Consider the following 138,297-nt stretch of genomic DNA (forward strand, 5'->3'; position numbering starts at 1 on the left):
TGCAGACACATATAGAGACAAACAATTCCACTTTTACTCTTTTTGTGTTTTGTTTTGTTTTCTATTTTTCTGTGTTATTTTGTAGTTGTTGTTCATATAATATGGTATCTAATCAATTATCAATCTAATCTCACTTGACTTTGATTCGACGTACAACTAATATATGCCAAAAAGCCATGGCCTCCCATGCATTAGTCATAAACTTGTCACGGACGTTTTGGGCCGTGTCTCTCTATCAATCAATTACTCTTTAGAATCTATCTTTTATCACTCATGATATTTGGGATTTAGGGAATTTTTTTTAAATGACTTTAGTTGAGATGATGTGGGAGAGAAAGAAAAGGTACTGGATTTCAAGGTAGACTTTCAATCCAAAACTAATGTATGAATTGATGGTAAGTTTACTAATCCGATTATGGATTATGAAGAATTGAATTGGGAATGAATTAGATTGAAGATGAGTTGAATTAAGGAGAATTAGATTTCGGATTCCTATTGAAGTTGTTTACTAAACCATATGAATTGAGGAAAATTAGATTTCATATTCCTATTGAAGTTGTTTACTAATTGGGGTTTGAGTGATGCTAATTACTAAAATATTCTCATTGTTGGGATAAAGTATATGATAAATTTTGAATTTTTAAAATTGTGTGTGGATATAATAGGTAAAAAAAATGAATTCATAATACGTTAGATCTCTGGGAATTAGAATACTATATTACACCAAAGAATTGAATTCCTCAAAATCAAGAATCAAACTCCTAATTTTGTGTGAGCCTCACTTACTTTTTAATTTGTTGATGTGAAGTAAACACAAAATCCTCCATAGTTGGAATTCAATTCCTGCTTCAAATTTCAATTCTTGATTAGTAAACACACAATGAGTTAAATATGTTACACCAAAACCCCAAAATCTTGTGTCATCCAAATACTCTCATTTGCTTAAGTCCTTCTTATATTCTAAACTCATGTCGTTTGTTACCCACCTCTAAATGTGTTTAATGCTTAATGAAAATTGAGGTAATGTGCTTAATGATGATGTATGTCATTTAGAGAAATTATTGAATGTGACCGACATATCGTCATGTGATGTTATCAATCAACATATTATAATATTATCAGTAAGTTATATAATTGAGATGTCATGTACTTTTTTTGTTGTTGAGAAATTCTAGGATTTCATTCATAATTGAGCACACACAAAAAAAATCACAAAAGGTCATTACAATAACAAAAATAAATAAATAACAGATCGGTCTAATATCAAAATTAATACAATCTGATACACATCTACTAATGATCATGCAGAATTGAAGAAACTCTGACATAGACATTTCAACTAAAATTGCAAAAGCAAAATAATAAAAAAGAGATACAATTGTGGATCCAAAGGAATCATGAGTTAGTTAGAACAAGGAAGATAAATGTAGAACAAATTAATTTTTATCTAGTGGTAGTTGGTAGTAGTTACCACTAAGTTGAAGTAAGTCTCAAATTTGACTTGTGTAGATAGGAATCTAATGCCGATTAATTTATTATTACACACTTTGGAAACATATTTTTTCTTTTTTGTTTTGTAAAAAAAAAAACAAAGATAAATTAGAAAATCAATTGAAAATGAGGATGAAATGTGCACAATTACCAGAGTGATACGAAGAAGAAGAAAAGAATTAGCGTTAACACTAACTTGTGACAAGAAGTTGTCAAGAGCTTCTCATATTTTCTCACTCTTGTCCTTGCGAAGCAAGATCCTCTTCTTTATTTTTTCTTCCTTAGAATTTTCTTTACTATTTTAAACACCTAATTAGACAAATCTAGATCATTTTGTCTTGGCAATCCATGGTTTTATGCATATGTATAGGTTCTAGTTTGCAAGAACAATTCAATACATCGCAACTAAAAATAGGATGCTCATCACGCGTCTGCATGTGCATGTGCATGTGACAAAAGTTATGAACAAGAGAAAGCACAATGCCAGATGATTAGTCTTTTTATATCTTTTATTTATATTATTCTTTTTAAAATGAACACTAAAAACCAAAACGTTATCAGTGATCCCAATTTATTCCAATCTTTTTGTTCTTATTCCAATTTGTAATTTCAGAAAAACTAGAAAAATCCAACAAAAAAAAGAGAGCAAACGACGACCAATGTAATAAACCAAACGCGCCATGCAGAGCATGGAGTTTCACTTCCCTACCAGCATGTGTTTTAATCAACTCCCCATCAATGTCCCCTCCTTTGACAATCTCCACCATATAAATAAATTCCCTCTTTTTCTTTCTTTCTTTGCTCCCAAGTCCCAACCTTTCATCTCTCACTCTCTCCCTCTCTCTCTCTCCCTTTCTCTCTCTCTTCTGCAACTGCAAATGCAACTCCATAACCAAACCCACTTACTCAAACCACTTCCATCACATCACCCTTAGCCTCTGAGACACTTCTCCGAACAACCCAAAAAAATGGGCAAGGCCTCCAAATGGTTCCGCTCCATCCTGGGCCTCAAAAAGCCCGACCCGACCCACCAAACGTCCACCTCCTCCCCAAAACCTCCCACCAAAGACAGACGCCGCTGGAGCTTCGTCAAGTCCTACAGAGAAAAAAACCACCACCGCCATCAAAACGACACCCCACCGCTTCCTTCCGACTCTGCAAACGACGCCGTGGTCGACCCCAACAAACACGCCATCGCCGTCGCAGCCGCGACCGCCGCCGTGGCAGAAGCCGCAGTCGCCGCAGCGCAAGCCGCCGCCGCCGTGGTCCGCCTGACGAGCAGCGGACGGTGCCCCAGCAACCCCGCGGCGCACGTTAGCGCGGCCCGAGTTGGGGTCCGCGAAGAAGAATGGGCCGCGCTGAAGATTCAAGCTGCTTTCCGAGGCTGTTTGGTTCGTATCACCGCCGAATTATTATTATATATATATATATATTTTTTTTGTACAAGTTTTCTTAATTGACCGTTAATTTCTGATTAAGTTACTGGATTGGGTCGGGAAGCTGACACGTGTCCCTTCTTTCCCGTTAGGCTTCGTGCTTAAAAACTAGTGTTCCTTCTTCTATTCTACCACTACACAGTGAAAACTGCTGCACGTTGGTTCTGTAACCGAAGGTCCCATACGGCGTCGTTGTAGAATTCATCTCCTACCCAGTTGGGCTACTTTGAGCTGTACATTCCATGTCGTTTTCCTCAAAACGGCAATACGTGGAGCTTCTTTTGCACTGCCGTTTCTGGGTCATCTCTCTGTCAAACACTGAAAGAGACCCTTCCAACATTTTTCTAGGTTGTGAAATAGGTAAACCCGCTAAAATGCACCGGGGTGCGTACTATACCACCTTCTTCCAAGAAAAACCCGTGTGGACCACTGGACCTCTCAAGGGTTATTCTTACAGCACATGGTCATTTAGTTTTCAGAGGCCTTCCATTTTTGTTGTGTTGCGGTTTTCACAGAATGGGTGGGGCTGAAACTTTTCTCTTTTCTTTTCTAGAGTAAGTTGATTTGGTTTGCCCAATGACAATTTTTTTAATGTCAAATTGTCAATGTCTTGGTATTCTTACTGTGGTTTTGCCATTCTTTAATTTCCTCACCTAACACTTAGTTTAATTGGAAGGGAAGGGACTTAATTTCAATTGGGTTTCTTAGTTCTTTTGCCGTTTCTGTTAGGGTTCTTTAATTCCAACAGCGTTTGATGTTTCCTCATAGTAGAAACCAAAAGGATTTAATACGATCTAGTCAATTGGGGTTTTACAGTAGAATGGGACTTTCTTAAAGAAACCAAGTTGTTAAATTAACAGTCCCTTTGTAATTGATGCATTTTAAAGGAGTGGATGTGGATGGCCAAAAGTTTTCAACTCCATGCGTGTTGACGTTTCTGACTGTTGGGTCCTGCACACTTAAAGTTTTGGTGGGTTCCTTAAAAAGAATTTTCTAATTGACTTTCTTAGGAAGAGAGGAGGGGGGGGGGGTGTAGGTTGGGTGCTTTAATGCTGAATTAAAATGTAGACAGCACAGTACAGTCAAACAATGGGATGCTTTTTTGCAGGGGCTGGTAGTGAAACGTCCCTGTTTTCTTTTTTTTCATGTCAGAGATATAGATTCATTTGGTACTTGGCCAAAAATAATTTCATTTAGGCGCTTGTTCCATTCGAATTTCTGTGTAGGTCCGCGCACCTGCTCCTCAGCACCATAATTTATAATGTCATTTAAGTTTAGGCTATTCAATCATTAGGTTGGTATTGATATCCTGGTTTTGTTGTAGTTGACATTTTGTGTTATTACTTGGTTGGAGTTTTAGAATTATCTCGAATGCGTTTTAATTGGTTTTTCATAAGTTAAGTTACTTTGTCAAATGGATATTTTGAAGGCAAGGAGAGCATTGCGAGCATTAAAGGGATTGGTAAGACTTCAGGCACTGGTAAGAGGTCATATTGTGAGGAAGAACAATGCTGCGCGGTTGCAGCGGCTGCAAGCAATCTTGCGTGCTCAGGCGAGAGCTCGAACAGGGCGGTCCCAAATTTCTGAGCTCTCACATTCAAGGACCAAGTCTTCTCAATTTCACCAACCTGTAAGGAAAATTTTCCTTTCCCTCCAATATGAGTTTTTTTTCAAATAGATTTGAACTTCGGGTGGGGGGACCATTCTTTTTTTTTCATAACAACTTAGAAGGCTTTTCTATTCATGGATGTGCTTTTCAGTACAGACACGTATAATGTTGTGAAGGAGGGTTGTTTGGTAGAAATTTAAAGAGCTCCATGCTGCATTGATGTGTAATTATATGTTATAAGAAACTTCCAAATTTTTTTAGGTTCATATGGACAGTGGACGCTACTTTTGCTGTCAAATAAATGAGTGGCAGGTTGACAACTAGCATAATAGATATAACAGTTAATGTCCATATCAAACTTGTAGACAGATAACATGTTAGAGGGGACACGTTGATGGTTAAAAAGCTTACTACTACACAGATGTTGAGGCTTTTCTCAATCACTGGTTTTACCTCATCAGAAAAATAAAAGACTAGTTAGTTATTGATATGATCAACTGAGTTGTGATTGACTATCTGCTAATTAGCCATTATCATCTGAGTTCTAATTGACCATCTGTAATTGATTTATGTGTTTTATGAATCACTGATGACCTAAATATATCATCTGCATTCACCAAATGTTTGTTTACTCTTTAAACAAGAAAAATCTCTTCTACATGCAGGGTCCAGCAACCCCTGAAAAAATTGAACATCCGATCCGATCCAGGAGTACAAAACTCGAGCAATTTTCAACACTCAGGGTATGCTCAGATCTTTTATTTTATCTGCATTGTCATGCTTTCTACTTACATGCAATCCTTATGCCTACTACATCCTGCAGCGGAATAGCTCCAGATCATATGGCACTACAGATGATGAAAAGAATGACAGGGTCCTTGAAATCGATACTGGGAAACCATTCATCGCAACTAAACGGAGAAACCTTTTCCACTCTACTCATCTTGCTCTGGCTTCAGACCAATACAGCCATAGCTTTACCACTTCAAAAGACTCTACAAGCCATCAAACACTTCCAAGTCCATCTTCTTGCGAGGTCCAATCTTTAACTCCATTGAAATTCTCTCGAGAGGTTGAGGAAGACTCTTTCTGCACTGCCAACAGTAGTCCTCAGTTTCATTCGGCTTCATCAAGGGGCGGTAATTCAAAGAGAAGTCCCTTCACTCCCACAAGGAGCGATGGCTCGAAAAGTTACCTAAGTGGCTACTCAGATTACCCGAGCTACATGGCATGCACGGAATCTTCAAAGGCGAAGTTAAGGTCTCTTAGTGCTCCAAAGCAGAGGCCTCAGTATGAAAGGTCTGGCTCTGCAAAGAGGTACTCCATTCATGGCTCTGGCGAATTGAAATCAAGTGCTCAGAGGGCGTCTGCCTTGCACACAAACTTTGCAAGCAAAGCCTACCCGGGATCTGGTCGGTTGGACAAGCTTGGGATGCCTGTGGGTTACAGATACTAATGGGGTGCCCTTTAGGGGTTTCACCTTGAGGGGTTTCAACCCCTCCACTGTAATTTTGAATCTAATCTGGCTAACTGATGTACTAAACTACTTCATTGTCCTTGTAATGTTAAGAATTTTATTAGCGTAGGGGCATATATTTGTGGGTCTGAATCAAAGGCTGCTTCCGGAAAATGCCATTACTTTCTGTTTCAGTTGTAAAATTAAGTTGGCAGAAGGTGAAGTGTATTGCATGAAACTTTTAAGAATGAAAAATATATAGAAATATTAAGTGGTATGCCATTTGACCTTTGAGCTCTCATTGAAGAAAAACTCTGGTTATTGTTAAAGTCAATGAATCTGTTGACTTTTCAATCATTTTTCCCCCTTCGGAATATCACATAGGTAAAGATATCTGGCCATACAAGAGAGAGGAAAAAAAAAAAAATTAGAGGACAGAGAAATTGGCTAAAGAACTTCACCCACAAACATCACCTATAGAATTAACAAAACATGTAACGTCATTTACAAGTATGTCTGAACGAACGCGTACACGTGCAAATGTGTATCTAAAAACAAGGCACTTGTCTGTGTTCAATGGATTTCTGTTCTTTTTTCTATATACAAATGCAAAGTCTTTCATCTCCAAGGAAGAAAACTTCAATGTGCAAAATTCCAGCCAGCTGTACTGCCTGGATGTCAACTTTAGAATTAGGGACTAGAAAATGGGTTGAATTGAATCAACCTTGCATTACACTAGGACCAAATGATTTTGGGTCTGCAGATGGGTCATTAAATCATATGCCAATTGGGCTACTTTTTGAAGCTTCTTCACATGTGGGTATGATTATTATTTTTTACTTATACAAGCGATATTGGAATATGGGTGAATCGAACCTAAGACCTCAAGTGCAGGGTACATGTGGGTATGATTTAAGTTACAGTTAAACTGGAAACAAACATAATAAGAGTAACACATGTGATTTAGACCAGTTGAAGAAATCGGAGTCTGTCCCTTTACACTGAGTTCAACTTCACATAGATTAGAGTAGTTTAAAATATCACCTATCACAGACATTGATCAGCGCTTGTGGTAGCATTACGCATACTAATACTGTTGTAAACCTTGTCGGTAAACCTTATCAAGTAACAATCATAAGTAGCTTGACTTTGTAAATCTTATCAAATAACAATTATAAGTGGCTCGACTTTGGCATAGCATAGCACCCACATAATGGAATGTCAAACGGAAGTCTCCTATTGTGTATAAGTCGGTAAATATAGTTGGTTCTTGCAAGTCTTCCCCATACTGAATGGGCAGCAACCTTAACTTATGGTGATAAAAGTTTGGCGAAAAGCTGCTCAGAACTTGGGCAACACAAGTCCAACAGAACAAGGAGGAAAATATCCATTTTGAAGGAAAAAAATAATATCTGTATATAACGGAAAGACATCTTCTGTATCAAATATACATATTACTACATATCTCCATGTACCAAGCAAACTAGAATATATCATGTGTTCTATGCATGTACATCAGCGAGGGTTCCCAACGAAAGAAACATATTATATAAAAGAAGAAAAGAATCAGAGACAAGATGAACAGGTCAAGGTATGGAAGTTGACAAAAGAAGAGGAGGGCCATCTCTCAGTTCCCACATTTCCATCTTGAGGTTGGCACACAGCTTAGGTAATGGCACCAGCTGCAGTGCTTGTTTAAGTTCTCTCCTTTGAACAGCAACACCAATCCCGTAGTTAATCTGCATTTAACAAAGAAAATTGAAAATTACTCATCTCGAAATAGTTTCATATGTGCTAATGTGTATACTTAAACTCATCCATGACAGTAGAAACAAAAAAGTATGAAAAAAGGACCGACAATATGGGGATGGTCTCCGATTTGAACCAGATTAAAATGCAATGGAGACTAAACCATGCAAAATTCAAATAATAAATTAGAATTCCAGCAACAAGCTTACCCAGCAATCAGTAAGGCAGAGGCAACCAACAAAAGAATATATTGATAAGGCTTGTGCTTAGATTTGACACGAGTGTCAGCTGGAAGATTCCGACTCTCCATCCATCCAAACTGAGGACGAAGGAGCAAAATAAAACCAAGGAGAAACCCAGCCAAGAATCCTCCGATGTGGGCGAAGTTGTCAACATGAGGAAGAATTCCAACTGCTAAGTTAATGGCGATAATGACTATAAGCGTCAATAGAGCTGCAGCCTGGAAGGGCAAGAGAACAGCAAGAGTTAATGACTGTAAAACATTCCGATCTTAACATGAAATCATGATACAATGCAAACATCAAATCCATTTAAAGAATATCAACTTCACTTTATAAAATCGGAAAATCGGTAGCAAACCTTGTTGGTGTATATACTCCAGTTAGTGAGAAGCTCCGATAACATAGCTCCCAGAAGTCCAAACAGAGCGCCAGAAGCACCAACAGAAATATTGCGCTGAATAAAAAGGGCTGATAATATGCTCCCACCAAGTCCTGACAACAGGTAGATTATCCCCACGCGCACTGCCAAATCATTCAATCCAGAACTGATGTTAGAATGCAACAAAACCATCATAAAAATAGAGTGGTGATTTCCCCACTCCTTTTTCTCCTATTTTATCCACTTACACTCCTTTTTTATTTTATAACTAAAAAAGGAGTGTAAGTGGATAAAATAGGAGTGGGGAAATCATTGCCCTAAAAATATGTCAAAGGAAAATACACTAATAATGAAATTGAACAAGGCTTAAAATATCTAGACGGTTATCATCAGGGAACAAAACAATTATTTGAATTGCCTTTAATTCAATTTGAATGCACAAATGCATCCAGCACAGTAAAGTGATGCTGGAGACTATAAATAAAAAAGGACTCATACATAATTTAGAATAAATTCAAAAGAGTTGAATATAGAAAAATAAGAATGTTCCCATATCCGCATTCTTCTAAATGTAAAGAACAAAAGGCTCCCCTTTTAATATGCATAATCATGAAGTCCTAAAATTGACCTCATTTTACTTAAAACCTTAATTCAAGGCATGGTAAGAAAAATGGCATACCAAACCCAAATTGCTGTTCAAGGCGGATGCCGATAAAGATCAAGCTCAGCATGTTTGCAAGCAAATGAATGACACCGGCGTGCAACCAAATACAAGTGACAAGTCTCCATCCTTGATGCCCATGTACAACCTTGAACCACTCCAGAGCTCCCAATTTTTCCAATCTGCAAAAGCAGGAAATATTTATCAGATAATAAAAACCAAAAAGCGAAAAGGAAAGAGAAATTAGTTTCCCATCCAGACACACCTGGAAACCACTTTCATCCAAGTATAATAAGCAAAAATAAATGGAACTTAAAAAATAAAGAAGCGAAAAAAAAATTCAGTCTTTGAACTATGGCTTTTTAATTTCCAGGATTCGATATCCTTTGTTCAAATCACACAAAAGTTCATCACTTTGTGGTCAGAAAAAGGGTCATTCAGATAAATTTGTCCTGGCATACGCTACTGGATTATGAATTAGGATATCAATGAGTTAGAATAACAAAAATTCCAAGCAGAATAACACAAATTGAAAAGGGGGAAAAAAAAAAACTAGTCCCACAAATGCAATTAGAAAAAAAAACTCACACTTAGGATATCAATGAGTTAGAATCTCAGACCAATCTAGCATTATGAATTAGGATTGGAAGTTTAAAAACCAAAAAAGAATAAACAATACAGGAAGAATCAGAAGAAAATCATGCACTTCAAACAATTCTATCATCCTAAACTCAAGGGAGCATGCCCAATCAGAAACTGAAAAGGAAAAAAATATCAAAATGAGAAATTGAAGTATAAACTGCTGCTTAGTAACATTCTGGACATCATATAACATTGGAAAAACAGTAAATTCTCAACTTGCACACAACCAAATAAGCAAACCGTATTTGCCCCAAAATCATAAACTTTAAAATTACAAAGCAATCATATTTCTCAAACCCAAATCCAAAAACCGAGAAAAATCACTAAATTGAGAGATGGGTAATTCAGAGAACTCACGTGGAAGAAGATGGGCCAAATAGAGGGTTCTCCTGGAGAGGCTGAAATGAAAGCCGACCAAGAAACTTGGCTACACACTTGCCATCAATACCAGTATTGTTCCTTGGACAGTTGTTGACAAACATAGCCACAATGAAGACAATAATATTGGCCACCACAAACATAGGAATCAACCAGGATGTCCATTGATGCTCTTGAGTTCCCGCATAGTACTGGTTTGGGTTGTAACTGTTGTTGGCTCTGGGTTTTTCTGTTCCTGCTCTTTCTAGATCAGCCATGGTTTGATTTTCTTTTTCTCTCTCTGTTTGTCTCTCAAGTCTCAAGCTTTTTCTCTGTGCAATGAGAAAGGCCAATGTTTTTTGGGTTGGTGTTTATATTGTGGAAGAAAAAAAATGGGAACAGAGATTAAGAAGTGACTTGGAAGCGAGCAGAAGACGTGTTTTTGGATGAAGCAAAAGAAAAGACGAGAGATTTGGAAGCAGAAGAGTTGGGTGGGCAAAGAAGGTTGTAGATTTAACAGTCGAACAAGTAATGTGAATAATGTTTAGGAGGAGAGAGTGCTTTGTATCTCTCTCTCTCTCTCTCTCTCTCTCTCTGTATTTCTTGTATGTAGGAGAGAGAGCGCTTTGTGCCGACTTGGCTTGTCTGTCATTTTATATATTTATATTACGCGGTGCTGTTAATATTCCTTAATTAATAATCACATTTACTTTTGTGAAATTACATCGTTATCCCTGCTTAAATCCTTATCTTAAAAAAACAGAGAGCATTTTCCAACAGAAAAATGAAAAAGAAAGTTAGGGCATATGGACCAGTTCCATACTTCTATGTGGATAGGACGGATCTATGAATTTTTCTTACAGGAGTCAACGTCTAAAAGGGTAAAAACTTTCTATACAAAAATAAACCCATCAAAATGAAACGATAATTTATAATTCATAATTAATTTAAAAAAAAAAACCAAATCACAATTGTCCACGATGAGTTTTCATATTCTGAAAACGTCCCATTATGAAAAATCCACCTTTGAAATTAAATTGAATTTGGGGCTTATTCTTTTGCTTTGTTGTTGCCACCACTATGAGGATGCCGGTGCCGGATGGGGTGGTTGGATTGGATTGGTTGAAGTTGAAGGTTGGTTCAATATGATTTGGGGTTTGAGGATTTAGGGTTTGGCAATTGAAAAAAATGAACTGAAACTGATTTGGGAGAGGGGAGTATCGGGCTCTCTGTTAAAGAGTCCGCCTTAAATAAAAAAAAAAAACTTGAGCCAAAACGACGTCGTTTTGGCAAACCTATTAGTAGAACGACATCGTTTTGACGTCGAGGAGAAAAAAAGAAAAGAGAAGCGTGAGCATAGAGCAACAGTCTGGCCTCTTTGGAGACTTTTATCAAACACTTTGCAGAGATCAATTTTCTCCCATTTAATGACAGATTTCAGAGGTTGCAGGGTCACTTGACCACCATTGCTCCTTTGTAAATCCGTCCCTGTATGTGGAAGTTATTTGCTACTGTTTTATTTATTTATTTTATTAGACATTTATATTTGTAATTTCTTGTGCTTGCCAATTGGCAAATGTTTAGTATTATTGGTGGGGTGTGTATATATATAACGTCATGCAGAGAGACCAACTTTAGATACCAACATACCAACTCTCTAATAAAGGTGGAGCCCACCAATACAATGGGTCACACATTCTATTAGAGTTGAGTACAAGTTTATCTAAAGTTGGTCTCCTAGCATTTTCCATATATATAACACACGTGATTGATCAAATTTGTTCCAATTCAATGCTTGGTGTGTCTCAAGAATATTAATTTGTTAAGCAAAACATGATAAAATAATGTGGTTCGCTTTATGTAATGTTGTTGAGTTTTTTTTTTTTTTTTTTTGGGAATAATAAGATAAGAAAACTAATTTTATTTAACTTCCTAATAAGATAAATTAATTCAACGCTTTAACTTCCTTTTCAATTGCGCAATCGAGCCATTTTTTAGAATAATCAAATTCAGATTAATTTTTCAATTCCAAACTTGTGAAGGGCAAAAAAAGGCAGCAGCCAAAGAGTATAACAAATTTGCCATTTTAATATTTTTTTAGAAAATTGATTTCTCATTGTCATGCCACCATCAAAATACTAAGTCCCAAAAACGCGAGTGAAAGGATCATGCCTCCACGTGGCTTCAAATAGTAGGAACGCAGCAACATCAAGATCGCACAATGGTTTGGGAGGACACGACAATGACTCAGCACTTCTCCAAAATAAATAAAATAATGCTACTCTTATATAAACTGATGTAACAAATAAGGCAGACAACTACATCAATTAAAATTATTTATTATTTATTATTTATTTTTATGATTTACAAATATATTTTTTAATATTTTAAATGTTTCACTATTCTCTGCTTTTTACTTTATATATATAGATTAACATTTTAAAAAAATTATTAATTAAATATTTTTTTAATTAAAATTCACTTCATTGAATTTAATTGATGTATTACAACAAGCAAAATGATTTAAAAGGAAAAATTCATATACAACTGGGATGATGACCTTCTTTTTTAATTAACCTTTTACTTGATTATAGCTCGTGAGGAAGATTTGACTAATCCTTCTTAAAAGGTAATAAAGCATAAGCATCTTCATGATTCCCTATAAAGCCCACAAATCGGAGGGACTTTCAAAGCATGATTTAACAAAATTTGCTTCTGAAAATAGGGAAAACCTAAGTTAACAACCGAGAAATTCTTGTATCCATCTGTCATATACAACAACACATTCAAAATGATATGACCCATAAAGCCAAATTAGACTTAAATATACGAGTGATCTAGTCACGCAATCGTATCATACCTAAGAATTTTCCACATACGTCTGATTTGCTGTGCCACGAATAACATATATTCCAAGACAAGACCCACCATAAATTGATCCCCACTTATATTATTGTAGAACCCTAAACCAGAACTTAGCTTTGGGTACACTAGAATCCTTCCTCAAGTTGGAAACTGATAATATATTCTTTGGTTCCAACACTTTGCAAATTCCAAAGCTTTTTGTTTTTTTTAGGTTTTCACTTCTGAAAAAACTGCTCGAATGTAGACAAAGTGGCTAAAAAGTGAAAACGCATGCTTCTAATTGCTTGTGCCAAGGAAATCTTTGTAATCCTAGGGATTATATTCTCAATTTTCATATGTACGGTATATAATTCAAATTACTTTAAATTACCCTAATTTACATAGAAGAAAACCGAACTCGATTACAAAATAGAATAATACAGTGTCATGAATAACTGCTTTAATCCACATCAACTTGAGCATTGTGTTGTATTTATACCATAATAAAAGTCAACTATACAAAGTACAACTGTTCGGTTGTTGTCCTTTACTTTATACATTACGTGATATGAAAAAATGTTGAGCAAAGACTCATTCTGATATATATTAAACTGAAAGGTTCACAATGTCAAGGCCAAATGACACTCCATGCATAAACGTTTGCTTCCTCTTTCTTTCTTTGTTTGGAGAACTTAGTCAACATGACAACAACATACCATCAAAGTGAAGTAAGAAGAACCAACCTACCTGCCCCACAAAATGCGATAATAAAATCAAAATAAGCCAGCGCTTATCATAACTTCAACAAATGGATTCACATCTTTAATCAATAGACCCAAGCCAAGTAACAAAAATTGAGTTTTCCATTTTATTCGGTGCCGAGTTATATAAATAAAAGATAAAAATAAAAACCGAAAAATCTCAAATGAAACAATCCTAATTTATTTAAACTTGTATTCTCTACTAAGTTTTTTAACGTCCATTTTGTGCTTACGTCTAAAACTACACGGTTTTAACTATTTGGGTAATTTGGTGAGAAGTAGGCACGAAGTTTGGGTTGAGGTGGTGGACAATGCATGAGCAAAGCTTACGCGTACGTATGATCCCTTTTGACACAAACAAGACAAAAGCTGGCAACACACAGCATGGTGTGACATTCTGGTTGTTGGGCTTCGAAGAGTTGAAGGTAGAGACAGTTGCTTAGAAGCCACATGCTCCCCTTTTTAGTCCGTGTTTTTTTTTTCTTTTGCCATCTGTGCATGCCATTCTTGTATGTTTGTTCAGATCAGCTTGGCAAGTTATTATAATTATTTATTTAATTAAATGATTTAAAGTATTTAATGGAGGAGGAGTATCAAAAGACTGCGTGCTTAATTGATTTAATTAGTATCTTACAGAATAAGAATGGTTCTTCCATGAGCCAAACATGAGATTTTTTAAGATGACCCTATTGGCCTATTTCAAGCTGCTAGCCTTTTGCTTCCATGGAAATTTAAACCTTAAATTTGCTTTTCACCTAAGCTAATGTTGTTGGCTCTTTTTAACCAACAGAATGACTTTCGTCACATTGACAATTCTCTATACACGCGTAAACAACTAGAAGAAAGAGCTAAGAATCACTCACTTTCGACAATCCTCTATACATGCGTAAACAACTAGAAGAAAGAGCTAAGAATCACTCACGAACGAGGACGAGTATGTTTAGCAAACTTGGTTTTCACAAAAACTTCAAACGGAAAAAGGTTTTTAACTTTCCGTGTGCAATTAAAGCAAACCAAACCACTATTAGTACTTTTCTGCTAAAAGGTTGACCTTTATTGCATTTGTGTTTTGCCCCTTTTTGCTGATACTGCAAGATAGAGCCGTTGCTTGCTGATATCAAATAATCAAATACTATTTGCCCTCCCACCAAGTATTTACAGCTTGCGCAATAAAATAAAATAAAAACAAACAGCTAATATGAGGGCTCTCTAAATACTCTAAAATTTCCCTTGATGTTTTCTCTCACATATTCTCTCCTCCTCTCTACTGGTGGTACAAGTCCAGAATGACAAGTGTTTACCTATTTCTCTACAGTTTTGGGGGGCATATTTTAATTTGGTTCATGCTAAGTAATAATTTGATATTTTCTGAAACTTGCTCACATGAGTAACAAGATTTGAGTGTCATTAAGCAACAAGATCCTTGTTCATGTGACACAGAGATATGGGTCAGTTAAAGAAACCGCTTTGTATAACATTAAGCCTCGTTTGGTTCTTAAGATGAGATTGGATAAGTCACTAAATCTAGTATACATTTTTTCTCATCTATTATACAGGACAACATCAATTACTCATACACACGTAAGACACACACCTCTTTATTGCAGGAAACTTTGTATCTCTTCAGTAATGTGACAGATAAATACATAAGATTATCGGTCTTCACCGATCTATGAACTTTAAACTAGAAGTCGATAGTGACATCCGAAGTTACAAGCATAAGTTTATGCATATAATCTGGATGGAAACTTATTTGAGACTGCTTGTCGAAAGACTAAAAGCGACTTTATGACAACCAAAAACACTTTAAAAAGTTCAGAAAATCTTAGAATAAGTGCTTCAAAGTCTTGAAAGCGCACTTGATTTCAATTAAAAATACGGAACCTTAAACTGATTTGCTTCCATCTCATACGAAATAAACAATATTTAGCAAAATAATCCGGTGAAAAATACCAGCTCTCTGTAAAAAACATTGGATTTGTATTGCCCAAATTTCGAGAGAAACATAACTCATTTCGCCTATTGGTCATGCTGGGTGTCCAATCCAACTTAATCCCAAACTTGGGTCTAATCCATGTTTTTAGACTACCAAACATCCCACCATATAATCCAAACCCACCAGACAAGTTCATTATCAAGTCATACTCAGAGGGTTTGTACATACAAATTACCAAAACGAATGTCTAAAACGACTCAACTTTTCCAGGTTGACAAAACAAGTTTATCAGCTGTGAATAAAAGATATATTTTTTTCTGAACTCAAAGGCATTAAAATATAAATGATAAACCTTCACTAATGCAACAATATCCAAAATTGGAGTGGCCAACAATGCCAATCAATCCATACATAAAATCGAAACAAAAAAATATGTCGATCGTCTAGGCAAAATGCTAAGGAGAATAAATATTGAGGATGGGGGGAAGAAGAAAACTTATCGCTTTCCACCACCACCTCCAAGCTTAGGGGCTTTGGGGGCAGCAGCCTTGGGCACATTGCCCTTGGACTGACCCTTTCGACTTGGACACCAATTCAGCCTTCTTTGCCTTCTTCTCATCCTTAGTCTTCTTAATCCTCTCCTTGATTTCACTGACAAATACGCATAAACACACATCCATCATTGATTTTATAAAATATAAACCAGAATTTGATTTTATCAAGCTGATCAAATGACCCAAAATTGATTTTATCAAGTTGATCAAATACCCCAAATTTGATGTTATCAAGTTGATCAAATGACCCAATCTACATTTTATCATTGTTGATCAAATAACTCAATACAGATTCTATCACTGTTGATCAAATAAGCAGCAGAGCATTACCGGAGAGCGGCCTCACGGGCGGCGTCACGGACCTCGGGCTTCTCTGTCCTTCGCTTCTGAATAACTTCCAATGTGGCACCAACAATGGACCTCGAATAAGGCTTTTTGTTTGAGCGTCGCTTCTTCTTCACAGCCTCAGCAGCAATGTCCTGAAATCACAACACACAAGAGCTTAGAATATTCAATCGATTCGAAACGAAACGCATCGTTTCGTGAATGTGTGTTTTGTGTAGGTACCTTCTTGTGTTGCTTACGGTACATGGCGGTCCAGGTGAGCTTGGAGGGCTTGAGGCGGTTGTGAAAGTACCTCTTGCATTTGGAGTTGGCGAAGAGGAAGACCTGAGAATCAGAGCGGATGAATCTGATTCCCTTTCCGGGGTAAATCTTGGCGCCGCTGAAACGACAGAGCTCGGTCTTCAGAACCATGGCTGCTCTGCTATGTGGTGGTCGAAGCTTAAAGCTCTGGTGTCGCCGCCGGCGCCGCTGCTGCTCTGCAAAATCCGAGAGCCCTGTCCAAAGTCTAAAACCCTAATGCTTCGGCTACCAATTTAACTTCAACTGACTGACCAAAGGTCGCGCCTTTCTCTGGGCCAGAAAATGGCAACTAAAGATTGAGCGGGCTTTGGTTATCGTCGATTTCAAGCCCTAAAAGTTTGGGCCTCACCGGTAAATCTATCTAGAGTTGTACGCATCCATGTTGTTAGCCCCGATAAAATTTTGTAATCTTAGAAAAATGTTTTGGAATTAAGTTAAATTATTTTGGATTTATTGGAAGTGCTAGAAAAATGTTGGAATTTTTTTAAAGGTTTTTGGGAGAAATGGAGGTTACAGAAAAATAGTACAAGCCCCAAAGAATTTTTGGGGGAAATTTTTAACCAATGATATTGACAAATGCTATTTATTTGTATGATAAAATTGGATTTTACTTTTTTAGGCTTGATTATTATAAATATAAATTGTTTTTGTTTTACTTTCTATAATAGTTTGATTTTGTCTCAAATGCAAGCTAGGGTGTAGATCCTTTAATAATAAATACATAAAATGATAAATAAATAAATAAAAGTCCTTCACACAAGACATAATGTTAAAATGGTCAAGCTCCTCTAAAATTGGACAAACTAGTCCAGTTAATGTTCGACAATGACATGAAATAACTTTTTATACCACTGTCGAATAGTAACTGAACTGATTTGTCTAATTTTTATGGGGTTGGATCATTTTGTTTTGGCGCCCTCCTATTTGTCCTTATATAGTAAAACTCCTAATAAATATTGGTTAAAATTTACTGATGTACAACAAAAAGGAAAGAAGAAAGAAAAAAAATGAAAGCTTCGCAAATTGGTTCATATATAAAAAGATATTGAAAAAGGGGGGATCAAATCCATGGTCACTGTAAGCAAGTTTATGCGATCACTATGTTATTTGTATGTTGTATTCACTAAAAAGTTTACAACGAATCACATATTGTTGTATTCAGAAGCTAATTTTGTTTTTTTGGCAAATTGTATTCAAAAGTTAATTAAATTATTGGAACTTATTTATCCACCGTACAGCGAAGCATTTAAGCGGTGAATCTCAACCGCCAGTTGGCTTCGACTGAATCGACTCCGCTCCCATCCCATACCACAAACAAATATTACCGCAGTTAACTGTAATTACCGAACGAACCGTGTACGGTATGGTCAAATCAATTTACCTAGCCCTGGTCAAAGGAAACAAATTTATTAAAAAAAAAAAGAAAGAAGACAAAAAGGAAAAGAAGAGAAAAGAAAGAAAAAAGGTAATTCCAATTCCAAAGCCGTGTCTGTATTCGAACGACATAGTCGGCATCGTCGGCGTTGTCTTATCCAACCTTTCCCATGTTCTCACCGCCACAAAACCTCCGCCCATTTGATCACAGGTTCCGCCAATACGCACCGTTTTGAAGATCTCTGCATGGGCTCACCCAGTTAGGGCATTCAATTCCACAAGCTCGCTGAAAAATAAAAAGTTCCAATACGAAATTCCCGAAATGACCTCACCCAACCGATCCGTGGACGACATCGTCGATACGACGCCGTTGCTTCAGCAACTCGGGAGGGTCGTCCGACGAGTCCAACTCGGGGCGCCACCGAATCGTGCGCCGCCAGAGCCTGCGCGACGCGGCGCGGTTTCTCCGCCAAGCCAGCAGCCGCCGGCTCATGCGCGAGCCGTCGATGCTGGTTCGCGAGACGGCGGCTGAGCAGTTGGAGGAGAGGCAGAGCGATTGGGCGTATTCGAAGCCCGTGGTGGTTCTCGACATCATCTGGAACTTCGCTTTCGTCGTCGTCGCGGCAACGGTCCTGGTTCTGAGCCGATACGAATTGCCGAATATGCCCCTGAGGCTCTGGATCATGGGGTACGCTTTGCAGTGTGTGGTTCATATGGTTTGTGTTTGTGTCGAGTTTCGGAGAAGGCAGTGCCGACAGAGAAGCCGGGTTTTGGGGGTGACGGAGGAAGGAGTAGGGAGTGGTGGGAACTTGAGTTCTGGGTCGAGAGAGGAGGATTCGTCTTCGCAGTACGTGTCTTTGGCTGATCATATGAATGAGGAGGGTACCAGGTAACAAATGACTTTTTGTTATGTAATGCATTTGAAATGTTCATGCTTCTCTATGTGATGTTTGTTGATGGGTTGTTGTTAGTTGCTGCAATTTATGATCTTCTTGTGACAATTGTCGAGTGTTTGCTTAAAATTCTGGCATTTGATTTGGAGCAAAATAAAAAACTTTTAGCAGAATAAGATTTTATGTGTACGTTGACCCATTATGTTGTTTAACATGAATTGCATGCAGAGTAGAGTAGAGGATTAGTTTTATGATTCTTCTTGGCTTTTTAAGGCTTGTTGATGAGCGATGAGCGATGACTTTGGTTTTCTTTCGATTAATACTTTCTAAAATCCCTAGTTATGTGTAACATTGACTATATGTATGCATATTAAACTCTGTTGTTGATTACTGAACTGGTTTTCCACTGGAAAGGGAAGGATGCTGGTTTATTTGCAGCTGGTACTGTGTGAGAAATTGGATGATTTATTTTGGACTATTTCGTTTATGTGCTCAATGTTTTTGCTTTAATCTCTCAGCAGCGTTGCAAAGCATTTGGAATCTGCAAATACAATGTTTTCATTCATCTGGTGGATCATTGGGTTCTACTGGGTATCAGCAGGTGGTCAAGCTTTAGCGCGTGCCTCCCCTCAGCTTTACTGGTTTGTGCTCTCTCTCTCTCTCTCTCTCTCACATCCATTTATTTGAAAATCAAGACATTAACAAAGTCTTAACTATGGCAATGTGGCTTTTCTGCAGGCTATGTATAATTTTCCTGGGTTTTGACGTGTTTTTTGTCGTTTTCTGTGTTGCACTGGCATGTATCATTGGTATCGCTGTTTGTTGCTGTCTTCCATGTATTATTGCACTTTTATACGCTGTGGCAGACCAGGTAGTTCTTGTGTATTCTTACCTCTTTTCTGTGTGTGTTGAGTTCCATGTTCATAACTATCAGTGTCTTCTATCATTACCACTCTCTAGGTTTTGTGAAATTAATGCAATACTGTTTGAGAAGTACGATATTTGTATGATGTAAATGGTTACAAATTGAAACCAGAAACTGAATCATTCTCTGTTGTTCTATGGAAGGAAACAATATTTACCTAATAATTAAGTATTATAAAAATTAATTGGGTTTTGTTAGTTTGAATGGAGATATGAACATATTAAGATCCTTGGTTGGAGGATTTTGGACTCTTTAATCGAACTTAACTATGATGGGATTGGTTCCTATTTAGCATAAATAACTCTATCTGTGGTGGGGGTGCAAAGGCCGGCACAAATGTTTTGTATGGCTGAATGAAAGAAAGTTGATAGAGTTGATTGCCTTCATGATTTCAATGAAACAAGCAAGTTCCTGTTGTGGTAAAATAATGTGCACTGAGTTAAACCAATGTCTGCTATTGTCTGGTATATTTAGCTTACATTTTGATACTCATCTTAGACAGTTGCATTTCACGGTCTCTCCACAGAGCACCTGTGCAACCATTATGATTGAGAGCTGTTATTGGCACTCCAAAATAGTCATCATGCACTCTTCTCTAATGAAAAAAAATAAGGACAGAGTGTAGAATGACTATTACAATGACTATTTTGGAGTGCTAATAATAGTTTTCAAATGGTTTTATATCTTTCTCCTTCTGTTGGTGTTCAAGAGTTAGAAAACTTGATGTATAGTAGTTGGCCTTGAAGCACTTGGGGACAATAGAATTATTTCTGTTTTATCAATTCTTTTCGTTTGATCCAATTTTGCTGACTCTGTTTTAATTGGATCAACTTTGAAGAGGTTGTGCATGATTTTTTGTTGTTGGAAGTATAGTTTACCTGATCTGTAAATTTATTGTTGTGTAGGTTTAAGAATCTTATATTAAATTTTAATGGCTTTCTTGTCCTCTCTATTGTGTTTCTATGACCTGTTGTTGAAGCAGGATGGAGCATCCAAGGAAGACATTGAACAGTTGTCAAAATTCAAATTCAGAAAAGTTGGCAATGAGAAGGTTGCAGGTGATACACAAGGTGGAGGAGTGATGACTGAATGTGGAACAGATTCACCCATTGAACATGTTCTTTCGCAGGACGATGCGGTGAGTGGGCCCTTTTTTTGGATAACTAATCTTCTTCACTTTCTGAGTTGTGTTAGCAAAAGAGGATGTTGTCTACATGACCTGTTATGTACTTGGTTTCCTTTTATGTTCATATAACAAATCCCAGTTAATTAGTGGACTAGCAAAATCTTTTTGGACTGCTCAAAAGATTCTTGTCACATCTAAGTGATGATCATTGTGATTTATAGGAGTGTTGCATCTGCCTTTCTTCTTACGATGATGGAGTGGAGCTAAGGCAACTTCCTTGTGGCCATCATTTTCACTGTTCCTGCATTGATAAGTGGCTTTATATCAATGCTACCTGTCCTCTCTGCAAGTACAATATATTGAAGAGTACCAGCCATGATCAAGTGGAAGTGTAGAATACTTCTAACTGAACAATTATGCCCGTGCATGCAGGGGGTTTACATACAATTCTTGCTTGAGTGTAATCCAACGCCAAGCTTCGCACTCGACGCACTGCAGGTTTTCTATATGGTCATTGTCGATGTTGTTTCTTGTTGTAGAGTAGGTGTAGCAATTGTCATTGATCTTCTTGTTCCCGTAGTGATGATGACAGTGGCACTTCGTATTTGTTGTTGCTCTGGCATCTTTAGGTGCCTTTGTACATGGGTATTGCCAGGGTGTCTCTGCCGTAATTATATATCACAAAGACAGTTGTCTTGAGTTACATTTCAATGTGAAGGGCTCTTTGTTGCCAATGTTTGCACTCGACGAATGTTGACTTGAAGAATGTTGACTTGATACCTTAGAAATGGTGTTAAAAGTTAATAAGATTCTTGTTCGTGAAACTTGTTAGATTGTTGTAACATATACGTGGACGGTCACACTGATTGTATCTGATTTGTAGAAAGAGAGGAGCTTGTGATGTGTTGATTTGAACAAGCTATTCCTTGGCACTTGCAATTGGATAATTCATGTTGTTAACAAAGCATAAATCCTACCATCTACTTGTGTATCGCACACTCAAGATGGCTGGCATAGCAGAATTGTCTATTTCTTTCTTTCCATTTATTTTTCCTTTGCGATTGGAGACATTTAAAACCTTTGAATACTCTAATAATCTGCAACTATAATACGGTTAAAATTATTTTTTAAATATTAGCTTATAAATCATTCTATATATTGTTTCTTCTCTCTCCCATCCATGATCCCTTTTTTCCCTTCAATATTGAATCGAAAATAAAGAATGGTAACCACGAAAATAATCACAACTGCAAGGAGTATTTTTATAAGACTCCAAGGAGTTTGTAGTTCAAGCGATTAATAGCTAAAGATATAAATAATTTTAAGAAAAAGCTATGCTAAGCTAACAACTCGATCCTTTATCAAATAAAAAAAGTTATTCCATTATCCATACGGTTATATTAAGTGATTGTAACTAAAAGTTAGACAGTTAAAAATTCTCATAATTTTCAATGATCATTGCTTTTGGAAAAAGCACTTTAAAGTTAAGCTTTTTAAAAATAAAATATCTTTAAAAAAGCACTCAACTTTCAAATCAAAGATACATTTAATGAATTTTTAATTCAAAATACCATCATTCATTTTAAAAATATCCAACTCCAACTTCATTTTGACCACCACCACCACCACCACCAACTTTTACCACCATTCCTCTCCTTTTGCTTTTTCCAACCAATACTACCCAAATGATTAGTAACATCATTCTATTTTAGTCATTATTCCATTCGGTTATATTAAGTGATTGTGACTTTAAAAATATTGTTCGAGGAAGTGAGGAAAATTCTCATAATTTTCAATGATCATTTAGTCTAGTTGCGTTTAATATGTTAGGGAAAATTTTGAATTCAAATATCATAATTATTCAACTATTAAACAAAAATAATAATAAGAGAAGGGGTCAACATAAAAATTATCAAAAGTCGGAGTCAAAAAGTATAATAAACCCAAAAAAAAACAGACAAAAAGCATCTGCCGAAAGCAAGAAATGAAAATACAACATTGTGGGGTGGGCTTCGTGCTCTTTTTCGCGCTCCTCCTTCGCCTCCTCATGTCTGTTCGTCTGAGCTGTCTCCTTCTCCGTTGGTTTGTTTCGTTGTTTGTCGTCACTGTTGTAAGTAGGAGGAGGTGTCTGCTAACGATGGAGCACCAACCTCTGTTGCAGCGATATCGCCGTGATCGTCGTAAGCTCTTAGAATTTCTCTTGTCGTCATCGGGTCTCGTCACGGAGCTCCGGACGCAGACCGGGTCCGCCGCCTCGCTTTCCCACATCGATTTTGATACTCTCAGCGCCGATTATGTCATCGACTGCGTCAAATCCGGCAAGTCTTTTTTTCATTTTCCCAACAAAATTCAGCTATATAAGTAAATATATTTTTGTCTAATTTTGTTACTGGAATTTGTTTAGGTGGAGTTGTGGATATATCTGAAGCAACCAAGAAGTACTTCCATGAATCTTCTTACCCTCTAATGGTGAGCACGAACACTCTGACGCTCTTTTAGCTATTTCTTGAGTATACGTACATAGGCATAGAGAGGTGTGAAATTTTGATTCTTGTTATGGTTTGAAGTTTTGGTTTTGGTGGTGGTTCTGCTTTTGTTCAAGAACTGGGCCAAATGTGAGTGTTTTGAAAATGCTATGTTTAAGAGAGATTAAACAGCTTCAGAAGATTTTCAGAAGCCGTTTGGCTGACATAAAAGTGTGATAAGAAGTAAAGCAAACTGACTCAAAACTCATAGAAGCTTGAAATGAATCTCCTCAAGTTTTTATTTTTCTTTACTGCTGCTAGCTCAAGTAGGTTATGTTTCTTCTGAAAAAACCATAGAATTCATTTTCGTTTCATAATGCTCTACCTTTTCGACAGATTCATTCCCAATTAGGCAATTCCTTTTTTCTACTTTCTGATCCAGAATCATCTGGATCACCTCCTCGGCGTGTGCCTTCTCCCATAAATGTGAACCGAACCTCTGAGAATGCATCAAGTTCGTACACCCAGATGGATTCTTTGAATGTTGAGGACATTGCAAAGGCTGGTGATTACTATGGTTTTAAAGATAGAGCCATGCCGAGTGCACCTCTGAAGCCTGTTGAAGATGTTAAGAACATGTCATTGGGATTGCCTCATCTGAACACAGGTATGGGTTGCTTTGATTATAAAATAATGGCCCCTGCTATTTGGTATGGTCATTTCTGAAAGAATATAATGAAATCAGTGTGTCCTCAAATGATAGTCAGACTCTTCTTTTTTAGTGATGAAATTATCTCTGTTCCACAACATCATATGGTTTTTCTTTTTCTGCAAAAGATGTATATATTTGTATCCTGAAGCTCCGGCCTTTCACATTTTAAGTAAAACTGTAACGTAGCTTCAGAATTTTTGAAGGATTGTTGGATGATGACTTGCGGGAGTTGGCCTATGAAATATTACTTGCATCTATGGCAACTTCTGGGTAATCTTTCTTTTCTCTCTTTCTATGTGTGAGGGTGGTGAAACCCCTGTTTCTTTCATTCAACATATTTACTACTTTTCAGTTATGGCATATTGAGATCTTGGTTCGATGTAGAATCAGTCTTTTACTCTTTAGTGCTCTCTTGTTCTCTTACTCTTTGTCTTCATGGAACAGGATTGTAATATGTTCAATTGAGGACAGAAAGAAGCAAAGGAGTTCCAAATTGCTGTCACGATTGAAGAGTAGAAAGGATACAGCAATTGTGCAGTCTCAGCCTCTTGAAAGACATTTACAGCTCCTCAACACCATCCGTGTGCAAATGCAGGTAACTATTATTTTCTCCTCTTCACTTCTGAGCTGTACTTTTATGTGCTCAGTAAATAGTGTCAGAATTTAAGGAAAGATGCAGAAAGCTTTCCAATTTGATGTATATTGTGGATATATCGCAGAATCCATGCCTGGAAAGTTGTTTATATGTATCACGTCGAAAACTGAATGCACTCATAATGATCTTTTAACTAAATGCTTCACTTGAAGTCGTCAATTAATCTCTGATTTTGAATTTGAAGCAGTGTACTTTGACATGTCAGATATCAGTAGGAGTGTGGCTGGTTTTTTCATCTACCAGAAAAGATATATGATGGATATCTTACTCTTAAAATAGTTGGGTGATAGACGTCGAAAAGTACTTTCTAATAAGTTGATGTGAGAGAGTATGGATACATTAATACAAGAGTCTAGCTTAAACCAGTTTGATTCGAAGTTATTCTTTCATAATTCTACCGCTTAAATAAAGTGTTTCTAGAAAGAAGGGGTAAAGAAAAGCTTATGCAAATATTTTTTCATTTCTGTTTGTGTTAATAATTTTCCATGACATGGCCCTGGTAGGGATGACAAACACCAATGTAGACAAGAAGGATATTTCTGTTTCTCACTCAGTTTTCCTTTCTTTCTTAGTAGTTCGACTATTCCATCTCAGAAGCAATTATTTCTTCTTTTGTAGATTTCAGAAGCGATGGATGAGAGCACTAGGCAAAAGTTGATGCTGTTAGCATCAGGGAGAACACGGGTGCAAATCGATGTTCCTCAAGTTTTGTTGGGGCTTTTAAATGGAACTTTTAAGTCTGATTTTCCGAATGAAAAACCTTATTTGCAATGGAAGAATAGACAGGTATTGGAATATTTTAAAAATCAATCCTTTTAATATCAAAACTGGCTAGAACAAATAGCTGGACTTGGTAAACTGTCATATTAGTCAGACACCTTTCACCTGCTGTAGTTTGGCACAAAATCATTGACTAGGACACATTCTCAGTGAGACTGATATATTCCATGTACTTTCAAGGACATGCTGTAAACCTTTTACCGAACAGGCTCTGCAGAATGTGATACTGGTTGGGCTTGTGATTCCATGAATCTTAATACTCAAAGCATTAGCCCTGATAGTAGGGTAGACAAGTTGCCAAACTTAGTGTAAACATGCTGGCCTTACCATGGCTGTTCTCAGTTTGGGCCTTAGGTTGGTTGTTGGTCAAGAATATTAGAGCTGCCCTAATGTTAAAGGTCGATATATGAGGCACCATTTGGCATTGTCATAGCGACTTTAGCAGTAATGGAAGTTGTTTTTGTGGGATCTAGGCAATGTGTAACGGGTCCTGCCAAAATCTGTTCAGCTGATTAATTGTTTAATCCAAAATACAGGGTAAATTTGAGAGGTTGAGGAATTTGATAATTGGCAAGATATCGACATAGTTCTTGTCATGTTTGTGTTGTACTAAAGGACTTTGTTACCTTGTTAAATATAGAAAGGATCGTCTTACGCTTTGACTTAACAGAATGTTTTTGTACTAATTTTGTAGGCAAGTATCTTAGAAGAGCTTCTCTGTTTTTCTGCTAATCTTGTAGCACATGATCAACAAGCTATTAAGCGCTCTCTTGCTGTGGTCAGAAATTCGAAGGTGTGTCCTTGTGAGTTTGCAGCAGTATAGCAACAGTTAATTTGACTACTTATTGGGATGCTTATTATTAATTTTCTTAGCTGTTTCCATGGTTTGATTATGGCCCTGATTGGTTCGATGTTGCAGGAATGGGACTTTATGTCTCTATCTGAACGGGCAGAGGTTCTATCAGTTATCAAACAGGTGGCCTTGAAGTTTTCATCTCTTCCAGGACACTTCGGTATCCAAAGTGAGACCTATTATTGGACTTCTGGGTATCACCTGAATATTAGACTTTATGAAAAACTACTTCTTGGAGTGTTTGATGTTCTTGATGAAGGCCAGCTGATAGAGGTAGATATATCCTTGTATTAATTTCAGTTAAAGATTTTCTGTTTTGTACTTATAGTTTTTACTTTTGGTTGAAGCTCAACTCTGCTGCTTTCGTTCTTTTAGGAAGCTGATGAGTTCCTGATGCTTATAAAGATGACATGGCCTACTTTAGGCATTACTCAAAAAATCCATGATGCACTATATGGGTGGGTTCTTTTCCAACAGGTATACATATTATCTTTTATATTTAACATCTATGGAGCATGTTTTGTGATGCAACTTTATAGATGCATTCTTCAATCATGATAAAATTATAGGAATCATTTACCCTTCTCTAAATCTGTGTACTTGATCATGAATGTTAATTTTATAGTGCACGGGGTAAATATAAGTAAAAGAAGCAGTAATCTATAGTATTGTGGCTGAGCAAATGTCCTCAACAGTCCTGAATTCCACATATTGTATTCTGATGGCATCAAACCTTTTCTAATTTTTGGAATAGTAGATTGAAAGAATATTGCACCATTGTTGTTTAGGTTACCTATACCATTGCCCTTCACTTGCCATGTCAATACTAAGTACCATCCCTAAGCAGTTATCTGAGGCAAATTTCTGTGCTGAAGTTTGTTGCGACAGCTGAGCCTGTGCTATTGGAATATGCAACACTAGAGTTGCAGAAAATTATATCAGCTGAAGATGATGATGAGAAGTTGAGGCTATATATGAATAGCCTGTTATGTTCAAGGCAATGCAATGGAAGTGAGATAAAGCTTAGTTTGGTAGAGGCTGTCTTCTACTTGATAAGCATCTGGTGCGAGAGTAAATTGGAAGATTATCATCTGCATTTTAGTCAGGTTAATAGCTATTCTTTAACAGTGTTGTTATATTATATTCCATTTGGTTTTAGTTTTTACTTTTACGAAGAGACAACTTGCTACAAGATGATCATAATCTTTATCATTGTTACTCAAATATACAAATGAAATGATAATAATCTAAACTTTGTAACTTCTTGTTAAATAATGTTGACTTATTCCATTTTTCTTTTGCATCCTTGGATGTCATATGCAAGTGAAATTTACATATTGAAAAAGGCTTGTAGAATGGTTTTGCATTTCCAGATATTTTCTTTCTAATTTTGAAAATTTTATTTCAGCAACCTGTCACTTAAAGAAGGTATGGAGCTTAGTGTCAGTAGTTGGCATTCATACTTTCCGCGATGGTGGTGATATGAAGGTTAGCTTATTGTCAGGAGTTGGCATTGATACTGCTTCAATGGTCTAATATGGTTCCACTTGTTGCTTGATTAAATATTTAACTACACACATTAGTTTTTGGATAAAGAAGCTTGGTGGTTGGATCTCAGCTGAATTTCAAACCGACAAATAATCTTATGAAAACTTTCATACTTGCAGTTGAGCAGGTTGAATATTCTCGATGAGGATGCTTCTACAATATTTGAATCTTATGTGAAAAGGTCCATTGAAGCTGCATACAGACGGGTGAGAGATGTTTGATTTCAAGTTTGTATAAGATTTAGTTGTCCTTTCAGTTTTGGATGACACTTATTTGTTTATACTTTTAGGTGGCAAGTAACGTAGATCATTTATCCAAAGTGGAAAAGAAACATCCCTTAAATGTGCTTGCAAATGAACTGAGGTTGATTTCTGAGAGAGAGTTCAATGTGTTCTACCCGAAGCTATGTAAATTGTGTCCTCAATCTGTGATGATCGTGGCTATGCAATTGCACGGGTTTATTGGGAAAGACTGGTCTGCTTTTGCACCTCTATAAATGAATTATCAATTTCCTTGCAGCCTGTAGGCTGTGAACTTGTGATTAATTTGTTGTATTAATATGCAGAAATCATTTATTGATGGAGTATCATCTCTTTCTGAAGATGTTATATCAGTGCTTCCAGCTGCTTATTTATTGGATCAAGGCCTAACTCAGCTATATAATATTGGTAATGGAGCAAACAGCGGAGATCTGCACCATTATCCGGTTAGTTTATGGTTAATGTATTTATTTTTTAAAGTTTTTAATGTGAGGATATTGTAAATTTGTTTTTTTTTAGTTGCATCTCATAAATACTGTCGTAAATATACCGGAAACCAGAAAAAATATGCAGATGTTCAGTTCCATTCTCGTCTCTTTTTTTCTTTTGGGCGACTGCTGTTATTGTCACGTTTTCTGTTTGAAATGTATTTGGATTAGCAAATCTACGAGCTTAAGTTGTCACTTAGGTCCGTTAACTGAGTTTCTGAATTTCAATTGCAGCTGATGCTCAATTTTATTAAAAAATTATTTTGCTTTATTCTGTGATCTTATCTTTTTCTGATTTGTTTTCTGCTTGCATATAATTTTGTTGTGCTGCTGATGATATAATCATTCTGTTCTGGGATTAACACACATTGAGTTCTTTTATTCTCTATACATATTAATGACTTAATGGCGAGGTGATCATTGTGGTCTGTAGACTTCAGGAGCTTTATAGCATTCAATTCAATTTCTGCTGTTCATTTTGTTTGGTGCTGGGTCCAATGTAAGAAGAAACTCAAGAACTGACAATTTCAGTTTTGAAAAGATTTGCATCATGCATGCATTTTAGAGCTTATGATTGTGATTGAATTTTTCTTTGTTATGTAGTTTACTATGTACCGGATTTGTTCTTGCGTTCTTCAGCTTTAGGTTTTGTTTTTTCTTAAATAATTTCTTCGGCTTTAGTTAGATGAGATGTCAAAGAATGATCTGTTTGGCCTTTCTATTTTGGGCAGATTGGCGAGGTTGCTAAACCTATCATTCTTGATTGGGTGATTGCTCAGCATGCACGTATATTGGAATGGACTGGACGCGCATTTGATCTTGAGGTTGGCTCTACGTGGACTTGGATGGTGTTGTTTAAAAGTACAAATTTAGTTTTTTCCTTCCCGTCTGACTAAACAGATGCACTAAGTTAACAAGGAAATAGTTATTAGCTTATCAAACAAACTGATAGTGTGATTCTAGGCAACCAGTGGGTACAAGAAAGTAGATACATTACTGCTTGGTGATGTGTACAAATGCATTTGTCAAAAAATAATGTATTTACTTTTGATCAGTTGTCTTGCTGATCAGCCTATAAGACAGTTTAGCATGGACCTTCACGTGTGCTTGTGCATGTGAGAAGAGAGCAGATGATGAAGGCAAGGGATAACTCGTTGAATTTTGTCTTTTATATCTTTCCTCTCTTATTTTCCATGATTTTAGCCTGTCCTATTCCTTGCGAAGTGTAACATCAACAATCCTAATTAGTTGGGATCTAGGATTAGTTGGTTTGCGCCATATAATTTTAGCAATATGTAATTATGTCAGCACACAAATGAATGAAAATGTGCCTCCAAGTTTTGAATCTGTTGGTAAATTTTTTTTTTTCTTTCCCAGTTGTAGATAAGTTTGATGTATGTGTTGACTATCTACTTGGTAACCACCTAACGTGTTTTCAAGTTTGGATATGCTTTAAGAAGAGGACGTCTTCTCTTTAATGCTTGGTACTTTATGTTTTAATTTTTTGGAATGTGCAGGAATGGGAACCTTTGTCATCTCAGCAAAGGCAGGCACCATCAATAATTGAAGTATTTAGGATTATAGAGGAGGTACTTATAGCCAAAACATGATTTGTTGCATTTTATTGAACTGAGATCCAACTGTTTGCAATGTTTTCATGATATTTGTGATAGAGGTTCACTGAACTGTCATGACAGACAAATGGGTGGGAAGTTCGGAGAATGGAAGTTGCTTGATTGAGCCTTTGCATTTATCTTTTTCTTTCTTCTTCCACTTAGAAATCTCCTTCAAGTTTCCTGTGATTGCTATATGTCCCAATCCAGATTACTGTTCTAATTGTTTCTCTAAAAGTATATCTTATACCAGGTCTGATGTTTGCTTCATTCCATTGTTTGTAAATCCAAATTGCAGACTGTGGATCAATTTTTTGGTTTCAATCTCCCTATGGACATCACACATTTGCAAGGTCTGTTATCTGTTGTCTTCCACACCCTGGATGCCTATTTGCTGAAATTGCTCGACGAGTTAGGTATTACACATCTCTGCATACTAGTATATTTAATGGATTCATTTATTACCCTATATGCTTCCTTGACTTTCACTTGAAAAAAATCAATCTTAACATAACTTCACTATGGAATTTGATTTTGGTGTTTTGACTTATTTTCTTTTGGGGTTGGGCCATGTGTGAAGGCCTGGATGCTTGTTACTAGAGAATGATATTGATAGTTTTATCTTTTTATCTCTCCGTTGACATGTTTTAAAGCATAATGTTGATACTAGAAAAATACCTTAACAAAAACTTTCTGAATTATCTATCAAGTTTCTATATGGACATGACTTATCAGAAAAAGAAATGCAAAAATTTTGCTTATGGACACTGTTTGTGTAGCTCTAACTATAATGAGACGATTCTTCTGCCTGATCAGGCAAAACAAGAGAGTTGTACAAGCTGTATTGAATCATGAGGCTTTTGAGAACTTGACAACTAAAACTTTTCGCTAATGATACCGGGTGTCAATATATGTGTGTGTGTGTGTGTGGCTTGATGATACACAGTATATTTTAGTAAGTTTTGAGTCTGCATTGAGTGGACGGATAATTTACTGTTAGTCATTACAAGGAGATCTAGTTTCTTGTATTAACAGTCACAGTGCCTCCATGCAGTTGAGAAGAATCATTTATATCCATCACCTCCTCCATTGACTCGTTTCAAGGAGATGACAATTCCTGTGATGAAGAAAAAGTTGCTGGAGTGTGTGCCTCTGGATGATAATGTGTATGACAAGTTGAATAGTTTGACAATACCCAAACTCTGTATCAGACTGAATACCTTAAAAGTAAGTGAATGTTGTGATTTATAAATACCTAAATAATCAGTTTATTTTTTGCAATTTGTATAAATAATTTTGCAGGAACAATTGAATCTTTTTCTCTGATGCTATAGTGTTTTTTCCTTTTATCTGATGCTTGTAATTTTCAAAATGGACCATGTAATTATGTCATCATTCATATCAAAATATTGAAGATTTGGATAGAGAAAGATTAATATCAAAGTTGACTAGTAACCATCATTCATAAGTCTATTTTGATGAAGTTTATTGGCCAAAAAAGAGATATTTCCAGTTTATATTCGAACGCCTGGAGACAACAATTATTTGGGACATTTGAGTCCTTTGAACACAACGGAAGACTACAAGCCCAATTTTGATAATAATGCTGCAACCTGTAAGAGTGTGAAAATCTAGAAATATATTGGAATGATGAAGGTTAAAGTAGACTTGTAATCCCCCCTAATTTAGTGTGCTGATGTTGCATGCATGGTATAAATACTGATTACAAGGACATGGATGCAAAGGAGAACTGATATGAGAATTATGGGGGTGATGACAGACAATGATTTAACTCAGAAGCTCTATATTTTGATACTTTTTTGCCTTATAATATCGGCAGTTATTATTGTATTACATACCATCTTACCAAATCTGGTAAGCTAATTTAAATGCCTGCGAAATATTTTATGTAGTAAGCTCAAGTCAGGGTCTTTAGTGGGATCATTTGTTACTCCCATATCATCGGTTCTGATGATAGAACCTCAACTTTGGTATTGCAGCATAAGTTCTTGAGCCCATTTTGAAAATTGTTTGCATTTCATTCTTCCTCCCTTTTCCTTTAGATGGTGCTACTTTTGTTAATTATTTGAAAGAATACAATATACTGATATATGTTTGTTCCTGCAGTATATTCAGAAACAAATAGACATACTAGAAGAGGGGATCAGAAAATCTTGGGCACTTGTCAGACATTCTTCTGATAAAAAATGGGGTATGCTACTGTGTATATTGATACTCAGTGATGTCCTTTGTATCTATTGCAGTTAAGTTGTAGGTTTCATGCTAGGTATGAAAGTTTCCCCATAATGGACAAAACTAGAATTGTGGCATTACAAAGGAAGTACTTACTATTATTGTGGTACTCTTTTTCCTTTTACTACTGTGCATAATAGCCATGGTGCTGACCTTGCCTAGTCTTTTATTAGGACAATGCTTTGCAAGATGGACCAACCAATCAACTGATTCTGGTTGGTGCTGTCACAGAAAAAGGCAGATCTTAAGACTTGAATGTGTCATGCTTTATCAGAACTTCATTCCTTTTTTTTTTCCCACACAGAAGGTCCAATTGCTTAATTAATGGATAATCAAGTTGAGGACATTATAATCACATGTAATATCATTAACAAGAGTTATGCCATTGTTAAACAAATGTTTTGTTCCTCTAACTGGAAGATGACGAGCAAAATCAGAGTAAAATGACAATTTTCCCAAGTAGTACAACTGAATTGATTGATATTTACACGCTTATGGTAATTTTTATTTGATCAGACAAGAAACAGTCTCTAGGAACCTCAACATGTAATGAACAAGTTGATGAGCTCTTTGCCACCACCTTTGAAATTATCAGGGATACTGCAGCAAATGCTATCAGCAGACTTTGTGACTTTACTGGTGAGTTAGCTTTTTCTATCAACTCACTAAACGTGCTAATAATATGCTATCTAAATTTTGTATGTCTCAATTCATCCATAACTTTATCATTCTTGTAATGAAGATATTTGTCTGCATACTTTGAAAGTCAGGTCCCCTCATTTGTAATTGTCTTTCTTCTGCTTCATTTGTGAAACATCACCATGAAGCTCTATCTACAGTTGGTTTTACTGATGACCAGGCAATGGATAAACCCTCATACTGAAATGCGGCTGCATTGAAGTTTGTTATACAATGACCAAATATGTGGCTTTCCTATACACATCTAGCAATAGGCGTTTATGCTTAGCTTCACTTGAAATTTTGAATAGAGTATGTGAATCTTAAGTTTCATGCTTCAAGGGAGGGGGTGATACTTGATGGTCTAATATAACTTGTTCGCCTAACCTGCTCTTTCTCACCATTCTGTATTATTATATTTCTGTGAACTTATTTATATCTCATTGTTGCTTGGTGAAATTAAGGAACCTACTTAGTTTTCTCCATTAAAATAAATTTAAATGATATAAGTGTGTGGATGTGCATGATGATAGAAGACAATTATGCTCAATCATGTTTGTTAAAATTCAATTTCAAGGTGCAAGAGTCGTGTTCTTGGATCTCAGGCATGCATTCCTTTTCGGTTTATACTGTGGTAATGTTGAAGGTGCTCGTTTGGATGGTGTTCTCACACATATTGATACTGTAAGATATTAATCTCTCTCTCTCTCTCTCTCTGTAAGTTTGTGGTTATGGTTTCATCAAATATTGTCAAGTGGATTCTCTTCACCTTAGAGGCATTTTTGTAGGTCCTTGGTCATCTATGTGGTTTAATTGATGATTCTCTTCGAGATGTCGTGGTTTTAAGCATCTTTCGGGCATCACTGGTATGTCTCATGATTAGAACCTAGTCTTCTGTGGCCCGTTTCTTGTGTTGGTTTTAATCTTGCATCATATGTGGTTTAGGAAGGCTTTGTATGGGTGCTGCTTGATGGAGGGCCTTCTCGTGCATTTTGTGATTCAGATATTTTACTGATGGAGGATGACCTTGCCACACTAAAGGTATGGTGCTCTGTCTCTGTCTCTCTGTGTATCTCCAACTAGCATTGAGACAAAATCACTCTTAATTCTTAGATGCTTAGGTAAACTTGTTCAGAAAGAAATGGTCAAATGTGTTGCCACTAACTTTAATATCAAATTTCTTTCAAACTCAATGACCTAAGAGAAGAATTTCCAAAACTCTGGAAGTTGCACTTGTTTATGTCACTCATGCTTGCGTGCATAAACATGAGCTCATAAACAAATACCACTTGATGTACATCCCTAACTTATGGAGATAGCTTGGGTCTGTAGGTACCTGGGGATGGTTTACGCTACATACTCATTACTTTTTGTCACAACACATAACCATAAATTGGTTGCTAATGGAGCTTTGCTGCTAAACGTCCTAGGAATTTTTTGTAGCTGATGGAGAAGGCCTTCCTCGATCACTAGTGGAGCAGGAAGCAAAATTTGCTGAGCAGATACTGAACATGTATTCTTTTCAGGTTTGGTCTCTTGTAATGAGAATTGTATACCCTCTGTTGAACTTGAAAGGCTGAAACTGGCAGCATGACACGACCTCTGTTTCTGTAGACTGAAAGTATTATCCAAATGCTGATGGCTGCAAGTGAACAAATATCATCAGGCTTAGATTCACATGATCACAATCATGTGCGCTTAAATAATGCTCACACTTTGGTGCGGATTTTATGCCACAAGAAAGATAGAGAGGCCTCCAAATTCTTAAAAAGGCAATATCAGTTCCCCACATCTTCAGGTGATTTTTCCTTTCCATCTATTTCATTGCATGAAAGATAGGGTTATAATGCAATAATGATCTATATGCTAGTGGAGAAAGTGCGTTTTGGTAATTTAAAAAAAATGGAAAAAGTGGGAATGGCGGTTTGCTCTATTATGTTATACTGGAACTCTGAGCCCGTCTTAGCATCCTGAGATTAACCTAAGATCTCCACGAAGATTGTGTACGGGAGGAAGTTCTCCCTTTTAAATCTTGGAGAGGAGCATGTTTACGTCATTGAGCAGCAAATATGTTGTTAAAGCATTTGACACAATTGCTTCTGAAATGATTCTTTATTTTTTAAAAGAATGTGCTTCAAGAATGATAGTCAAACTATTTTATCTTCAGAATCACAAGAAACAGAAAACTTAGTGGAAACATGGCTTGGAACTGTTCGTGTTTTATTTAGAATTTTTCTTTGAAGACATTATATTTCCAACTAACATCAATGTGATGATGTTTCTCTATTTTGATTTTCTATTTCTGGTTTAATAATTGAAAAAAAAGGTAGGTTCCATAATTCTTGCTTCTGATATTTTATGGTCTAACCTGCAGCTCTACAACCGAATTTCTCTGGCTAGAAAAGTCAGTTTATGTTACACTCATGTCAGCATTTCTATTTGCTTTTCTTTTTCCCTTTTTTTCAATTGCAGAGTATGAAGACACTCCGTCAAAGGATCCAACTTCCCGGTCACCTCTCAGATCAGATCTAACGAATCGAAGCACGTCATTTCATTGGAACAAGATGAGCCCTACTAGTTTTAAGACATTTAAGAAGAAACTTCAAGATGCAACATCTGAAATCAGGAACGTGGCATGGTAATGCGCAGCAAGAGAACGGGCTGTAAGGCAACTTGTTCTCAAATAGATGCCGAAAGGGCATTGAGTTGGCTCTCCGGACCGGTAGAAAATGAGGCACCGAGATTTGTGTGCAGCCAGCCAATTTTTTGTATTCGGGTATCCGTACAGCTTTATTAGCAAACTACCACCTCCATTATGATGCTAGTTTGTTCGTTAATTTAAGGGGGCAAAACATAAAATACCAAAAGACTATCAGTTCTGTTAATTCTGCAGCGGCCCAAAATTGGGAGATTTTAGAATAGTTTGCCCCTATATTGCGAGTAGAATACATTCCTAAAACCTTGAATCAAGTAATTTCGTATTAAAATCCAATTGCATGTAGTATCAAAGGAAAATATTTTCTTGTTAGACTGTATGGCCACATTATAGAACCTCGAATCGAGTAATTTCATATTAAAATTTAAATATATCTATTAGAATTAGATGTACAAATAATTTCCCACACTATGGCAACATAATCATCTTATATCTGTGAATCTAAATAAGATCATGTTGATATTCCAAATATTAGGATTAAATGTACAAATTGAGAAAAATAGAGAGCACTATTTGTGTCAATGTCAATGACTCGATGTGATCTAATTTTACACCTATGGCTACTTTCCATCTTCCACATGATATCATAATCAATTACACCTTTATGTCTTAAAATCAGCACTCATAATTTAAAATTAGTGTCCCGACATACCGTCAACACGCATCATCTCCAACAAGAGATCCACACTCAAGTACTTCCTCAAATGTTACTTTTTCTCTAACGTAAAACAGACTCTAGTGATAAAGAGTTTATCCCTTTAACGATTAGGAGCATTTAAACAACCTCAAATTTTCCAAGATAGGAAAGCACTAAGAGCATCCACAATAGGTTCTCTAAACCACCTCCTTAGACAAATTTTAGGGAGGAATCGTAAAAATGCAACTCCAATCACGCTCCCTATCCACCTCCTAAAATATGGAGTCCTCTAAGAGCTCCTAAATCTGAGGAGAGAGAAAGGACTCCTAGTGGCTCCTATAATTTAATGCTGCTTTATTTAATGAATATTTCAAACCTTTATTTAATGCTAACTATTTTTTATTTTATTTTTTAATAGATATGGACCAATCATAAAAGAGTTATAGCATTTATGACTATCCAAATTAGGGAGTATGGTTGGAGTTAAAAGTTTTTAGAGAGTTCCTAAAATAGCTTTCTTATATTCTTAGCCAAATTTTAGCTAAGAAATAGAGAACATCATTGTGGATGCTCTAAGACCCTGTTTGGTTCATGGGAAATGAGACTTGGGGATGAAAAATCAATTACTTTCCCATGTTTGGTAAGTCAAGGCATGGAAAATCGTTGATTGGCCCATGGGAAAGTATGGGGGAAAGTGAAGTCATCCTCTCAACTTGAGTTTTGTTTTCCTTCTCATGGAAAAATTTGGGGAAATGAACCAATATTAATTACACATTTTTCATAATCATTTTATCCTCATTAACAATTTAGAATTACAACATATCATTAAATGTATTTTTTTTATTTAATTTAATACGGGTATAATTGAAAATTTATACAAACTTTGTTTTCCATTCCTACTCAAAATAAATATGGGAAAGGAAATAAAGTGCTATCTTCAGGTTGCTTTCTCAGTATTACCAAACGTGGAAAAGAATCTTCTATTTCCCATCACTTGGGAAATAAGATGAGAAATAATTTCCCCTCAAATTCATTCCGTGAACCAAACGGGGCCTAGGAGCATCCACAGTGGATGTATATTTTCAGGAGTGTAAAGCCACTTTTACATCTTTTTTACATCTTTAGAGCATCCACAATTGGCTCCCTAAATCATCTCCTTAGACAAACTTTAGGGAGGAATCGTAAAAATACAACTCCAACCACGCTCCCTATTCACCTCCTAAAATAGGGAGTCCTCTAGGAGCTCCTAAATCTGAGGAGAGAGAGAAAGGACTCCTAGTGGCTCCCTATAATTTAATGCTGCTTTATTTAATCAGTATTTCAAACCTTCATTTAATGTTAACTATTTTTTATTTTATTTTTTAATAGAGATGGACCAATCAAAAAAGAGTTATAGCATTTATAACTCTCCAAATTAGGGAGTATGGTTGGAGTTGAATTTTTTTAGAAAGCTCCTAAAATAGCTTTCTTATATTCTTAGCCAAATTTTAGCTAAGAAATAAAGAGCATCATTGTGGATGCTCTTAGGGGTTGTAAGTGTAGTTTTTGCTCCAATTGGGAATATGTAAATCTAAAGATGTATAATTGATTTTGCTCACTTTTGTCAACATTTTCTCACATTTTCTCATGTAGGCCCCACCTGCAAATGATGTAAAAAAGGATGCATATGTGTATCTACATTTGCATCTCACGGTTGTGATGCAAATTTACAATCGTTTACACCTCCCCATTGCAGGTGATTTTGATCACAAATGGTGTATATTTAACATATATCTTCATTATACAACCCATCACTGGAGATGCTCTAATAGACTCAATAATTTCTCATGCATTCAAGATTTTGTGTTGTATTCTTTCATCTTTCCGTCCGATGGAAAAAGAGAACATTTTTGCTCATCACTTTAACCCCAAGTGTACCATCATTATCATTCTCAACACTTGACATTTGTCTATGGGTATAATCATGATTCCACAAATACAAAGCAAAGAGTTAACTATGATTATTCTCATGGACACATGTTAAGTGTTGAAAATAATAATGAAAATACATATTGAATTAAAGTAGTGAATAAAAATATTTCCCTAAACTCTAAAGAAAAAAAAAAAAAAAAAGTACATGATTCATGTGGATCTCATATCATGTGACATGGAGGGAATAAAACTTTGAGAAAAGACAAACACAAATAATGGCCTCATGTGGGCTCTTAATTGCTTGAGTCACTATTAGATAGCCCATCACACTCAGAGCACTTTGAAAAAAATCATGGGATTTGAAATGATTGTAGGTAAAGATGAGCTTATAGTTGGCATGGATTTACACTTGGAGGAATGTGGAAGGATGATGCATGAGTGGTGATAGTTACCTAATTGGATTTTCATGAGTAGCTTTACTCACTTTATCTTCCAATACTTGTACTTGACAATTAGTGACAATTAGTGCTAGATTGCTTTTTTGTCCCCTCAATTAACACCTCTCTCCTGTTCTTTTTATCTTTTTCCTCTTTTTTCTTCGTGATGGTACTAAAATAAACAGTGTTTATAATGAACGATGAATAATTCAAATTTGCAACATCTTTCGATATTTAAACGACAAATACTAAACCAAAAGCTAAGCTAATTGGTACATAAAACACGTAATTTTTGAAAATTTGATCCATGTCAATTAATGTAGTGGTAATACTCGCGCGTTGAGATGCTCTCTCAATTTCTGGAAGGGTGCCCTTCAGAATCACAGGTGGTCCATCTATGTGCCTCTTTACAACCAAAACCCACGTGATCTAACTGCCCTTCACAACTCACAGAGACCTCACCCAAAGGTGGCAGTAGAGCTGTCACCGGCGTTCCAATGACTGTGCCACACATGCCAAATGACGGCGCATTGACGGAGTTTGGCTGCCCATGACCGCTGACCGGACCCAAATTTTCCAACTTCACAGAAAGGTTCACAATCCCATTGGTCCTGGAACCGTCTCTAGCCCGTAGCCGGTAACTCATGTACCGTGCTGAACCGGCCGGCGGAAACCCAATATCTTGGGGCGAGATTTGGCACCAGCCCAACTGGGTCCGGCCCATTATGAGCCGCTTGCTGTAAAGCTGCAGATATATGCAAGAGTACCTGTTTGCGAAGAAACTTGTGTCCACAGGGACATGAAATTTGTCACCCCATGTAGGGTTGATACCTCCTTCATCATCCACCCCTGTGCTGTACACGTGGCACTTGTGATCACCGATGGTGGTGGTCAGGGTAATGAAGGGTCTGATCTTGTTTGAGAAGATAGCAGGGGAGGTGGTTTTGAGGCCTTGGGCTGATATCACTGTGATCTCCATCTTCATCAGTGGCTAGTGATTGTACTCCTTCAACATGATGATATTGAACTTGGGTTGGAGTTGATTGGTCTAATTATATACATGTATATATATATATGAGTTTGTATATATATATATATATATACATATATAATATATGAGAAAGTGTGAAGCAATAATAGGAAATTAAATATGAGAGAGAGAGAGAGAGACAGGGTTCTTGGGAGCTTCAAAGGGTTTGAAGAGGGTTAATTACAGTGCAGTTTCCTTGTGGAATAATAATGGAGAATTTTGGAAATGGAAATTTAAAAGGGTAGATGATGCAGCTTTATATGACTCATACACTCAACAAAGCAACGGAATTTTCCCGCTTGCCAAGTCAACTTTAGAGGGACGGTTTTTGTGTTTTGATTTTTTCCCCCTACCCATATGCCTGTCTGTCACTATACAAATTGTGCTAATCATTTTTAATGTCTCTCTCAAAAGCGATAGAGCCTAAGCTTCGCCACTTCTTGATGATCCGAATCCTCTGTTTGAATTTCCTCTTTATTATATGTTTGTCTTATAGTCTCGATTATAAATGATTGTGAATATTTAAAAGTAATTTAGGATTTGCGATACCCATACCAAGGTTGTTTATTGTTAATTATTTTGTTTTTCTAGCAAAACTAAAATTATACTAATATTAATTTCTTGTATAGATAGTGGCTCAAACCATGCATTTAATGTGGGTCGAAATAGTTGTTAATTTCTTTCCGTGATTTATTTTTCCACCAAGTTGTCATGCAGCATACGGCGGATGTTACAAAATTTTCTTTAATTTGCAAATTGCAAGTGCCGTCTTTTGGTCGTCTGCAGCATGAATATTTTTCCATGCAAATTAATTTGCAGAGCAATTTCACGGTAGAAGTCTGGAAAAATGTAAACACATGGGCGTCGAGTGGAATTGAAGTAGTCAACCCAATTTTGCTCATCTTTTCATAATATTATAGGTCATGTTAGTGGTCGGCACAAATACACACCCAACTAGAACTAGGTATTGCCCAAAGCAAACAAGGGAAAAAAAACAAGCTTTGCCTAGATTGGTCCCAGCCCAGCAGCAGCAAAGCATGTGTAGCTGAGGTGAGGGTTCACATTAAACATTATGTTCTTGGCAGATTGTGTTGACTTTAGGGACCGAAAGTGAAGCACTTGTTGACTCACCACAGGATCGGGATATTCATTTACTTCTCAATTTTCTTTTTTTCTTTTTCTTTTTTGTGTGTATATATATATATATATATGTATAAAGAGAACCAATTAATTAGGGGAAATCTTAAAATATATTGCAGTCGATCGACAAATTTAATACTTGTATTTGGTTTACTAACTTTCCTTAGAGAATCTTGCTTGTAATTTTATTTGTTATAGTTCTAGGCACTGTCCAAGGAGTGGACTTGTAAGTCTAGATTGACCCTCAATAATTTCATAAGGAGATTGCAATAGACAAAATTCATAGAATAACGAGTCAATTTGTCTCATTGATGAACCATGAGGAAAGTTGAGTGGTCACATTGCAAACAGAAAACGAAATATACAGTGAGATTATATAACAAACTACATTCATCTGAACAGAGATGATTGATTTCGAGTTGTTTTAGTCTTTGTGTGGAGGAGCTTTGTTTTTGGTTGGGTGATGGGCCTCCTTGGCTTCTAAATGGTGTTAGGAAGAATTGGTCTCGAGTGGTTTGATTTACTTGTAGTAGGTGTTTGACTCTTTTGATTAGTCATTAGCATGGGAAGTACTTTATGCTCTGGGGTTTTATTCCATATGGTTTTCTCCAAGAAGATTTTAACGAGGCCACTGTTAACATGCTCGTTTTTACCATATAATGTTCCGTTTGAGTGTTCACATTGGGAAACAGAGAACAAAATTTACAGTGAGATTACGTAACAAACTACATTTATCTAGACCCAAAACTCTCTGTTTCAATCCATAAAAGTAGAATTTGAAAACTAGTAGTAGAAAGGGCAAGGACATCCAACTCATAAATTCCATTCAATCCAAAAACCTGGAGTTTGAGTGCTAAAATCTAGGAGACATTTTGTAATGCTTCTCGATAAATTATATGCAATTGGGCTTATATCCAAAGTAGTTCGATGCCTGGACAGATAAAGATGAAGATTCAATATGCAAGAACAAAGTCCTATTTCCCCAAGGTCCTTGGCTCTGAATCCGACCAATTGCCATTACTTAATGGCACCTCAAAAACTCTAAACCTAGTTTTTGTCGTAAACCTGTTCTCTCGTTTACTCCATGAACTAGACAAAATGGACGAAATGTTATACAAAATAAGCTAAAAGCCTCGTTTGTGCGTGTTTAGGGTCTTCAATGTCACAAACCAAAACATTCCCTTTCAAGTCCAGCACATCAAATTGTCCCATTTACTGTCACGTACCTTTTGACAACGTCGTTGTTGATGGGGATCAAAAGTAAGAAAAGCTTCCATGGAAACTTTCTTTTTTGTGGCCCAAAAGGCTAGAAGAACCCTTAGTCGGCCCATTTCTGTAGGCATGCATGCATGGTCCATAAATTTCAATTAATAATTTGAGACCGCGAGTGTGGGTTCGATGAGTTGATCAAGATATTGTATGTGTGCTTGTTCACCCATTTACACCCGAGTTCAAGTCTCTTCCTTCTCTAGTGTCGAATAAACATAAACCACAGATCACAGACAAATTTATGGGACGGGGGATTGCCAGGCACACTATGAACAGTGTTTATAAGAGGTTTTAGAGGCTGTTCCAAAGTATTTCCTCTAGCCATCATCCAACTTGTGTGAGTTTCTTTAGAATAATAATGAATGTAACGCATCCAAGTGGCTTAACATGGCTGTTTACTAAGATGAAAAATACTCAAAATCCCTTAACGGGTCTTTTGCCATTTTAGGCCCAAACAACTATCCTTACGGATAACGAACCTAACATGATAAGTCCATTGTCAATCATCAATCAACCATGAGCATAGCTGATGGATGACTCACACAGCCAAGCCAGACCAAAATTACGTGATTTTTTGTTTTTGTTTTTTTGTTTTACAAAGCGGCATTCTAGATTATACGAAGAAGGGATCGAACTGGGAGATCGAAATCAGGTGCAAGGAACCGGGGGATCAAATTCAGGTGCAAAGAACGGACAACGTTGATTGGACACTAGCAAAGTAGCAAAATGAAAACCAACGAAATCATGCTAATCTTGAAATTAGCTAAATTATCACTAACATACATTCACCACATTAGTCAAATGTGGCGTGTTTCTGTTTGCCCGTCTGCTTTGAAACAACAAACAACAATTCATGGATAAAATTTTTAAGGAATTAATTTATACAAGCGGGCTCACAATTTTGACTGTTCCCGCCTAACTCTTCTGGCGCTTCATGGATTAAGGAAAAATTTCATCCGCGCCCAAACTACAACGCACGGCGTCGTTTCGCAGTTTCCAGAACACACTAGAAAATCTGATCAATTCTTTTCACAAACGACGTGGCGCTATCAGTCATTTGACTCGCACGTGCGCACTTTTCTCCTCGTGCGGTGCCGTCCACTCTTCCATTATCCGGAAAAACAAATCATAATCACCATCGTCATCCGATCAAGTCCGTCACTTTCCCAGCTCCAGCCACGTGGAGTCCTGGTCGCGCTTCGAACTCCCATCTGACGGCTCTGATTTCATCGCCTCAGACCCTTCCCGATGCTGCTCCTCTTCCTCCTCGTCTCTCCGCACGCGCTTCACCCCAATCGACACCCCAAACAGCCTCGGCCTCATCTCCTCCTCGTCTTCCTCTTCCTCCGCCGAAGCCTCCGCCTTAGACCCCTCGCGAACGACGCCGTTTTCAGACGGCTCAGCCTCCTTCACCGGCGACAGCTCCAGAGGCTTACCCTCATCCATTACACTCCCACCGCCACCGCCACCGCCACCGCCGCCGCCCTCCAACTGACCAGAAGCGTAGTTCGTCATCAATGCCAATATATTGTTACACAAGCCGCGCAGCTGAGTCAGCTCGTGACTTAGCTGCATGTTCTCTTTCCTGAGCCGCTCGTTCTCTTCCAGAACGTCCGACGTCGTGGTGCAGCTCCGGATTCGGCTCAACATCGTAGCCGGAGGCGCCACCGGCGACGAGTTCGACGAGATCACTTGCTCGTCGCCGGAGTTCGACGGAGATACCCCGGGAGCCACCGCAGACACCGTCGCCAACGTCGCGGTAATCGCCGCAGGCGACGCCGACACCGACGGCGAGATTTTCCGGCGCTGAATCTCCCGTAGGAGGCCTTTCTCACCTCTTTTGAAGCAATCGTTCGCGAACTCCCACCGATCCGGCACAACTTTCCGAAATCCCTGCAAGTACAATAGAAATCGATTAGAAAATAGAACATTTACGTGCTTAAGCTTGTTTGGCTGCCGAGAAAGAGGAGGAAAGTGAGGGAAACAGAGAGGGCTTACGTAAGTGTTGAGCTGGCGGACGAAGCTGGAGAAGTTGTTATGCTTGAAATACTTGGGGAGCAAATCTCTGGCGAATTCGGCGGGTCGCCAGACTATGAAGGCCGATCCGTCTTCGCTCCACGAGATCAAATCGTCGACGGACGGATCGTCCACCAGCTGATACGTTTTGGTCAAAAACGGCGTCGGAAGCGTCCTTTGTGAGTCTCCACCTCCTCCAGCGCCGTTAACGGGGCCGGAGTCGCCGTTCTGGTCGGCCTGCAACGACGCCATGGCCTCTAGGCCTTCGGCTTCTCAGATCCGAGCTCTAATAGCAACTGATTTATCAAATAAGTAACTGTTGTTCAATATAACAAATAAATTAAAATGATTTAACGTTTCATTTGGTTGCAGAGAAACCGTGGAGCAATTAAAAATAAATAAAAATTGAAGAAAGGAAAATTCTATTTAATTTCATGTATGAAATGTCTACAGCTTCAGAAAAAATAAATAAATAAATTAAAGGAAACGTATGTACCTGGAAAGTGAGGCTTTGGGATGAACAAAGTGTAGGGATTTTCCCACCAACCAAACCGAAAACTGGAAAAGAAAGTTCGTTTCCTACACGAAAGCTAACTCTATCCAGAACAGTTCTTGGTCTGTTGTACCAAGGCTTAACCAGAAGAAGCCGCAGCAGCGCCGAGAGAGAGAGAGAGAGAGGCGGGGAGAATTTCCCTGCTCTTTTTGTTGTTTCTAGAAGGTTCTCGGGCGGGTGGAGTAAATGATAGGAGCGAGACGGAAAAAGGGAATTCGTGGGTTCGAGAAGGAAAGAGAGAAAGTAATTGTTTTATTTTTTTAAGGAAAAGGAGATTGGAAAAGGGCAAAAACTGTGGGGGCCCACGGACAAGAGGGAGTGATTAAACAACGGATAGGAAGGCGCGAGAAGTAGGGGCTAAGAGAGAGAATTAGTAGGTTTTTCTTCTAACGTCTTTTCCAGAAGCTTCTCCTATTCCTTCATTTTCTATTATTTTATTATTATTTTTTGCCCAATTTACGTTTTGCTCCCCGTAACTCGTTTAGTTTTTCATGTTGGTCCCTGATTTCTTTATTTTGACAATTTGCACCCATTGCTTTTGGAAGGTTGGCAATTCTAGTCCAAATTGACAAACGGAAATCATTATAATAAAAAAAATAACTGTACTAAAATTATCAATTAACATGCCATAAGTTTACGCAAGTTCGGATTCTACTCATCCTCAATTCAAATCCTTCTCAATTAATTCATCCTCACTCAATTACGAATTAATAAACATATTACAAATTTAAAAGATTAATTCACGCAAAAAAGTCTTTCCATGCTATCCTATGGAGGCAAAACACTCTTTGGTTGTTAGCTGTTTTCTACCTAGTGCTGCTCCTGAGCCTTAATGAAGTTAGGTCTGTGGATGCCTTTGGAGGTAGGGAATATTAATTTGTGGACATTTCAGTTTGAAAGGTTGAACTTTGTATGTCCAGTCCAGAGCAGTCCAAAACAGATGCATGTAGAAGTTGTTATTGGACTTAATGAATTGACATGTTCTCAAATAAGACTAAAACACCTTGTGACAGGTACATTACGAAGATTGCAATGGAAAAATCTGTGAGAAAGGGGGACCCAGAATTATTTTTTATGGGTGTCTTTTTGCGACTCTTTGAAGTACAAATAATTCGAAGAGCATTCACACAACACGATCAAACATAGACTCCAAAACAAAATTAATAATTAAACTGTCCAAACAAACTATAAGAGATTTCGATGATCAGCATTACAACCTTTACACCAATTACTTTACAGTATGGTAAAGCATCCGAGCTTTTCTCTTTAGTTGATACAAAGTAATATGAGAGAGGGGAACTCGAACATGTGACCACAAATGTAGGGGTAACTACCTTTAATCACTTGAAGTACAAGCCTTTTATCATTTGATTTTTTGTTAGTTATACTGCATTATCGCTTATCTTAATCTTAACTATTTTTTCACGAACCCTAGCCACTTGGCTAGCCCAAAGGGTTTGACCACTTGAGGTTGTCCAGATTGAAAGGAGCTGGCTTTTGAGGGGCAACTCTCACACGTGATCTTCCTCTATGTCAATTTTTTTGCAGAATCTCAATCATCAGCACCATGAATGTTGCAAAGAGTTTCATAGTAACTGAACAACACAGAAAACAACAAAAAAGCTGAAACAAACAATCAAAATGAAAAAAAACAATAAGTTCTAGAAGCTCCATCTTGATCCACATCACCAGCCTTATCTTCAACTGATCCTCATCTCCCAAGATCAGCAGAATGATTTTGACTATAAATTACTTCAATTTAAAGCACTTCTTAGGGCTTCAGCATGACCCATGAGCAGCATAAGTAATGCCTTCAACAGAATCCCCTATATGGTGAAAATCCAAAATGATCAAGAAATGGTTTGTTCTGAATGATTTGTAGGTTAGGATGCTCAAACCCAAGCTGATTAACTTTTGGGAGATTCACTATTATACCTAATATAGGAACTTAAATTATAAAAATATCATATATGAAATGGACTTTAGAAACACAACCAAAGCACATTTATAACATAACAAAAATGCATTTTTTAAATTACAAAATCGCCAATGATTTCTTAAGACAAACTCAACCCAAAACCTCATAAAAAAAACCCAAAACACTCAATAGGGTATCAAATTAATTTAATAATCAAAATTAAATTCAATAGGGTCAGCTGTTATTTTTTGAGTTTGTTTATATAAATTAAATGGTAAAGGGTTTATTTATAGTTTTAGTGCGAAGAATGGGTGTATGACTAAATATCTCATGACGTTTCAAGTGACCTGTAATTTATAACAGAAAGTTAACTGAAATTGATTGTTGGTGTTACTACCTTGGTAAATCCTAGGAAGCTTTAGAAGAATTCAATGGACAGATAGTGTAACACGTACCAAATTCTAAAATGAAAGATATTTTTCTAATACTTGGGTGTGATAGTAAAATCGTTTTCATATGTTACTAATTCACGTGTTATGCTACATGTGAACGATACATATATAAAGATATGAGTGGACATGAGTGGATACGGTATGACATTCGAAAATCTTCCCCCATTTCGCATCCAACTTCCACTTAATTTAAGGAGGACCAGTCCGATGCTGCCACTGAAATGCACAACATGTTAAAGGTATCGTCTCTCTTATATATGGAATTATTCTGTACAAATTTTCTTCTTTTTTATGTTTTCCCCCTTTCATTGAAAATTATTGCAGGTTGCCCGGTAAACTTCCCGTTGAAACTTTATTAATTCGTGGGTTCTTCTAGTAGCCAGCTCTCTCTCTCTCTCTCTCTCTCTCTCTCTCAATCATTTAATATTTGCCCCCATTGCTTAGCTGCTTAAAACTACGAACCCTCACGTCTCTGTGCTAAGAAAATTATCACATCCTGAAAACTGGTCAAATTCCTCCGACAATTTGGATACGTTTATTCTAAGAAAATTCCAGACAGCCTAATTCCAAGACCCAAGTAAACATTTCTAGAAGCAAACGCAAGTTTATGCTTCAATTTGTTACCACACAACATGCATGGCATAATTCTTTTTTCGAAATTTATATATACTTGCCAGAAAAGGAATTTATTCCCATGATGTGGCCCAATTACATTTCTTTTAAATGGAAAAGATAAATAAAGGAAAAACACTTTAGTAGATGAACATATCTAGCAGGACATCAAATAATACAGTTTTATTTCTCAAGGCAGTGGGAGGTAAGTCACTTAGACAAACTTCCGTGCGCATTATATACAATTCCATTCAATACTTGGACTGGTAACCTCGTGGATTGTTTACCGCCCACTTCCATTGGTCCCTGCACATCTCTTCTATTCCGTATTTTGCCCTGAAACCGAAGATATAAAATTAGCAAGGAAGAAAACCTATGCGGCGCCAGTCATCATCTTGAAGGATCATAAAGAATGTTTTGCATTTGCATAAAAGAAGAGATGAAATCTACTTACTTCCACCCGAGTTCCCTTTCAGCTTTCTCTGTTGAAGCATAAACAGCAGTAGCATCTCCCGGCCTCCTTGGGCATAGTTTGATGGGGATTTTCTGGGATATACACAATTAAGAAAAAGTTCCACAATGAAAAATTGATTGAGAAAAAGAACGAGATAGTGATTTGAAGGAATCGCACAATCACCTTGCCAGAAGCCTTCTCGAAGCCAGCAACCATTTGAAGCACCGACGTACCTTGTCCAGTTCCCAGGTTGTAGGCAACACATCCTAAGACATGAAATTCTATTTAGAACACCCAAATGCCAAAGAATATTACCACAAATATTTCTAACATGATAGATTCATTCAGAAACATGGCACTCAAGATAATAAGAACAATCACCTAGATTCTCTGTAGTAAAAAGCTTCTGAAGAGCAGCAATATGACCGTCCGCCAAGTCCATAACATGAATGTAGTCTCTGATCTGTGCATAATGAAGAGAAAAATAAAACTGGTAATTAGGAAAGCATGTGGATTTGATCGATTGCATAAGACTAACAAGAAAGTCGTGTATTAGCAGCATGCTGAAGGATGATTCTATGAGTATAATATAAAACCATATAATATAAATTCAACGCGGGACTAGTAACTGGATGTCAATGACCAAGTGAATTCTTGCCAATCCTACCCAGTCATCTTGAAGAAAAACAATCTTGATGGATTTTACATACCGCAGTACCATCCTTGGTGGGATAATCATGACCATAAACATTAAGCTCAGGCAATCTTCCAACAGCTACTTGCTGTATGTAAGGCATGAGGTTGTTTGGGATGCCTTTGGGATCTTCACCAATTTTCCCACTCTCATGAGCCCCGACAGGGTTGAAGTACCTCAGTAGAATAATTTGCCAATCTGGGTCTGCTATATGTATATCTCGAGCAATTTCTTCAAGGAAAAGCTAGTAAAATGGAGCAAATCCTATGTTAGAGAAGAAAGAAAGAAAGCTATCTAATTTTTAACTCAACATTAATTCAATGTTTTGTGGAAGAAGATATGTTGTATACCTTTGTACGGCCATATGGATTCAAAGCTACAAGGTCAAAATCCTCAACACAAGGAATTTTTGAAGGTTGCCCGTAAACAGTTGCAGATGATGAGAAAACCATCTACACTCACACAACATCATATTCATCATGTTAGTAGGGGGAAACATGGGAACATTTTACAAAATCAATGTCTCAATGTTCAGATGCTCAATTCCTCTATGAAGGTTCAACAGTAAATGAACGCCAGAAGTACTTTAGAAAAGAAGAAAATAAATAAGTTTCTTTTCTCTAAATAATGAAGCAAATAATTCAGAACATCAGTATGTTTATAATCCACTTTGTCCTTACTTCTATTTAGTTTTACTGGGGCATAAGAGACAGTGAGAGAAACCAATCGCCAGCACAGGCACATGGAGGAAAGAATGAACATTTAAAACATTGGTCCAAGTTCCATTGGTTTCCATTCCACATGGTTGCCAACATATGGAAAACAAAATAGTAATCTCTGAACCTAATTTGAGGTCCAACTGCAGAACTCAGAAAAAAAGAAAAAAAAAAAAAAAAAAAAAGAAGTCGAGAGATCAAACCTTTTTACAGTTGTATTTTGTCATGACCTCATAGAGATTAATAGTGCCAACCAAATTATTATCATAATAACGGCGTGGGTGAGCAACACTCTCTCCTACAGCTTTCAGGCCAGCAAAGTGGATCACAGCATCAAATCTGTCTCATTATAATCCAACAGCAAAGTCAAATACTTGAACGTTGTAATTACATACTATGATGTAATTAACAAAATTACTCACTTTGTTTGAGAAAACAGCCTCTCCAAATCGTCCTTATGTCTGAGATCACCCTGCAACCAAAAAAAAAAGAAGCATAAGGAATTGCATTAATGAGAAAGAGGCCAAAGTGAAAACACAAAATGCAGTGTTAGGCTTATAAGAAACTGCAATAATTGGAGACGATTCTAAAGCAACTGAGCCGAGCAAAACTATGTTCAACTTAATTTCAAGAAACGAAGCACAGTATCAGGAATCCAAAATCCCCTTCCACTCTAATTCCCAAAATAAGTAACAGAGCATCAAGAAATCAAAATTTTCTTCTCCAATTTTAAAATTATCTAGGGAACCAAACAGAGCAGCGTAAAGCCAAAGCAGCAAGTCCACTAAACAAGAAAAAGAGCAAAAAGACAAGGAAAAGAAGAAAAAGAGAAGCGGCCATAGCCAATGAACAAGTGAAAGCGAGGATAGCGATATACCAAATGAAACTGGAGCTTCTGAGAGAGCTTAGGGCCGACCAAGTCCCGAACGCGATCAACAGCTTCAATGACGGAATTGTCAAGATTATCAAGGATGGAAACCCTAAACCCTGCTTCGAGAAGCTGAACCACCGTGTGGCTCCCAATAAACCCCGCCCCGCCGGTCACCAGAATCGTCTGCTCCATAGACCCCATGCTCCTGCCTCCTCCTCACACACTCACCACAAACTAACTCACAGAGAGAGAGAGAGAGCGAATCAAGGAGGGTCGTTTGGGAATTTCGGATAAGCAAGAAAGGGAAGAAGAAATGTGAATTTGAATTGGAATTTATGAGATTATTATACTATATATATATATAAAAGAAAAAGGGGGAAAATTCAGTTGATTGGGGAATTGGATAAGAATGAATAATTGAATTACGTGATTGATGATAAACACCGAAAAAAAAACAAAAACAAAAAACAAAAAAGAGAAAAAAAATTGAAAAGGGTGAGAAGTTCAGTTGAGGTGAGTAGAGAGAATATATGGAATCAGTGCAGTTTGTTTTTGCTTGGCGCGTTTTTAATAGATCTTTCCTTTTCTGTTATGGCGGAGCTGTGACGGTTGCAGTCGCGCGAGTAAAGCGCGTTTCGTACTCGCAGTGCCAGTGGTGGTATTGGTAGCTTGCGAGGTCGAGGTTTGCGGATTTGAAATGGGTGTGATTAGACTCTGACGTGGTCTATCCAATTTCTGTTTTTCCAGCGAATTTGGATATTTTTGTTTTCCTTAAATTGCTTTTCCTTTTTATTTTTTATTTTTTTATTTTGAAAGCGATATTTTTTTTGTAAAGTTTGTAACGAACGAATTTGACATGGTTTGGTTGGCGTGCCGAATATCGTATCCTATAAATCTTTTTGGAATATAATGATAATTAATAAATAAATATGGGAATTTTGGCTTTTCCTTTTTGGGGAATGAGGAGATAGAGGACTTTTAGATTTAGGAACATTTTTTATTTGACAAAGCAATGTTTCAAGCTAGTCTAATGTACAAAGAGTGGAATAGAACTCGGATGCAAAGTACGAGCACACTACCTTAAGTGACCTAAACTACAACTACTTACTTAGAACGGGGGAGAGTTTGAACAACTGAAATGAAAGAAATTAACTCCTTCACACATCCATTTTGGGCAAAAATTTGAACCGTGGAAATTTGGCTTCCTCCAAAAGTGTCGAGGTTAACTATGCACCAACGTTAACGTCTGATGAAGTAGCATATGCAGAGAAAAGTTGGCCACATTTAGTAACACCTGAATGGTTTTCGGCGTCGAATTCACGTTCCAGGCACCTTCCTAGAGATTTAACGGCAGCTGAAGAAGCATCAGGTCTTCTGGAACTTCTCTTTCTTATGATGGAAGGAGTATTTTTGAAACTCAATGCCAAGTTCTTCAGTCTCGACCCAGGACTGCTGCCACTGCTGAGATTCACATTAACATTCTGCGCACGGCTTTGGGGTGTAGAGTAGCAGGATGGACTCTCATGGGGGGAGGACCTGGTAGAAGTAGATGCACCCACGAAAACCGATGAAGAGGCTGATAAAGGGCTGTGTTTGGAAGATCCACTTGTGATTAGATTTGTCAAACTATTTGCTCCTCTATCTGATGATCTGCATTTCTGCACTTTGACAGGTTTCCATTCTGAACAAAGTTCATGTCTATAAGAACATCCAAGAGTCAACTTTGTAGAGCAAGCGCTATCACCAATCTCCAACCCTGTTCTCTGATTGAGTGAGGCCAGTCTATCAGAAATCTGTCCGGCTGGGTTAATCTCGACATTCCAGACATAAGGATGCATATCCACATCACAACCATTAGGTGAGTATGAATCTAATTTTCTCTTCAGTGTGCAGTTCCAGTGATTTTTAATTCCATTGTCAGTCCTGCCAATTTCAATACAGATGAGATGAGTGAGTGCATTCAACAGAAGGAGCCAATCTCCCCATTTGAATTGTGTTAATAAACATAAATTACACAATCATTAATGATTTATATATGTTCATAGTAAACTGTATCTTCACCAGCAAATAGTACACAAAGAGTGAATGTCTAAAATCCAAATTTTGACCTATTTAATATATTAATCCCTATACAAGAGATAAATAATCCAGATTTTTACCTCATTTGCACCACATACAATCACACGAAAAAAAACCATGTACATATATGTTTAAGTTCCCAAAATATGTTGGTCAGTTTTCAATTAATGAATTCATCATATACCAAAAAACACAATCATACTTTCATCCCATCAGCTTTCAGTTATTGCATACCTTCCAGGTAGAAACCTGGCTATTTCTGCCCACTTGTTACCAAAGAGTTGGTGGTAGTAAGTAAGAACCCACTCCTCTTCTTCTGTCCATGCATTTCTATTTATAGCCGGGCATAAGTGATTGTACCACCTGAAAGTAATTATTAACTTCATTATTGTCTAGTATATAATCTGCATAGCTAACTATTACAAAACACAAAGGATGTGAACCATAGATTTTCAGAACATATGTTGATTGAATGGTACTTGATGCCAAAAGTTTGATGCACTGACTAGAACTCGTTGCTGCCTACCTTTCTCGGCATTGCTTGCCCATTCGCCTGGTAAGAACTTTGCAATAACAGACCATCTTTTAGCACCATGACTCTCAACTTGTTTGATTATGCAGTCGTCTTCCTGAAATCCAGATAAAGGAACAAATAAACCATGATCACATATCAGTTTAGCATAAAGTAAAAGCATGATTTCCCCATTGTTATAAAAGCATGCAAGAGTGTTATGTTTGCACCTCCTTTGTCCAGGGTCCCTTCACAATTTCAGGATTTAGAACCTTTTGCCAGCGCTGCAGGCACTGAACATCTGTGCGCCCAGGGAGACATGAAGCTGCAGGACATAAGGAAGCAATCAAATCACAAACTTTGCATCAGGCAACTTTCATAAAACTAAAAGCACACTTTTGAAAACCAACAGAAAGACAGTGGCATGCCCACCTATTTCCTTCCAATTACTCTTGTTAAACTTTCTGACCAGCTCTCCTAGAAGATCGTCCTGCCATAACAACAAGACAAGGCAATTGATTAATAAACTGAATAATTTCTGAGCAGCTGAGGAGACTAAAATAAAGCCTCCACGTAGACTAAACCAACATTATAAATATAAGAACTTCAGTATTTCCTTCTTCATTAACAATGTATCTAAAACTTACATGCTAAACTAGCATTACAGAACTACCAAACTAAGGAATTTTCACTACTGACCTCTTCCTCTGTCCAGCATTTCGCTGACCGTCTCATCGGACCAGTGGCTCTCCTAGAACAGCAAAGCAGACCATTCATCACAGTAAAATATCAAATTAAGCATTTACCCAAAACCAGAAAACTCATGACCAAAGAAAAAATTAACTCAAATGGCGATAAGGCATAACCAAGTAATATGAGGAAAAGGTTAATTGAAGAATCAGATGTCATCATAAATATGCTCCTTTCATGTAAAAAGTTAATTGAAGCAACATACCGAGTAGCAGAGCTTGGCTTGGACGCAGGGGAGTCAAAACAGCCTTCAGTTTCATATAATGCTTGCAAAAGGAAACCCATTTTCTCGTATGGATCCACAACCACCTCCTGCAGCTGCTCCTTTTTCACTTTCGCCATGATCTCTTAGAAAAATCAGTTTTCCTCAACCTTGAACATATCACAAGCAGAAAACAAGCCCTAAATCAGTTAAAGTTTTGATCGTACTAGAAAATTCAACATTCTGTTTGGTTCCTGAGAAAACAAACTAATTGAATGAAAACTAAAAGCGCAAATTGATCTCACAATTGCATCAAAGCCAGTAATTTGAGTGAGTATAATGAAAAAGCGACAATTTTTTCTCATATTTTCCCACATTTTCTCACCAACCAAACAGAGCAGCAGAAATTTCAATGAATTGCAAAATGAACCATCACCAATTACACAATGAATCACATAATCGAACCAAAGCAAACACAAAAATAAGGATAATGCAAGAAACTTAAAACCACAGAATTAAAATCCGAACCTTGAAAAAGAAAGCTTCGAGGGTTTCTGAGTGTGTGAGAATCTAACCGCCAAAATTACAGAAAGCAGAAAGAATACCGAGCTCGTTTTAAGCAAGGGCAGTGTGAAATGCGAAGGGCAAGACTTTTGGCGGGAAAGTTGGGAGCTTCTGATTCTGAGCGAGTGGAAGCGAAAGCGGTTTTTGTTTGTTTTCTCAGTGGTCAGCTCTCTTTTCTGAGAGAGAAAAGTCAGAAATGATTGAGTGAGAGAGAGAGAGAGAGAGGATTTGTGGTTGTATTTATTTAAGCGTTTTGGAGAAGTAGCTTACGCTGGAAGCTGATGGCCAAGAAGGAAGCTTTGGGGTTGTATTTGAAGCGTCTTCAAGAAGTAGATTGCGTTGGAAGTTTGATCAACCATCGGACGGTGATCCAACGGCGGTTGTTTCATCGCGTTTTGGAGGGTAGGAAAAGTTTGAATTCGTTAATTGGATATGGGCTTGTAGGTGGACTCCATTTCGGCCCAATACAATCTTGATGTACCTTCATCGATCACGTCAAGCCAAAAACTCATCTTTTAAACGTAAAGCCACATATACGGACATCATATCTCTCTCAAATTTTTCTACCAAATGTCAAGCACGTAATAACACCTCTTGCAAGACCAATCTCTGTCTCTATACGAGTGCCAAACGCATCATATATGTAAAATTTTACATTTTCTATGTTTTATTTTTTCTTTTCCAACCCAACCCCACGTCCAAAACGAAGCCCACCATCAAAAAATGAAAGTGGAACTCCATCTATTAGTAAAAAAAAAGGCGCGCGCACACACACACAGAGTAAAGCGTTTGTATTGAGAACGCACAAAATATGACCAGATGTTTGTTGAATTCAATTTGTTGTTTGCAACCCATCATAAATTTGCTAGTAGGTTGAATTCAGTTTGTGGTGCACTATGATTGAATGTTGTGTAGGAGTCTTGGGTGAGATTTTGAGATTTTCCGCCAAGCCTAATCACTTTGGACACCGCTTGCCGCCAGCGCGTGTGGCGGCGCGTGGGCAAGTGTGGTGGAGCTGTAAATCATTCCAGTGTGATCCTTAGGTTGTCACGAGCGCGTAGGATTTCGCGGATCTTGATTCCGAGGTCGTTTGACAATCGAACAAATTATCGCATATTGGGAGTTATTCGGGTTCGATATGTCCCGACCGTTGGATCGTTTTTAAACTGAAATATGTTCCTCTAGATACCCTTAGGATCGTGTAGGATTCGACGGATCGTAAAACGGAGTCCCGGATACTCCGGAAATGCTAACCTAGGGTGAGGGTTTCAGTAACCGTCCATTTGTGCGATCGTGAGCGATCTAACCGTCCGTTTTGGACCAAACGTACAGGACGTGTGTCCTAGACCTCGTAAAACCTATAGGAACTCCCGGGAAGCTAGGGTTTTATTTTAAAATTCTGTTTTGAAGCGCTTGACGCTCATCGATTTTTATATTCTCAATCGTGATTCACCCAAAGATATGCAGCAGCGGACCTCTAAGGGTCAAGCTGTGTGGGATTACTTGTGAGTGGACTTTTCTTTTGAAACTCAGTATGATTTCATTCATGGAAATATGGCATATAGTTTTATTATGTTTATCAAGAATTGATATATGCTCGAATGAAAGTTCGAGGTTTTTATAAAACTTATTATGATATTTGAATTCTGAGAAATCATATTTGCATGCGTCTATGCATGGGGTACGTGATGGTTGACATGAGCTATGGAAAGGTAATATTTGATTTGCTAGTTGGAGTGCGTTAAGCACTATTTCATGTACCTCCCCTGATCTGATTTTGGTTACGGATACTGAGTACTTTTGAAATTATGAGAACTCAGAACATCCTTGAGGGGATGTTGCTGTGGACCCTGGATTTGGGGTAGTCTGCGCGCGTAGGACCGGTATTTCAGCTTACAATGCTTTGACCGTGTCGCTGTACGCGGCCGGCCGAGAGTTAGTCCCCAGCTTGGACGGCTCGCTCCTAGACACATGGTGAATTGAGGAATGGTTCTGCCATGTGGACTAGTCAAACAGTCCCTGCTGGATTGTTTCCCCGGTACAAATAAATATTGGTTACATTCATGTACTATTATTATTAATAATATTATTATTATTCTGTTACATCATACATTTAGTATGTATATAATTATATGTATGTATGAATGTTCTTTGGTTCTATTTCTCGGTAAGGATACTTCCTCGCCGGTCGTACCTTTGAGAATGTTTATGAGAGTCTAACCTCTCGGAACTCTTAAATTGAGTGGTGGGCTTCGTGAAGTATTATTCACGGATTACGAATTTGAGATCCGGTATAACTGTGTTAGTATGTATGCGTGTACTGTTTATGTTGTTTTGTTATGCTTATGGTTTCCTTGCATATAAAAGGTGGGGTTACTCTATTTTGTTTTCACTTGAATCAACTTGATTTTTGTCCACTCACAACTTTTTATGCCTCACCAAGAGCTAATCGAGCTTTAGCTGAGTCGGACCGGTGCATCTTGGAATTCGAGTCTCGAGAGACTCTTGGTACCTTTTCCTTTCAGTTGACGATATTTCGTTGTATTTTGAATTCGCAGATATGCTCAGACGCCCATCGAGGGTTTAATTTTGTAAGGCCCGGAGGCCTTGTTTGTAAATTATTGTACGCTCAAAGCATGCCGCCAGCTGGTTGTTTTTAATCAGAATTTTGAGCAGTTGAATTGGGAAATGTTCAATTTATGTGAGACTCGCCAAATTTTTGGTAGAAAGTCTCGATCTTTAGTAAATGGGCCCAAAGATCGGATGATGTCGGTAATTAGCAGTGGTCCGTCCCGTGTTCCGAGGAATTTCGGACGGGTCCCTGTCAGATAATATCTGAATTAAATGATATTATCACTTTTTATGAAGATAATATCTGAATTAATGATATTATCTTATTAAATAAAGATAATATCATATTAATTAAGATATTTATCCCAATTAATTAATTGGCCAGATAAACTGATTCAATTAATTAATTTAAGAGATAATCTTATTTTCCACGTGGCGTGCTGTGGTTGGAGATGAAAATATTTGCTCCCACACTATATAAATACATCTGGTCAGTGATGTAGAAGTATACATCTTGAAATCTATTTGTATAATGAAAGGCAACTGCAAATATATTAGGGTCTGCATGCTAAACAATCCAAACGACTGGATAAGAGAAAAACTTTATATAATTTTATTTGAGGGACACTTTATACGGTCCCCTAATTTGTTTTAATTAATAAACCTTTCTATTTTTCTAGTCTTCAATCATATACCATCCTTGCAAAAAATTAGGCAAATTGAAAATCATTAAGGCAGAGTTGGGACCAACAAAATAGACAAACACCGTACTTTAAGAAAAAACCATAACAAGAACCATCTAATTAAGTGGTTAAATCAATTGGTTTCATTGGATATGGGTCGTTGTATGAATATAAGGTTGGGGTTGTACGCAGTGGCAGATCCAGGATTCAAAAGTCAAGTAGGCGAAACTTACCTTAAAAACTCGACGGTACGAGTGAATTTTATTCATAAAAATAAAAAGATACACCTAGTAAGGGGAGACATAATGAGCCTTACCATCAAATATGCATATCTATATATAAATAAAAGCTTAACAAAAAAAGAAAAAGAAGAAGAAGAAGAAGAAGAAGAAGAAGAAGAAGTAAATGCAATGCAACACAAAACTAAACTGTTTAAATCTAAAACTTTACCCTACAAGGCTTAGAAATCTTAAATTCCTTAATTATCTCTTCATTATCGATATTATTAACAAACTCTCTTTCAATGTGGAGAATCATACAGTCAGTAAGGAATTCATCAGCTATAGTGCTCCAAAGTCTATTCTTAATAATTCTCATACATGAAAAACTCGTTATGTTGTTGCTGTAAAAACAAGAAGAGTCAACACCAACTGAATCAACCTGTAAAGCAAATGGTAGTTTTTTGCCAAAGTTGTTTCAACCAATTGTTGACACAACTGAGGAAGAGTGGTGAGGTCCTTAAAGCATGGAAGGCAATGCATATCACTTTGAAAATACCTAAACTCAATTTCTAAAGCTTTCAAGTCACTGAGATTGAAATCAGCATGATAGAATTTCTCAGCAAGTTTACATAGATGCCCAATATTGAATGATTTTAAGGAGTTACGAGGATCCAATATTGAGTTAAGAATAATTTTTTTAACTATTTTCTCTGGAAATCTGTCATTTAACTCCTTCAACATGCAATCTACCATATCATTAAATACATCAATGGGATAGTAATGTTCAACTATAATAAAATCTTTTTGTTGACAAAAACGACCACTAATTTTCTGGCTTTATGTGGTTAGGGTGAGGTTTGTTCGGCGGCACGATTCGTTAAAATAATTATTTTTTGTGTCGATCTATACAATCGACCTCGGACGTACCCATTTGCTGCGTGGGGAACCGGGTACGTGGAAAGTAGCAATATAACAATAATTTTATACAAGTCTTTTTACTATTCGCTGACTTCTAAGAAAAATATTATTTGGAAGGGAAGGAAGAGATATTTACAAACTATACTACGGGTTTCCTCATTCCTATGGTAGGGACTCATATAAAGAGAACTCATATCAGGAACATCAATACTATGTTGTTCACAAAATGATACCACACTTATGAATAAATCATCCCACTCATGTGCCCTTATATCTTAGAACTGTGATTTTGTGTTTTCAACAAAGTTTAAAGTACTTACAATATCTTGAGTTTTTGTCTGAAACACTTGACAAAGAAAGTTGGTCAATCCCATAATTTTATCCATCAAAAGCAATGAAAACACAAATTCAAAAGACATCATAACAATATAGTTACTCTCTGCATCGCCACGAAATTATTGGTTAGGTCTATAATCACTTATTCCCTGGAGAAGTATTTTAGTCTTTTTAAATAAACTCATCAAACTTGTAATAGAGGCAAAGTGAGATCCCCAACAAGTGGCTCCAGCTCGTTTCAAACTACGACCTTGATTAAGTCTTCTACTTGTCTCAAGTTCCCTATAATCGAACAACTCTTTGAGTTCAGCTTTTCGAATTAAATTTAACTCATTACGGTGCTTAGTAGAAGCACTAACAAAATTCACAATGTTAGTCAATGTTAAAAAAAAATCTCCATACCTAAGTGGGTTTGGTCTAGTGGAAAATTAAACGGGCTAGGCCACACATGTTGGGCGAATGTGATTGGGCTCCTCAATGAGGTCCCAGGTTCGATCCTCCGCATGTGTAACGAACCTCTTGGGCAGAGCTTTCCTTAGCACGTGCTGCTCGAGAGGTGACACTCCTGCCACCTTTTTTGTAATAAAAAAAAAATCTCCATACAACTTTAATATCTTTCACATGCTTATATTGCTTTTTATTGTTTTTGTTAAAGAAGAAAGTTTGAGTGTGCTAGGCTATTTTTTTTGTTAAATGGAAAATTTTGAGTGGGTTGGGTTTGAGTAGACAGAAGAAATTTGATTGTATTGGGTACTGGGTAATTTTTGGTTTGGCAAAAAATGGAGTAGCAAACTGCCTACCCTGCTCTTAGGGTAGGACCGCCCCTAGTGGGTTGGGTTTGAGTAGGTAGAAGAAATTTAATTGTATTGGGTATTGGGTAATTTTTAGTTTGGCAAAAATGAAGTAGCTGCTACCTACCCTGTTATTAGGGTAGGACCGCCCCTGGTGGATTAGGTTTGAGTAGGCAGAAAAAATTTGATTGTATTGAGTATTGGGTAATTTTTAGTTTGGCAAAAAATGGAGTAGGTGGTTGCCTACCCTGCCCTTAGGGTAGGACTGCCCCTGGTTGTACGTGTACTCCAGTTGGGCGTAATTTAATCTTAATTTTTTCTCTTTTCACTCTAAAATAGTCATCCTAAACTCTATTTTCTTTATTTATTTTTTAATGAAGAAAGTTCATGACGACTACAATTTTTTTTTAACACAAGGAATATTAGGAAAGGGGTAATCAAGCACTTGACCTAGAATATATGCATAACTGCGCTTAACCGTTTGAGCTACAAATCCTTATTAACGATTATCTTAGACTACTAATAACAATATTCTCTTTCATATTAGGAAAATGATGATTTTGGTCTCTCTTTTAACAATGGAATTCTATTGAATAATGTTTCCTCATTTATAACTTTTTATTTTGAGTAATGCTACACTTACCACATTAGTATCCCACATTTCTATACCACATGATGTGGCATGTCCATATCATATGACATATCAATTAAATGAATGAAGTGTATTTTAATAAATAAAATTAGAAAAACAGAAACTAGTATTTTACATGATGTGGTATGTACACATCAGCCGCCACATCATGTGGTATAAAATTGTGGTATAAAAAATGTGGTAAGACTAGTATTATTCTTTTATTTTATTGTGTATTTTTTGAATAATACTAGTCTTACCACATTTTTTATACCACATGATGTGGCGGCTGATGTGTACATACAACATCATGTAAAATACTAGTTTCTGTTTTTCTAATTTTCTTTATTAAAATACACTTCATTAATTTAATTGATATGACATATGATATGGACATGCCACATCATGTGGTATAGAAATGTGAGATAATAATGTGATAAGTGTAGCATTACTCGTGTTTTTTATGCATTACGTGGCATAATATGGTGTAGCAAATACATCAAAATTATACAGCATGTGCTATTATCAACATCTAAATCCTAATAATTTTGAGTACATGTATTAGATACACCATATAAGCATGTCACGAATACACTATATTTCCTTTTTCATATTTGTCATTCCAATTAAAATCTATAGATTAAATTTATGGACACCATCAACAGGTTTGCTTACAGAGGGTTCTTCCCGCTACATGTATATGGGCTTTGCTCTTAATCCTGCCATAATTGAACTCCTTTTTATGTAACTTTATTGCATGCCATTTGTTAGATTCGAAAGCACATTGTAGAAAATTAACAAAGTACTGTTTCTTAGTGTCATCACATGTTTTCCGTGAGAACCCTAATAATGATAACATAAGGCCTGAAACATGGACGCTAAATGTGAAGCCTGGAACTAAAATGGCTCGAATTTGGGGCCGAACCAATTGTGCCTTCAACAACTCAGGTCATGGCCGGTGCCAAACCGGCGACTGCGGCGGACACCTCCAATGCCAAGCCTATGGTTCACCCCAAAACACCCTAGCCGAGTATGCTCTAAACCAATTTGGCAACAAAGACTTTTTCGACATTTCACTTGTAGATGGGTTCAATGTTCCAATGGAATTTAGTCCCACGGCTAATGCGTGCACCAGGGGGATCAGATGTGCTCAAGATATCAAAACGCAGTGCCCTAATGAGTTGAAGGCTCCAGGTGGCTTTCACAACCCTTGCACTGTGTACAAAACTGACAAGTATTGTTGCAATTCGGGGAGATGTCGGCCTACAAATTTATCCAAGTTTTTTAAGGATCGGTGTAGGGATGCTTCTAGTTACCCTAAAGATGATCCAACTAGCACTTTTACTTGTCCTGGTGGGACTAATTACAAGGTTGTGTTCTGCCCTTGAATCACATTGTTTCTCCAAGTTATGTTGTGGCGTTTGTAAGATGTGTACTAATACGAATCCTTAATAAATTGTGGCCACGACAAGAGTTTGATTTTCACATCTCCTGTCTTTGAATTTACAGATTTAATTGCGTGATTGGAGCATTATATATTTTTTTGAATTATACAAATACAACACACTAAAATGCGTATAAAAAACTGTTAATCAATATATGCTGTCAGAAATAATTCAGTTCTTGAGGTACCTTTTTCTTTTATCTCTTTCAATCTCATCAAAGCTCATGTTGAATTTATCGTCAGCCGTTGCATCGTCCTTCAAAATCTCACATCAGAGAAAAAAGAGCAAACGAGAATCGAGGACAACCTCCCAGAAAAAGGACATGCGCCTTGAAATTCTGGCAAGTCATCCTCGGCTCATACAACTCTATTTTAGGTTCTTTCACTCTTATTCCATTCAAACAAATGGGATGCATGGATAAAATTTTCACAACATTTGGGGTTGGTCTGGGGTTCAAATCGATCTCTATCTTTTCTAGTTTAATTCCTTCTTGTAGCTTTCTCGAGAAGCAATCATTTCTACCATATCCTTTTGGTCCATCAACCATATATATATGTTCCTTGGATCCAACTTTGACAATCAATTTGTGCTTTATTCTGTGCAATCTTATCATTTTATATGCTCAAAACATGCATCGCAACAATTTCTATTTTTCATTGTTTATACCATATTTGACCAAGCAACTAGAAGTAACTCTAGGCAAAGCAAAGAGTCCCACATTGGAATATTACAAGAAGTGAAAGCTCCCCCTCACCTATAAAAGGAGACCACTCTCCCCTTAGAAAAGGATCCTTGGGCTGGGCTTGGTCTTTAGTCATGACCTTCCCTTTTCTTACATTTAAATTTGGGTCCAACCCCATGTACAAATGTAAATACACAATATTATAATAATGAGAATATACTTCTCCGTGGATGTAGCCCATTCATTAAGGGTGAACCACGTATATCTTGTCTTCTGTATGTTTATCGCTTGCTCAAATCCTCACACACTTGGTGAAGGTCCTCACCTTCACCCATCATCCATCACACCTCATCACTAAGTTGGTCTCAAAAGTGCCGAACCATTTTTGAGCGTCAATAGTTTGGCGCCGTCTGTGGAATTGACACAAAAGCTTCGTCATTCTCCCCTTTTCGGTGACCTTCGCAGTGCCCTTCGGCACCCCTGCAATCAGCATCTCCTAACTTGCCGAACGGCAATCTGATGTTGGAGTAACCATGAATGGCTAAAGCAACATTAGCAGAAGATGACATTTCAAGGAGAAGCCAATCAGACACTGGCTCTCATTTTGCATGGCTTTGCATGACCAAGGCAACCATGAGTCACCAAGGCACCAGGATGCCGAAGACACTGCACTTGCCGAAACCTCCATCAAATAAGTGGCACATTCATTATGTTTACAAATTATTTAATATTGAAGGAACTTATTATTCTTGGGGTCAAGAAAAGCCACGTGCATTATTTTCCAAGAGATAAAGCACATCTTCTTATCTTATATTTTAATATATTTGTAAAGCATGCAATCCAATGCATGCATATATTATTCAAACGGCTCAATCGGTGGCGTAGCCTCCATTTGTTCCCATTTTAATACTATTTTTTGTCCTATTTGTTATAGGAAAGGGTGGAGCCATCTGAATGGACATGCCGAACGGCACTCACCCATCTCAAATGTTCAACCATCATCTGATGGAAGCCACTCAGAACAGTATGGCAAGTTCAAAACACGGGACGAAAAACTACAAAGTGGCCATCAGCACCGTATCCAACCACCAAATTGATATAGACACCAAAAAGAATGGGTTCATCCCCATAAAAAAAAAAAAAAAATATTACGCTTCAGCACCCCAATGACATGCCCATCGGCACCTCTCGATCGACAAGCCAACTACGCCATCTCCGCCTAAAAAAATTTCACCAAAACACCCTTGCCGAACGGCAAGGGCTGTGCAGAGGACACGGAGGAGGCGCAAGAAAGAAACCAGATCCAGTCACCTTGCCGACGCCATGGTCGCACGGAGCTGAATTACCAAAGCAAGAGCACTCACGAAGCTGTGCTGGTGCCACAACCTTCTTCCTAGGGAGATCTTGCCGAATCTTCAATGGGGACTCACAATCGAAATATCCTTGCCTCACCGAACGGCAAGCATTGCTGGAAAGGCAGCAGACTCACGAGATTGCTCCTTCCAAAGTCAAAGTGCCGAAGCCTTGAGACTCCGTAGGAACTCATCCATTTTCAGCTTCCCTTGTCAGAACCTCGTTGGCATGGCCCTTTCCGATCGGTAAGGCAATATTGAAACGACAGATGCGGGTCACCGTGCAACACACCCAATCAAGAAATTCAAGAATTTTCTATGGACACCCATGCACCTACCGTTCGGTAGGACATGGTTGAGCTAGCTCACTTCGCCAAAACCTCTCGAGCTCACCACTTGCCGAAAGCTGGGACTTACGGAACCAGAAAATGGAATTCAATATGCTGAAGATATCCACTCTGTAAAATTCTTACAGAAGACTCAAATCCAAAGCCAACTGGAATGTGAATTATCGGCAAATAAAAGGGAACAAAGGCAAAACTGTATGACTACCGTTCGGTAGCTATTCCCCACCGACCCACAAGGGGGACTTACCCTTTTATCTGTCGTTTGAAAGATTCAGACTGCTACCGTACCTTTTTTCATCCTACACTCATCACTTTGGAATGCCACTGGCATACCTCTCAAAATTTGGGAAATCTTTCAAAGGGAACCAAACGGCACCCAAAGACCCAAGCCAAGGATGAAAGCCCATGTTCGTAGCTAGCAAATCAAATTACCATTCGGCACTGGCTTTATTCTCTACCAAAATCTTTCAAGCCATCCAAATGTTCCAAACGACATTACCGTTCGGCACCAAGACCTATGCTCAAAGCAACCATGAAGCTCCGTTGCACCACCATGCTGGTCAGAAGCTCTCGAATATGTGGTCTGTCCAAATGGCAAATCGCAGACCCAAATCTGCCACAACCTCTCAAGACACCCAAAGCTTGTTGGGGATGCCTTACCGTTCGGCAAAGCTATTAATATTGATTCGGCTCGGAAGGTATTATGGACAACATGCCATCGGTGAAACATCCATGTCTACCTTCGTGAGGAAGGGTCAAAGTAGCCCCGCCGAGCAACAATACAAGCCAAAAATCTCTAACGGCACCCAGCTGCCATACAAAAGCTCAAAGACCAAGAGCTACCGTTCGGCACACCATATCAATCAATTGCTCAAGATATGCAAGTTGTCCAAGTCAAGATAGCGGGAGCTACCATCTCAGCCAAGGGAACCACGTGATCCACATCCATGAAATAAATGGCATATTCAGCATTTGCTACATTTTAATATTGGAAGGAGTGGACCACCATTGGGATCAAGTAATCCAAGGCTAGGCCACGTGCACAATCTGCAAAAGAATGTTATTCATGGCCATCAGCCATTATGAGCAAAAGCCTCACCAAGCCAAGGTCTTACACGGCTACCATACGGTAGGCCTTACCAAACTCACATGGGATTTGCCTCTTACAAAGTCCCACCAAATCTGCCTATTTGCTTGCCGAACGGTAAGACAGTGGACAGTGAGTAACCATGTTTGCTGCCAATTCACCATCAATTTCAGAAAGTTCAGAAATCAGAGAACATGCTTGCTGGCTGCTTATTCATGGGATACCGAACGGCACCCACTTACTCCATCACACTAAGAGGTGCATGCGATCTATATGGATAGTGGCTTACTCAATTTATACCGAAAGGTAATTCGAGTGCTGCCGTTGAATAGCCACCCAAAATACCAAGCGGCAGAGGCAGAGAAGTCTTCTCGCAACTCCAAGTGATTAGGCGCGAGCGATGCCTTCGACACTCCGCCATCATTCGGCGAGAGAGATGCCTTCGCACCTGTCATCATTAGACGAGAGCGATGTCTTCAGCACCGTCATCACATGACAAGAGAGTTGCCTTCGCACTCGTCATCATACGACAGAGATGCCTTCGCACTCGTCATCATGTGACAAGAGAGATGCCTTCGCACCTGTCATCATGTGACAAGAGAGTTGCCTTCGCCACCCGTCATCATTAGACGAGAGCGATGCCTTCGCACCCGTCATCGCATGACAAGAGAGTTGCCTTCGCACTGTCATCATATGAGAGATGCCTTTGGCACCTGTCATCATGTGACAAGAGAGATGCCTTCGCACTCTGTCATCATTAGACAAGAGAGTTGCCTTCGCACTCGTCTTCACATGACAAGGAGTTGCCTTTGCACCCTGTCATCATATGAGAGCGGGTGCCGAAGGCACCCGTCATTGCATGACAAAAGAGTTGCTTCGCACTCGTCATCATATGACAGAGATGCTTTCGGCACTCGTCATCATATGACAAGAGAGATGCCTTCGCACCTGCTCACATGACAAGGAGATGCCTTCGCACTCCGTCATCATCCGACGAGAGCAATCCTTCGCACCCGTCATCATTTGACACGAGAGATGCCTTCGCACCGTGTCATCATTCGACGAGCGACGCCTTCGCACCCGTCATCATTTGACAAGAGTGATGCCTTCGGCACCTGTCATCATCCAACGAGCGCTGCCTACGGCACCCGTCATTTGATATGAGAGATGCCTTCGGCACCCCGTCATCATTCGGCACCATTGACACTACACTACTTGGAAGAAGACTAAGGTGTTGCTCGGTCAATGCACTGAAAATTGCAAGTCCTCAACCAAGGAGTACCTTCTTGCTTGAGAACTTGGGGGACTTCTGTTTATACCATATTTGACCAAGCAACTAGAAGCAATTCTAGGCAAAGCAAAGAGTCCTACATTGGAATATTACAAGAAGTGAAAGCTCCCCCTCACCTATAAAAGGAGACCACTCTCCCCTTAGAAAAGGATCATTGGGCTGGGCTTGGTCTTTAGTCATGACCTTCCCTTTTCTTACATTTAAATTTGGGTCCAACCCTATGTACAAATGTAAATACACAATATTATAATAATGAGAATATACTTCGTGGACGTATCATTCATTAAGGGTGAACCACGATATCTTGTCTTCTGTATGTTTATCGCTTGCTCAAATCCTCACACACTTGGTGAAGGTCCTCACCTTCACCCATCATCCATCACACCTCATCACTAAGTTGGTCTCAAAAGTGCCGAACCATTTTTGAACGTCAACATTCATATTTTAGAAAAGCAACTTTTTTCCCACACGCAAAGCATGCCATGCGTGACGCCTAGTTAATAATGCAATATTCTTGGTCCCTCTCCACATGCATTCGCTTGTGAATCTAGTTTTTATTTCCTTTATAGTAAAAGTTCATCTTCTTTTTAACCCCTCATTTTTCCTTTTAGACAATCATATGGGTTTCATTACCAGTCTCGACCAAATGGGTAGACGTTGACTGCTACACTAAAAAGGGGAGAAAAAACAAAAACATAGAAGAAAATCGAATTTATTATTGAAAACTAATTTTTTTAAAAGTAGCTTTTAAAAGCTGGGTTATCACTGGTCAGTTATTCAAATAGTTTTTAAAAAACTAACTAGTGATATCCCTGTATGGATAACCCAGCTTTTAAAAGCTGCTTTAATAAAAAATTTCCAAACTATATGGTGGTAAACATCGAGAATCAGCTTCTTTTTTTAAATTGTGGTCAATGATCGCTGTTTTTTTAAAGCAAGGATAACCCAGCTTTTAAAAGCTGCTTTAAAAAAATCACAAATAATATACCTATATTTTATTTAAATAAATATTTATATTTATATTTTTTATAGGTACATTATTAGATATGTAATTTACAGATAAGTATAAAAAATATACAAATTTATAAATAAACCCAATCCTAGACATGTATTTATAAAAAAACCCAAACACTATTTAAACATAGAAACACACCCAAAATCAACAATTGTAATTTTTTGGGTGTGTTTATAAATGGGTTTTGAGTGTGTGTAATGATGGGTTTTGGGTGTGTTTATAAAGTGTTTTGGGTGTTGGGTTTTTTATAATTTCTATTTTGGGTGTTTTAGTGAAACTCCCTAAAAAATAATCAAACAATATAGAGTACCAAAAAAAAGAAGAAAAAAAAGCAGCATAGATATTACATATCTTTCACTTGAACAAATGGAGGAAGCCTGTAATTGAAGAGCAGTGTAACTTTTGGGCGTGGATAAAAAGAGTTAACTAAAGCCAATTGAGATTCAAAGTATATGGGCGTGTTCTTCAAAGTATTGAAGCCTGTAAATTGAAATTCATATTGAAACACGGGACATAAAGCCAATTACCAATTATTTATTTGGGTGGTTGTTAATTAATTTAGAAAAGTGGAAAGTTTGCTAGCGATATATTTTTTCAACATTATCATCAACTCGTTGACTGATTCAACTACTTATCTGGAAAATTTGTTTGTAGTTAGAATTCAATCCATGAGGAGCCTATGAAATTTTAACATCTGTTTAGCAAGTAGGAATTGTTTGTCTTTCTAAAGTCATGATGAGCATATTGTGTTTTAAGATTTGGAATATGCCAACATTGACCGGCACATGGTGAGGATGTGGTTTTCTGTTTTTGCTCCAAAATTTAATAAGCTGGAACAACCACTAAAAAATAGGGAAATTGACGTGTCGGGAAATTATTGTAAAAAGAAAACAAAAATGTGAAGTAAATAGATATTTGAAATGGTGAATTATAATAGGATAGTAAAAAAAAATACATGTTATAATATAGATGAAATAGTAAATCTGTCACAGTGAAAAATGTCTTGCGCTTTAATATAGTTTTGCTTCTACAAGAATTAATGAGAAAGTGTGTTTGATGAAATTCCATAGATAGACCAAAAAGAAAAGGGTAGGCACGTCTGCCCATTTCATTAAATTTGTGCTTGAAGACCAAAACGAAGATGTATGCTATTAGTTTTGAGTAAGACTAACTTGGTCATGGACCTATAGCAACTAGCAACTGTGGAGGCAAATATTTTCGTCTCCAATTATGGCATGCTACGTGAAAAAGAAGAATATCCCTTAAATTTATTAATTGAATCAATTTATTTGACCAATTAATTAATTGGAATAATATCTTAATTATGAAATATTATCTTTATTTAATAAGATAATGCCATTAATTTATATATTATAATAATAAGGAGATATAATCATTATCAAATTAGGAGATTGATCCCAATCAAATCCCTAATGGACAAAATCTCTACAATTTGTCGAAAGAATAAACTCCTTCATAATGAGAGTTTTATTCTCTACGAAACCCTAGCCTCCGAGGCTCCTATAAGTAAATGGCTTCATTCATAAGTTAACTCTCACCTAACTCTAAACTCCGGCCTCCCGGTTCTCACCCTAGAGAAATCTACGTACCATTTTTTAGCTATTGTTTCACTTAGATTCAATCAAACTAACTTAGGCATCGGAGGGCCTTTGGCCAACACCTCCGGGTGTGGTCTAGAAGCGAATGTTCTCCCCTGAGATAATTTGCACAAACAGCAACAATGATACGATGGTAGATTTGTATGAGATCATAAGGGCACGGGGTGGAACAAAACAATATGCTGGAATATCCTGTCTCATATGAGAATTTTCTTTGCTCCTTAGTCAATTAATTAACAACTGGCTTATGCCTTAAATATATAGTTAGCCCAAGCATACTCCAACTCTAAAACTAAGCTCGCCAAACTAATTAAGGGGGTGATTGGATTCTAAATGCTGGCTGGCTGACTAATGACTACAGTTCTGATCGGTACCCACTTGACCAACTTGCACACAAGCTGAAGTAAACCACAGCATGTCACATTAAGACACCTTCTCACAGCTATTATAATGAAGCAGGGATTCAAATTTAAGAAAGAAGACTAAAACCTAATTAATGTCACATCAATACACATGTTTTAACTGTTTCCCGCCACACAATTTTTGCTTAATCACGATTCACATCTAATTGACTTAATTTGTATAAAATTATATGTGCGACATTACCTAGTTCTGAAGTGATAAGTGACGCAAAAGTTCTACCATTTCGTGGAAAAAGTCTCTCATAACTTTTTCTCCTTATGGTGGTTGGGGGGAAGGGGCAGTGAATAAATATTGGCCCTATTTCCAGGTGTGCATGGGATGGAACAATGAGCTAAGAATGGGACGTCATTTTTCAAAATTATGTACGTCATACACTGCCCCTTGCCCATTACCCGCTCTATATAACCTTAAGACACCTTCTCACAGTTATTGAAAAAAACACCACCTCCAAAATGAGTATCCTCAGAAACCTCCTAGTCTTGTGCATCCTATGTGTCACTCTCCTCTTTGCATCAACCAGTGCAGCTCGTTTTGATATCCGAAACAATTGCCCCTTCCCTGTCTGGGCAGCCGCCACGCCAGGCGGCGGACGCCAACTTAATAGAGGCGAAAGTTGGGGCCTAGACGTGGCTGCCGGAACCAAAGGGGCTCGCATTTGGGCCCGGACCGGATGCAGCTTTGATGGAGCCGGACGTGGGAGATGTCAAACAGGTGATTGTGGGGGTGTCCTCCAATGCCAAGCCTATGGCCAACCCCCAAACACCCTAGCTGAATATGCCCTTAACCAATTTAACAACTTGGATTTCTTTGACATTTCCCTTGTTGATGGCTTTAATGTTCCCATGGACTTTAGTCCCACGTCTAATGGGTGCAGTAGGGGTATCAAATGTACGGCTGATATTAATGGGCAGTGTCCTAGCCAACTGAGGGCTCCAGGAGGCTGCAACAACCCTTGCACTGTGTTCAAGACTGATCAATATTGCTGCAATTCTGGGAGCTGTCAACCTACAGATTTCTCTAGGTTTTTCAAGAGTCGGTGCCCGGATGCTTACAGCTACCCTAAGGATGACCAAACAAGCACATTTACATGCCCTGGCGGGACCAACTATAGGGTTGTGTTCTGCCCATGAAGAAGCAGATACGTCTTCTAGTTTATAATATCTATGAATAAGTCTGTGATGCAATAAAATTAGTATGAGGGCTTTGTCATCAGCACATGTAATGGTGTGCATTATGTAAAACAAAGTACCTGTACTCTCTCACTCGGTTCAGACATCATAAAGAAATGAAAGACTCAGTTTTTCATTTTCTATTGAGTAGCACCATCTTTAATTTCGATCTATTCGATGAAAAATGATTGAAAAATAAAGTGAAACTCTTACGATCATCATTCTTGCTTTATTTTTCTTAATGCTGGGCGATTTTGCTTCATATATTACCTAATGGATGTGAAAATTTGGTTTCCTAAATTCGAAACTACTGTTGAAGCTCAATGGGTTATAGCTCTTCTATCACAAGAAGTATATCATCAGTGGTCATTCCTAGTAAAAGTATTCACATATGAAAAAGAGACCTATAAATCGAAAGCAATACAGGTTGTCAGATGCAGTTTGAGATCTCTAGGGAAGCTTCTCTTAGGGCCCGTTTGATAACTATTTCAATTTTAGTTTTTAGTTTTTATTTTTTGTGCTAGAGTAGTGAAGGGATAAAAGGGAGAATGGAAGTGAGAATGAGAGTGAAAATGGGATTGAGAGGGAAGATGAGAGGGGAGGATGGAAGGGAGGAGTAACAAAAGTGAAAATAAAAAATAGAAACTGAAAATCTATTTGGAATTGTTTTCACTTTTGTTATACTCCTCCCATCCTCCCCTCTCATTCTCTTTCTCAATCTCATCCTCTCATTCTCTCTCTCAATCTCATCCTTACTCCCATTCTCACTTCGGTCTCCGCTTTTGGGGGTGGGAGTGCTTGGTCGCTGGGGTTTCCTCAACCAATTAGGTTGTGTTAGCCCTGAGATTGGTCCTCTCAGTTTCCTTTGTACTCTACCACCCAATATAAAAACTAAAAATTAAAATTGAAATGATCATCAAATGAGCCCTTATTTTCTTTGATTTATTTTTCAGATTTTAGAGTGTTTTGGTTCTATCTCTTTTGGAACGCAATTGTCCCTTCACCGTTTGGGCAGCAAAGTATTGCAAACTTTGACTATAATATTCCATTAATTGTAATACTAATAATAATAATAATAATAATAATAATAATAAAATCAGGCGCAAGTCTGATTCTTAGAAATTCTCTTATGGTCTTTGAGATTTCTATAGCAAATTGGATAAACCCAAGTCCATACGTTTTTTCTTTGGAGTCTTGACAAATTTGTATGTTTATTGTTGCGCATTAAGCCAAAAACAAATATGAGCATAAATTATGTATATGACTCTATCGATCTATTGTAGAATTGTTCTGCGGACCCAAACCGCAAAAAAATAGTGGTTCTGTTAATGATGAAACTATAGTCTTCGATTTTTTAGAATCAGAAGAAAAGCTAATTAATAGATCAATGATCATCTCGATAAATTGTTAATATTGACATCATCGATAGTATTCCATTATATTGATAATAAAAAAAATTCAGTCTTTATATCGCATAAGTATCGATAATAATAATCCTATTTGAGAACGATGTATGAAACTAAATACATCTTAGTAAAAAGTAAGGATTTTTAAGGCCCCTAATATTCTGAGTCCAAAAGTTGCCTGAGGCTAAGAGAGGGGGAGGAAGCAAGTCAAATTCGATTTTCTTTAAGAGTTATGGACTACCTATATCTTTTGAAGTGCCGTACGCTATTCTTGTTGATTGGTCAAAAGGAAAAACTTGGTCATAGCAATATAGGGTAGATATTGTTGAATATAATGACAATTAATTAAGGGTGGAAAATAATAATGTATATGCCAAAATATCCTGTCTCCTTGAGAAGCTGTGGACAGAAAGCGTAGGACTTTTTCTTCAGCGTGGACTGGCCACAGATCCCACCCATGAGTCTTCCATGTATTTTGGCAGCCTGCTACTAAAATAATTGGACCAGCCTTTGTGAAAGCTGTGTCTACCGACAAAATATCAATGCTTACTTAGTAGGAAGTTGATCTCTTAAATCCAATATATATTAACCGATGTTTTAGACTCAGGCAAATCCAATATATATTTCCTTTTTCTTTGTAGACACATTATATTTTGTATTTTTTGTCTGATATAATAGAGCCAAAAGAGACACATTAATTCATACTTGATGTCTTATTGGATAAAAATGTAGCTAAATGTATCTCATTGATTTAATTTCGTAGAATAAAATTACACATCATTGACTTAATTTACTTGCTTTTTTTCCTTCCTTGTGGAAAAAAGGGAAAGTGAAGAAGAAATTTCCCTTTCCTTTCCATGTGCAGTAGCGGACATAGACTAGAAAACAAAGAAAATGACCTACGAAAGGGATGCCAATTAATTTTGTGATACAGTTCTTCTTTGCTCTATACAATTAACCCCATGAATATAGCGTCTTTACAATTCAATTCCAAAATGAGCCTCCTGCTTATCAGAAAAAACCTTTCATCCATTTTCTCCATCCTATTGATATTGATCATCATCACTCTCTTCTTTGCAACTATTCATGGAACACATTTCAACGTCCGAAACCAATGCCTCTTCACTGTCTACGCAGCCTCCCTTCCCGGCGGAGGGAAGCAGCTTCTACCAGGCCAAACTTGTGTTGACGTACGTGAGTCTCCTAATTAATCAAGGAGATTTACTTCATTGATTAATTAAGGGATTTACTTTCCTATTTGTATATAAGTGATAAATCATTGTACAATTAGGAGATACTTTCCTAATTCTCTACTGTATCTAATTTCTTGTAAAACCCTAATATAAACTCCTATATATATCTCCTTATGGAGACGAATAAAACTTGACCCAAAGTATTCAGACCATATTCATATTTTAGCATGGTATCAGAGCAATCAATCCTAGGTTGTCTCTAAACCCTTATCTCAAATTTCTCATATTCAAATCCAAAACCCTAAATCAAATTCCTCACATTTTCCCCAAATCCAAATCCCTCAAATTTAAAGTCCTCAAATCCTCTTATCCAAATCCCTAAACACATACCCTCAAATCTTATACACATACCTCTCAAATCCAATTCCTACATCAAATTCATACATCCAATTCCTCAAATCAAATTCCTCCAAACACAATTCCTCACCTCCTCATATCACATCTTACTTCTGCTGCGATATCAGGAACCCCTACGATTCTCCCCCTTATTGCAGACTCATAGAAGCATGCGGTCAATCCTGCTGACCCGGCTATCCAGACTCATGCTTCTATCGCCACCACCAAAGGTTCTACTTTTCATAAGTCCTTTCAAAACTCAACATGGATTATCGACTCGGGTGCTACGGATCACATGACATTTGATCCTGGCCAACTTATTAGCCGCAAATCATCCACTCCGTCGGTGGTGTCTAATGCTAATGGTACCCCCGCCCTTGTGGTTGGGGAGGGCTCTCTATCTCTATCTACTTCTCTACATCTGGATTCTGTATTACTTGTTCCATCTTTGAATCATAACTTGTTATATGTTGCCTAACTTACTACTACTTTGGGATGTACTGTAACATTTTGGCCGAATCATTGTGTTTTTCAGGACATCCTCACAAGAAAGACGATTGGTTGTGGTACTCGGCGGGGCAAACTCTACTACTTGGATTGGGCACCGGATAATGAGATCAAGGTTGGTCAAGCTTTCACAACCAGTGGAACTCGTTCTGAGGGGGAGAGAGACAAAATTTGGTTATGGCATAAACATCTTGGGCATGCCTCGTTCGGTTATCTTAAGAAGTTGTTTCCATCATTATTTTCCAATCTTGATGTTTCCAGCTTCCAGTGTGATATGTGTGAATTGGCTAAAAGCCATCGTGTCCTGTTCCCATTACGTTCAAATAAGAGTTTGGTTCCGTTTTCTCTTGTTCATTATGATGTTTGGGGACCTGCTCAAATTGCCACTCCGGCAAGGGCGTGATGGTTTGTCATGTTTATAGATGATTGCACACGCATGACTTGGGTTTCCCTTCTCAAAACTAAAGGGAAAGTCATTCAAGGTTTCAACAGTTTTATCAAATGTTGAGACTCCATGCCGAATTCAGTTCTTCGCTCGACAATGTCCGAGAATTTCAATCATGATCTTAACCAGTTCTTACAAGATCATGGCATCATACATCAACGCTCATGCCCTTACACTCCCCAACAGAATGGGGTGGCTAAAAGAAAAAAAACAGACACTTATTAGAAGTCGCTCGTGCCTCTCTCTTTGGTGCCAATATGCCACGATTCTATTAGGGCGAAGCCGTCGTCTCTGCAGCACACTTTATCAATCGGATTCCCTCTAGTATCCTAAATTTCCAAACACCACTTCAAACACTTCACCACCATATCCAAACACCTCCTACCCCAAACCTGGAATCCTGAATTTTTGGCTGTGTTGTATTTGTCCACTTACATGATCACTAATGAAGCAAATTGGATCTCGAGTCGAAAAGTGTGCTTTCATTGGCTATGCACCTCATCAGAAAGGATACAGGTGTTATCATCCTCCTAGTCAGAAGGTCTTTACCTCCATAGATGTTGTGTTTCGAGAACATGACTTATACTTTTCAACAGCCTAGAAGGAGAATGGAGAATCCACCACTGCTCCAATTCTCGATTTTTTCCCCGGGACGTCACTCTGCATCAAATTGACCAAGAGCGTGAAAAGCAACCAGTCGCCCCCCTTAGTTCTTCAACTACAGAGAACCTGCTTCAAAATGACCAGTCGCCATAAGAAAACTATCTGTTGTCTCCACGAGGTTAGAATCAGGAGGAGGAAATTGAATCGTTTTATGAGATTTTGCACGCTTCAGCTCCAGTACCGCACCAATCACCTGCTGAGGAAGTCATTCATTTAACATCTTTTCCTGAAACTGATAACATTAATGAAATATCTCATGATGATTTGATTTTAGAAGGCACATAGCCTACATCAGCTTCCAGAAAGGAAGAACCGTGGTAAACCTCGAGTGCAATATGAAGCAAATCTTAAAGCCAAAGGGAAATACCCAATCAATAATTATATATCTCACAGCAGATTATCAGAGTCTTGTGTGCACTAAGTGAAGTAGTTGGCTGACATATATGTCCCCAACAGTGTAACTGAAGCACTAAAAGTCCCAAAATGGAAAGAAGCTATGAATGAAGAAATGCGAGCTCTCCAAAAGAATGTAACATAGGAACTCATGCCCCTACCTCATGGAAAGAAGATAGTAGGATGCAGGTGGATTTATACTGTGAAACTCAAAGCAGATGTATCCGTTGAAAGATATAAAGTTGGATTGGTTGCGAATGGTACACACAAAGATATGGGATAGACTACGAGGAGACCTTTGCCCAGTAGCTAAGATTAACACTATTAGAGTCCTATTGTCTCTAGCAGCAAATCTCGATTGGCCACTACATCAGTTTGATATCAAAAATGCTTTCTTACATGGAGACTTGGAAGAAGAAGTATATATGGACTTACCCTCAGGATGTAATTCAGCTCATGACAAGAAAAATCAAGTTTGCAAACTTAGAAAGTCATTATATGGGTTAAAGCAATCTCCTAGGGCATGGTTTGACATATTTACTAAATCTATGAAGAATTTTGGATATACACAGAGTAATTTAGATCACACCCTGTTCTTGAAGTGTGATAAAGGAAAACTTACTGCATTGATTGTTTATGTAGATGACATAATCATAATTGGAAACGACGCAGAAGAGCAACTGAAGTTGCAAAATTATTTGTCTTAGGAATTTGAGATGAAGGATTTAGGTGATCTGAAGTACTTTTTCATAATCAAAGTAGCAATGTCAAAAACTGGTATATTTCTGTCTCAAAGAAAGTATGTAATGGATCTACTCACTGAAACAAGAATGCTTGGATCGAAGCCTACTGACACACCCATTGAGATGAATCACAAGTTGTGTGAAGACATGGACCAAGAACCAACCAATAAGAAACAGTGTTTCTCATAGGAATGCAGTTGATCGGATATTAAGATACTTAAAGTCAGCCCCTAGGAAAGGATTAATGTTCTCAAAAAATGGAGATCTTGAAGTTGTTGGATATACATATGCTGATTGGGCTGGTTCCATTACAGATAGACGCTCTACTTCTAGTTACTTTACATTTGTGAGAGGTAACCTAGTCACTTGGCGGAGTAAAAACAAAATGTGGTTTCTCGGTCCAGTGCAGAAGCAGAGTATCGAGGAATGGTTCACGAAGTTTGTGAATTATTGTGGATCAAAAGATTCTTGACAAAATTGGGCTTCAAGCCAGAAAAGCCAATGGAGTTGCATTGTGACAACAAGTCAGCTATCGATATTGCCCACAATCTAGTTCAACATGATCGAACCAAACATGTTGAGGTTGATAGACATTTTATCAAAAAAAAAAAATTGAGAAAAAGTTCATCCGCCTACCATTTGTAAAATCAAAAGATCAACTAGCAGATATTTTAACCAAAGCTGTTTGCGGAAGAGTATTTCATGACTTACTTACCAATTTGGGCATTGGTGACATATATGCACCAACTTGAGGAGGAGTGTTGACGTGAGTCTTCTAATTAATCAAGGAGATTTACTTCCTTGATTAATTAAGGGATTTACTTTCCTATTTGTATATAAGTGATAAATCATTGTACAATTAGGAGATACTTTCCTAATTCTTTATTGTATCTAATTCCTTGTAAAATCTTAATGTAAACTCCTATATATAACTCCTTATGGAGAAGAATAAAACTTAACCCAAAGTATTCAAACCATATTCATATTTTAGCAACTTGGTCCTTTGACGTGAACATGGGCACTTTCCCTGCCCGTATTTGGGGACGGACCGGGTGCAGCTTCGATGAAGCTGGACGGGGAAAATGCTTAACATGTGATTGTGGAGGTCTCCTCAAATGCCAAGATTCTGGTCAACCCCCATGCACCATGGCTGAATATCATCCAACTTTGAACATAGATTATTTGGATATTTCTCTGGTTGATGGGCTTCCTATGGAGTTTAGTCCCACGGGTGGTGGGTGCGCTAAGGGGATTCGATGTGTGGCTGATATAAGTAGGGACTGCCCTTTTGAGTTGAGGGTACCCGGTGCGTGCAAAAACGCCTGCCTCTTCAACAATGCTTATGATTTTGGCAGATGTAGCGGCCCTACCAGCTACTCCAGGTTTTTTAAGGCTCGGTGCCCTGATGCTTATTCTTACCCTCACGATGACGAAACCGCCTTCTTTTCATGCCCAGGTGGGACTAACTATAGAGTTGTCTTTTGCCCATAATTTATTGAATTAATGAGGAACATAGCTGGTCCTGAGATTTCAAAGGCCTGAGACTTAACGTCTATGAAGCACACATCCATCCATAAACGTTCGACCTTATTATGGTTTTCCTAATCCTAACTTTCACTTTATTTGTGTTTTTTATGCAATAAATTTTATATTTATTTGTGTAAATGTATTGATTTTCTATGAATATAATATTTAAACCTTATTTTTTCCAACAATGAAGTGACAATGTTGGCCTCAAATCCCTTGGGAAAAATCGACCCAGCACAAATAGAGGGTAGAAATATTGCATGTAATTGAGTGTGGAAAAATATGCCAAAATATCTTGTCTCCTTGCGAATATAGGGAGGGCCTTTTTCAAATCATGTGCAACGGAAGGAAATATCCCTTTTATATATTGGTATGGAATAATCATTAAGACGAAGCAATTGACCTTCCACTGTTTGGGCAGCAAAGTCTTGCCATGATTATCTATTGTAATAATAATATAGGCCAAATTGACCGAGACTCTACTTGCACCCAAGTTCGAATCCTTTTTTTTCTAGATTTGATTAATTTAAGGATTGATTACAGTTGATCCAGTTACTGCACACAAAAAAAAACATTCTTATTTAGAAATATTTAGCAACCCAAGTATTTGGTAAAAAGAGGCTGCTTAATTTAAAAATGAGGGAGTTTAGGAAGCTTTAAGAAGCAACCGGCACAATTTATGAGACATTACCTAGTTAGTCATCAACCTCAAAGTACTTACCTTCTACGATTTCGGTTTTGGCGAAAAAGTCTTGGTCTTCTGGAAAGAATGGAAAATAAGAAACTGTCTTCCAATTTCAATGAGTGAAACGAAGTCTTCTTCTTTGTGGAAAAACGAAAAGTAAAGAAGAAATTTCCCTTTCATTTCCATGTGCAGTGCACATAGACTAGGAAACAAAGAAATGACCTAAGAAAGGGATGCCCATTTTATTCAGTGATACAGTTCTTTGATCTATACAATTAACCTCATTATAGCATCCTTACAATTCAATTCCAAATGAGCTACTGATCCTTACAATTAACCTCATTATAGCTACTGATCAGAAAATACCTCTCATCCATTTTCTCCATCCCATTGATATTGATCATCATCACCCTCTACTTTGCAACTATTCATGCAACACGTTTCGAAGTCCGAAAATGCCACTTCACCGTGTGGGCAGCCTCCATACCTGGCGGTGGGAAGAAGCTTCTTCCAGGCCAAACTTGGTCCTCCCACGTGAACAGGGGTACTTTCCCTGCCCAAATCTGGGGCGAAGCTGGACTTGGCAAATGCCTAACAGGTGATTGTGGAGGTCACCTCAAATATGCCAAGATTCTGATCAACCCCCATACACCATGGCTGAATATCACCATGGCTTAATATATTGTTTATTTTAAAATAAATATCCTAAAACTAATCTAATATATTACTTACAATATCATATATTATGTATAGTATATATATAAAATTGGAAAAAATGGAGTGGGGCCTGGACCACACTGGTCCGTTAATGGCATTGGCTCCGCCACTGCTTTCCAGGATAATCCATTGTAATATGCCATCGCTTTAAGTAATCCATTGCAATCATTTTATTAGTCCCTGAATTTTGACCTCATTTGCATTTGAGTACCTCAATTTCCAAAATGGTTCTCTTGTTCCTTTAACGTTAGTTGCGTTTGGACAAATGATCCTGTCTTCAATTTTGTTAACTTTTTTCGTTAAATGCAGGGGCAAAATGGTATTTTTATATTAGAACCGAAAAAATGAATAAAAAATCATATCTTTAAAATAATAATAAAATCAAATCAAATAAAAACCAACAAAAAAAAATCAAGTTTGGGGGAGTAGAAAATGGGATAGAGGGGGGGGAGAGAGAGAGTTTAATTTTAATTTTTTATTCATATTTTAATCAATTTTGATACAAAAATACCATTTCGCCCCTGCATTTAACTGAAAATTTAACAAAATTGACAGCAAGACCATTTGTCCTAACGAAACTAAAGTTAAAGTACCACGGGAACCATTTTTGAAATTGAGGTACTCAAATGTAAATTGGGTCTAAATTCAGGGTCTAATAAAAGGGTTTATCCTAAATAATTACGTATAAATCCCTCCTTTTTGTTGAATACTTTGTAGAGCCACTCAATTTTCTTCACTCCCATTGTCTTGTTAGTCTATTTTTCGCTTTCATGAATCATTCACATTTTTGAAAAAAAAACAAAAAACAAAAGAATCATTCACATTTACAAGGGTGACTTTGAACCCTTGATGCGGGTGTGTGCCTCACTGTTTGTGAGCACACATCCATCAATAGAAGTTCGACCCTATTATGGTTTTCCTAATCCTAACTTTCACTTTATATCTTATTATTTGTGTTTTTTGATGCAGTAAATTTTATATTTATTTGTGTAAACGTAGAATCTTTATTTTCTATGAATATAGCATTTAAACCCTAATTTTCCAACAATGAAGTGACAATGTTGGCCTCAAATCCCTTCAGTTAAAGGTGAAACCGAGAAAAAACGACCAACAACAAATAGAGGGTAGAAATATTGCATGAATTGAGGGTGGAAGAATATGCCAAAATATCATATGTCTCCTTGCGAATATAGGGGAGGACTTTTTTTTCAGCGTGGACTGACCATCGATATCGACCCATGATATATAATATATCACAACAATTTATAGGGTTGACCCATATATTGTGCCAGCCTGCTGCTAAATTTAACTGGACCGGCGTTTCTCAAAGTTCAATATAAATCTGGGTGAAGACTGTGCATTATCTTGTTAACCTATGAATCAAAACGACATATTTACACAACAATTAACCTGTAATTGGAAATTAGATAGAAAAAAAAAACCCCCTAATAACTATGTAATTTAGGGATTTATTATATGAGTGCCATTAGCTGACACTACTACGTTTCACCATTTGCGCGACGAAGAATAATTCGTCGCAAGAAAAGATACCTGGCGCGACGAAAGAAAATATTCGTCGCAAGAAACCACTAAAATTTGCGCGACTAAATGTTTCGTCGCACGAATGTCTTTGCGCGACTAAAAATTCCATCGCACAAACAGAGTTAAAAGAGCGGGAATTTTTTGGCGCTGAACATTTGTACGACGAGAAATATCGTCGCTAAGACAACCTTGCGCGACGCCACTGATTCGTCGCGCAAAAAGGGACAGAACCCAGTGGGTCCCTTTATTTGGCGGTAAATACTTGTGCGACGAAATTCTTCGTCGCAAAAGACAGCTTAGCGCGACGGGAAGATGTTTCGTCGCGTAAGAGAACGAGGGATATTTTATTTTTGGCGCCAAAATTACTTGGTTGGGATATTTTTTTTTGCGCGACGTACATACTATTCGTCGCGTAAAGTTCCACGTTTGCGCGACGGAATGTTGTTTTTGCGAGACGATATTGCACGACGGAAAATACCTGCGTCGCGCAAAAGTTAGATGTCGGCAGTGATTGCGCGACGAAAAAATGGTTTGCGAACGGACTATTTGGTTTTTTGACGGAAGTTTGCGCGACAAAATTATGTATTTCGTGCAAAGTCCTTCTTCTTCATATTAGAATTTGCCATTGCAGAGGCAGTAATGCAAAAAAAGCATTCTCTGCCTCTCTCTCAACCTCTCGTCACGACTTCAATACATTGATTGGGTAAATATTTTTTGTCATTAGTTTAGAAGTATTAATTTAAGTTCGTACTAAGGTTTTTTATTTTGTTTTCGTTAGGGATATTTGTAATTAGCGATTGGTGGAGAACGATTGAGAATTTATTTTATTCGTTTTATATATTAATAATGTTAATTTGTTATGTTTAAAATTTTTTTGTGAAGTTATATTTATATTATGTTGTTAAATTGTGTGTAACGTAGCACAATCTGTTAGATGTACGGTTAATTGAAATTAACTTCGCTTTTATTTTTATGTTTAGTAACACTTAGTTTCCGCTCGAGATTAGTTGGATTTCATGCATGGATGCGTAATGCATGACTGCGGTCCAATTATTCTTGAATTGTCCCATTATTTGGACAGTTTGGTAATGCATAGTGTTGTCACGTAATCTATGGCTACAGGATTAGGTTTCGATTGTGGATATTTCGATGTCATCTCGTACGTTCTTCGGGTGGTACGAGGTATTTATACCTATGGCCACCTCAAGAATCAGAGCGAGATGTCAGCAAATTCATCCACGTCGAAATCTAATCTCATGTAGCCGTAGGTTACGTGGCAGGAGTATGCATTCCCGAATGGGATAGGACCCTTACGGAGGCATAAGGTGACATTATAACTTCGTATGAAGTTGTTGTGATTGTTGTGTTGTGATTCGGTTTCGAAATTATGGATGAAGGTGGATACATAACCAACAGATGCATGCATTTAATACTTGGATGGAATCGAGGATTTTATTGAGTTTGCACGTAGACACAACCCGGGTGCAACTAGAATCCGTTGTCCTTGTAGGAGGTGTAACAACACGTTATGAGAGACAATTGAAAATGTTGGATTTCATTTAGTAAGGAATGGAATGATTGAGACATATAGCATTTGGAACCTTCACGGGAAACAATTAGAGCATGCTTCGTCTTCAAATGCCATAAGAATGGACAATGTTCAACCTATTGTGGATGCTAATGATCAAGTCATGGATATTATACAGGATGTTTTTCCATTTGCATCGACCAACATGAATAAAGAAGAGCAAGATGATGTGCCTACACCAATAGACAGTGCGGAGTTTGAACAATATGAAAAATTGTTAAAAAATTGCGACCAAGAGTTATACCCGGGGTGCGAGAGCTTTTCCGTTCTCACGGCCATTGTGGAGCTAATGCATGGAAAAATAAAGTATCGTATGTCGAACCTGTGTTTCGATTACTTTTTGGGGGTTTTCAAGAGAATGCTTCCGACGGACAATTGTTTGCCGAAAGACCATAAACAGGCGCAGAAGGTGTTGAATGGTCTTGGATTGGGTTATGAAAAAATCCATGCTTGCAAAAACAATTGCATGTTATTCTACAAAGAGCATGAATTGTTGGATACATGTCCTATATGCAATGAGTCGATGTTCAAGATGACATCTCAGAATAGGACGACTAAGATCCCACAAAAAGTCATGTGTTATTTGCCCCTGAAACCTAGGTTGCAGCGATTGTATATGTCGGCGCATACCGCCACAGACATGAGATGACATAAGGAAAAACGGGTAGACGATGATGTGATACGGCATCCTGCAGATGGGGAGGCATGGAAAGAGTTCGATCGAACGTTCCCCGAGTTTGCTGCTGATCCCCGAAATGTTAGATTGGGACTTGCCACTGACGGATTCAATCCGTATGGGGTTCTAAACCAACACCACAGCACTTGGCCGATTTTCGTATTCCCATATAATTTGCCGCCTTGGAAATGCATGAAAAAATAATACATGATGATGACTGTTTTGATAACTAAGGATCCTGGGAGGTCAATCGATGTTTACTTAAGGCCGCTGGTTGATGAGCTGAAGGATTTATGGACAAATGGTGTTCGCACGTACGATAAATCAACTAGGAAGATGTTCACTTTGCGGGCAGCAGTTATGTGGACTGTGAATGATTTCCCAAAGCATATGCAATGGTTTCTGGGTGGAGCACAAAAGGTTATATGGCATGTCCTGTATGCAAGGAAGATGTAACTTCTGGTTGGCACTGGAAAAGTTTGTTACCTTGGTCATCGGAGATGGTTGCCATGGGACCATGAGTGGAGGGAAAAAGATAAAGAGTTCGACGAGAACACAGAGCGTCGCCTTAGACCTGTAAATGATCCGTGATGAGATATTGGACCAGCTTAACTGTTGGATTTTGCTCCATTCGGGAAAACAGTTATTCGTATCAGACTTTCTACACATATGAACTGGACGCACAAGCCTATGTTTTTTGAGCTCCCATATTGGTCGAAACTAAATTTGAGGCACAATCTAGATGTGATGCATGTTGAGAAAAATGTATTCGACACATTGGTGGGCACGATTCTAGATATCGAGGGGAAGACAAAGGACACGATCAAAGCTGGTCTTGATTTCGAAAGAATGGGCATACGAAGGGGTTTATGGATGAATAGGGACAATGATAAAGCTAGAATGGATCTTGCATTCTTTTCTATGAAACCGAATGACAAGAAAAAGTTTCTAAAGTTTGTATCGTCAGTAAAGTTTCCCGATGGGTATGCTTCTAATATCGCACGTTGTGTGAATGTTGACGGGGGTAAATTTACTGGACTTAAGAGCCATGACTGCCATGTGTTTATGCAACGCCTACTTCCTGTTGGTATTCGACACCTATTGCCGGAAGATGTAGTGAAGCCAATCATTTTGTTGTCCAGATTTATTTTCCCAACTGACGGCAAAAACTTTGTGAAAAACGGACATGTTGCAGTTGCGCCATGACATTGTCCAAGTCCTATGCAAGTTTGAGATGATATTTCCTCCAGCTTTCTTCACAAGTATGATGCACGTGATGGTTCACTTGCCAGAAGAGGCATTGCTTGCTGGTCCTGTCAACTATCGCTGGATGTATCCAACAGAAATGTATATAATCCTTATCGTTTATGTATGCATCATTATCACATGCTTGCTAATTTGTATCATATTGTTTTATTTTGGCAGGCTTCTCGGAGAGCTGAAAAAAGTGTACGCAACAGTGGCTGAAGGATCAATTATAGAGGCTTGGGTTCAATATGAGTCGCTTACTTTCTGCGGAATGTATTTAAAAGATGTGGAGACGGTTTTCAATCGTCCTCAGCGCAATCATGACGGAGGTATGAGAAATGAAAAACTTTCTGTTTTTGCCCAAAGCGCACGACCCTTTGGAGATCCTGGACGAGGAGAGTCGTTTTCTAGAAATGACATGGAGGTAGCGCATTGGTTCGTACTGAACAATTGTGATGAGATCATGGGATACTTATATGAGCATGAAGAGATGATGAAGCGAGAACATCCATCACATTTGGTTGCCCAGAAACACCGTGAATTGTTTCCACAATGGTTTTTGGATTCTGTAAGTTATCAGTGTTTGTTATTTGAGAAATATAAATTGTAGTTTTTAATTTTGTCAGACTAACATATGAATGGTTTTGTATAATATTAGGTGAATAAGTTGAAATCATCGAATTCCCTAACTTACAGTGATGAGTTATATAGCTTAGCGTTCGGCCCGATTCGCGCTGAATTGTTCTCGGGTTGTAATGTCAACGGCGTCAAATTTTTGGGCAAAGCACGAGATGACAAGTTGTGTACGCAAAACAGCGGTGTCCATGTCCCAGGTGGAGGCGAAAGTACGGACATTGATTTCTATGGCAAACTCACAACTGTCGTGCAATTGCTTTACAAAGATCGATACCAAGTGATCATGTTTAAGTGTCGATGGTTTGACACCAACCCAAATAGGCCGGGAAGTGTTAAAATCGATCATGGCTTACTATCTGTGAACATGAACAGAACTTGGTATGATGACGACCCTTATATTTTGGCAAACATGGCAACACAAATTGTGTATCTAGATGACCCTAAAGCCGGAAGCGGTTGGAACGTTGTTCAAAAGATGGATCATAGGAACGTGTATGCTATACCAGAACTAGACCCAACTGACAACGACGTCGATAATGTGACTGACCAACGTTTAGAATCTTCAATGGAAAATGATGCAGAAATACTTCAAGATACAAATGTTATACAAGAGCCATTTCAAATACAATGAGTGTTTTCAATCGAAATACCGATTCAGTCAATTACAATTGACCTCGGTGATCTTCCGCGATACGATGTTGCAGTTGGCCCGAGCAACGACGATGATGTAGTTATAGAGAAGGCGGAGGAGGAGGAGGAGGAAGAGGATTGGGAGACCGAAAGTGATCATAGCGACGATAACGAAAGTTATTATAGTTCAGATGATGAATGATGAATTTTTTTTGTAATTTTATTATGTTAGTGGACATATTTTGTGTAATGCAAATGTTTTCATATATGTACTTGTTATATCCAAACATTATATATGTGCAGAAATGAAACATTATTAAAATAAATGTAGTTATAAACCATTGGCAAATAAATATATCCAAGTAATTTTAATAATAAAGTTTAAATTTATTTTGACAAAAAACTTTTAAAAAATGAAAACCATATAACCGAAAAAATGAATACAAAGAAAATAAGATTATCCAAAAAACTTTATTTCATTTGAACTCACAAAATCAACAATCCTTCAATTCTCAAATAAATAAAAAATAGAATAAATCATACTTTCATACAATTAATTATATGTAATGATGAATAATTCAGCTTAATAATATGTGAATGAAAATAACCTTGCGCGACGAAGGCATCATTGTCGCTCACATTTTGCGTGACGGAAAATATCACGTCACGCATACTCTACATTTTGCGCGACAAATAATTCCGTCGCAAGTAAATTTTGCGACGATTTAACAAAAAGACCTCGTCGCGCAAAACATATGTATATATATATTTTGATATATACACACGTATATATTTGAAATTGACGATCGAAGTAGTTCACTGTATTCACATAGGGTTAAATAAAGTGTAGCTGTAAAAAATCATCAAAATCAGAGTCAAAATAACCGTTAAATCATGACTTTTCGTTTATAACCGTCCAAAAGTTTTGTCCCGTTGCTTGATCTCTGAATATTTTTCTTTTCTCATTTTCGACGTATACGATCTCGAAGTATAAACAAACATATTTGACTGCTGGATTACTGAAACTAGCTTCCTAGAATGTGTATTCCATCAAAACACAATATTCATCAAGATTGAAGAATTTATTTATACATTCATTCAGTATAACATAAGATTATGTGATGTCCTGTACTGTAAATATCTGAAATTGAAGATCAAATTACATCTCTGTATTCATATAGGGTCAAGAACCGCAGCTGTAAAAAAATTTCAACATCGGAGTTAAAATCACCGTTGAATCGGGACAATTTGTTTAGAACCGTCGAAAAGTTTTGTCCCGTTACTCAATCTCTGAATGTTCATTCATTCTGATTTTTGACGTATACGATCTTGAACTATAAAAAAAGAAGATTGCAGGTTGGATCATTGAAACTAGTTCAGGAGTTCGGGTTTAGGGCTTAGGGTATAGGTTTTAGGGTTTAGGGTACAAGGGTATGGGTTTGCTCGATGAAATAACCTTGAATTCATCACGCAAATCATTAGCGACGAATGGACCTTGCATTCGTCGCGCAACGTGAGAAAGAATTTTAGCCCTTCTTCTCCGCTCCAACACTTAGCGAAATTTTTTTTGGCAAAAATCTAGATTGCGCGACGAACACAAGTGCCTTCGTCGCGTAAAACCATGAAAGAATTTTAGCCCTTCTCCGCTCCAACACTTAGCGAAATTTTTTTTGGCAAAAATCTAGATTGCGCGACGTACACAAGTCCCCTTCGTCGCACAATGTCATTTCATTTATCTTCCCCACGCAAAATCAAATCCCAAAATTTGGGCGGCTGGACAAACTTGCGCGACGAAACAAGTTCTTTCATCGCGCAAAGGTGATATTTTCAAAACTTTGCGAGACGAGAGTAGGGTTTTACGTCGCCAAAGGTGATATTTTCAGAACCTTGCGCGACAGAAAGTTAGTTTTTCGTTACGCAAAAGTTATTTAAATGAATTTTGAGCGACACATTTTGTTATTCGTCGCGCAAAGTCGAATAAGTTTTCTGAAAATCACGATCTTCTCTTTCTTCCCCCGTTTCTCAAACTTGAACCCTAAAACCTCCATCTCTCTCTGCTGTGACCTCAGCCCCTACTTCGCCCCAATTCAGACCCTGCCGCCACAAGCGCCGAACCTGGAGCTTCTCCGCCGTCGCGTTCATTCTGCCGCAGTGATTTCCTTCTTTTAGGACGAATCTTCGCCGCCGTTGTTCTCTCTCCTCCAGGCACCAAATCCGGCAATTGAGGTATGCTTTCTGGACTATTTTTGATACTTTAGCTGATGGTTGGGTAGGATTTGATTGATTGTGTGCATAGGGTAGTGAATTTGAAACCCTAGGTTTCGGCCGGTTTTGAAATTGAAATTCCGGCCACTTCCGGCCTTTTTCGGGATAGGTCCGAGAACAAAAGTGCCTCCAATTGATGTTTTGAACCTAAGGTAGGAACCTTGGCCCTTAATTTTTAGGATTTCCCGGTGATTGTTATCGCTTTGGGCACCCACACGCCGCCCGTGTGGTGACGCGTGGGGTATTGTGGCATAGGGCATTGGGTCCCAGTGCAAACATTTCGTTGTCACGAGCGCGTAGGTGTGCTCGGATTGGAATTTGGTTACCGTTTGAGTCTCGAACGGATCGAACCTATTGTGCGATTGTCGGGTTTGATATGTTCGGACCGTTGGATCGAGCTGAAACTCACGTATGTGGTACCATGTATTTATAGGATCGTTTAGGATTCGACGGATCGTGGATCGGAGTCCCGGATACTCCAAAATCGCAAACCCTAGGTCAAACTATGATTTTAATTAATTAGTTCAAATTTTTAATGACATTGTATGTGCTAAATTTAATTAATGAAATTGTGCAGATGTCAGACTTGATTAGACGTCGTAGGGCGGTGACGACTACACCGAAGTTGAGCCCTCGGCCAGATCGCCACCGCCCAAAGATTGATGGAGCAGACCACGTGCTAGCTGGTCCTGGGGATCCCAGGTGGCTGCATCATCATCTTCTTCGGTGGTGCAGCCTCTTAGCGCTAGGCGGCGACACCGCCCGCTACCACCACCGACACCACATTGATCGACGTGATCGGTGCCTCTGGGGCACCTCGGTATATATACCCTTCCACTTTCGTTTTTGTTTTTAAAATTTTTTTAATTGGGAATTTTATGGTTCAATTTGTTATTTATTTAACAGTATTGTCATATCCCTTTGCAGCCAAGAGGAACACCCGAGGGCCGTGTCGGCATGAAGACGGCGAAGGTCACCCGCGTGACCAACAGTCGTATCAGCATCGGATATGACGAGCGCCATCGGGCTGCACCGACGGCGGACTTGCATAGCTCCTTGGCCCACGACATTGGCCACGTCGTTCGGACCCATTGCCCGATGCAATGGAAGTCTTGGAAGGTCATGCCTGACGAGATCAAGATGCAAGTTCGCGGCCAGTTGTCGGTATGTTTCCTATCTTTTAATTATTTTTCTTTCAAACTTTATATATTTCTATTACTTAATGTATGTAATGAATTTATTGCAGACGAACTACCACTTAGAGGACCTCAACGAGGAGACATTGGCGTACGTCAACAGACTCTTCGGTGAGAGGTACAAGTAGTGGAAGAGCGACTTGCACCACCATTTTCAGGCGTTTGATGATCCGCAAGTCGCTCTTCAGGAGGGTTGCCCGAAGGAGCTTGAGGGGCGGGAGGATAGTTGGGCGTGGCTCTGCGCTCATTTTCAGGCGCTCGATTATGTGGTATTTTTTTAATAATATTTGTTTAATTATTACATATTTCTTATTAATGTTTATTTTATTTTTTATATCTCATTATTATTTAATTTATTTATATTTCAACTATTACGTTTTATTTTTTGTATAACAGAATAAAGCCCAAGTGAATAAGGGCAATAGGAAGAAGAAGACTCTTCTCCACCATTCCGGCTCCAGGCCCTTCTCATATAGGATGGATGCACGGCGTCGGGTAAGAATAATATAATTTATATTTAATTTTTAATACGTCATTATTATTAATTTATTTTGTTCATACTAATATTTTCCTTCTCTTGTTCAATTAAGGGGGGGTCGAAATTCCCAGAGATCGACGTCTTTGGTGACGTTTATGTTCGACCTGGGAATGAGTTGGCCGAGTCCCTTCATGTAAGTATTATTTAATTTTAATTCTTATGTTACGCTTTCAATTTATATGCATTTTTGAATTTATATTTTATGTAATGTTAAACAGACGACAATGGTGGAGAGGAGCCAGTTGGTTCTTCAAGAGTCCGCCTCCCAACTTCCTCCTGAGACTCCGATCGAGTCTGTGGATCCTCCGCATGATGCTGGATTTCAGATTTTGACGCAGACATTGGATCAGACTCTCGGGAGGAGGTCAGGAACTTATTGTAGGGGATGGGAATGCCCGATGAGGAAACCTCGACCGCGGTCATCATCGCAGTAAACAACGGTGACTGTTTTGACATCGCGGGTTGTCGAGCTTGAGGTTAGATGTCGGTGATTCTGCAGTCCCTCGCGCGGTCCGACATTCCAATCCCGAATTTTGGTGAGTCGACCTCCATAGCCCGTCCACCCCGAGCATCCCCAGACACCACGGCCCCTGCAGACGCCCATACCTTCGAGCCGCATGTGGCAGATGACCAAGTAGATTTTGGAACATTATTTGATTAGTTTTTTAATTTTTATAATTACTTTTAAAATATTTATCTTGTATACATTTCTTTTATTTTATATAATAAATGTTTTCTTTGCGATTAATCTTTTTATTGTAATTTCATTTTAATTATAAAAAAAACCAAATTTATTTTTTTACAAAATTAAAAAAAATAATAATATATATTACTTTTATGCGCGACGAAACGTAAATCTGCAAAATCATTTAAAAACCCGTTGACAAATATATTTTAATCATGCGCGACGAAGAGTTTCGTTCTTGCGAAATGTGTATGCGCTGACGTATTGTTTCGTCGATCGAAATTTGTATGCGCGACGAATTGTCTCGTCGCGAAATTTGTATGCTTGAAGACTTTTTGGTCGTGCAAAGACTAATTGCGCGACGTATACTATTTCGTCGCGCAAAGTTCATGTATCTCGCGCAACGGAAGCCTCCGTTGCGCATTGTTTTTGCCACGACCCATCTTTCCTCGCGCAAATATTTGTGCGACGGACATTAGGTTGTCCCAAATGTTTTTTTAACGGTTGTAATACGCCGACCGCTTTGGCGCGAATGATATTTATGCGTCGCGCAAATCCTTTCTTCACGAACTTTGCGCAACGGATCGCGCGCGATTTAAACTTCTGCGCGCATAACTATGTGCGATTAAAATCATTTTTGCACGACGAAGATTCCTTCGTCGCGCAAAGCTTAAAATGTTGTAGTGTGATCGAGTTGCTCCCAAAAAAATAAATAAATAAATAAATAAAAAATCTTATTTAGAAATATTTAACAACCCAATTATTTGGTAAAAAGGGGCTGCTTAATTTAAAAATGAGGGAGTTTAGGAAGCTTTAAGAAGCAACCGGCGCCTGCTTAAAAGATAATTAATTGGTGTCTCACTGATTTAATTTGTAAAATAATAATGGAATCATGATCACAATTTGTGAGTCATCAACCTCAAAGTACTTATCTTCCACGATTTCGGTTTTGGCGAAAGAGTCTTGTTCTTCTGGAAAGAATGGAAAATAAGAAACTGTCCTCCAATTTCAACGCGTGAATGCAAAGTCTTCTTCTTTGCCTGCATATTCCTCTATATATAAGAATTACTTGAGAACTCCCTCATAATTCAAAACACAGCCACAAAGCAAAAACCAATTGCGCAATATTGTCACTGCTTAATTATAAGCACCAAAATGAGCCTACTCAAAAACTTCTCAGTTTTTTCCATCATATGCATCACCCTTTACTTTCCAACTTCAACCAATGCAGCGCGTTTCGATATCCGAAACAACTGTGCCTTCACAGTCTGGGCAGCAGCCTCACCAGGCGGTGGAAGGCAGCTTAACAGTGGCGAATCTTGGCCTTTAGATGTGAGCTCCGGCACTACTGGGGCCCGCATTTGGGCACGAACGGGATGCAGCTTCGATGGAGCTGGACGTGGCAGCTGCCAAACAGGTGATTGTGGAGGTGTCCTCCAATGCCAAGGCTATGGCCAACCCCCAAACACCCTAGCAGAATATGCTCTTAACCAATTTAACAACCTAGATTTTTTTGATATTTCTCTGGTTGATGGGTTCAATGTCCCAATGGACTTTAGTCCCACGGACAATGGATGCACTAAGGGGATACAATGCACGGCTGATATTAATGGGCAGTGTCCTAACGAATTGAAGGCTCCAGGAGGCTGCAACAACCCTTGCACTGTGTTTAAAACCGATCAATATTGCTGCAATTCTGGGAGCTGTGGCCCTACAGACTTCTCTAAGTTTTTCAAGGATCGGTGCCCGGATGCTTATAGTTACCCCAAGGATGACCAAACCAGCACATTTACATGCCCTACTGGGACTAACTATAGGGTTGTGTTCTGCCCATGAAGGAGGTGTTCACTATGCTCTGCTATAGAAGACATAAATCTGCTGGCAATAGCTAGTTGATAATATCGATTGTATGTTTGTGATGCAATAATTAAAAGCTTGAGGGCTTTGTCACAGCATGTACAGGTAGTGTACATGCATTGTGTAACACAATATTAATAATATTAATGTACTCATCCATAGTACTATTATAAATGATTCGCTCACGAGTCTTAATTGAAATGGCATGAGATAGATATATAGTATGATGATAGGAGTAAGTTCAAACTCTGTTGTTTGAAAAGAAAACAAGATATTTGGGGAATCTGGGCCATAATATCACATGGATGGTTTATTAACTTTGTTTTTTTTTTATCAAGTCTCTCGCACTAGTATGTGGGTGTGTGTACTATAAACAATCAAAGCATTTCAAAGCCTTAATTACACTGCACCTTCTATGACCCTATTGAGGATGATTAACGATCCCCACCAACTAAGCTAATAAAATCATGTGTAATGGTAATTTAGCTAATGAAGGCGGTGATTGCATATGTAGCCTTGGACTCTTGGGCTAGAAAAAGCTGAGCAGCCTGAGTGAATACCGCAAAGACCCACTCCTTGTTTAGAGGAATTGAAAACTCATACTCAATGGCTGCTTTTTCTTCTTATTATTCTCCTTTTGGTTTTTTTTTTTTCCCGATCGGGGTATTCATCAGTGGCCATTTGAGATTTGACTGCTGGGTTGGGTTTTTAATTGGGCCTGGAATATTGAAAGTATATTATAATGGCAAGCCAATCTCGTTATTACACATTAAGGACCACCACAAGTATGGACAGAGGTCAAGACGGATCGCTTTTCTAAATTGATGCTTTTTGTGCATCTTTGAATTCAAAATATGAAAGACCAGGCATGTTTTAGGGGGATTATATGAATATTGATTGGTTACCTAGGAGTTTCGAACCCCTGTTTTCATGAATGAAGGTGGAAGAACTCATCCAACCGAGCTTCTACCCCACTAGCACGTTATGTTATAATTGTTTGCACAAAAAACTCGCAAACAAGTGGACCATCACCCTCAAGTGAGCAAATAATTCCACTTTAATAATCAATGAAAAGGCGGCCTTTTTTTAAAGATGAATGAAATCAAGACATACTAATTTAAGTTATATGACGAAATTGGTTGAGTATGCTAATTGGTTGGCTTGCTCAAGAGAGTGTGGTTTCATCCCTGCCAACTGCCAATTTCCCTGATGGAGTTTTAGTACCAAAGCCAAGCATGAGTATGCGAATTCCCAGCATTACAAATAACAAACCTGTGCGTGATTGTAAGTTGTAATTCAACTAACTGATACAAACAAACAAGATAATGAAAACCTAGGAGCTACGCTGATATCCTAAATTCTAATATGAAAAAAAACAAACATGGGAAATTTTAATGAACAAAACCTAGTTCATCACTCTAGAATTGAGATATATACTGACTGTGGTATGTAGGGCTTGAGAATGTTATGTAAATCTAAGAAGAAGAAGAAAAGAAATTGAACCTCTGCTGAGCCACCTCCTCTCCTCTGTATTCAGCTAGTAGTGACTTGAGTTTTCAACTCTCAACAAGCTGGGTACTTGGCATTTGTTGGACTTTTTCTTTGTTAGTTTGAATCAGGGGAAATGTTCTCTCTCTCCTTTGCACAAAAAGCTCACTAGCACGTTATATTAGACTTGTTTGCACAGAAAGGTCGCAAACAAGTGGACCATCACCCTCAAGTGAGCAAATAATTCCACTTCAATAATCAATGAAAAGGCGGCCTTTTTTTAAAGATGAATGAAATCAAGACATACTAATTTAAGTGTGACATCCTGCTTACCCCGGTAAACAAGGCCTGGTTATCCACCAGCCATGCACTTTGACCTGGTTTTCGTACCTAATTTCCTTGCTTTGCCCGAAACCATAGTTGAAGAAGATATATAACCATTAATCTCTGGCATATTATAGCGCGCCAGAAGGAAAGAGATCCATAAGTAACTCAAATCCTTCTTGGTCTCTCTCTCTCTCGGGAGCGCTTGCTTCTCTCTGGACATTTTATACCCTCAGTTGTTTGTCTCTTGGGATCTCTACCTTTCATAGACAAAATGCCTCGCGGAACTCTTGAAGTTAACCTTGTCAATGCCAAGGGTCTTAAAAACACAGAGGTTTTTGGTAAATTTCTCCCTCGCTCTCAATTTTTTTCCCATGTTGGCTGTGTATATTTTCATGTTAGCTGATCATTAGTTTTCGATCAGACTGTCTCTTGGGTTTACTAATTTTGATGCATCAAATATTCTTCTTCGTGAGAAATTATTATATGTGACAATATCATTACGTATTATGAGAATATCCTATAATCTTACAAGTTCAAATTTTTTTATTCTTTGGACCCTTTTGCTGAAACCATTTGATTTGCATTACTTTGTGAAGCTATAACCATGAAATATATATATATATATATATATTTTTTTTTGGGGAAGGAAAGAAAGAATATAATGAAATTTCATTTGTTTGATATTAAAATGCATATAGGTAAAATGGACCCTTATGTCGTCATCACCTGTAAAAAACAGCAGAAAAAGAGCACGGTGGCAACAGGTCAGTTTTCTAGTTCGCCTATATTCTTAATATCTGACTATAAAAAGTGTTATATTGTAAAATAGGGTTTAGGCGAATTTACATAAGAACCCAAATTAATATTGAAAATATATAATTTAATGTTTGTGCAGCAATGGGGTCCAATCCAGAATGGAATGAGAGCTTTGTGTTCGGCGTCTCTGATGATGTCAATGAACTCCATGTGATGATAATGGACAAGGACACTGGGAGCAAGGATGACTTTGTGGGAGAATTAACGTAAGTTGAAGCCCCAATCTGCAAAATATTTTCCAGTCAATTAACAAGTTTTGTTAATTTGTCTCATATATAAATATATTTTGACAAACTATTTTCTGGTTTGATCATCATTTGCAGTATTCCACTGAAAACTCTCTTTGTGGAAAAGAAGCTACCACCAATGAAGTACAATGTCCTAAGGAACAAAAAGTACCATGGGGAGATTAAACTTGGCCTCACCTTCACTCCTGCGGTAATTTTTCTTTCTCTTTTCCATCAATTACTTTCATTGTTATATTTACCGCCGGCACATTTAAACCCGATTGATAATGGACGGAGTGGTACTACAAAATGTTATAAAGATTTGGAATTTCCGAGGTGAGACTTTACATTCTATAACATAATAATAAATTGTGCATTGTTCTTAGGTACACAATGATCGGGACTTGGACTTTGTAGGCGGATGGAAGGAGTCCTCCAGCAGCTATGGTTGATGGAACGAGTCGAGTTGCTAGGAGTTCTATGTACTTTAAATACAAGTGTACACTCTTGGCTTAGGAGATTTAAGGGTTCCATTGCTAATAATATGTGATTTCCCATTTAAAAAAAGACAGTATATATTCCATTTTTGAGAAGTTCCTTTTGGCTCTTGTGAGGTTGAGCATTGCTATTTCATTTGGCTGAGTCAAATAGCCAGCCTGACCCGAAGAAAGAAAAAGATGTTGACGCTCAAAAATGGTTCGGCACTTTTGAGCCCAACTTAGTGATGAGGTGTGATTGATGATGAGTGAAGGTGAGGACCTTCACCAAGCGTATGAGGATTTGAGCAAGCGATAAACATACAAAAGACAAGATATACGTGGTTCACCCTTAATGAATGGGCTACGTCCACGGAGAAGTATATTCTCATTATTATAATATTGTGTATTTACATTTGTACATGGGGTTGGGCCCAAACTTAAATGTAAGAAAGGGGAAGGTCATGACTAAAGGTCAAGCCCAGCCCAAGGGATCATTTTCAAGGAGAGAGTGGTCTCCTTTTATAGGTGAGGGAGCCTTCACTTCTTGTAATATTCCAATGTGGGACTCTTTGCTTTGCCTAGAGTTGCTTCTAGTTGCTTGGTCAAATATGGTATAAACAGAAGTCCCCAAGTTCTCAAGCAAGGAGGTACTCCTTGGTTGAGGACTTGCAATTTTCAGTGCATTGACCGAGCAACACCTTAGTCTTCTTCCAAGTAGTGTAGTGTCGATGGTGCCGAGTGATGACGGTGCCAAGGCTTCGCTCGCCGGATGATGGCAGGTGCCAAGGTGATGACGGGTGCCAAGGCATCGCTCTCGCCGGATGATGGCAGGTGCCGAAGGTGATGACGGGTGCCGAAGGCATCGCCTCGTAGGATGATGACAGGTGCCAAGGCATCTCTCTTGTCAAATGATGACAGGTGCCAAGGCACGCTTGTCAAATGATGACGGGTGCCAAGGCATCGCTCTCGCCTAATAATGACAGGTGCCAAGGCAACGCTTTGTCGATGATGACGGATGCCAAGGCATCGCCTCGTCGGATGATGACAGGTGCGAAGGCATCTCTCTCGCCATGTGATGACAGGTGCCAAGGCAACTCTCTTGTCATGCGATGACGGGTGCCGAAGGCATCGCCTCGCCATGTGATGACAGGTGCCGCAGCAACTCTCTGTCATGCGATGACGGGTGCCAAGGCGGCGCTCGCTGGATGATGGTAGGGTGCCGAAGGTGATGACGGGTGCCGTAGGCATCGCTCTCGTCTAATGATGACAAGGTGCCGAAGGCAACTCTCTTGTCATGCGATGACGGGTGCCGAAGGCATCGCCTCGTCATGTGATGACAGGGTGACGAAGGCAACTCTCTTGTCATGCGATGACGGGGTGCCAGCGCTCTCGTCGGATGATGGCAGGGTGCCGAAGGCATCGCTCTCGTCGGATGATGACAGGGTGACGAAGGCATCTCTCTTGTCACATGATGACAGAGTGCCGAAGGCATCTTTCTCGTCGGATGATGACAGGGTGCCGAAGGCATCTCTCTTGTCACATGATGACAGAGTGCCGAAGGCATCTCTCTTGTCATGCGATGACGGGATGCCGAACGGTAAGGCATGAAATATAAGCAAGGTGGAGGTCTTTGTTTGGCCAATTGGTTGGCTTGAAGGATGAGGTGCCGAACGAAACCGTGAGCCTTTGCATTGATGATGAGATGCCTCCAAGGTGACTTGAATAATTACTCAGTCTGTGGGTGTCGAACGATAGCTCTTGGTCGTTATGCTTTTGTATGGCAGCTGGGTGCCATTTAGAGATTTAATGATTCAGCAAGGGAGCAACTCGTGGGCCTCCAGAAGTGTCTTGACTTTGATATGGCCATTGCCGTTCGGCAAGGGCAGCTTGGATAAGGGAGCTTTGTGAAGTCAAGGTGCTGGGCCCGCTTTTGGGCCTAGGCAAGGCTTTAGGATTTGGGAGGAGGGTGGAGTCCTTCCTACATAACACCGCTGCTGCGCTTGTGCTTGTTGATTTTCGCCCAAGAATTGCCGGGTTCGCAGGTTCGTGAGAATCGCAAGGAGATTTTTTCGAGGCCACCTCTCCTTGTTCGACCTTGCCGCTCGGCAAGGGTGGAGTGAAAATTTTCCTGTGGGTGAGTGCTGCCTGGTGTGATTTGGAGGAGCTTGTTACCTGATCGGTAAGGCACATCTGGGCTGATTTGAGAGATCCGAGCTGTTGGTTTTGGAGTGAAGGCCGGAGGTCTGGGCACGATACATTTGGCTCAACCATGTTCTACCGAACGGTAGTGATGGGTGTCCATAGAAAATTCTTGAATTTCTTGATGGGGTGAGCTTGGGCTTTTGTCGTGAGGCCCTTGCTTCGGTGAGAGAGAACCGGGTCTTTGTAGATTGAGTTGAGCCTTTGTTAGGACTAGGGTTTGGAAGAAAAAAGGCGTTGAGTACCTCCCTTATAGGCCTTGCTTCAGCAAAGAGCTTCCAGAGTAAAAGGGAAAACCACGCCTCAGGCCATCTCAGCCCCGAATTCTTTCAAAAGACCGGTCCCATTTTGCGACTTCCACTGTGTCTTTAACGGCACGCCCTGGCTTTGATGAGGTATCCAAGGGGTGGGCAAGATACTGATCCGTGTCAAGAAGCAGCAGCTTCACTAATCCTTCCAATAACTTCCTCCACCACCCTTGCCGAACGGCACTTCGTTATTGGGAGGTGGCTTTGGCAGCTTGTCGTAGGTTTGGCAAATTCTTGTTCTTTCGGCACTTTGACTTTGGAATGAGCAATCTCGTGAGTCTGCTGCCTTTCCAGAGCTCTTGCCGTTCGGTGAGGCAAGGATATTTCGATTGTGACTCCCCATTGAAGATTCGGCAAGATCTCCCTAGGAAGAAGGTTGTGGTGCCAGACATCTTCGGCTTCAGCACGTCGTGTACCTTCGTGGAGTGTTTTTGCTTTGGTAATTCAGCCCGTGCGACCATGGCGCCGGCAAGGTGACCGGATCTGGTTTCTTTCTTGCGCCTCCGTGTCCTTCAGACAGCCCTTGCCGCTCGGCAAGGGTGTTTTGGTGAAATTTTTGAGGCGGAGATGCCGAGTTGGCTTGCCGATAGTTTTCGGCCGACGAGGTGCCGGCGGGCATGTCATTGGGGTGCTGGCGTAATATTTTTGATGGGGATGAACCCATTCTTTTTGGGTGTCCCGATAAAATTGTGGTTGGGTGTCCTTGCTGTTCGCAAGGTTGGCTTTGTCGACGGCCTACCGCTCGCAGGCACGGTACAAATGGTTTGGGAGCTCTTCGCAGGTGCCGTCGTCAGCTTGCCGATTAGTTGTGGATGAAGAACTAGCAAGCTGGAAGGTCCCGGAGCTCGTATTCGTCATTTGGCTGAACATGAGACCTCTTTGCATAGATAGTTTATTGGGTTGCCAAACAACAAGTGTTGAATTTTGATAAGATGTAGTACTGCTGAAAAGCATGTAGGCAACAAAAATTGGCTTTTGCCTATTTTAATTGGATAACATATTATATTAATAAGGAGGAAGTCTGCTTATCTCTTTTGTTAGGCAACATGCTGCCGTTCGGCAGCTTTGGCTGTTGTAGAGATGATGGTTCCACACTTGATCACGGAAGCCATGCAAGCCATGCAAAATGGGTGGCTTTCCTCCAATACTAATTTATGTAGAAAATTATGAACAGGCCACCTATCATATGGAATTGTGGGCCACGTGGGCCTCCATTTGGCTTGAATTGTCTTTTGCATGTTGCTGCCTTGTGATTCAAAGTTGCCTCACTATGGGTATTGTCGAATGACAATTAGATAATGTTGATTATAAGGGTGCCAAACTTTCTCTTCAAATGGGGTGCCGAACGGCACTTTGAATTGAGATGGTGGTTTGGTCATGCAAGCCATGCAAAATGGGTATCCACATTCTGATTGGTTTTTCCTTGAAATATCATCTTTTGCAATGTTGCCTTAGCATTCATGGTTGCTCCAGCATGAGATTGCTGTTCGGCAAGTTAGGAGATGCTGATTGCGGGTGCCAAGGGCACCGCCAAGGCAACGAAGAAGGGGAGAATGATAGAAGCTTTTGTGTCGATTCCCACAGACGGCGCCAAACTGTTGACGCTCAAAAATAGTTCAGCACTTTTGAGCCCAACTTAGTGATGAGGTGTGATTGATGATGAGTGAAGGTGAGGACCTTCACCAAGCGTGTGAGGATTTGAGCAAGCGATAAACATACAAAAGACAAGATATACGTGGTTCACCCTTAATGAATGGGCTACGTCCACGGAGAAGTATATTCTCATTATTATAATATTGTGTATTTACATTCAGATAATGTACATGGGGTTGGGCCCAAACTTAAATGTAAGAAAGGGGAAGGTCATGACTAAAGGTCAAGCCCAGCTCAAGGGATCATTTTCAAGGAGAGAGTGGTCTCCTTTATAGGTGAGGGAGCCTTCACTTCTTGTAATATTCCAATGTAGGACTCTTTGCTTTGCCTAGAGTTGCTTCTAGTTGCTTGGTCAAATATGGTATAAACAAAAGACACAAAGACACATAGAAGAAAGATATCGACAGACAGAGATTGGTCCAATTAAGCCAAACGCATCAAAATAACTTGTACTTATTCGGGTTTTATCAGTTCAAAACGTACGGCTAGTTTGTAAAAAAATGTTGACCATTTTTACAATTCAATGTATATGAGATTGACCTAAAATAGAATTCAATGTCAATTGCATTGGTTGATGGGATTTTAATGAAATATATAAATAATGAAACATAAAAATAAGATTTAAAAAAATCGTCAACGAATCAGGCATAAAATATTCTCACGTGGCTCAAAAATTATTCTAGCTCTAGGAGGATCGTATGATATATCCTTAGGCTTAGCTTAGAGACCTTAAACCATTAAAATATCAATGGGGCCTAGGTGTACTCTAACCCTTTATGCACTACAGATTCATATAAATTTTTTACTCACAAACATAATTGATGCAATCCAAAATAGAGAAGGAAAGCACCAAATAAAATGCAATCTAAATGGAAACTTGATAATTGCATCAAAACCTCACTTAAATATCAAAGTCTCGAAGTTTAGCTCAAATGATGAGGAAGGTCGATCAAGGAAATGGGTTGGATTAGGCTAGGTTGCTTAAACATAATGTAAACATAAAAAAATCATCACTTAAATATTACTCCAAGAAATAAATAAATATATTTATTTTTGTGTATTTGGGTCATGGGTTTGATATATTGTTTGGTTTTTATTTTGTGTGTTAATAAAAAAAAACTTAATAATTGATTTAGCCAAAATTAACATATAATAAATGAGGTAACATTAATTCGGGACTGAACAATTTAAGTGCGTGATACAGTAGCTTCATCGGGAACTCAGGTTCGATTTTGATTCAGAAATTACATGACATGTCGATATTGTATTACAAATTCACACTCAAATTATAACTACATTATATATGTGTTGAATTTTGTTTCCATGATTGTACATGTCACGTGATATAATTTGAATAAATTCCTAACATGTAACACGTTGAATAAATTCCTAACATGTAACACGTCGACATGCCACAGATATATTTGCCACCAATGTATTATAGGATCATGTTGGATTTGTGGTACGTGGAATTAATGTGAACCAAGTTTCCAGGATCGAGGGTTCTATCTTTTAACCAATGTGAATCATGTGATGTCTGAATACATTCAACTAGCTCAAAAGAAATTATTGATTTCTTCTTAACACCCTATATTCTCATCTCATAGCTTCACCCATCCATGATTTGCTCTAAATCTCCACGTAATTAAGCATGCACCTATGGCCTAGATCCGATTGACGCACAGTGTGTATGCAGTTCCTGGTCATATATCCATGAATTTCGACTTCTTTTTTGTTGTTTTTTTTGTTACATCTACTAGCCAAACCTTTTTTTTCGACCATCCCCTCAGGACTAGCTCCAGAGGCTCACTTTGACTTGGCTTTCACGGCTACAAATGATCGCATGCTCTTTGTCCAATAATCCTGTGTGTACTTCGGGTTCTTCAGCCCTCATCCGTCGTTATTTCATCAAGACATGCTATATAATTCATTAAAGGATAGGTCCAAGAAAAAAAGGGTCATAACTTGATTACACTCACAAAACCTTCTTGCTCATATTCATCAAGACATCACACTCATCTTTTTCCCTCTTGGGATTAATTTGTACCTTCCTTTCTGAAAATGGCTCCTCGAGGAACCCTTGAAGTTACACTTGTTGGTGCTAAGGATCTTAAAAACATGGATTCAATGGGTAATTAAGCATGCATGCAGTTCATGGCTTCTTCATGCATGATGATCGGTTTGCGATGATCTTATGAATTAGTATATGTTTCTGACAACATTTAATATGAATACGTGTAGGTATGATGGATCCTTATGTCGTATTCACCTACAAAGATCAGGAGAAAAAGAGCAAGGTGGCAAACGGTCGGGTTTCTAGTCTCCCTGAATTTTTAGTATGATGTTGAGTTTAATGACATTACATAGCTCTCTTTATTTTAATTAGCTTTAAAAAGAGAAAAAGAGCCTACAATTCTTTGATGAAGAGTATGAAGGGATCGAATTGTTGGGGATACTCCACAGTGTGGTTCAATGATCTGAATCATTTAGCTTTTAATCCTCATTTAGGAATCATACATGCAAATTAATGCAGCCGTAAGTCCGATCATTTGATTATATCATCATGATCATTTCATTGTTTGCTACTTATTGTGTTATAATTAGATGACAAAAAAAGAAAGAGTTCTTATTTTGTTGACTTTTTTTGTTAAGATTATCATTGAATGAGTTCTTATTAAAAAGATAAATGGTTTAAGTCATCGGATGACATTGATGGTTTTTCTCCTACTGATAAAAACTCTTCGAGAATAGTGAAAAGGAATCCCTCGTTAGAACTGGATTGTAAATAACATATACATATATTGAGAACAAAATGATTTTGAATTTTAAAAAAAAAAAGAATATTATGATGGATCATTAATTCACTTGTATTACATACCAGGTGAAATTTATATTAAGAAAAAAATGTGTTTGTGCAGGTCAAGGATCTGAACCAGATTGGAATGAAACTTTTCTATTTACAATTGCTGGTGCTGAAGATGAACTCAGACTGAAGTTATATGACGAAGACTCTGGTAGCACTGATGATGATGTGGGTGAATTAACGTAAGCACTTGTAGCTCCCTCTTATGAAGAAAAAAAAAGATTCAAGCTTTCTATGCTAACATAATCTTGTGAATTAATTTTTTATACTAAAATAAATAAGAATTAGCCCTCATTAAAAGAATCACTTAGTAGCACATGAAGGTTTTTATACATGTGCTTATATATAATATAATAGCATAGGATTTTCTCTTCAATTTCCTACATGTTTTTTGTGTATTTAAATTATTTTTACTGTGAAATCTTAGAGATTTTCTTTGTGGGTATTAATTTTTTTTTCACTCTTATTAGTTTCCTTGAAAAAAATTACTAACAATGTTCATGCAGAATTCCACTGGATGCAATAGTTACCGACAGCGGGTGCGAAGGAAGAATGCCACCAACGCCATACGAGGTAATGAGGAACGACAAAGTCAGAGGAGAAATTACCATTGGCCTCTATTTCAATCCTGAGGTATTTTTTCTTTCTCGTCCGCTTAATTGATGTATATAGTTAATCGTTAATCGGTTAATAAGTTAATATGTATAAATAGAATTAATTTTAATATATTAGTAAGTTAATACGGTTAGCCCTCCTGAATTATATACATGTATAACGAAATTAAGACCATAAGGACATGTTTACTTACCATAAACGGGACATTATTAACGAAAATAAATTATCATAATCATGCAAGGCAATTGTACCATGTAAAAAGCTGCTTTAATCTGCTTCAAAATTTACGATAATATTTTAAAGTAGTAATTAACCATGCCTCTTTTTCCGAATATATATATATAATATATATGTATTGTCTGTTTTTCACAGCCTGGCAGTGGAGATCGCGACTATGGCAGTGGAGATCGCAGTGGAGATCGCGACTGTGATGAAGAAGAAGAAGAAGAAGAAGACGAGTGAAATGGTGAAAGGAAAGAGTCCACATGCGACTGATTGTCTGAAGAATAATAGTTTTGCTCGATACCAGTACCATATATGATTTTTTTTCTTTCTTCTTTTTTCCTTTTGTTCTTCTTGAAGAATAATACCAACTTGGAGATATCAGTGTTCCATTGCTAATACTTTGTGATAATAAACTTTCATTTGTTTTTTTACCAATAATTTTCTTTCTGATAAGCACAAAATGGGGTGCCTAAATTCATTTAAATGATCAGAAACTCAACTGAAAATTTTCATTAACAGCACTATGATGCATTTTATCTGCGGTAAGAACTACAACAGTTTTGACTTGCAAAGACTCCCTTGAGAGTCTAAATATTTCTCCTGGCCAGTCAATACATACGGAAAAAAGGTGAAGGGAAATATCCACTTGCAAAATAAATGTTATATTCAGATGGAATTCTTTGCTACAACACAGGAGACATGCAGCTACAAGGTTTCAAAATGTATAACTTGCTGAAACCTGTGTACCATTACAGATAGGAATTACCTTTCTTCTAGGACTTTACCTTTCCACGATAATCCTTACTGTCTCCTAAGCAAGGCTTCTGTGAATCAACCCCGCCGCAATTCGATAAGCTCACGTTTCCTGCAGGTAGGAATGGAGAATTCATCGATAACTGTTGGCCTGAACCGGCCCCACTGCAATTCGATAAGCTCACGTTTCCTGCAGGTAGGAATGGAGAATTCATCGATAACTGTTGGCCTGAACCGGCCCCACTGCAATTTGACAAGCTCACATTTCCTGCAGGCAGGAATGAAGGATTCATGGATAACTGATTGCTTGAAGCAACCCCTTTGCTATTTGACATGCTTACATTCCCTGAAGGCAGGAATGAAGGATTCATAGATAACTGTTGGCTTGAAGCAACCCCGTTGCAATTTGACATGCTCACATTCCCTGAAGGCAGGAATGAAGGATTCATGGGTAACTGTTGGCTTGAAGCAACCCCATTGCAATTTGACATGCCCACATTTCCTGAAGGCAGGAACGAATAATTCATTGGTAACTGTTGGCCTGAAATAGATTGTTCTGGTGCGTCAAACTGAGGTAATATATCACTTTGAAAAAAGCTGGGTGATCCAAAATCTGGTAGTGCCAAGCTATCTCTGTGGTTGTGAGAGGTTTCGATTTTTTCTTGGAAGTAACCCTGAAACAAATCATCCTCTATTGGTATTGCACCTGTAAGAGTCTTGAATGCAAAATCTAGGCATGGGTCAGACCAAGAATCCATGAAAGGGAAAGAGAATTGTGCCTCTGGATTCTCAATAGCTGCCTTCTCAGTTTCAAACTTTTGTGGTTTCTCTTGAGGAATAGCTTGGTCTTCAAGAAAATTCTCGCTCTTGTTTGATGACTGCTCTGGTATTGAAGTGTCTATAGTAGTAGTACAAGGATAATTTGCAAATTTCGTCTCTGGCCCAGCTTCAGGCAGCTGAGATGCTTCATCTACTGAATTGACAGCTTGGATGTCTTTACTTTTACTGGACCTTCCAGTTGCATTTCGAAGAGCTCGTTCACTGGACATATAATTGGGCAGCAGCTCAGGTTCAACCCCAGCAAGCCGTTTTGAAGATCGATGAGGCAACTTAAGTTCTTTATTTTTCTTGGATTTGTTAACCCTTGTATTTCTGTTGCAGCTCCTTTCCATCTCACTTTCAAGTGAGTTCTCTTTCTGCAGCACATCAGCTGCAGGTTTCGGAATAGGCTCATTGTCCACAGTATCAGCTATTGGCAATTCCCCCGTAAGCGTTTTGAATGCAAATTCTAGGCATGGGTCTGAGCCGAACAGAAGGGAGAACTCTGGTTCTGGCTTCTCAGAATCCATTCTCTCACTTTCCAGCTTTTGTTGTTGCTCTTTAGGAACCATTTGGTCATCAAGTGGCATCCTGCCCTTGTTCAATGCCTCCTCATGTGATGTAGATTTTATGTCAGTTAAAGTATGATGTGCAACCACTACTTCTGATGCAGCCCCAACCTGCTGATGTGCATCTGAAGCCAAAACTGCATCTTGACTGCCATCACTTTTACTACACTTTCTTACAACTTGAAGAGCTTGTTCACTGGAAACCGAGTTAGCTACCTGCTCTGGTTCAAGCCCAGCAAGTCGTTTTGAAGACCGGCGAGGCAAGTTCAGCTTTTCCTTGCTTTTTGATTTCCTCGAGCCTGTTTGGGTTATTCTGACATTGCCTTTTTCCATCACAATCTTACATGAATTATTCTCATTCAGGGTGTCAGCAGCAGGAGTCAAAACAGGCTCATTTCCAGCCAAAATTATTTTCCCTGGATCTGTCGCAGAACGTTCAACTTTGAGCAATGACCTTTTGCCTTCATGTATGTCAGCAACTTCAGGTTTTGGCAGTGATGACCTGATTGGAGGACAATCTTCCATAGTTTTGGGACATTCTTCAACTATATCCTCTGGTAAATGCTTCTCCTGGACAACATCAGCTGTCAAAGCAACAGCAACTCCACTTTCAGTGGGTACCCTCTTGTCTTGCAAGTTGGAGCTTTCAGTTTCTGGTAGTTCTAAGCCGCTCATTTCAGAACTACCTTTATCTGCAGTGGAAGTTCAACAATGGGAACAATGCAGTTAGATACCACGGGATTTCATTTCCCTTTATAACTTGGACCAAATCCAATATACGTCCTCAAGTTAGAGAATCATTCATCATGATGTCATCTATTGATCTCTCACCTTCAAAATGCTGTTGCCTGGTGACAGGGTGCTTAAATTTTTGCCTTTTGGTTGCAGATGATGGCTAAAATAACAGCAAACGAAGAATGATCAGAATAATGAATTCATCCTTTAAATACCAAGTTCACATATATAATAAAAAACGGATAAAATCATAAAAATTGGCTGCTAAGAATACTGCCATCCATCCGGTCATAGTTATAAACTTATAATGGGGTATCAATTTTGACTTGAAGTTCCTTGGTTTCATATTTGTATTCATTAAAGAGAAATTACTGAATAACTTTTAACCCTTTTAGAGATGGGAAACAGAAGAGGAAATAAAAAGGGTGAAAGGTAATCCATCAGCCTTATTTACGGATGGGGAAATTCTACCATTAGCTAAAATGGGGAGCACCAAGAACATCGAAGAATGTTTCGACAGAAAAAACATTGAAGAGAAAAATCAAGAAAAACAATAACAACATTCAAAATGGAAACCCCACAATGCAAGAAACTTGTCACTGCTACATAAGTGCAAGAGTTGTAATTCTTTCTGCGACTGACAGATGCAATTTGTTTATGAATTCAGCACCACTACGCTATGCAACTAAAAAGTATCAGAGCAATACATAGAACACATTAGTCAGCCCAAATTTCACCAAGTCCTCTCTGCTTTAGTTTGTAACATATTTCAGTCAAGTTTTCAAAGTGTTTCAAAATAGAGTGAAATAAAGAATATCACTTGAAACTTCATTACGTTTTTCCCATGCTAGTTTATACACCACAGCTTATGTGGCATAGTCAATTGTCATTCAAGTAACCATGGGTTAATATACTAAAATTTTTAAGGGATACGCCAATACTTATTCTGAATTTTTACATGGTACGATTTCCAAACTGAAATCATCAAGAAAACCATTAAAGAAAAATTGTTGGTAATTGTACTAGCAAACAATCATATACGAACCCAAGTGAGCATTGATGACGAAAATAAGAAGCATGAACTTGCACTTACTGTAATTTTGTGACTTTCATCATTAATCAACGTCAGCTCATTGGTGCACTTATTCTTGCGTTTAAAAGCATGTCTGCTTATCTCTCCAGTCTCTAAATAATGCATAACAGCATTTTTGGAGCGGAATACATATCCACTGACTGGATCTGTGTAATACTGTAAAAAGGTGGGAGCCACTAAAAATCAACATAAAATCTTTAAGTACAGAACTTATTGGAATAAACGACAATTAGTTGGAATTATTCCTAAAGCAGGGCTGTGCATGGAAGGCACGCATACACATGTGCATGTGTGGAGAGAGATAGAGAGCCTGGGGTTGGGAGCAGAACTGACATAAACTGGAATAAGTATCGGAGAAACTGATTTTATACCGGGTCTCTTCTAAGTCGATTTGCAACCCTTTTAACTTTGATCTCTTTTGTCCACCCTGATGGTAAATCCTCCACATCATGCTTCTCAACATCAACCTAAATTATGCATCAACAATTAGCATCAGGCCTGATTAGACAAGTTAAGAAATGAAACATGATAATAGGAAAAAAGTTGAAAATGGTAAACTTTGATCCTTTAGAACATTACATCACAAAAGGTGCTAAGTGTTCTCTACTAGATTGTAGTTAGATTATGATTTCTTCTGGATTCAAGATTTCAGTTCATGAATTGCAACGTTTCTCTAAATGAGAAAATATTTTAAAGCATGAATCGCACAGTAAAACATTTTGATGCACCTACCGCTGAAGATTTTGTTTTGAAGCATTTTTAGTATCCTTGTCCCCATCCAAACAATTAACAAAAAGGAATTAAAGCATGAGAATATCAAAGGGAACAAACTTTGTTTGCACTCTGCAAGGGCGCAACAGTCTTCTTTTTTATCATGCATCTCTTGTGGTTTACAGTTTTGAGATTTCTGGACTTGCAGCTCTTGCGCTTTACAGTTTTGAGATACCGAAACACCTCTGGCTTGGAATAGAAACTACTTTCTGTTGAGGGATCAATGTAACACTGCAATAGGAATACAATTATATAAGAAATAAAGAGAAATGTGTATTGCTGGAGTCAACACATACTGAGAAAGATCCCTGAAAGTTTCTTCACAATCCATTATCAACATCAACAGTAAAGTTAAAGGAGTAATTCTGTAACATCAGATAGACCCGTTCATTTCCTTCTTGATATGAAAGACCAAAAAGTAGTTACAGTTATGGTTGAAGAAAGAAGATACTACAGTTTATTGTTGGAATAATTATGCCAGACATGGCTAAGAAACAAACAATTGCTAGAATTCTATCGTACTAAAATCTTGGCTAAGGATTTAATGAACTGTTCCCACTAAAGACAAGAGTCGCACCATACCTGACCAAGTTCAGTAATAAATCTTAGATGAAAAATCAATTTCAAAAGGGTTAAACGCCTAGAATCCTTTCAAAACCACTTAAACTGTCTTTTTAAACTCATTTCTAACCTATGCCATGAAAGGAATAAATCACTACTTGGTTAAAGTTTGTTTATCATTATATCAAATATAATGTTACCCATATATTGATTAAAGAAACTATAGCTTGTTATACGGCCAACCATGCCAGCAGACTCTATGGGAAAATTTAGGACGGTACATATTTGATATATATTTTCCAATTAAATTGCAATGAGTAATTAATACAGTCGTAAATATTGCGCGATGACATATCGCAGATGCATGTCAAGGTGCCAGGCCAACCATGCATTTCGGAATACGAGCTAAATCTCAATTATTAACAACCAAGGAGTTCCTTGTAAAATTAAAAAGGAGGCAACCACTAGTGATGAATTTATAACAAAAGGGAAAAAAAGGTGCCGAGTATAAATTCAAAAGATGACAACAGAAATATACCAAAACTATTATTCAAAAAGCACACAAAAGATACCTTGTATTCTTTTCCAACATGCACACCAGTCTTTCGCGTTCTCACCTCCACTTTCCAACCCTTGGGTAACCATTCAGGATATTCCATTGTGTTCACTACAAGCTGTCGATCACAAACAAGACCCAATATATAGAAGAATCTTGAAAATGGTTTCGATAAAGCCCAAAAATTAAAGACTCACTTGAGAAGGAATTTTTTCTGAGTGGTGTTGGTTGTGCAGAGTAGTTGGCTGAGGATTTCCACCGTTGGTGCTTGCCATTTTGATATGGCGCATAACATCATCCTTAGAAAAGAAGTTTTTCCCAGTTTCCAAATTGGTATAAAACTGCAAATGCGAACGTGATTATGAGCTTAGTGATAGCACCATGACAGGATATTTTGATTCTGAACTATGTTCACTAATATATTTCCTGTTTTAATACACATCGACAGTAATTATTTATTCTGTTTCCAAGTTGACATACTTTTCTAACTGTATTGCTCAATTAGGTCACTGGAAAGGAAAAGGAAAAGGTTAAAAATTGTTCCTCGAACATAGTGATAAGATTTCCATTTTGGTTCAGATTCCAACATTTCTCTCAGAATGGTCATTTTGCACCTGCTTCCAGTTCAAGAATTATGTCACACATCAACAGAGGAAATCATAAAAGTGAGTTTAGTGAGTCACAACTCATGCTCACATCTAAACCAACTCTATACTGTCATTTATGTGCAACAATAAGTCAATAACACCTCATGCACCACCTACTGTCTAAATCTTATTATTAAACTTATGCAGAGAGAAAGACATACAGATTCCAAAATCACCAATACAACAAAAGCTTCCTTTACGAACTAGATTATTGTCGTGAAGCCAATAAACTCCTAAAGCAGAATGCATTTTAAGTCAATTTCACTTATTCCAAAACAGAAACCTTCTGAAACTCCTCAAAATGCAAAATTTATTAACTACAAAGCAATGCAATCATGCAACAACACCAGCACGCAACCCCTTTCCTCAACCAAGCCCACATTTCACACACACACAGAAACACTCACATATCACCAGCATCATCAAGGGCAAGTGAATCTAACATGCAACTAGAATATAAGACTTGCATGAAGGCGCTAATCAGAGCACCATGGACCAAATTAACACAACAAAAACCACAAGCACTCCCATCATGGTGGCTCAGTCAGCAGTCAGTTACTCAACAACAACCACGAGCTAACATAACTGAACCAATTGAATAACCAAATAACCCAAAACCAAGACTGAGTGCTAGTAAACGAAACCCTAGAAGGCAGAAGCACGAAAGAGAAGAAAATGTTACCTCAATTTTGCGACCAGTCTTCTGCACTCTAAATTGGACGGCCCAGCCGGCTGGAAGCCAGTCCGGCGAGCTCTTGGCGACCATTTGGCTGGAATATGAAGCTTCCGGTGAGGAATCGCCGGAATCTTAGAGGTGTTCGGCGATCAAAGTTTGGACCTTTGAGGCTCTCTGTGTTGTGTTTGGTTTGTCTTGCCTTGCTTTCTCTCACTAACAAGTAAACGGACGTGAAAGGTAAATGAGGAGTGACACATATATTAGTGCTTGTGGATTGGACCGGAGTCAATCTGGGCACACGTGTTCGTGAACCATAAATCTGTCGCTTTCTCTCTCTCTTCAGTCTTTGGGTTGGTCCAAGCTTAGCTTGCTAGATTAGGACGATACATTCGAGTTTCCAAAATACAATATTGTTTGGGTGTCCAAGACGAGCCATTGCTTTTATGACTCTACACTTTTAGTAGCGGTAATAAAACCCAAAAAATATATATATAAAAAGCACCCATGGGTTGGTTTTGGATTTGCGGTCTTGGATGACGTGGTGCTCTCTGTGTTCGACTTTGGGGGTGCTGCAAAAAGGCTAGAGAAAGGTTGGAGTCCCACTCACTCCACAAAAATGTCATAGTTGTTAATGAAGTTTGTTTGGTTGGATTTTCACCAAAAAACAAAGAAGTTTGATTGGTTGGACGACTGGAGGATGAATTGTAACATTAGCCGATATCTGCCTTAGATTAATCGTTGCACGAGCTGTGAAGACTGTTAGTGTGATGAAGGTTTGCCTTGTGTTTCTTAGGTGTACACAACTTCGAAGTTGCTGGAAGGTGCAAAGTAGGAGGGGAGAATTTATCCTCTATAGCAAAAGTAGAAACCCTCACATAAAGGGGAAAAACATTAGTTGCATGTAAAGGCACATATAAAAAAATAAGAAGATAAGAAGATTGTAGCTCAAGTAATTAAAAGTAGTTATTATTAGACAGAAGATCTTATGTTCGATTCCTTTCTAACTTATATCATTTATAGAAGAAAAAAAAAATTGGGGATGATATTTAACATAAAACTATATGGTAGCGGCATGTGTGTGTACAGAAGAAACATATACTTTTAAGCGTGTTATTTTTAGGATAAGAGTTCATTAAAATGAATTGAATTTTATTGCTAAAAAACAATGAATTAAATTTTAATTAAATTAGTTTATTATTCAGACAAATTAGATTGAATTTCGAACACCCATATTTGGGCTAGTAAAGTTGTAAATGCATGCTAGGCCCATTATCAAATCTTAACCCAGTTCAGTTGGCCCACTATTTCTTTTTCTTTTTCTTTTTCTTTTTCTTTTTCTTTTTTCTTTTTCCGGTGCCTTATTGTTTTACTATTTAAACAAAGTGGTGGGGTATTGCAGTGGCTTTTATTCTCTCACGCCCAACAAACAACGAACGAACGAACGAACGCTACTCTCTCAGCCTCCGATCGTCGATCTTCGACTCTCTCTCTCTCTCTCTTATCGCAGCCAAGAGCAACGCCATCGCGGTAAACGTGAGTGTGAAATTTCCATTTGTTTCATTTCTCATGAATCACTTACTGGGAATTGTGCATAATCCAAGAAATTTCAATTGGATTAGGTCTGCGTATGTTCATGGACACGGGAGAATTTTCTGACAAACTAGGTGTAGAATTGTAGCAACTTTTTATCTACTTGGAGCTTAATCGCCCTCTAGATTTGAGCGGGGATGAAAGATTGGAAGTTTCTGATAAAAGCATGTTTACTAGCTTAAACTGATTAAATAAAGAGTTCCCAATTTGAAATCTTGTAGGAACTTGATCTTGCAGCAGTTTTTATTTGTTTTTCCGTATTGGTTGATAGATATGATGAATTCTAAGTAGACGTTGTGATGCGGACATCCATGACAAACCTTTTAAGGTTTATCAACGAAGGGGGAAGCGATCAACCAATCCAACATTATCGTTATGGTTGGGTTGAAATTTTAGTTTTCCAGATTTCAATAGGTTTTATTTTCCAAGTTTCAGTAGGATTTCTAGTTCCCTAATTTATCTGGGTTAGAATTTTGTCTCTAGGTTTTGGTTTGCTATAAATACCCCTCCCATGTAATCCATTATGCAAAGTTGAGTTATTGAGTAAAGTTTATATTCTAGAGATTGGAGAATTCTGGGCCAAGGTCTGGTGTGAAGCCACATGAGTGATTAGACCTATTTTATTGATCTATTTTCTGTTTTCCATTGTTTCGCTACCTCTAATCTACCTAAATCTATAATTCACCCATATCCTACATCACATTGTTAATTGCAGATGTCACTAAAAGAAAGCTTAGAAAGATTTAAGAAGCAGCAAGAGAAGTGCCAGACAACCCTTTCCAGCATTGCCTCTACCAAGGCCGCGGCAGCTCCGAGACCCGCTCCTGCGGCAGCTAGGGCTCCTCCTCCAGCTGTCAAATTTTCAAATGATACAGAGAGACTCCAACACATTAATAGCATCCGGAAAGGCCCTGTTGGAGCTCAGATCAAGCGTGTTATAGACCTGCTGTTGGAGGTTCAAACTAAACCCACATTTCCCATTCCTTCCTTGATGTAAATTATTATTATATTATTTTATCAGTCACAATGGTTCATAATTAAGTGGTGTGTGCACTTTAAAGCCTGAAAGGAAATGACTTTGAGGTTCCCATAGTTGTAAACTTGTGTTTGTTTTGTGTTGGAGATATACACAGCAAGGAAAATTGTAGATGTATTTTTATATACAGATGCAAGTTGTGTTCATATTTTTATAATGATGTTAAACTCTTAGGTGAATTTATACTATCCCGCTTTAATAGTTTGGAACCAGTTTTGTGGTTAAATATTTTAGATTCTGTGGTTAAATATTTTAGATTCGTGACGGGTTCAATTGGAGTAATCAGAAAGGGGCTAAAAGTGGTAGCAAATCTGGAATTGAGTTGGAGTAGTTTTGTGCTCTCCTGTTAACATCTTTTACTCTCCCTCCCTTCCCCTGCTAACTTTGCTAGGACCTTCCAGTGACTGAATCTCTGTGTTTACATATTTTTGCAGACAAGGCAAGCCTTTACGCCAGAGCAAATTAATGAAGCATGTTATGTTGATGCGAATGCTAACAAAGCTGTCTTTGACAGTCTGAGGAATAACCCAAAAGTTTATTATGATGGGAGGCGCTTCTCTTATAAGGTAACTTTGGATACCTGCATGCTACAGTAGACTAGCAGGTGTTTATCAATTGAAGTATTGATAGCATTTTTGTTTATCACATCCATGAAGGATGTATTTTTACTTGTATTTTTTTATATGTAGTCCAAGCATAATGTGACGGATAAAAACCAGCTTCGTTCTTTAATACGGAAATATCCAGAGGGCATAGCTGTCATTGATCTCAAGGATGCATACCCGAATGTGATGGACGATTTGCAGGTAAATGATTATTAACTAAATAAATTTCTGAATTTCTATCTCTTACAATAAAATATTAATAAGGAAAATTGTTTTTCAGGCTTTGAAAGCTGCAGGTGACATCTGGCTGCTTTCAAACTTTGATTCACAAGAGGATATAGCATATCCAAATGACCCCAGGTTGCCTGCGATGAATGTTGATGATGAGCTTAAGGTGCTATTTAGGTCGATTGAATTACCTCGTGATATGATTGACATTGAGAAAGAACTCCAGAAGAATGGGATGAAGCCAGCCACGGATACTGCAAAGAGGAGGGCCTTGGCACAGAGTCAAGGCATTCCTAACAAAGCCAAACCCAAGAAGAAGAAGCATGAGATCAGCAAGAGGACAAAGCTTACAAACGCCCATCTTCCGGAGCTATTTTCTAGACCCTAAAAAGTTAGGTGAAGCTGCTATGTGAAAGGTCTGCAAGATGTTATGGATGTAAGCAGATTGTACAAAACATATTGGAAGACAGATAAGATAGCCCAAAAATGTACTTGAAATATCCCCTATGTTTTTTGCCCCGAAATGCCAGTTTGAGGATTGAATTTGTTCTTATCAAATGCTATGATTTAGGAACCTGAAATTTCTACCCCTACGTTTCAGTTAGTTCATACATTTCAGCGTTCAATTTCATGCAAGCCATACAACCAAAAGACTAGATTGTTTTATTATTTTGTTGAGATATGATATATGATGACATTCAACAACAAAATGTCCATTAGACAAGCTTCCTAAACAAACTCAACCTCCTTCATCAGCTTTCACTAATCAAAGCTGAAGAGTGATGAGTCGATTTTATATTATATATTTAACCTCATTCTTAGTATATTTTGGTTAATATGTTGGAAGAATTTTGATACTTTGAATTATATTTCCAATATAGGACTTTCGACTTCCTCTGGAGCAAAACATAACCAAATGGACGAATTTTGGAGTAATTCTAGTTGGAGGACGTACGTGAGTCACTTAGCTTGATCTTATCAAAATATCAGACTTTTCCACCAAGCGATGATTTCTAATAAATATCAAATGCTTTTATGATTTTGGAGCCCAAGATGACCTCGGATGGGTTCATGGCCTCTGGAGAAGTGTTCGGAATATTTTTATCTTTAAAACGAGCTATCTTGGGCCAGATTTGGGGGAGATTTGAGACTAAAACGTGGCTGGGCAGATTATGGGCAGATTCTCCTAATCCAATTTGGACTTTATTTCCTAGTCTTATTTACTTTAACTTAGTTTCCTTGTGAGGATTGGGTAGCTAGGTTTTAGGAGGTATTTAAGCTCCTTTTCACAGCAATTTAGGGATATCCTTTTAGAACTTCTTTTTAGCTTTGGGAGCAATTGCTATGGTTTTGGATTTTCGCTACTTTCATGTGTTTTCATTCTTATTCATTCGAATGATATTTTCTTGGATTTCAATTATGATTATGTGTAACTAATTCCTTTTATTAGGGCGAGGCCGTAAGCCTTAGCATGAATATGTAGTTTTATTAATTTGCTTTATGAATGGATGCATGTTTGCTTTGAATTATTAATCACTGTTTAAAACTATCTATCTATTTTAATGGCTGATCACCATTAGATATGTAGACAAGTAATTTGATGCAATTTCTGTTGGAACATCACCCTGAAATTGAGGAGGGTTTCTTGTGATTAGTAATTGTAAGTTCACTTAACTAACATCACGCTCTTAAGGGTTACATGGTTTTTCAAAGGGCTTTCACAAAGCTTAATGAGTTTTGCATGTTTATATTTGATCCACATACGGATTGCATGTTAGATATATGTTTTCTTGAACATCACAAGGAAAATATGTATTAGGAAAACCTAACCTTCAAAGCATATATGTGGAAATTCATAAGTAATTGATAGAATTGCATAGGATTGCGACGGTGTTGGCTAAACCCTAGTTTTCTAAATTGTTAGTCTTTAAAAGAAATCGTTTTTCTTTTTGTCATATTATTTTCCAACTTTCAGATTTCTTTATTGTTAGTTTAATCCTTTCAAATTCATAAACTTCAAATCTTTGATAAAATCTATTTTAGTTATTAATTAAGAGTTAGTTTAATTACAGATTAGTCAAACAATCTTTGGGGACAACGACCTTGCATGAGCATTTATACTACAATTACCTTGTATTCAAGTATTTTCATGATTTTAACCCCAAGTACTAAAAATCCTATCAAAAAGCTGACGAGTTATATCTTGTAACAAAAATTAAAGTTGGAAGTTTTATGCTAAATGACTAGGCTAACTTTCATGTCAATTTTTTCAATCGAAATGTTTTTATTGAAATTTCGATAGAGTCTATTGTTTTTATGATAATTCCCAAATTGTAGTAACAAGCATATCAACCAATAAATTAGGTACTAATAACTTAATGACATAAATTTCATTAAAAAAACTATCGCTCCAGACCTTGGAAAAGTACTACTGTTTTGGAGAATATTCATATGCTGAGCCGATATTGTGAGATCATTCATTATCAACATGTTTCCTGAGAGGCATGTTCAAGTTTTTTCTGCTCTACTCTTGGATGTTTTAGGTGGCGGTGTTTGTAAAGGAGTGCATATCTTTTTGGTGTCTTTTTCTGATTTTTAATTAATTTTTACAATTTTTTTAAAGATAAAAAACAACAAATACAAGAAAGACATGTGGCGGTCTCATAGGGCGACACGTTTCAGGTATACTGAAGACGCGCCTGTCAAAAGCTCATACGTATCAATCACTTTAATATGAATTTTTCTAAAATTCACAATAAATACATTAAAACTAGAAAAATACACTGAAAATTCCACAAACTCTTTATGACATTCTCTTTGCCCAAAAGCTTCGAAAATCTTATTTTGACTTGAAAAATTGAAAGTGACAACAAAAACTAAAATTTGTCTATAAACAAACCAAAACACTACTTAATGTTTTATAACATAATACTTTTGTTTCCTTGGGCCAATGATTACCATCAACTCAAATATGTGGAATCATGATTTTTTAGACCTCTAAAATTGAAGGCATTGTAGTAAGGAGCGCGTAGTTTTTTCGTTGTATTTTTCTAATTTTTAATTAATTATTTTTTGAATTTTTTAAGATAAACAACAAAAATGTAAGAAAGGGGACATGTGGTGGTGTCGTAGGCAATGGTGGATTCATGAATTCTCCGAATGAAGGGAAAGGGTAATATTCGAATGAAGATTTAATTTATTTATTTTTAAACTATAACGGAATAAAATTAAAACAAATAAGGATTTTATGTCTATAGTCTATAGTCTTTATTTTTTGTTTTTTTGTTTTTTTTTTTCCTCTTGTTCAGAACAAGTTGTTTGAGGTTAGAACGTCTGCAAGAAAATTCGCCAGCAGAAGTCAGTGCCTTGACTGTCAATGGAGTATACCAAACTCATCAAATCTGCCAAGAACCGAAAAGCAACCGGATCACCAATGCGCGCACATACACATTTAACTAATCAAAGACTAAAATTTTAACATGTCCACAAATGTAATCTAAGAAAACCAACAAAATTTTGCATAGCTCTTCCACTAAGAATTGTCTCCTCCAGTTCCCTATCCTCCCCTCCTCCATTTCCAGCAGCATTTTTCTTACTATGCTCGTTCCTTATCGACTCAACCTGCTGCGCAAAATCACTCTCATCATCTAATGAATTAGGGGCACCCTCTTAAAAATCTTCACATCATACTTCCCCAATGAAGCACTACTACTCCCTAATTTCCTCATATTTTTTCTCCGCCAGAAAAACTACCCCCTGGGTGGGCTGAAAAATGACGTGGCAGTAGACAATGGCCACATATCAAACAGAATTATTGAACATTAAATTAGACCTTGGACAAAAAAAGGCAAGAAAAAAAACATTAGACTTATTCTCATTAAATGCGGCAGAATATTTATTAGAGTAAACGGGTAATCAGTTTCCTAATTCTAATTGGAGACTACGCATCCGTTATCTATATCAGGAGAGAAAACCTACAATCTTCAATCTTCAATCTTGAGTCTTCTTCTACGTTTTCTCACCAAAATTAAATACAAATAAAAACTTTTTCTTATAGTCTTGAAAGCTATGGATTCATGGGAAATAAACAAAAAGAGAAAAGCTATGGATTCGTCGGGAAAACCCAAAAAGAAAACAGCTATGGATTCAGGTATGTCTTTTCCAAGAAATTATTCTTGTTTTTCTATTAGTTACATATCTTTCTTTTAATCTAAATTATTCTTGTCTTTTCAAATTGGGAATATTTGAGTTTGTTGAACTTTTTGTTCTTCATCTGTCTAATTCAATTTTTCCCGTTTGTCTTTTCAGATTGGAAAAATTTGCCTAAGGACCTATTAGATCTAGTTTTAGAGAGATTAGAATCGATTTCAGACTATTTGGCATTTAGTGTTGTTTGTAAGACATGGAATGGTGTAGCAAAGAATAATTGGAGCCAAAGTCGACACACAGCTCCAATGCTCTTAATTTCTAGTGACAAAGAAGATACATGGAACTTATATAACGTCATGAATAATAAGGTTCTTGATTTACAATTAAGACTTCCGAGTAAGCGATTCTGTGGGTCTTCAAAAGGATGGTTAATAGTTTTGGAAGAGAACTTTGTCGTGACCTTAATGAATCCATTCTCTATGGTTGACGGATGTAAAGAGAAAGAAAATTCAATCATTCGCCTTCCTCCACTAGCGCATCTTTATGAATTTAGAGAATTGGATTATCATGTGTATAAGGCTACAATTTCAGCAGACCCAATTTTAAATGCACATGATTTTATTGTTACGGTCATATACGGATATTTTTCTAATTTGGCTGTTATCAGACTGGTAAAGACACAGATTGGTTGTATATTAATTTTAATTTTGAGGATGATTTCGAATTCCAACAATTTCATGAAGTTGTTCACCTTGGAGATAAATTTTATGCTCCATATAATGATGATAGAATTTTAAGTTTTGATGCTCGGGATACAATTGTACCTTCTGACATTATAAGTGAATTGGAAGTAAAGTGGGGAAGCTTGACACCTATGGGAGGGTTTGGTTCACAATGCCACTCTATCAAGACATATATTATGGATTCCAATGAGAAAGGGTTTTTGATCGTGAAAAGGTATAGAAAGCAGGAAGGTATTTGTCCAAATGGGAAGGCTGTCACATTCAAATTTGAAATTTTCGAACTAAATTTTGATAAGCACGAATTGATTGAGAAAGAAACCTTGGATGATGCTGCCCTTTTTTTGGGTGATAATTCTTCCATGTTTGTTTTGGCTTCAAAATTGTCAGGATGTCAGCCCAATTGCATATACTTCACCTCAGATTATCAACGTTCGGATTGGGTACCTGAAGATTTTGGCGTGTATAACATCAAAACTCAAAGCATTTCAAAGCCTTACACGACAACTGCTATGACCTTGTTGGGGAGGACTAAGCGACCAGCAATTTGGGTTATGCCAACTTGTCGACAGTGAAAAGCTCCTTTTGTGTCGTCTTGTTTTTATTGTTAATTTGTGACTTGAATGTCTTTTTGGTTTTTGTTTTATGTTTCAAACCATTTTCTTTCGTTGAAGCTCCTTCTTGTGCTCTTGTATTTGACGTAGTGTGCTCTTAAGTATTTGCCATATATTTTGTACAATGAACACTTTTGCCATGGCTGAAGGTGGATATATACTCATTTTATATAATTATTTCTTCCATATCATACATTTTCTAGACCACAATTTCATATTCGAATTAATGTACAAGTCAAAAGTATGGTAATATACGTTGAGTTTTTAGGTTTCTCATCATATATCCTCCTTAATGCAAGTATATCCTCCTCAACTTGTCGATCGGAACTTCATGTTGTAAATTAAATATGATGGATGAAATATTAAACAATATGATTGGGTTTTAAATTTGTGTGCTTGTAGCTATATATGCGAGATAAATAAGTAGATCTCCAAACAAAAATTAAAATTGGAAGTTTTAAGGCGCGTTACTGGTTTGGTCTAGCTGTATATAGACGGTATTGGGTGTCGAAGAGATGACCATGAGGGGCGAGGGGGGTAGCTTACCACTATGGTAAACTAAACTTATTTTAAGAAAATGTGAATTCATATTTACATAAGAGGGTATAAATGTGGACAACTAAGCGGCAATTTTAAAGTTCGGTTTTTACCCTGGTCCACCAATTTTATACTGGAGGAGATCGTCCTCCTTATTTTTGATTGATATAAAATCACACTCAGAGTCAGAGAGATGCACATATGGTAAAGCAAGCTCATTCAATCTCAGTGCTCCGTACTCTCTCCCATTCGCCTCAGAAACCCTCACCGCCGTTTACCAATCATCTCCCGCCGTGCCCCTTTTAACGGTAATACGAATTTCATTCTTTGGATAAATATTTTATGAGTGGTTGGGGAGGAAAATGAATCGGGGAGTGACAGTTTCAGCTGCGGAGGAGCAGAGCTCAAGCCTCAATGTGCAGAAGAAAAGGTTCATTGCTCTTCCAACTTTTTTCATTTTCTTTGATGAATAAATTTAAGAGGCAGACATAAATATAATTTTACCCAATTTGGGGTTTTGCATTTTTACTTGTATAACTTTGAGATTGGCTTTACCATATCTGAAAGTTGCATTCTTTTGTATCTTCTATTTGGGGTAATGCTGCATTTTTGTAACACTTTAGCTAACCATGTGACGTAGCCGATGGGCGTTACTTGTTACATTAGTTGTTATGTTAAGTTGTTAATGTGGTCAGAAAATGTGATCCTTCTCATGTTATGTGGTGAGTGGTAAGCACAAAGCAAGATTTATAATTTTGTGTTTAAGTTCGTTTTATTAGTTGAATACTTATTGGATATGGTTCCCCAATATGACACGCTCAATATAACATTTCTCTAATTTCCATTTTACTCAGAAAGGTTGTTGACCACATATGCCTACTGAAAGCAAAGGAGGATTTATCTGATGAGGAAGAGAAGGATATGCTGGATTTTCTTTATACAACCCAGTATCAAATGCGAGGCATTCTTGCTGTATCATTAGGTGAGCTTTACTTGTATAAAATCAATAGTCAAAACAATGCTGTCTCAAACTTTTGAAACTCAAATACTTGTTTCAGTTTAATCGTTTTTCTGTTGTCTGGTTTTCATTAAAACATGGCCTTATATGTTCGATCACATTTGTAGGACGTATCTTGAATGAAAATATCGACAAGTATACACATGCTGTCTACATGCGTTTCCAGAGAAAAGAAGACATGGGGAAGTTTTACGAGAACCCTTTCTACTTGCGAGTACTCAATGAGCATGTATTGCCTTACTGCCATGTATGCCCTGACATGTAAACACCGACACTCTGTGCTTTAGGCTTCCATTTCTTTAGTTTCTGCTTTATCAACTTTCCTTTGAATAGTTTAGTATTTTTTTCAACTTATTGGTAATGTACATGAACAGGGATTGACTAATGTGGATTACGAATCTGAAGTAGAAGATGATATCATACCTATATTCCGCAAAGGAGAGGTTGGAAGCAACATCCATTCCAATATTTTATACCAGCTAGTATAGAGTTTGATTCTTGCCTAATTTGAGGTGCAGACACATTTTGGAATTATAGCTCTTAGATTTGCCTCCATTGCAGTAGACCGACATTTCATTAATATTTGGAAATTTTACAAAATTGCAGATATGGAAGTCTAAGCTTGATAAAATCACTCGGAAAACACTTTCGCTTCATTTTTCAGTTGATCCAGTCGGCAGTGAGATTATGTAGCGAAACTTCTTTGAGGTTTGTTTCCCCTATTTGTCTAAACCACAGAATCTATGAAGAGTACTAAATCTTATGTTGTATGAATAGAGCGATCTATTTGGTTGGAAGCTCTGTCTATCTTGTCTAAACGCAAAGTGTGCAATGTATTGGTGTGACTCAGAACCATCTACCGGGCACTCAATCCATCTTGAAAAATCCTCTGTTCAAAATTCAAGCAATCTAATCAGTCCAATCCTTAGAGATCATAAGAGGAAAAAGTGTTTACCATACAATAGGATCTGTATATTTTACCCCCGGGTCCAGGGCGTGACAGGCAATGGCTTGGTTAAGGGAACCCATCAAAGCCGTAGCGAAAGCAAGTCTTTTTTTATATAATTGTTTTTAATAAATAGTGTAGACTATCGGCTATAGTCTTTTAAATATGTGTGTGTGTGTGTGTGTGTGTGTGTGTATATGTACATACATAAGTATTTTTCAGTAATACATTTGTGTTCTATATACATCTCACGTTTTTAAAAAAGCAAACGTACAATAGTCGTATTGTACATGTACATACATATTTCTAATGTTTTATATACGTATTTTTTATAAAATTTTCAGCAAGACACACAAAATTCACGTATTGTACAAATAATTGTCATATATTATAGAATAAGAATAATATATGTTATAAAAATTATATTCAAATATTATATAGTGGCCGATTTATATCTACTTTGGATATGTTGAAACTATCAAATTTATATCTATAAAGTACAAACTAATGCAACTAGGAGGGTACTTTTTTCTTATTTTCTATACCCTTTAAATATAATGTTTTTAAATAGTATAGCCGTGCGACTCTACTATAATTGTTTTTATTTAAAAAAATAGTATATCCGTGTGGGTATACATTTTTTGACATGTGACGCCTAATTGATAGAGGGTCCTTCTTAAAAAAATAGTGCAGCTGCATAGCTACACTATGTGTCTTTAATTTTTTTTTAATTAAAAATAGACTTGTTTTGACACGTAGCGCCTAATTGCTAGAGGAACCTTTGTTAGGAAATTTCAGAGAAGAAAACCAATCGATTATACCGTTTGTTCAAGCCTTGTGGATATAGGTGAGCAAAGCCATGTGTTGGAAACTTACATAATATACACTAAATCAAAGTATTATTTGTTCAATTTACTTTGTTAGGTTTTATCTTCATGATATGTAGAAGTTGAATTTTTTTGTTTAGTGTACAAGGTCTTGTTTTTTCAAACATAGAAAATCAATCCCTGTCTCGATTACAAAAAGACAAAAACAAACACAACCCAGCCATAGGAATTGATGCTGCAATTGGAGAAGTGGAGAAGACGCTCGCTGGCTCGCTCGGATATTTGGGCAGTTTTTAATTTTTAAAATTGTCAAATAAAGAAGTAAACAAAGTTAACTTCCTATTATGTTAGTTAACATGTGTCAGCAAATTAGAGAGAGGATATGGAGGGGACACCAATGTCACGACCCGACTTCCCTAGCAAGATATTGTCTGCTTTGGGCCTCTCCCCTCACGATTTTGTTCTTGGGCTCAAGCTAATGTTATCTTGCCCAAAAGGCCTCATGCTTAGAAGAGAAGTGCCCATACATATAAGGCACATCACCTTTCCCTCCCCGACCAATGTGGGATTGCTTACCATTCTTGTTTCCCCAAAACACGAGTCTTACAACCAATTTGAGGACAACAGATCCGCTCCCTTCCAAAAGCGTAGAATAGTTGAAAATAAGAAAGGTAAGGTAATAATACTCTTTTTAATTAACTTCCCCTACAAAAACCAAATATAAGATGTATAAAAATATAGAAAACAAAGCACTTATCAACCTCTATTAGTTATATATCTTTCTTTTAATCTAAATTTTCACAGTATTAATATTCCAAATTTTTTCTATTTTGGAGGCGTTTTAGTTTTGATTCAGGAGTAGGTTGTGTAGGTAAACATCTAGCAATTTTTCTTTTTTGTATTGAGATAAATGTGTACCGTTGATTTCATCTAACGATCCAAAAAATTGATGTATCGATAATTTGAAGTTTGAAGTATGATAGTATGTTAGCTTTTTCCTGTACTTAAGAAATTTGATATTTTAGTATCTAGTCGTTCAATGCCCGAGAAGAAAGTCCACCGCAAGTTTTCTGTCCATGACTTTGTGTCAATTCCTACGCGGAAGAGGGCAGGTTTAGTGTCACCCTTATGACTATTTTTAGTACATGAAATCTAAGTTATTGTGCTTTTTCAGTCTGAAAGTTATTGTGTTAGGACTCTAGAACCAATGACTTTATGTCTATTTCTATGCAGAAGATGGTAGCTTTCAGTTTCACCATGTGATATTATGACTTTAGGATCTAAGTGCTAGATTTTTAGTACGAATGATTTTTTTTTTCTCCTTTGCAAGATGATTAACTCAACTGGGTGCTCACAATATATGAACAACGGCTTTAATTTCTACTACAACTGCATCATAGTAAGAGTATCACTTGCAACCCAAAAAAAAAATTATTTTCACTTATAAATATTATATAACTCATTACTAGGAGCAATTTATTGGATTGGGTTGGGGGCACATAAATCAAAATTAGAATTCAATTAAAATCAAAATTACCATATATATATAACTTCAATCTCCTCACATTATCAATTAATATATCACATTAAAAAATATCAATGGTGCCTAAGTGAGTATATCCCACTCTCCATGTAACATCTAATCCTACCCTCTCCCCTTCTTTTTCACCTACTAATGGTGATGACAAGGCACATGATAGACAACCAGCCGGTTCAATCGGTTCGTCAATTTATTGATAAAAAAATCCATCCATAATAGGAAAACAAGAATAATATAAAGATAATAACCAAACAAAGCATTTTAATATTGGCAATTTGATTTCTTGCCTTATTAGTATTGTCCTCAATTAACTGAAATATGGGTTTGATAAATTTTATAGTGTATTTGGATGAGAAAATTTAAAAAGACAAAGGATTTTATAAATGACGGAAATTAATATTCTACAATTTGTAAAGTTTCTTGTTTGGGTAACGGATTTAAAACACAAAATTTAACCTTTATTTGTAAAGTTTTCTTTTTAATAATTTTTTTTAAAAAAAAATTCAATCTCTATTGAGATTTTAGAAATGATGACTTTTAGATATAATTTAAAGTTTGGATTTATGATCTCCAAATTCCATGTTTTTTCCCACCTAGAATTTCTAAATTTCTATGTTTTTTTAAATTTATCTAAACATAGGAATTTGTACATGTCAATTTAGAAATTTTGACTTTTGTCAAAATTCTAAGTTTATTTTCCTCATCCAAACGCATTGTTATGATATGGGGGCTGATGTAGAATAATCAATAGGGCATGGGGGTCATTTTGACTCTCGGGTGCAATGTGAGACATGGCTACACTTTCAAGAGGCACTAGAGCAATTAAATCTTATGTGTGTGTTTCCAAAACTAAAAAACAAGAACAAAATTGTGCCAAAAACTTATATTAAGTAAATGATGCATAGTTTATTTTGTATTTGTTTGCGTTTGTCTATCCAAAATTAGTTTTTTACATCGAATTTCAAGGGCATACACACCAACTTATATTAAACTTTAAAACAAGTCATACCTTAAACTCTAAAGGGGTAATTTTTAAAGACTTCTTTTAATTGAATGATTTTTTTAGAGTTGACAGGTTCTTAATGAGTTTTACATACTTTATAAAGTTAAGTGACATACTTTCATATACCTTTATAGGTTTTTTAGGTTTTAGACATAAAAAAAATTTCACTTTTAGAAAAAGCCAAAGCTTTTTCAAAAAGACAAAAAAACCGCTCAACTTTCAAATCAAAGACATGCAAATGTATTGGATTCCTTAGGAAATCTAAAAATAAATAAGGGCATTTTTGTCCATTTTTGCTTCTTTTAAAATTTTTCTCTCTCCTTTTGCTTTTTCTAAAATGTCCCTACTTTTATCACAGAGTTCTATAGAATTTTATTGACTTATGTTTATAATTAATTTGGGAATAGTGTTTATCTTTAAATATGTATCATAGAGCAGTATGACCAAAAACGAAATTGCTTATGATATTTATGTTTTGTATATCGTGAATTGACTAGTCGGCATATATGGAACAAAAAATGAAGGAAAAAGAATTGGTAAATCAACAATACTTTTGGTAGTAAAAATTAGTCTTAAAAGTATTGAAAAGTCATTAATTTAACAAAGTTTTCAAAATCATTAACTTTTTGAATACCACAAAACATTTAAATACTTTTGAAAAAATCACAATTAAAATACTACTAAACTTTTAAAGACTATTCAAAAAATCGATTTTTAAACTCATTTATATAAATAAATAAATATATATATAAATAAATTAAGTCATTAAAAGTTAAAATTGGATACCCTTAAACTTCGAAAGAATGTTACTTAGGGGCTATTTTGGACCGCTTCTATTAGAAGGCAAAACTTTTTGTTATCAATTCAAGTGTTTAGCACTTGAAAGTGTTTATTGAAGAAGCACTTAACATTTACTTGTCTAGAAAAATGTCACTTAGAATTATTTCTCTAGAATAATGTCATACAAGGCTCAGATGGTGCCGTTGTTTGTAAATATCTTAGGCTCAGAGGGCGCCCTTGTTTGTAAATATCTTGAATGAAAGGTAGGAAAATGGGTTTAAAGCTAAGGGACACCGCGGCGCTTGGGTAGAAGGGGTCGACCGAACCTCCTAGTCCTAGGCCTTAATTGGCTCATTGTTGTGGTTCAAATGAAACATAATATCATTCAAAGGATTATTGGTCAGAAATGTAAGTCTTGTCCATAAAAAAATGCCGTTAATGCGCTTGAAACGGTCCTTTTAACCTAGTTGGAGTACAAGGCCTGCCCAATGCCCATGCTATCTTTTCGGCTTTTATTATGCCAAATCTACCCCACCATCCACTAAATATCTTTTCGGCAGATATTTTCTATGTTGATAGTTATCCTGTGGTTCAGTCGTTCAATACGATGAATAATATCAATACACGATGAAGAAAATAAAGTAGCCTCTTTATTGTCCATGCGCGTGTCTTTTATGTGTATGCAGATGCAGGAGAGGGCAGGCTTCGGTTTCAGTTTTCAGTTTCACATAAAATAATTATGTGGGGCTTTCTGCTTCGTTGAGAGATCATATCAGATTATTTAACAAGTTGTTCTGACTCTTTGCCCACAGCTTTAAATAAGACATACAATCTTACACCACCCAGGAGAAATGAAACATCAATTCAACTTGTCACATGAGAGAAAAGGGCGCAAACAATGACATATGCTTCGAAGAAATCTCGGCAAGTCACTCTCCTATCTCTTCATGCAAGACTCTCACTTAGACAAATGGAATTATTAAGGGTGTTATTGATCACTGCCCCATTTCATTACTTTCATGCAACCCAATTTATAGGCAAACATTGCACACGCAAATAGGGTGTTCTTTCACTACTATTCCATTGAAACGTTCTCACCACATAGAATGCTTTCTTAAGAATCAAACAAATGGATGCATGGATAAAATCTTAGCAATATTTGTGGGCTTGAAGCCTTGGGTTCTCTTACTAAATTAAGTTCAATTAAAATTTAGTTGTCTCCATCTCTATCACGCCTAGGAAGGCTCTCTGGGTTGGCTTGACGGATAATGGAAGCAATCAATCTGATATGTTCCTTGGATGGTTCAACTCGGACATTCAATTTGTGCTTTATTCTATATATGATTTAGTGTATCTTAATCACCAGATGGTGGGGTAGATATCCCACCATTAAAAAAAAGGAAGGAGACCATTATTATTCACAATATCCCACGCATTTCCATTTCTTTTTTTTTTGTCCAACACGCATTTCCAATTCGAAAAAACAAACAAAGAAATAGGATGTGTTGGGTTGGCCATGCGATGGCCGTGCATCTCCCGCTCACCTTCCCCGACCCACTACCATTCAATTAACCCATGCGATTGCCATCTCCGTCTGTCAGTGTACGAGACAGATGCGTTGAACTAAAAACTCACGAGCGCGAGGTACAGATATTCATCTATTTTTTATGGCATTGAAGAAATAATAATTATATATCCCATGGACGAAGTCTTGAACCATTGGATTACACGACTGAACCACAGGATAACTATCAACATAGAAAATATCTGTCCTTTATATACATTCAGAATTTGAACTCTTCGACCCAAAATAAATAAATAATTGAACTTATACAATTTTTTTTTTTGGGATAAGGATTGATCTCATACGTTGGTAGCGATAATAGTTAGGATCCTTCGTTTTAAAACAAAGAATAATAAAACAAAGGATCCTTTGTTTTGAAACGGTCCTTTTAACCTAGTTGGAATACGAGGCGTGCCCAATTGCCCATGCTCTCTTTTCGGCTTTTATTATGCCATATCTACCCCAGCATCCGCTAAATCACATGACTCCCCTGAAGCAAGCAATCCTATTTTATTATTATTTGTTTTCTTTTTTGAATTAAAGATACAGATAAGCTTGAAAAAAAAAAAACAACGGATCCTAATTATTATCACTATCATCGTATGAGTTCAATCCTTATAAAAAAAAAAAAAATCGTATGAGTTCAATTATTTATTTATTTTGGGTCGTGGTTCAGTCGTGCAATCCAATGGTTCAAAACTTCGTACATGGAATATATAATTATTATTTCATCAATGCCATAAAAAATAGATGAATATCTGTTTCAATGCATCTGTCTCATACACTGACAAACGGAGATGGCAATCGCATGGGTTAATTGAATGGTAGCAGGGTCGGGGTAATATTATGAATTAAAGGTGAGCGGGAGATGCACGGCCATCGCATGGCCAACCCGACACATCCTATTTCTTTGTTTGTTTTTTTGAATTGGAAATGCGTGTTCGACCAAAAAAAGAAAAGAAAAAAGAAATGGAAATGCGTGGGATATTGTAAATAATAATGATCTCCTTCCTTTTTTTAAATGGTGGGTAGGGTAGGGTAGGGTTTAGGGTTGGTTTGTATATAATAAGAGGCGAGAGAGAGCATGGCCCAACCCACCGACACTTAATATTTTGCCTTTCGCGTGAAAATAGCATTAACTGAATAGTACATGCGCGGGCAACCGTTCAAATCGGTTGGTCAATTAGGATATCAATTAAATCCCTAAAACTACTAAGCCTTATTTTTAGGGAATAACCTTTTCATAAATGCACCACATACAATTCTCAATTCCCTTATCTTATCTCTCGACCTAACTTAGCAACATCGATTCTCTCTCTCTCCCAACCAAGTCTCGATTATATCTCCCTTCCTCTCCATTATCTTTCCTCAGCTAGAACCCTCGCGATCTCTCTCTCCCTCCTCTCCTCCCTTGCCTTTCTTTTGCTCTCCCTGTCCCTTCACGAAGCACCCGTCACCAAGCACCAGAACCTTTTCGATTATCTCCTTCCTTTGCTCTCCTTCTCTCTCCCAACCAAGCCTCGATTATATCTCCCAACCGTCTGTTCTCCCCTTCCTCTCCATTATCTTTCCTCTGTCAGAACCCTCACGATCTCTCTCCCTCCTCTCCTCCCTTGCCTCTCTTTTTCTCTCCCTTGCCTCTCCTTTGCTCTTCCTGTCCCTTCACAAAGCACCAGAACCCTCTCGATTATCTCCTCCCTTTGCTCTCCTTCGTTTTCCCAACCTCGATTCTCTCTATCCCAACCAAGCCTCGATTATATCTCCCAACCGTCTGTTCTCCCCTACCTCTCCATATCTTTCCTCTGCCAGAACCCTCACGATCTCTCTCCCTCCTCTCTTCTCCCTTTCCTTTCTTTTGATCTCCCTTGTATCTCCTTTGCTATCCGTTGTCTCTTCCCAATCTGTCCATATCTTTGCTGTTTGCGCTCATTATCTCCCAAAATGCTTCTGTTGATTCTCCGGAGGAGGAGGAGGCCCAAAGCTTGGATCTGACGGTTCGTAATTTATTTCAATTTTAATTTTATTTCTTCCGTGATAAAATTCTGGATCTGACGGTTGGAGTTTTTTTTGAAATTTTCATTCAATTTCTTCCTTTAAAAAAAATGATGGTTGACATATTTAGTTTTTTCAAATTTTCATTTATTCATTTATTAAAACAATCCTGCTGGGCCATTTCTTTGGGCCATTTTCACCGGAGCCCCGTCGGGCTCAATATCAGCAATCATATTTTTATATTAATTTTTTCTAGGGTTTTATCCCTATATAAACCCTTTGAACTGAGTCAGTTCAGTTCAAAGTGCTGTCTAAACCCTAAACATCTAAAACCATGGAACTTACACTTTCATACCGTTCACCGGAGCCCCGTCGGGCTCAATATCAGCAATCATATTTTTATATTATTTTTTTCTAGGGTTTTATCCCTATATAAACCCTTTGAACTGAGTCAGTTCAGTTCAAAGTGCTGTCTAAACCCTAAACATCTAAAACCATGGAACTTACACTTTCATACCGTTATGTTTGCTTTTGCTGGTTGAGATTTAGTCTTCTCACACATTCTGGCATCTCTTGTTTGACAGATTGCCCTCTTTTTCAGAGGTGGCGACGGTAAATTTTTTTGCCGATTTTGTAGGATGTGCTGGCCAGATCTGGCCGCACGGAATAATCACGAAGTTGAACATTTGAGCGATAAGTTCGATGTTTCTTGCTTCCTTATTTCTGATAATTGCCTCACCCTGTCCCTCAATGATCGGGTAAACCCTAAATTCTTAACTACTGTTAGCTTTAGTATTAACCTGAAAATCAATTGAAGTCTTTTAACTACTGTTAGCTTTAGGTCTGATTTCAAATTCATTTCTAACGCCTTTTAATGGTCCGATTTCATCTTTTATATAGAACAATATATCATGTAAGAAGGATTTGCTTTCTTGGATTGAAAGTGTCCTAGATGGAGTTGTTCTAGCTGACTTGGCTGATGTGTATGTCTCTGTTCTGTCAGATTTGAAGGTGAGTGAATTTTGTAATTCATTCATTTTTTTGTGTGATTTGTTATTTGTATAAATTTTTACTATTTGTTTTGTATGTGTAGGAGTTGATACATTCGAAAGAAATCGTTGTACTACATTCTAATGTAGTTAGGGGGGAAGTGGTCTACGCAATCAAGCAGCTGGAGTTTGATGATGAGCTGAAGAGTCTGTGCAACATGGATGCTGTTAACAAATGTCTAAGAATGCACGGAAGCAAGACATGGACGGGTTCTTCAAAGAGGCCTGCTGACGCTCCTGAATCCAGGAAGCTGAACAAGAGGTTAAAGGGGGTTAGGATGTTTTCCTAGTTTCTCTCATGATTACTATATTTTAGTAATTTCCTAAATGTAGAAAAATCATCTTGCATTTGTCATCTCTTTCTGCTTGCAAGTCATTGCAGAAAGCTGAGAGCGTGAATAGATGTACATAGGATGTTTTTTAAGTTTTCTTTAACTTAATCGAAGATTGTTGCAGCCTTGAAGGTCATTGCAGAATGCTGAGAGCGTAAATGGATGTACTGATGCATGTTTTTGAACTTGTGAACTTATCTGTGAATTTTTGAACTTGAGGACCTATTGGATCTTAGTTTTAGAGAGATTAGAATCGATTTCAGACTCTGGCATTTAGTGCTTGTCATTGCAGAAAGCTGAGAGCGTGAATAGATGTACAGAGGATGTTTTTTAAGTTTTCCTTAACTTAATCGAAGATTGTTGCAGCCTTGAAGGTCATTGCAGAATGCTGAGAGCGTGAATGGATGTACTGATGCATGTTTTTGAACTTGTGAACTTATTTATGAACTTTTGAACTTGAGGACCTATTGGATCTAGTTTTAGAGAGATTAGAATCGATTTCAGACTCTGGCATTGAGTGTTTGTAAAACATGGAATGGTGATTTTTGATTAAAACTAGAAAATTTGCTTGAGGAGTATTAAATCTTATATTGTATGAACAGAGCAATATATTTGGTTGGAAGCTGTGTCTATCTTTGTCTAAACGCAAGAGTGCAATGTATTGGTGTCAGGACCATCTACCGTGCACTCAATCTGTCTAGAAAAATCCTCTGTTCAAAATTAAAGCCATCTAATCAGTCCAATCCATAAGAGGAAAAAGTGTTTACAATACAGTAGGACTAGGTTCTGTATATTTTATTCATAATGTCTGGTATGATTTCAAATCTTCACCTGCATTTAGAGGAAAATTCTTTGTGAGGGATCTATATCATTCTGATCAGTCAAACTTCCACAGCGCTGGGTTGCTCTTTAAAGGAGGCAGTGAGATATATTCAGCACTTCTAGATGATCCATTTTGTCCAAAATAAAAACCAAGGCTTCCTTGTGCACCATTATGCTCTGAAGACTTAAAAGACCTTAAGTTTTGATGCATAGGCAGGCAACATGGCCTTTGCAAAATATATGTCAAAAGGGAACCTAACTTTAAGCTCAGATAAGTTCTTGCAATGAGTACCAGTAACCTTCTTGAATTCAGCGCAAAAATAAAGACGAGGAACAGCCAATGACACAGCCTCTTTCCAATTAATTCTTGATATCTTGTTCAAATCCACCCACTGCTATGACATTCCAGGGTGGAAGAACAAGTTGTTTGAGGTTTTACCCATTTGTCTTTTCAAATTGGGAATATTTGAGTTTGTTGAACTTTCTGTTCTTCATCTGTCTAATTCTATTTTTCCCATTTGTCTTTTCAGATTGGGAAAATTTGCCTAAGGACCTATTAGATCTAGTTTTAGAGAGATTAGAATTGATTTCAGACTATTTGGCATTTAGTGTTGTTTGTAAGACATGGAATGGTGTAGCAAAGAATAATCGGAGCCAAAGTCGACACACAGCTCCAATGCTCTTAATTTCTTGACAAAGAAGATACATGGAACTTATATAACGTCATGAATGATAAGGTTCTTGATTTACAATTAAGACTTCCAAGTAAGCGATTCTGTGGGTCTTCAAAAGGATGGTTAATAGTTCTGGAAGAGAACTTCGTCGTGACCTTAATGAATCCATTCTCTATGGTTGACGGATGTAAAGAGAAAGAAAATTCAATCATTTGCCTTCCTCCACTAGCGCGTCTTTATGACTTTAGAGAATCGGATTATCATGTGCGCAAGGCTACAATTTCATCGTGACCTTAATGAATCCATTCTCTATGATTGACGGATGTAAAGAGAAAGAAAATTCAATCATTCGCCTTCCTCCACTAGCGTGTCTTTATGACTTTAGAGAATCGGATTATCATGTGCGCAAGGCTACAATTTCAGCAGACCCAATTTTAAATGCACATGATTTTATTGTTACGGTCATATACGGATATTTTTCTAATTTCGCTGTTATCAGACCTGGTAAAGACACAGATTGGTCGTATATTAATTTTAATTTGGAGGATGATTATGAATTTCGACGATTTCATGAAGTTGTTCACCTTGGAGATAAATTTTATGCTGTATATAATGATGATAGAATTTTGAGTTTTGATGCTCAGGATACAATTGTATCTTTTGAAATTATAAGTGAATTGGAAGTGAAGTGGGGAAGCTTGACACCTATGGGAGGGTTTGGTTCACAATGCCACTCTATTAAGACATATATTGTGGATTCCAATGAGAAAGGGTTTTTGATCGTGAAAAGGTATAAAATTTGGAAAGGTATTTGGCCAGATGGGTGGGTACCTGAAGATTTTGGCGTGTACAACATCAAAACTCAAAGCATTTCAAAGCCTTACACGGCAACTGCTATGGCCCTGTTGGGGAGGACTAAGCGACTAGCAATTTGGGTTATGCCAACTTGTCGACAGTGAAAAGCTCCTTTTGTGTCTTCTTGTTTTTATTGTTAATTTGTGACTTGAATGTCTTTTTGTTTTTTGTTCCAAACCATTTTGTTTCATTGAAGCTCCTTCTTATGCTCTAAGTATTTGCCATGGCTGAAGCTGGATATATACTCATCTTATATAATTATTTTTTTCCATATCATAGATTTTCTAGACCACAATTTCATTTTGAGTTAACCATGTGACGTAGCCGATGGGTGTTACTTGTTACATTAGTAACATTTCTCTAATTTCCATTTTACTCAGAAAGGTTGTTGACCACATATGCCTACTGAAAGCAAAGGAGGATTTATCTGATGAGGAAGAGAAGGATATGCTGGATTTTCTTTATACAACCCAGTATCAAATGCGAGGCATTCTTGCTGTATCATTAGGTGAGCTTTACTTGTATAAAATCAATAGTCAAAACAATGCTGTCTCAAACTTTCGAAACTCAAATACTTGTTTCAGTTTAATCGTTTTTCTGAACCACTTTGTCTGGTTTTCATTAAAACATGGCCTTATATGTTCGATCACATTTGTAGGACGTATCTTGAATGAAAATATCGACAAGTATACACATGCTGTCTACATGCGTTTCCAGAGAAAAGAAGACATGGGGAAGTTTTACGAGAACCCTTTCTACTTGCGAGTACTCAATGAGCATGTATTGCCTTACTGCCATGTATGCCCTGACATGTAAACACCGACACTCTCTGCTTTAGGCTTCCATTTCTTTAGTTTCTGCTTTATCATGGAGTAGTGATCAGATTTCGGTCTCGTGAATTCTTGTTTGCATTATGTAGATTCACAGACATGCTGCCTTTGTTTTGTTGACTGTCATTCACTGGTATATTTTGTAGTTGACGCTTTTGATATATTTGTGGGAAGCTCAGAGTACAAAGAAGTGAGTAGTTTGTTTCTATTTCGATCCTCTTTTTCCCCATCAACTTCAGCATGAACCTAAATAGAATGCATGCTTATCCAAATCTTACTCTAAACCCAAAAAAGAAAAAGAAAAAAATATAGTTCTAAACATCTAGAGTCCATGATGAAAACTTTTAAGTGTTCCCAATCTTTTATACCAGCTAGTATATAGTTTGATTCTTGCCTAATTTGAGGTGCAGACACATTTTGGAATTATAGCTCTTAGATTTGTCTCCATTGCATGCCACAGTAGACTAGCATGTGTTTTATCAATTGAAGTATTGATAGCTTTTTTGTTTGTCACATCCATGAAGGATGTATTTTTACTTTATTTTTTTTTATGTAGTCCAAACATAATGTCACGGATAAAAACCAGCTTCGTTCTTTAATACGGAAATATCCAGAGGGCATAGCTGTCATTGATCTCAAGGATGCATACCCGAATGTGATGGACGATTTGCAGGTAAATGATTATTAACTAAATAAATTTCTGAATTATTATGTCTCTTACAATAAAATATTAATAAGGAAAATTATTTTTTAGGCTTTGAAAGCTGCAGGTGACATCTGGCTGCTTTCAAACTTCGATTCCCAAGAGGACATAGCATATCCAAATGACCCCAGGTTGCCTGCGATGAATGTTGATGATGAGCTTAAGGTGCTCTTTAGGTCTATTGAATTACCTCGTGATATTATTGACATTGAGAAAGAACTCCAAAAGAATGGGATGAAGCCGGCAACGGATACTGCAAAGAGGAGGGCCTTGGCTCAGAGTCAAGGCATTCCTAACAAAGCCAAACCCAAGAAGAAGAAGCACGAGATTAGCAAGAGGACAAAGCTTACAAACGCCCATCTACCAGAGCTATTTTCTAGACCCTAAAAAGTTAGGTGAAGCTGCTATGTGAAAGGTCTGCAAGATGTTATGGATGTAAGCAGATTGTACAAAACATATTGGAAGACAGATAAGATAGCCCAAAAATGTACTTGAAATATCCCCTATGTTTTTTGCTCCGAAATGCCAGTTTAAGGATTGAATTTGTTCTTATCAAATGCTATGATTTAGGAACCTGAAAATTTTACTCCTACGTTTCAGTTAGTTCATACATTTCAGCATTCAATTTCATGCAAGCCACACAACCAAAAGACTGGAATGTTTTATTATTTTGTTGAGATATGATATATGATGACATTCAACAGAAAAATGTCCATTAGACAAGCTTCCTAAACAAACTCAACCTCCTTCATCAGCTTCCACTAATCAAAGCTGAAGAGCTGACGAGTTATATCTTGTAACAAAAATTAAAGTTGGAAGTTTTATGGCATATTACTAGTTTGGTCTAGCTGTCCTTAATCTCCACTAAAAAAGAAGGTGGAAGTTTTAAGAGGCATCAGCCATACCTTCACTCAACACATTTTTATTTCTATTTAATTTATGTTCTTTATGATTCTTTTTTTCTATTTTTATGATTATTAAGTCCAATATCACACTGAACTTATCTATATATATAAAGCAAAAGGCAAAAAATGGTGAAACATTCAAAATACAAGAATTGAAATTATTAATTAAATGAGGATAGTATGGTAAATTCACATTTTTTCATATTAAAAAAATTAAAATTAAAAACAAAATCATATAATAAATCATACTTTTATGGAACATAACTACTCATATTATCTTTTATTAATACTAAAAATAAAAAAGACAACCAATTGGCACATGCGTGAGGGGCTAGTGTTAAGAAAATGTGAATTCGTATTTACACAAGAGGGTATTTTGGTAAATGTGGATAACTAAGCGCCAATTTAAAACCCACAAATTAAAAGTCTGGTTTTTTTCCTTGTCCACCCATTTTATACTGGAGGAGATCGTCCCCCTTATTTTGATCGATAAGTAAGGACCCTCAACTATGTCTCTTTGTCCAGGCACAAACTCGGGATTAAAAAATGACTAGGCTAACTTTCATGTCAATTTTTTCAATCGAAATGTTTTTATTGAAATTTCGAATAAATTAGGTACTAATAACTTAATAACATAAATTTCATTAAAAAAAATATTGCTCCAGACCTTGGAAAAGTACTACTATTTTGGAGAATATTCATATGCTGAGCCGATATAGTCTGCTACGTACCGAATATAGTCTGCTACGTAACGATTGGGACTGTTGGCTGGTGCAAGAGCCTCAATGCAAGGAGGCTTCTTTAATTCAATTATATTGCAATTTGGACTCCGCTTTGTATTAGTGGTAGCAGGTTCTACGGTGGAGGTTTTACAAAGGGATAAACTTACAAAACCACGTCGTGTTAAGCCTGAATACGTCTACAAAGGTCTTTTTATTTTCTGATGAACAGAGCAACCTTAGACATTTTTTGAGCTCCAGAACTTCTGGACTAGAAGGATCATCAATTGTAACCTTAGCTGTCCAAAAATTAAGGACAATTAGCAACTCTAGTAATGTGATTTACGTACTTCTCCGATGGTGAATAACGTATTCTACAACAGTTATTTTGATTGTGCCTGGCTAGTACGCAATAGATTACAAATTCAAGTCGTCACTCAATTTAATAATGTTCCTTGATAAGGACATTAATCGCATAATTTGCGTCTTCAATTGTGGTATTTCCAACTCTTCATAATCAAAAGAAAGCGTAGTAAAAGCATAAATTGCGTCTTCAAGTTGAAATGCCTAAGCGAAACTCCTTTCTGTTTGCTGTGCTTGTGTGCACCTTTTTTTTTTTTATATGTATATTTTTTCATCCTCGGATATCTACTCTCCTATCTCTTCATGCAAGACTCTTAGACAAATGGAATTGTTAAGGGTTAATGATCACTGCCCCATTTCATTACTTTCATGCAATCCAATTTAAATAGACAAGCTTCCTTAACAAACTCAGCCTCCTTCATCAGCTTCCGCTAATCAAAGCCGAAGAGCTGACGAGCTCCA

General features: G+C 37.6%; 19 protein-coding genes and 3 pseudogenes across 27 annotated transcripts; 15 read left to right on the top strand and 7 right to left on the bottom strand.

Annotated features, from left to right (window-relative positions):
* Positions 1 to 2,243: 2,243 nt before the first annotated feature.
* Positions 2,244 to 6,281, top strand: IQD22 (IQ-domain 22). Its single transcript, XM_089041449.1, has 4 exons — positions 2,244 to 2,882; positions 4,357 to 4,557; positions 5,202 to 5,279; positions 5,360 to 6,281. The coding sequence occupies exons 1-4, from the start codon at positions 2,460 to 2,462 to the stop codon at positions 5,990 to 5,992; spliced, it is 1,335 nt and encodes a 444-aa protein (XP_088897575.1). The 5' UTR covers positions 2,244 to 2,459; the 3' UTR covers positions 5,993 to 6,281.
* A 1,101-nt stretch (positions 6,282 to 7,382) lies between these two features.
* Positions 7,383 to 10,656, bottom strand: LOC103337435 (RHOMBOID-like protein 2). The gene is made up of 5 exons (XM_008240590.2): positions 10,023 to 10,656; positions 9,042 to 9,205; positions 8,342 to 8,505; positions 7,951 to 8,201; positions 7,383 to 7,731 (listed from the first exon to the last, which is right to left on the bottom strand). The coding sequence occupies exons 1-5, from the start codon at positions 10,298 to 10,300 to the stop codon at positions 7,620 to 7,622; spliced, it is 969 nt and encodes a 322-aa protein (XP_008238812.2). The 5' UTR covers positions 10,301 to 10,656; the 3' UTR covers positions 7,383 to 7,619.
* A 5,239-nt stretch (positions 10,657 to 15,895) lies between these two features.
* On the bottom strand, positions 15,896 to 16,991 carry LOC103337433 (large ribosomal subunit protein eL24-like). Its single transcript, XM_008240589.2, is given in 4 exon segments — positions 15,896 to 16,144; positions 16,146 to 16,214; positions 16,448 to 16,596; positions 16,685 to 16,991. Coding segments are annotated over 4 exon segments (492 nt in total). The 5' UTR covers positions 16,874 to 16,991; the 3' UTR covers positions 15,896 to 16,059.
* A 1,217-nt stretch (positions 16,992 to 18,208) lies between these two features.
* On the top strand, positions 18,209 to 22,054 carry LOC103337432 (E3 ubiquitin-protein ligase At1g12760). Of its 2 annotated transcripts, none has more exons than XM_008240587.3 (5): positions 18,209 to 19,025; positions 19,548 to 19,670; positions 19,768 to 19,900; positions 20,937 to 21,092; positions 21,302 to 22,054. In XM_008240587.3, the coding sequence occupies exons 1-5, from the start codon at positions 18,628 to 18,630 to the stop codon at positions 21,473 to 21,475; spliced, it is 984 nt and encodes a 327-aa protein (XP_008238809.2). In that variant the 5' UTR covers positions 18,209 to 18,627; the 3' UTR covers positions 21,476 to 22,054. The 2 variants fall into 2 exon arrangements, with proteins under 2 accessions (XP_008238809.2, XP_008238810.2); XM_008240588.3 differs by having other exon boundaries at positions 19,551 to 19,670.
* Positions 22,055 to 23,051: 997 nt separating this feature from the next.
* LOC103337442 (DNA topoisomerase 4 subunit B (DUF810)) lies at positions 23,052 to 36,413 on the top strand. Its single transcript, XM_008240599.3, is given in 28 exon segments — positions 23,052 to 23,398; positions 23,485 to 23,549; positions 23,942 to 24,212; positions 24,461 to 24,527; positions 24,702 to 24,852; positions 25,531 to 25,698; positions 26,387 to 26,485; positions 26,612 to 26,818; positions 26,921 to 27,022; positions 27,421 to 27,651; positions 27,954 to 27,957; positions 27,960 to 28,033; positions 28,213 to 28,299; positions 28,383 to 28,545; positions 28,548 to 28,567; positions 28,659 to 28,799; positions 29,573 to 29,665; positions 30,359 to 30,430; positions 30,753 to 30,870; positions 31,509 to 31,681; positions 32,582 to 32,666; positions 33,224 to 33,346; positions 33,963 to 34,069; positions 34,174 to 34,251; positions 34,331 to 34,426; positions 34,816 to 34,911; positions 35,000 to 35,183; positions 35,858 to 36,413. Coding segments are annotated over 28 exon segments (3,579 nt in total). The 5' UTR covers positions 23,052 to 23,064; the 3' UTR covers positions 36,028 to 36,413.
* Positions 36,414 to 39,291: 2,878 nt separating this feature from the next.
* On the bottom strand, positions 39,292 to 40,453 carry LOC103337431 (uncharacterized; annotated as a pseudogene).
* Positions 40,454 to 43,252: 2,799 nt separating this feature from the next.
* AT-HSFB2B (winged-helix DNA-binding transcription factor family protein) lies at positions 43,253 to 45,361 on the bottom strand. Of its 3 annotated transcripts, none has more exons than XM_089041583.1 (3): positions 45,038 to 45,361; positions 44,524 to 44,827; positions 43,253 to 44,418 (listed from the first exon to the last, which is right to left on the bottom strand). In XM_089041583.1, the coding sequence occupies exons 2-3, from the start codon at positions 44,791 to 44,793 to the stop codon at positions 43,684 to 43,686; spliced, it is 1,005 nt and encodes a 334-aa protein (XP_088897709.1). In that variant the 5' UTR covers positions 44,794 to 44,827; positions 45,038 to 45,361; the 3' UTR covers positions 43,253 to 43,683. The 3 variants fall into 3 exon arrangements, with proteins under 3 accessions (XP_088897709.1, XP_008238808.2, XP_008238807.2); XM_008240586.3 differs by having other exon boundaries at positions 44,524 to 44,857; positions 45,038 to 45,359; XM_008240585.3 differs by having other exon boundaries at positions 44,524 to 44,837; positions 45,038 to 45,358.
* A 2,707-nt stretch (positions 45,362 to 48,068) lies between these two features.
* LOC103337429 (bifunctional UDP-glucose 4-epimerase and UDP-xylose 4-epimerase 1-like) lies at positions 48,069 to 51,367 on the bottom strand. The gene is made up of 9 exons (XM_008240583.3): positions 50,818 to 51,367; positions 50,363 to 50,412; positions 50,144 to 50,279; positions 49,575 to 49,676; positions 49,241 to 49,468; positions 48,912 to 48,993; positions 48,714 to 48,796; positions 48,531 to 48,622; positions 48,069 to 48,412 (listed from the first exon to the last, which is right to left on the bottom strand). Exons 1-9 carry the CDS (start codon positions 51,010 to 51,012, stop codon positions 48,328 to 48,330), a joined length of 1,053 nt encoding a protein of 350 aa, XP_008238805.2. The 5' UTR covers positions 51,013 to 51,367; the 3' UTR covers positions 48,069 to 48,327.
* Positions 51,368 to 51,787: 420 nt separating this feature from the next.
* Positions 51,788 to 55,205, bottom strand: LOC103337441 (transcription factor MYB3R-1-like; annotated as a pseudogene). Its single transcript, XR_016121977.1, has 8 exons — positions 54,882 to 55,205; positions 54,357 to 54,523; positions 54,101 to 54,152; positions 53,834 to 53,891; positions 53,632 to 53,726; positions 53,417 to 53,519; positions 53,125 to 53,253; positions 51,788 to 52,734 (listed from the first exon to the last, which is right to left on the bottom strand). The product of XR_016121977.1 is annotated as a transcription factor MYB3R-1-like (transcript).
* A 6,443-nt stretch (positions 55,206 to 61,648) lies between these two features.
* LOC103337439 (protein P21) lies at positions 61,649 to 62,456 on the top strand. Its single transcript, XM_089041232.1, has 2 exons — positions 61,649 to 61,733; positions 61,840 to 62,456. The coding sequence occupies exons 1-2, from the start codon at positions 61,649 to 61,651 to the stop codon at positions 62,454 to 62,456; spliced, it is 702 nt and encodes a 233-aa protein (XP_088897358.1).
* Positions 62,457 to 70,748: 8,292 nt separating this feature from the next.
* LOC103337524 (protein P21-like) lies at positions 70,749 to 71,639 on the top strand. Its single transcript, XM_008240686.3, has one exon. It carries the CDS (start codon positions 70,782 to 70,784, stop codon positions 71,457 to 71,459), a length of 678 nt encoding a protein of 225 aa, XP_008238908.2. The 5' UTR covers positions 70,749 to 70,781; the 3' UTR covers positions 71,460 to 71,639.
* A 2,189-nt stretch (positions 71,640 to 73,828) lies between these two features.
* LOC103337529 (thaumatin-like protein) lies at positions 73,829 to 78,839 on the top strand. The gene is made up of 2 exons (XM_008240690.3): positions 73,829 to 74,086; positions 78,236 to 78,839. The coding sequence occupies exons 1-2, from the start codon at positions 73,867 to 73,869 to the stop codon at positions 78,733 to 78,735; spliced, it is 720 nt and encodes a 239-aa protein (XP_008238912.3). The 5' UTR covers positions 73,829 to 73,866; the 3' UTR covers positions 78,736 to 78,839.
* Positions 78,840 to 92,246: 13,407 nt separating this feature from the next.
* On the top strand, positions 92,247 to 93,211 carry LOC103337523 (protein P21 pseudogene; annotated as a pseudogene). The gene has a single exon (XR_016122019.1). The product of XR_016122019.1 is annotated as a protein P21 pseudogene (transcript).
* Positions 93,212 to 94,986: 1,775 nt separating this feature from the next.
* On the top strand, positions 94,987 to 96,978 carry LOC103337521 (elicitor-responsive protein 3-like). The gene is made up of 5 exons (XM_016795920.2): positions 94,987 to 95,187; positions 95,548 to 95,613; positions 95,745 to 95,871; positions 95,989 to 96,103; positions 96,279 to 96,978. Exons 1-5 carry the CDS (start codon positions 95,121 to 95,123, stop codon positions 96,342 to 96,344), a joined length of 441 nt encoding a protein of 146 aa, XP_016651406.1. The 5' UTR covers positions 94,987 to 95,120; the 3' UTR covers positions 96,345 to 96,978.
* Positions 96,979 to 102,499: 5,521 nt separating this feature from the next.
* On the top strand, positions 102,500 to 104,637 carry LOC103337520 (elicitor-responsive protein 3-like). Its single transcript, XM_008240680.3, has 5 exons — positions 102,500 to 102,662; positions 102,773 to 102,838; positions 103,450 to 103,576; positions 103,901 to 104,027; positions 104,382 to 104,637. Exons 1-5 carry the CDS (start codon positions 102,593 to 102,595, stop codon positions 104,469 to 104,471), a joined length of 480 nt encoding a protein of 159 aa, XP_008238902.2. The 5' UTR covers positions 102,500 to 102,592; the 3' UTR covers positions 104,472 to 104,637.
* A 103-nt stretch (positions 104,638 to 104,740) lies between these two features.
* Positions 104,741 to 111,854, bottom strand: LOC103337519 (uncharacterized). Of its 2 annotated transcripts, XM_089041183.1 has the most exons (9): positions 111,421 to 111,757; positions 110,572 to 110,705; positions 110,289 to 110,432; positions 110,108 to 110,209; positions 109,035 to 109,205; positions 108,575 to 108,670; positions 108,204 to 108,359; positions 107,207 to 107,270; positions 104,741 to 107,067 (listed from the first exon to the last, which is right to left on the bottom strand). In XM_089041183.1, exons 3-9 carry the CDS (start codon positions 110,379 to 110,381, stop codon positions 105,008 to 105,010), a joined length of 2,742 nt encoding a protein of 913 aa, XP_088897309.1. In that variant the 5' UTR covers positions 110,382 to 110,432; positions 110,572 to 110,705; positions 111,421 to 111,757; the 3' UTR covers positions 104,741 to 105,007. The 2 variants fall into 2 exon arrangements, with proteins under 2 accessions (XP_088897309.1, XP_008238901.2); XM_008240679.2 differs by lacking the exon at positions 110,572 to 110,705 and having other exon boundaries at positions 111,421 to 111,854.
* A 937-nt stretch (positions 111,855 to 112,791) lies between these two features.
* On the top strand, positions 112,792 to 115,431 carry LOC103337518 (Transcription initiation factor TFIIE, beta subunit). Its single transcript, XM_008240678.2, has 5 exons — positions 112,792 to 112,947; positions 113,720 to 113,959; positions 114,475 to 114,606; positions 114,730 to 114,846; positions 114,926 to 115,431. Exons 2-5 carry the CDS (start codon positions 113,720 to 113,722, stop codon positions 115,259 to 115,261), a joined length of 825 nt encoding a protein of 274 aa, XP_008238900.1. The 5' UTR covers positions 112,792 to 112,947; the 3' UTR covers positions 115,262 to 115,431.
* Positions 115,432 to 118,143: 2,712 nt separating this feature from the next.
* LOC107881564 (F-box protein At4g35733-like) lies at positions 118,144 to 120,524 on the top strand. The gene is made up of 3 exons (XM_089041236.1): positions 118,144 to 119,023; positions 119,182 to 119,801; positions 119,837 to 120,524. Exons 1-3 carry the CDS (start codon positions 118,942 to 118,944, stop codon positions 120,335 to 120,337), a joined length of 1,203 nt encoding a protein of 400 aa, XP_088897362.1. The 5' UTR covers positions 118,144 to 118,941; the 3' UTR covers positions 120,338 to 120,524.
* Positions 120,525 to 121,073: 549 nt separating this feature from the next.
* Positions 121,074 to 122,816, top strand: LOC103337515 (stress-response A/B barrel domain-containing protein UP3-like). 2 transcript variants are annotated; one of them, XM_089055767.1, is made up of 5 exons: positions 121,074 to 121,343; positions 121,768 to 121,895; positions 122,039 to 122,178; positions 122,306 to 122,374; positions 122,538 to 122,816. In XM_089055767.1, exons 1-5 carry the CDS (start codon positions 121,276 to 121,278, stop codon positions 122,622 to 122,624), a joined length of 492 nt encoding a protein of 163 aa, XP_088911893.1. In that variant the 5' UTR covers positions 121,074 to 121,275; the 3' UTR covers positions 122,625 to 122,816. The 2 variants fall into 2 exon arrangements, with proteins under 2 accessions (XP_088911893.1, XP_088911894.1); XM_089055768.1 differs by having other exon boundaries at positions 121,076 to 121,343; positions 122,306 to 122,443.
* Positions 122,817 to 129,849: 7,033 nt separating this feature from the next.
* LOC148915180 (uncharacterized) lies at positions 129,850 to 132,586 on the top strand. 2 transcript variants are annotated; one of them, XM_089055770.1, is made up of 4 exons: positions 129,850 to 130,585; positions 131,185 to 131,341; positions 131,484 to 131,594; positions 131,677 to 132,586. In XM_089055770.1, the coding sequence occupies exons 2-4, from the start codon at positions 131,222 to 131,224 to the stop codon at positions 131,920 to 131,922; spliced, it is 477 nt and encodes a 158-aa protein (XP_088911896.1). In that variant the 5' UTR covers positions 129,850 to 130,585; positions 131,185 to 131,221; the 3' UTR covers positions 131,923 to 132,586. The 2 variants fall into 2 exon arrangements, with proteins under 2 accessions (XP_088911896.1, XP_088911895.1); XM_089055769.1 differs by having other exon boundaries at positions 129,853 to 130,585; positions 131,168 to 131,341.
* A 1,035-nt stretch (positions 132,587 to 133,621) lies between these two features.
* On the top strand, positions 133,622 to 134,420 carry LOC148915181 (uncharacterized). Its single transcript, XM_089055765.1, has one exon. It carries the CDS (start codon positions 133,757 to 133,759, stop codon positions 134,417 to 134,419), a length of 663 nt encoding a protein of 220 aa, XP_088911891.1. The 5' UTR covers positions 133,622 to 133,756; the 3' UTR covers position 134,420.
* A 565-nt stretch (positions 134,421 to 134,985) lies between these two features.
* Positions 134,986 to 136,405, top strand: LOC103337526 (transcription initiation factor IIE subunit beta-like). Its single transcript, XM_089055766.1, has 4 exons — positions 134,986 to 135,127; positions 135,292 to 135,335; positions 135,702 to 135,818; positions 135,900 to 136,405. The coding sequence occupies exons 1-4, from the start codon at positions 134,986 to 134,988 to the stop codon at positions 136,233 to 136,235; spliced, it is 639 nt and encodes a 212-aa protein (XP_088911892.1). The 3' UTR covers positions 136,236 to 136,405.
* Positions 136,406 to 138,297: the final 1,892 nt, after the last annotated feature.

The sequence above is a fragment of the Prunus mume genome, linkage group LG7, assembly GCF_029339155.1.
Source record: "Prunus mume cultivar Tortuosa linkage group LG7, ASM2933915v1, whole genome shotgun sequence".
NCBI lineage: Eukaryota > Viridiplantae > Streptophyta > Magnoliopsida > Rosales > Rosaceae > Prunus > Prunus mume.

Bases quoted from the DNA above. Each gene is read 5' to 3' on its own strand.
- LOC103337529 (XM_008240690.3), top strand. From the start codon at position 73,867: ATGAATATAGCGTCTTTACAATTCAATTCCAAAATGAGCCTCCTGCTT. The intron at 74,087-78,235 runs GTGTTGACGTAC...TTCATATTTTAG, and splicing joins GCTTCTACCAGGCCAAACTT to CAACTTGGTCCTTTGACGTG.
- LOC103337519 (XM_008240679.2), bottom strand. From the start codon at position 111,504: ATGGTCGCCAAGAGCTCGCCGGACTGGCTTCCAGCCGGCTGGGCCGTC. The intron at 110,433-111,420 runs GTAACATTTTCT...TCGCATTTGCAG, and splicing joins AGACTGGTCGCAAAATTGAG to TTTTATACCAATTTGGAAAC. The intron at 107,271-108,203 runs GTAAGTGCAAGT...CTGTTATTTTAG, and splicing joins ATGAAAGTCACAAAATTACA to CCATCATCTGCAACCAAAAG.
- LOC103337518 (XM_008240678.2), top strand. From the start codon at position 113,720: ATGTCACTAAAAGAAAGCTTAGAAAGATTTAAGAAGCAGCAAGAGAAG. The intron at 113,960-114,474 runs GTTCAAACTAAA...ATATTTTTGCAG, and splicing joins TTATAGACCTGCTGTTGGAG to ACAAGGCAAGCCTTTACGCC. The intron at 114,847-114,925 runs GTAAATGATTAT...ATTGTTTTTCAG, and splicing joins ATGTGATGGACGATTTGCAG to GCTTTGAAAGCTGCAGGTGA.
- LOC148915181 (XM_089055765.1), top strand. From the start codon at position 133,757: ATGAATCCATTCTCTATGATTGACGGATGTAAAGAGAAAGAAAATTCA.
- LOC148915180 (XM_089055770.1), top strand. From the start codon at position 131,222: ATGTGCTGGCCAGATCTGGCCGCACGGAATAATCACGAAGTTGAACAT. The intron at 131,342-131,483 runs GTAAACCCTAAA...TCTTTTATATAG, and splicing joins CCCTGTCCCTCAATGATCGG to AACAATATATCATGTAAGAA. The intron at 131,595-131,676 runs GTGAGTGAATTT...TTGTATGTGTAG, and splicing joins CTGTTCTGTCAGATTTGAAG to GAGTTGATACATTCGAAAGA.
- LOC103337429 (XM_008240583.3), bottom strand. From the start codon at position 51,012: ATGGGGTCTATGGAGCAGACGATTCTGGTGACCGGCGGGGCGGGGTTT. The intron at 50,413-50,817 runs GTATATCGCTAT...TTTTGGTTGCAG, and splicing joins AGAAGCTCCAGTTTCATTTG to GGTGATCTCAGACATAAGGA. The intron at 48,994-49,240 runs GTATGTAAAATC...CATTATGCACAG, and splicing joins CCACCAAGGATGGTACTGCG to ATCAGAGACTACATTCATGT.
- AT-HSFB2B (XM_089041583.1), bottom strand. From the start codon at position 44,793: ATGGCGTCGTTGCAGGCCGACCAGAACGGCGACTCCGGCCCCGTTAAC. The intron at 44,419-44,523 runs GTAAGCCCTCTC...TTGTACTTGCAG, and splicing joins TCCGCCAGCTCAACACTTAC to GGATTTCGGAAAGTTGTGCC.
- IQD22 (XM_089041449.1), top strand. From the start codon at position 2,460: ATGGGCAAGGCCTCCAAATGGTTCCGCTCCATCCTGGGCCTCAAAAAG. The intron at 4,558-5,201 runs GTAAGGAAAATT...TTCTACATGCAG, and splicing joins CTTCTCAATTTCACCAACCT to GGTCCAGCAACCCCTGAAAA. The intron at 5,280-5,359 runs GTATGCTCAGAT...TACATCCTGCAG, and splicing joins AGCAATTTTCAACACTCAGG to CGGAATAGCTCCAGATCATA.
- LOC103337520 (XM_008240680.3), top strand. From the start codon at position 102,593: ATGGCTCCTCGAGGAACCCTTGAAGTTACACTTGTTGGTGCTAAGGAT. The intron at 102,839-103,449 runs GTCGGGTTTCTA...GTGTTTGTGCAG, and splicing joins AAAGAGCAAGGTGGCAAACG to GTCAAGGATCTGAACCAGAT. The intron at 104,028-104,381 runs GTATTTTTTCTT...TGTTTTTCACAG, and splicing joins GCCTCTATTTCAATCCTGAG to CCTGGCAGTGGAGATCGCGA.
- LOC103337526 (XM_089055766.1), top strand. From the start codon at position 134,986: ATGAAAATATCGACAAGTATACACATGCTGTCTACATGCGTTTCCAGA. The intron at 135,128-135,291 runs GTAAACACCGAC...TATATTTTGTAG, and splicing joins TGCCATGTATGCCCTGACAT to TTGACGCTTTTGATATATTT. The intron at 135,819-135,899 runs GTAAATGATTAT...ATTATTTTTTAG, and splicing joins ATGTGATGGACGATTTGCAG to GCTTTGAAAGCTGCAGGTGA.
- LOC107881564 (XM_089041236.1), top strand. From the start codon at position 118,942: ATGGATTCATGGGAAATAAACAAAAAGAGAAAAGCTATGGATTCGTCG. The intron at 119,024-119,181 runs GTATGTCTTTTC...TTGTCTTTTCAG, and splicing joins GAAAACAGCTATGGATTCAG to ATTGGAAAAATTTGCCTAAG. The intron at 119,802-119,836 runs ATGATGATAGAA...GATGCTCGGGAT, and splicing joins TAAATTTTATGCTCCATATA to ACAATTGTACCTTCTGACAT.
- LOC103337439 (XM_089041232.1), top strand. From the start codon at position 61,649: ATGTCACGAATACACTATATTTCCTTTTTCATATTTGTCATTCCAATT. The intron at 61,734-61,839 runs GTTTGCTTACAG...GCCATTTGTTAG, and splicing joins TTTATGGACACCATCAACAG to ATTCGAAAGCACATTGTAGA.
- LOC103337521 (XM_016795920.2), top strand. From the start codon at position 95,121: ATGCCTCGCGGAACTCTTGAAGTTAACCTTGTCAATGCCAAGGGTCTT. The intron at 95,188-95,547 runs GTAAATTTCTCC...AAATGCATATAG, and splicing joins TAAAAACACAGAGGTTTTTG to GTAAAATGGACCCTTATGTC. The intron at 95,872-95,988 runs GTAAGTTGAAGC...CATCATTTGCAG, and splicing joins GACTTTGTGGGAGAATTAAC to TATTCCACTGAAAACTCTCT.
- LOC103337435 (XM_008240590.2), bottom strand. From the start codon at position 10,300: ATGGCTGATCTAGAAAGAGCAGGAACAGAAAAACCCAGAGCCAACAAC. The intron at 8,202-8,341 runs GTTTGCTACCGA...TTGCCCTTCCAG, and splicing joins GGAGTATATACACCAACAAG to GCTGCAGCTCTATTGACGCT. The intron at 7,732-7,950 runs GTAAGCTTGTTG...TGTTAAATGCAG, and splicing joins TCTGCCTTACTGATTGCTGG to ATTAACTACGGGATTGGTGT.
- LOC103337432 (XM_008240587.3), top strand. From the start codon at position 18,628: ATGCGCGAGCCGTCGATGCTGGTTCGCGAGACGGCGGCTGAGCAGTTG. The intron at 19,671-19,767 runs GTTTGTGCTCTC...GCTTTTCTGCAG, and splicing joins GCCTCCCCTCAGCTTTACTG to GCTATGTATAATTTTCCTGG. The intron at 19,901-20,936 runs GTAGTTCTTGTG...TTGTTGAAGCAG, and splicing joins TATACGCTGTGGCAGACCAG to GATGGAGCATCCAAGGAAGA.
- LOC103337524 (XM_008240686.3), top strand. From the start codon at position 70,782: ATGAGTATCCTCAGAAACCTCCTAGTCTTGTGCATCCTATGTGTCACT.
- LOC103337515 (XM_089055767.1), top strand. From the start codon at position 121,276: ATGAATCGGGGAGTGACAGTTTCAGCTGCGGAGGAGCAGAGCTCAAGC. The intron at 121,896-122,038 runs GTGAGCTTTACT...TCACATTTGTAG, and splicing joins CATTCTTGCTGTATCATTAG to GACGTATCTTGAATGAAAAT. The intron at 122,375-122,537 runs GTTGGAAGCAAC...ACAAAATTGCAG, and splicing joins CTATATTCCGCAAAGGAGAG to ATATGGAAGTCTAAGCTTGA.